This window comes from Epinephelus moara, chromosome 21, assembly GCF_006386435.1.
Source record: "Epinephelus moara isolate mb chromosome 21, YSFRI_EMoa_1.0, whole genome shotgun sequence".
Taxonomy (NCBI): domain Eukaryota; kingdom Metazoa; phylum Chordata; class Actinopteri; order Perciformes; family Serranidae; genus Epinephelus; species Epinephelus moara.
In genome coordinates this window covers 7,173,202-7,317,380 of record NC_065526.1, presented here as the reverse complement: position 1 = coordinate 7,317,380, position 144,179 = coordinate 7,173,202, and the positions used below count along the sequence as shown (strand labels likewise).

The following is a 144,179-nucleotide window of genomic DNA, read 5'->3' as shown; positions in this document are numbered from 1 at the left end:
CGGTGATCATGGCAACGGCGGGTCTTTTGGCGGGGCCGGTCAGGTCTAGACTGGTCCAAGCTGCAGTAGTCTGTTTAATTAGGCCCATCCTGCTGAGCTGCTGCTGTTTATTTCCCCTGTGACACTCCGCTGATCTCCACTGAGCAGCCAGAGAGAGAGAGACAGAGAATCATTATGCATACACTACTGTGCAAGAGCACCTATACACTAACTGCTATATAGGCACTTGAAGTTACTCACACATACACACTCACACCCGGGCACAGTGCAGCAACACTCTCATTATATGACCTGACTTCACTTTGCTATATACACATTCATTTTCTGGCAGATTTCATTCTGTGCACAGACAACCACTTTCCAAAGAGACAGTATAGCAGCAGCTCATAGTGCTCAGCCAGTGATCCTCTGGTCTTAGCCTGCCACATTATCTCACTGCAGCAATGTGCTACCCTCACACATCTCCAAAAAGCACCGCTCAAGTCCCAGAGGCTGAAAGAGTATGCTTGATATTAGCTCTGTCATCATTTGGACTCATGATCAAATGTCTAATGAATTGGTTGCATGTCATGTTTTCCTGCAAGGAGAGAAAATCCATCGTTAAAAGACGTTAGTTGAACATTTTGGGAAATACGTGCTGAGTTAGATGAGCAGATCAATACCACTCTCATGCCTGTACGGTAAATATGAAACTACAGCCAGCAGTTACTTTAGCTTCACACAAAGGCTGGAAACAGGGATAACAGCTCTGTCCTCAAAAAACTGTTGACACCTTGAAATTATAAGCAACTGCCTGGCAGCTGACAAATTGTCCAGCCCAGAGCCCCTGGAAAAAACCACAATGTGATGCTTTCACACTTCAGTTTTTATACAGATTAAATGAAGATGATATAATGTTTTAATTAGCGAGCTTTAAAGCATGTTAGTGTTTTCATTTGGTTTTGGTAGAGACATCTGTCCACAGTAAAACACCTGAGCAGCATGAAAATGACTAAATCTTTTCTTCTTTATCTTCATTTCAGTTGGCATCCAAACAAACGAGCAAACATCTGGGGAGGAGTGGGACAGACAGTCCACCTGACCGAATCATTTTTTCACTGTCACAATACAGTATGACAAAAATAAAGTTACATAGACAGGTTAATGACAACAGTTGTGCTGCACCATCGACGTTAAGTCTGCCTTAATCTAGGCAGTACAGATGGTACTGGTATTAATCAGACTGTGCATCTCCACTTTGTCCCACTGTACAAAAATGAAGCCAAAATATCCCAGATAAGGGCGCTGCCATCTGGGGCTGGTGACGCCATTCAGAGCCAGAGTCTGCGTAGTAGCAGTCAGGAAGTCAGGCTGCAGCTTGGAGTTCCTGCCCATACACTGAGCAGCGCCACTGATCACAAGCACACAGATTGACACACACAGCATGACATCATACCCTCATTCATAGCATCAAATAAGAAATTCTGACCAAACTGATCAGAAAAATGGAGCCTTTGAACACTTTCCCCGCCAGAGCATTATTTTTAAGTTGCCAACCACCGCTAGCATTTTTGATCATATTCAGACCTTCTGTTTTTAAACACAAAAGCCATTTTATTCTATCTTATTCCATTTTTTTTATCAACACTTGAAGACTGTCATTTTCAAGTATAAAATCAATTTCACATTTACATTTTTTGTTTTTTCTCATTTCCTTATGTCAGTTTGAATTGTATAAATGAAAAAAAAAAAAATACTATTCCCTTTGAGGTATAGCAAAGGGAATAGTTGTCTTGTGGTCGTCTTGTCCGTGTGTTGCTGTCACTGTCATGGAGATCCCATTTCGTCCCACCAAACTCATTTGGTTCTTCGTCCAAATCAGATTCAGATTGTAGATCAAAACAGGAAGTAGCAGAGTCTGAGACCATCAACGTCTCCATAGCTTGTGCAACCATTCCGTCGTCACCGACATTTTACCAGCAGTTTACAAGCTGCGATCTGCCTCCAGTTTCCAGCAGATCATCTTTTTCGTTTGTTTTTGGACACGTTAAAGCTGTTCTATTTCAAAAGATGTGTCTCGTCAATGGCGGGGAAGGAATTAATATACATCAGCGTGATAAGAACTACCTAAAATGACAGAACAACACATTTTTACTACCAGCTTATGACAACTGACACTTGGTCAGTGGCCCTTCATGTCAAACTATGACGCTCTAGGTACACCTCAGGCATCTGTTTTGGATGCCCAGGGACGCCACCTCAATTTATGCCTGTTATATGCATTTTGTCTTTTCTAAATAAACTTCTTTTTTCATAGGAAATGTACAGTTTCCGCCCATTAAATGCATATAGGCGCTTTTCAAAATAAAATAAAAAACTGTGCTTTTAGCTTTACTTCCTGAGGTTTAGACAAAAAAACATGGTTTGGCTTAACATTAGTACATTGTACATTGTTGTCACTAACTTAACATCAAGTGACACATGTCACAAAACATACGTCACCACCGTAGTATGTTACATTAGGACTGCCTCCTAATTAAACATTAGTCGACCAGAAAGTTCATTAGTCCGCAAGATTTTATTGGTTGCTTAGTCGCAGAAAAAAACAGTGACACTCTATTAGGAGCTGTGCCTTGTCAAAATAAATCAAAACCTATATGACTGGACCATGTGGGAATTTAATTTGAAAGGACAGACACAGGAAGTGTCCACGCTCAGCAGTCAGACAGGAGTCAGGTTCATTTCCAGGGCTGGTACCTGCGGTTATTCCACAGGCTAGTTAATAACATGTCGGGCAGGAAATCCAAAGTGTGGGATCATTTTGAGAAGGTGAAGGACGAACCCAAGGTGATATGTAAACTCATCTTCATTGATCGACTACAAACATGACGTATCATCTGAAACATGGAAGTAGCTACATGCCCATTAGCCCACAGTGTTATTAACAGGCGGCTCGCTCAGTGTGTGATGTGCACTTGTAGATAAAATATAGGCCTATATTAATGAAGGTTCATTAGTACGGTTTTGTATTTTTGTCTGTAATGTAGCACAGTGTTAACAATGTTACTTGAACTCAAACCATTGTGTTGCCCCGCCCAAAATATATGATTTAATAGTTAAATTAATATCGTAAACATGCGGGCAACTAGTCGACTAATGGCCTTAAGTGACGACCATTGGTCGACTAGGAAATTTCTTAGTCAGGGCAGCTCTAATGCTGCATATACTAGCTTACTACACTCATATTAACATAACTCAACTGACTTTTGGTTTCACACGGGACACAGACAGTAGTCTCCCGGGTGAAAGTCTAGAGTTTGTTTGACCCATCCACCTCCCCTCCTACTCACCCTGTGCAGACTTTCTCGCTCATTCTACTGCAACAGTTGTTCAGAGCATCAATGTGTCTCACATCACACTGAGATATCTGACGCCAAAGCCTACTATTTGACGAGTTAGGAGTGAAAAAAAATCCCATCTGCTGACATGCAGGGGGTGGGGTTTTTCACCAATACTGCAGCCAGCCACCAGGGGGCGATCAAGATGTTGGGCTTCACTTTGGTGGAGCTGTCATGCCATGCATCTTAATATACAGTCACTGGTACTGATCTGCTCATCTAACTGCCAACAAAGATGCAAATACATCATTCTCATCAACATATTTTGGCAGAAATCTACATTTATACATCATGTGAGTGTAAAAAATATGGTGTCAGTGCAGAGATGTTTTGGTGGCATTTGCTGGTGCACAAATTCATGCTGCTGTGACACCTCTCCATGAAAAGAATCTGAACTAGTTGGAAAAATGCGAAACACATACACACACACACACACACACACACACACACACACACACACACACACACACACACACTGCTCTCTGTCTCACATACACAACTGAAAATGGAGTACACATCATATGGGGGAAAGGGCAGACACTGTGTCTCTCTCTGGTGGTACAAAAATCAATCCAACAAAAAACACAAAAAAAGCAATAGCCCTTGACAGAAGTTAAGTTGGGCATGTGAGTTTCTCAGGATCCCTGTAGGACAGAAACTCCATCGAGTTCCTTTAAGTATTAGCTGTTTAATTTAAGTGTGGGTCCAGTGAACTGGAGGAGAATTACTGTTTGTCTCTAACGGGTCTCTGTGCAGCAGGAAGAAGCATCAGGTCAGCAAAACGCTCCAGCTAAACGGAGAGACAGAGATGGATGGATTGTCAGAATACCTCAATACCAAACGGCTCATGGTGCTAGAGGACATGTTTTCCCGACGTGCTGTTTAAGCTGCTTAGCTTAACAAATCTGGGTGGAGCAAAGATAGACGAACACGATAATGTGCTGTTCACACATTTTTTCTTTATCTTTTTTCTTTATCTTTTTTTTTTTGTTCTTGCTTTTTTACTTCCCTCCTTGTGGTTTTAAATTGAGAACAATTGGAACACATGGCATGTTAGAAATCAGTTTGACTACTCTGGCACCTACCAAACTGTGAAAGTAGGACTGGCAGAGCAACCATATGCTCTGTGCCAGATCCTTCCTGCTACACACACACACACACACACACACACACACACACAGTCAAACACAATGATTTACGGAAAATATGATTGATTTCCTGCTTTTAAATATGAGTATCCACTTATTTATACCCTCTAGTTGTTTGACATGGAATGAAAAAAGTTGTGTTTCTCACAGCTATAAATAGTATACTAAATATAAATAGTACAATATCAATACCAAGGTCAATTAGGGTGCTTTTAGACCTAGAGTTCACTTGCTTTGGTCTGAATCAGGGACTGATTTTGTTACAAAGCTGCATAATTGTCTAGAGTGGGTTCGTGTTCTCACGGCAGCATTTACAAGAGGACTACATAAAAGGCCTGCGCGAGAAAGCTGCTCTTGATTGGTCAGAATTTCCATGTGGGAAAAATCCAGGAAGTAAAGCAAACGTTGAAGAAGAGTACACTTGCAAGATAAATGTGACACTTTCTAATGTCACAATGGAGGGACAACTACGCAGGTTGATTTTAGCGCTGCTCATCGTGGACTATATTGCTGTCATTGTTCATTTTAGTCAAACCATACAGTTTGAAAACGAGGCGCGGCTCCAACTAGAAAACAATGTTTTGATGCATTGGATGTGCTGAATGTGCATATTAAGGCAGTACAGGAGGAGGTGCACATTAATAATCCTCCACGACTGTAACATGCTCATGTTTAACCCAAACAATGTGTCATGTGACTGCAGTTGGTTCACATCCAGGTTGGAACACGTTCTCACCACAAATGAACCGCACCAGAGTTCATCTGTAACCGGACCGAGACCAAATATGTTTATCTTAATGCTCATAAAGTTGCATATTTTTTGCCCTTCAGGGATCATACACATCTCCACATGTGCAAAGTGTAATGTTTATGTTCACACATCCAGGCTCAAAGACCGGACCAAGACCTTTTTGAAGAGGTGGTCTCAGTCCGGTTGTTTCAGGGCGCACCTGAGTGTGATTACTGTGTTCACACCTGCCCAAAGGAACCGCACTTAGGTGGCAAACGAACTTGAGTTTGATTGAGCCGAACCAAACAGGGCAAGTGTGAAAGTTCAGAAAAGTATTTTGTGGATCTATAATTCAGCTCCAGGTGTTTAATTGTTACATTACAAATGACTTTTTTTTGTCTCTGGCAGGCAGTTCCCTCGGCCCCTAAGACAAGGAGAGAATATTTTCCTTGTTAAATGGAACAATTTCTCCTCTTTAGGCTAAATATACAGTATGTGAAGAATAATTCATGAGACACACTTTTATAGTAACTGCCTTGGCTTGTAATTCATCAGCCACATGGTGTCATTGTGTCTGGATGATGAAGTGAGTGAAAGCAGCAAAAAGGACATCCAGGGATTATTTTGAAGTGCACAGCTGTGCTCATATCAGTTGTATATGAAGTATAATGAGGGACCTCCTTGTCACTGTCACCTGTGATAGACTCATCAGACTCCACATCACAGGGCTAATGGAGAGATCACCCAGTGGGAGATTGTTGCAGGAGCTTACTGTGACACCTGAGCATTGGAATAGGATGCATAATAGCTGATTTATTTACGGTGTTAATATAAGAGAGAGGAGCTCATTTGTCTGTCACTATGTATACTTGACTGGAGAGGATGGAGATTAGCTGTGGAGTCAATGTGACCTTTCTTTCTGTCATTCCTCTTTCATTCTCAGTCTGTTGCGCCCAGCTTTGGTATTCGTCTCAGACTGAGTGACCGTGAACTTGGTTTAAGGAGGTCCTTGGCAGCAGCGGCAGCGGCAGCAGCAGCAGCAGCGTTTCTGTACAATGACAGGGAGAAGGAGAACGCCTCGAGGAAGGAGCTGATTGCTGCTGGTGTTTACTTAACCTGATTAAAAAACACACTTATCATTGCACGGGCATGTGGGAGCGCTTACGATTTGGAAAACGTGAATGTAGCTCTTGTAGTATTTGTTTACTTTAGCCTGTCATCCCTAAATGTAATAAATATAGAGCAGATAAGAAAATATGAGATTCATGCTAAAATTGGTCCTCTGGAAAGTCTCGGCTCATGTTTTAAATGATCAGAAATAACAAATGATAAATAATGTAATACCCAAGGTGGTATCGTGATATCCAGGCTGTTTTTATTACACCCAATTTATCTGTGTTTACATAATGTTTGGGAAGACTCCGAAAGACAAACATTTGTTTAGAGCCTTGACAGGCGTCAGAATCCGAAGCCAAAACATATTCATAGCACAAAACCTTCTTGCCAAATGTTTGTAAAGATTAGCCACAGTCTAACTGGCAGTTTAATTATTTTTGATTGCACATTATTAGCAACGCTCTCAGTACACATTTCTGTGTCTCTTGTTTGGCAAATGAGGCCCATTGTTGATTTCCCTTTTCTCCATGTCACCAGAGTTCAGGACAACACTGTTGGCTTTCAGAATGATTGCAGGAAAAAAAGGGAGCAGTGACAGGCTTGAGCAAACAATCTCAGCATGATCAAAGCTGCTGAGTGGAAGAGAACACTGTGTACAATGATTGGAGAGGGCCGGGAGGAGGGCACTGTAGTGAAACAGATCACCTCAACACAAAGTTTCTCTGACACTGCAGTTCATGGGATGGAATGGGGGTGCAGTTACATGCCATTAATCATAACTACCATACTAATGTCAAGCAATGGCTTTGCAGCCCGTACACGCGCTCGCGCTGCAACTTTACAGCAGGCCGGGACGTGAGAGCTGTAACTGCATCGTAATTAAACAGCAGCCTGCATTTCTTCACTTATCATATTATTACCTGAGGTGTGACAACAGGAAGCAACAATAACAACAAAACAGATGTCAGAGGGTGAGGCTCGGTCATCGCTGTGCATTGTAATCAAACTGACAAAGTAACAACCTCCATTTTGTTTCATGTTCACAATCTGCCTACTTGTACATAATTACCACATTTCTCCCCTGCAGGGAGCATCGCAGGTAGGAGCCGTATCCCTGTGGAGGGAGAGAAAGACATGTGACACCCATACCCACTGAGCATAGTCATTAGACACCGAGTGGAGGCAAAGTTCAGCAGACGACTCCTGTATTAGACCTAATGGTTGCACATTGGGATAAGGAGCTGATGGGCACAGGGCAAGTAAAAAAAACTATAATGGGGTGGTGGAATTAAACGACGGCAGTTAACTGGGTGTGATTTAGAGTTAGCCAAATTGTGAGACTGCAAAGATGTAAATAATGCTCACTGATTTTAATCCTTTAGGATGATTTCATCCTTTCTCCTCTTAATACAGCAGCTCGAGGCTTTTCTGATTATTACCCAAGCCACAGAATTTGTTTCGGTGGTGTACGTTCCACTCACATCAGTTATGGGTTTGACTAATATAGTTTTGTAAAAGGCAATATTTTCTGCTCTTGCAAAAGGTTTGTTTACATGAGTAACATTTATTTTAGCAAAAGACTGTAATAGACTTTAATTTTCTGTTGGGATCTGCTGAGAAACACAAAATATATTTTTCATTTATGAGTGACTTCAATTATATATGTGAACACAGTGTACAATGTAATATTGAATGGCCAACAATGTGGATTATTAAGATAGAAACTCAAACATTTGGGGGTTAAAGGCTGATATTATGGGCTCTTAATATTTTCATACTTAAAAATAAGATTTAAATCGAAGGGTTCAGTGTTTTCACCTGAACATCTGAGTCATGGCAGGTTGAGAGAACTTTGCAGCTGAGACACTTAAAGGAGACCTATGGTGCTGCCCATACTTTGTGTCATATATAGTAGTGCTACAGTGAAGGTTGTTGGTATGGACTGCACTTGTATAGCACCTCTCTGGTCCTCCGACTGCGCTATTTACACCCATTCACACACTTTCACACAATGGTGGCCGAGGCTACCATACAAGGTGCCACCTGCTACTCAGTAGCCATTCACACACTCTCACACACCGATGGAACAGCCATTGAGAGCAATCTGGGGTTCAGTGTCTCGTCCAAGGATGGTTGGACATGTGCTGAAAGAGCCAGGGGCCAGTCCTCTGATTGGTGGATGACCCCCTCCACTCCCTCCACCTCTGAGCCACAGCTGCCCCATAATCTGGTAAACAAATGTAGAAGCATAAAACCTCAGTTTTCCAACAGTTTTTTTCTAATTTGGCTACAGTATTACATCATAGTGCAGCAGATTTCTTTATATGGTCATGTGCTCCAGGGATGCTAATGCAGGTGCTACATGAAGCTACATGCCAACGTTGCAGAAACATGTAAACCTGGTAGCTGATGTTGTAAATTTCACCCAGATTTCGGATTATATTGCTGCTGGAACATGTCTGGTTTTGTTTAAAAGCTTTTTTTTTTTGGTAGAAAAATGCTGCTATACTCTCTCACAGTCACTCCTAGGCTGCTAGTACACTACTAATGTCCATGTAGCTGCATGCTAACATCATGGAAACATTTAATCTTGGATGCTGATCTTATTAATTCCTCCGGTTTCAAATCATATTCCTGCTGGAACAGGTCCACTTGTGTTTGGATGCTTTTATTGAAGATTTTTCACGGGAGAGTGTGCCGATGTTCCCCATTATAATCTTCCATGGCTGCAATGATGGTGCAGAGACAAAAATGCTGACCAGTAAGAGCAGGCGTAGCTTATTTGGGAGGGGGACTTAAAAACACCGGTACTAAAATGTGGCGTTTCAAACAGAAGGTGAATACAGGTGTTTAACACTTAGGGGGAAAAGTTTTTTGACCATCAAATCATGTAAACATTAAGGCTGCCCCCTATAGAGTGTGCCAGTAAACCCGGAACTCTGTTTGCGCTTTTAGCCCTTCCGGTTCTCTCGTCTAAAAGTCAATACGTTTTTTGAATAGGATTTTGGTAAAATGCCTCAAATAAGGTCTGTGGTTAACAAAAGCTTAAGCGAGTTTCAGGTTTTGTTCTACGACATAAAACACGTCAGTAAATACCCTACTTGTGAATTTTAAGCTTTTATGTGTGGTAAAAAAGGCGGTTGCTAACAAGTTGCTCAATACGACTACAAACCCTGTCGGGGACATTAAACATCATCACCCCCGAACAGGCGATGTGGTATGAAAAGTGTTCAAATGTGAAGATTATCTCGCTGAACAAAACCTGTAAGTATCATAAACTTGTGTTAGCCACAGAGCTTATTTTCTGACATAATCCAAAACGCAATGCAAAAATCACATTCACTTTCTCTCCCGGGAACCAGCACGATGCTAAACTTCCGGGTTTTGACGTCAGCCCTGGCACACTCTATTGTCGACCAAACGTTAGTCGATTAGATAGGTCATTAGTCTGCAAGATTTCATTGGTTGCTTAGTCGCAAAAAAAAAAAGTGAAACTCTATTAGGAGCTGCACCTTGTCAAAATAAATCAAAACCTATATGACTGGACCATGTGGGACTTTAATTTGGTACCTGCAGTTATTCCACAGGCTAGTTAATAACATGTCAGGCAGGAAATCCAAAGTGTGGGATCATTTTGAGAAGGTGAAGGACGAACCCAAGGTGATATGTAAACTCATCTTCATTGGTCGACTACAAACATGACGTATCATCTGAAACATGGAAGTAGCTACATGCCCATTAGCCCACAGCGTCATTAACAGGCGGCTCGCTCAGTGTGTGACGTGCACTTGTAGATAAAATATAGGCCTATATTAATGAAGGTTCATTAGTACGGTTTTGTATTTCTCTGTAATGTAGCACAGTGTTAACAATGTTACTGATACTATTCTTTCTCACACCTTCAACTCAAACCACCAAAATATATCATTTAATCATTAAATTAATACCGTAAACATGCGGGTGACTAGTTGACTGATGGCCCTAAATGATGATATGGTTGACTGGAAATATTCCTAGTCAGGGGCAGCCTTGGTAAACATGCTCTAGTAGAAACTCAAAATACATGAACCTGAAAATGAGACATAGTGTGGGTCTCCTTTAAACTAAAGCAGTGACATCTAAAATAATATCTGCAACAGTAATAGAAAAACATGCTCATTATTGTACAATAAATATTGACATAAACACGTCATGAAATTACGTAATATAAATCAAGGATGTAATTCCCTGAATGTTAGTTGTAAATGTAAAATACCAATTTAATTTTACATCAACAGAATTATGTCAATGACAACAAGAATAATTGTTTGTTCCTGTGTTTTTAATTCAATCTGAGGTCTAATTCAGTTGAGGATCATTCTGTGTCTTGAATGTACAGTGTATGTGTTTTCCAGCAGATTTGTGTGTGTACACATTGTGTACACCAGCATTGACATATATGCATATAAGCTCATTTTCAGCGGACACTTCTGGGTCAGTTCCTCTGCAAGATTCTAATCCAATCTGTTCCCTCCATGTACAATTAAAACACCGCTCAGGAATGCTGCACCGTGTCCCAATTATATTTCTCCAAATGTTGCCGGCAACATTTCTGCAGTGTGTGCGCGCTCCTCTCCCACTCCTCCCATTTCTAAGTTTGGGTGACAGGCATCTGAAATACCTGGTTTCGTCTGTAGAGCTTTTCACACAATGCCCCAGATCCATCATTGCAGGGCCATTGAGGCTCATTGTGTGCATCCATTAACTGTATCTATGGCGGAACCTTACAAAGGGCCAGCTTGAAGAGGGTCACTGGTGCGTAGGCCCCCGCCATCATAAATCTGGTGCAGTCTAGAGCTGAACCTCCCCTGTGCTCAACTAATGGCGCTCTAATCGCTGGTACCACTTCTTGGGTGGGACGGAGGGGTGGGTGTATGTGCGTGTGTGTGGTTGGGGGTTGGGGGCTTAAGAGGGGACGGGGTGTATAAAGCATTACTCATTTGTTTCCAAGCTCCGAGACCAATGAGCCCTAACTAATCACTCGGCTTTTTGTCTTTTCCATAAAAGTGTTTCTGTAGAGCACAAATTAGCCAACCGTTTTAGAGACACTTCCTTTGTCTAGATATTGATATTAATCATTGTCTTTATCCCGACTCCAGCACAGTGTTAATATCCATATGAATAAAATATAGACTGCGCACAAGGGATGGTCAAACCCCTTCCTTCACTTGCTTTCAGATGGATCCCGTTCCTCATTATTGAAGTGGGTCAGCGCCTCTTCACCTCCCTGCTCACCTGTAGAAAAACATATGGGTTTTATAGAGACCTGCAATATTAATGCCCCCATAAAGCAGGCAGGACATTTTCTGCAACCATATCCCACCATAAACACAGTCAAGTCAGGTTCATGTGTTGTTTTTGTACTGGAAAACCAGCTCTATAGACAGTACAGTTAGTAATTTGTTCCCCTGTGCTTATAGACAACGTTTAAAACAAGACTGTTGACACAAAATTGTTTACTGCAGCTGCAGTATTGAATCCTGTGAATTTATGTGCATCTATGTTGATACAAATATTCATGACAATGCGTGATGATTGCTGCTAATCATTGCAGCGCTAAATTAGAAAAAAACACTCCAAGCACAGTTTGTTGTATGTTGCAATATCGTACCCTGGAGCAATTCATAATTAGATGGATTTGGAGATATATAAGAAAAATAAGCTTTTCAAAAATGTTTTTCACTCTCTCTTTCTCACTTGTTACGAGCAAGTCTGTGTCAAAGTGTGAAAACTGGCATTTGCACCAAAGTCACAAATTGTTAACTTGTTTAATGTGTTTCCCTGCGCTCTGAATGCTGAGCAGCATCCTTGTAAGCATTGCCATGCAGGTACAAGTGTCCCACTAATTTGCCTGTAGGGCCCTGGGAATGGCTAATTCCCCCGTGCTGTAGAACATCGTCTAAATTGGGTTATTTTGAGAAAGCTAAGCAGGATATGAGAAGTTTCTTTACCACCTGGTATCTCACAGTTTGTCCTCTGTAGATTGGGCAAATAATCTACATTTTTTTCCCTTTGCCTTTTTTTCTTCTTCTTCTTTTTTATTCCTCCGCCTCCCGCTTTGTAGGCAGCTCAGTCAGAGCATCTCCCACCGGAGTCTGTGGGTGTCCTCTCATGTAAAAGGAGCTCCTATTGGTTTTCCTGCTGCATCCCACCCACACACATCCAAAGGTTCCCCTCTCTTCGCCAATCAGTCCCCGCAAGTCCTGGCAGCCGTCACAGTGTCTGAAATACAAAAGAATCGTGTCCACCTTAATACTGTCTCTGGGTGCTGGGAGATACAGACTGCTAGTATTGGCAAAAAGAGAAGAGTCCCTTTGCTCGAGGGCCCTCAGTCCTCCTCTCTTCTTCATCTGGTGGATGATCAAACCTCAGAGGAAGATTCAAGTCAAGTGCTTAGATGACAATGGCTTTTTCCTGCCAAACACTGCAGGGTTACTGGTGGAATGTAGCCAGTCATATTCTCACATCAATTACACCATTTAAATAATAGACTTTGTACACAGCTTGATGTCCAATCATGGTATTTACTTATGAGGCCTCAAAGTGTTCAATATTAGATAAACAAATACGAAACAAATAATCACATCGAGTTGTGTAAAAGACAGTTAAATTAATAATTTCAGCGAAAGAAGAAAATATCAATACTAAAGTCAATAATATGAAATGTTAAGCTATTGCATTATCTTCAGTGGAGTTCAGCTTTTATTTTATAGTAGCAGTTTTCCCATTGAATGTTGAAGGAGAATTCATCAGCAGTGTGTTTCAATACCTGTACAAACCAGTTATTTAAATAATGTCAAAAATTTTTGCAAGCCAGCATGCCTCTCTGGCTATTCTGACCTGCAGTCCTCTGCACAGCGGATGATACGTCACATTGACTGAGCAGGAGACAGATGATAGCTCATTGACAGCTCATTGACAGCTGACAGATGCTGCAGTGACAGATTACAGCACATTCAAGTGTACATACTATGTATTTTTTGCATCTGGTGTATAATTAAGACATTATATATGCTAATTTCGCCCCACAGACTGCAACGGATATATGAGCAAGAGGGTCAAGGTTCAAGGTGCAATGTTATGACAGTAGTATGTCCCAGTTGTATGCGTGCTCCATGCAACAGTATGTATTTTGTAAAGGCAGCTGCAGTGCTCACTGAAAGTAAAAAGAAAGAGTATGCAATTTGGATTGAAGCAAAAGGCTTCCAGATCCAACTGCATACTGTAATTATGCGACGGCAGATGTTACTGACATGCGTCCCTCACTTGTGTACCCTGTGCTAAAGGAGAGAAGAGAGGACACATTGAAGTATCTCTCCATTTAGCATGCAGGGAATTCAAACAGATCTTATAATGGCTGCCTCTTACTTCACGGTCATTTCACTCAGTTAGGAACCTTGTGAAGCAAAAAAAACACTTTATGACTACAGCCACAGTTTTTAGTGATCTCTCCAGCCAAGAGGAGCTAGCTAACAATGCTAACAGTGGCTCATCACTTTGATGCCCAGTATTAAATCAAGCTTACAACCTTGCAGAAACGTCTGAGGCTGAAAATGAAGCCAGTGCAGAAGGAAGAAACACTCCAGTTCATCAAATGGCCACTTGAGGCTGACTCCAAAGACGCCCGTGCAAAAATGCCCAACTTTACAGCAGAAATAAACATGTTTACAGCTTGATATAAAATGGTTGTGTACATTCATGACAACTGTACAGGGGCTTAATTTTATATAACTAATTCATTTAAATTTTTATTAAGGTTTAAAGTTCCGCATTTTTAAGGGCAGGGCCACTTTGGTGACAGGCTGTCTGCGAGGCAATGCTACAGTCAATTGTGGGATTCATACTTCTGTGTTGAATCGACACCGTACCCTACGCCGTAGCCTGATGTGCACTTCCCCAGAGATGTAACTACATATCGCGGCGATGCAGACCTCCTGTCTGTTTCTGTAAGCTGAAACCATTTCCCTCAGTGGACACGAAGCTTTTATTTACTTATATTTCACAGATAAGAAACAATAAATTGTGAAGACAATAAAGCCTCTATCCTGGCTTCATATGAGCAGAGGAAATCTCCGCTCATTGCTAGTCTAATTCATACAATGTAAAATGCCATAGGCTTGTGCTAATAATGTTAGCATGTTATATTTGTTTGGAAAACATGTTTAGTACGAGACAGTTGTTTTGTCGCTGAAACAGATGAGTTGTAATGGAGCCGAATTTTGTAACTTGTTGCTGTTGTAACTGGCTTCATATGAGTAGAGGAAAGGTCCGCTAGCCACTAGGCTAATTTATACAATGAAAAATTCCATAGGCTTGTGCTAAAAACATTAGCATGTTGTATTTTTGGGGAAACTGTGTCCAGATAAAGACAAGTGCTTTGTCTGTGAATGCTGCAAGTTATAGTGAAGTTGATTTGTGTACTTGTGTTTGAAATTTTCTCTATTAAGCCTGTGTATTTTAGGCGTGTTATGAATCAACAAAACTTTACAGTAGGGCTGGGTGGTACTCGTGGTGACGGTAACTTACCGCAGTAAACATGAGCCGCGGTACTGCTTTTGTGGTTACCTTCATACCGCAGTATTCCGGCTACGGCGGCAGAATGGGGCCCGGCGGCCGGCCGGCCTGCCTCACACACCTCCCTCGCTACGTGATGGAGGTGGCCTGGCCGACCGCACTAAACCCAGGCCCGTGGGAGAAAGGGACCTGGGAGCCGCCGGCCCTCCCTCTTCCCTCTAACGTTTATACATACTATATAACGTTTTATACACAATAATAGATGAATTAGCAACCGTTTTACTTCTGATGATAAATAGTTTCCATCCTAGACTTGTAGTATGGCTTTTTAAATCGTTTTATTTAAGGTGTAATTAAAAGAGAGAAGACAGTACCGAGATATCATACCGTCACCGCATCCCCCCAAAATAATAACATGATATTGATTTTAGGCCATACCTCCCAGCCCTACTTTACAGCACTTCACAGAAACCCTGCTGCCAACTAGTGTTTTGGAGGTGTAACTGCAGACTGAAACAGACACACCACCACACACGTATAAATGCTCACAACAGCGAAGGCCACGTGCGTAGGCTACGGCGTAGGGTCTACCGCACAAGTATAAATCCCACTTGTGATTCAGGTCCTCCACAGCACCACCTTCTCATCCATATATGGTCACCTCAGGCTCCAAAAAACAAGCAACAGCTGAAATGCCGAACTCAAGACTTCAAATCAGGAGTCTACAAACCAGTGGGTGACATCACGGTAGCTATGTCCCCTACTTTATACAATCTGTGCTTACAACCCTGCCTACCCAACAGTAGCCTATTAAGTAGATCAACTGAGAATTACTCAGCCATTGTTATTGCTCTGTTCTTGCTAACAGGAGCTAACTTGCTTAAGTTGGTAGCAGCTGTTTATATAATAACACTCTGAGGTTCCATATTTTGGGTACTGACTTTAAAAGATGAATTTAACACAGTCTGTTTGTTGAAATATTTATTTAGTTCATCATTAGCACAGCAGTCTAAGTGACCTGTCATGATAGCCTTTACCCCATGGGAAGTGTGTGGGTGTCTCTATATGGTTATTCTAAACCAAATGGAGATACTTTAACCTACCTTTTGGAAACTGCATTTCACTAATGCCTGCATGCATCTGCATCTAAATGAGTAGTTCTTTTTCTATTCGAACATGCAACCGTACCTAAAAGTATTCCCAGTGATGCATTGCGTTCTTTTGTCCTCGTGACATTGTGTCACTAGTTTAAGAAAATGTTTTCTCTGCTGTAATCTATAGCAGTAACACTTTATTATCAGTGATGCGAGTGTAATACACCAGAGAAAACCATATCAGACATTCATCTGAGGTAATTTCCAATGTGTAAACATGAATGTCGTCCTTGATAAGGTTGTGCCCAATTGTCCAGCAATGATGATAGATGGCGAGTGATCCACCCGCGTGTTATTCAATGCTCCTCCGAACGTGCTCATCAACTGCAGAGATTACCATTCTGCTCAGGTCCCTCTCTTCTTCTGCGTACCAGGACAGGAAGCAGAGACTCTGCAAAAAATATTAAATACATATGCAAACAAGCAAGCGAGAAAATAAATAAATAAAGAGGCATAGTCAGGCCTACCTGTTGGCTGTTGTTTGGTAATGATTTCAGGATCACTCATGCATACAATGTGCTTTATTAAATGGAATTCCTACAGTGTACTTAAAGCAATTTCACTGTGTGCATTCAGTTGGAGATCAGATTATCTGTGGTGTTGTACAATGGCTCATTTTAAAGCTGGTGGGGATTTTGTCAAAAGCGATTACATGATTATATGGGTAATCCTTTTTCTGTCTCTCTCCTTTTTGTGAAATACATTAAATATACCTAATACACACATTTCTGTCTGCATGCTGAAAACGCAGCACATGCAGGATCATTTCCCCAGAGAAAATGTACCCAAGCGAGATACCAAAATTTGAATTTTTATCGCAAATTCTAGTTTGCAGTAATACAGTCACGCTCCACTGCGCAGGTACATAGAAGGGATGTTTCATAAAGTATTTGAACATCACTCTGTCTTTCTCTCTGAATACATATATTTTTTTCCACAACATTAGCTTAGTGTCCTCCGAGCTCTCATTAGTGCAGAGTCTAAGTGACCTGCCACTGGAAGCCGCAGTAGGTCTGAAGAGTTACACTATGACAGGTCGCTCTCGGTCTCAAAATGACACCCGCGTCTCCATAAGAAAAAATCCACAATAAAGTCAGAATGTGGGGTAAAAAATATTGACTCATTGCTAAAACCCACTGCGGTACAATGAAACTATAAAACCAGCCCTATGTGTCAGGGAGCAGACAGAAGGAATATAACAGAGATGCAAGTAAAAGTGAATCAGGTGGAGGACTGAGACAAGCTTCACCTCTTTCTTATTATAAGGTGTGATTGATCCCAGTATCATGCCATTAATGGTGTTGGAGCTCACACGGAGACGCCGGGATAACAAGGTCATGCTACCACGTTATTGTGCAGCGCTGTTCCTCGACAGGGTGGCAATATCCTCCGCTTCTGACTCACATTTCAAAAATCTTTGCAGTCCGATTGATTTGTGTTATTATTACAAATTTGGAGTCTTTGCTTTATAAGAACGGGGTTAGAATTCTCTTCAAAAGCCTGTTTTGCATATGAATGTTTAATGACTAACTCCCATTCAACTACAACCAAGGAATTATTGGCTTTGCATAGTCATTTCAACACTAATGTGTCTTAATGACATCTCTATGGTTCCTATTTAAGACACTAATGGGCAGTAACGGATCTCAGACTGTGGTGTGTTATATTAAATTAATTATTGATCCCTGCCTCATATGCGATTGATGTCTTAGTCCTTGGATACCTTGTTATTGATGTATTTGCACCGAGGTTGTAAAGCATGTCTGGAGCCAAAGTGCATCAGTCCGTGGAGCTTCATGCAGACTCTACATGTGCAGACATTTTCAGCTGCTGATTCAGTTTATAGTCGGTATTGAAATGAGGCAAATCAATGCAACATACACGTGGAGCTGCATTTACAATAGCCGGCTCTGCTGCGGTGTCGATACACGAGCATAATGAGTCGAAATTGTTGTGTTCCGCGTTAATGGTGGGCATCATCGCCGCCATATTTTACACTTAATTAGAATGAATTTGTGTTATTGTTACAGTGTTGGATCTCTAATTGAACAAGGAATTATGGATGTAAAGGGAGTCACGGGGTCGTATGAAATCATGTAAATGATGACATAAATATACTGGAATTAAATTAATTAACAGATAAATAAATAAATCACTTGCTTGTTTAACTTCGTTTAACCATACGTTTAGTGTCAGGCATCTAACCCTGGAGCTGCCTCCCTTCATATACTGCACTGCACCGTGCTGCATATTTGTATTTCTTGGCTGTCTTGCACTGTATACTGCTGCCAGACACAATATTCAAGGAGCAATATAAAAAGGCACGCTTGCATTGTTGTTTCTTTGTCTTGCGCACTGTTATTGTTTGTGCACCTGACCAAAACCACTCACAGTATGTTCTACATACTGATAATAAAGTGGCTTCAGAGTTCTGGGTTCTGTGTTCGGGGCTTTAAAGCCATGAAGATGATTTATCCATCTTGGCAGGCATGCATTTCTGCTTGTTTATAAACTGAAGAGTTTATGGGGTTCTTAGCTTTGGCACTGCTGTCTTCATCTGTCTTTTGGTACTGCTTTTTCTTTTACAGAGGAAATAGTCTCTACACTGCAGGAGAAAACACAACATCTAAACATTGTTTCTTAAAGCCTGTGTTTGGAGGGGCTTAGAGGTGCAACCTGACTGCGCTGGCAGCAGGTTTTTTTGTACGGCGCTGTACAAAATCATTTGACCAATAAGTAGATATAAGACATACTGTAAATACAGATAACCTAGCAGAGTGTAAAGGTTAATCTTGACAGTAAACTGTTTTGCCGTAATAATTTCGGCTTCAGCCTCATGCTGCACACCTACCTCAGCATTTTGGGACTGGGCAGCATCTGGCCTGTCTGTGTATTTGTTTGCCCGTAATACAATTCTTCCATGCTGCAAACAACACAAGCGAGGCAGTCCTCAGACTGCTTTGGTCGAGGATCCGTCTTTGTGCTGCGATTCAGCCCTGTTCTCTTTTCTTTTTTTATTCTGGTGCTAAAAATACTTGTGTGGACAAACAGAAAACAAAAGAAAAGGAGAAAGAAATACATATTCTGATGCGACACATTAAGCTTCCAAGAAATGTTTTAAAATATTCAAAACTGTGGAGCGGCCATTGTTTAATTCCCACTCCGGTACTCCCTTCACTGTGGGAGTTATTAAGGTGTTATTATAGCTGTAAAACAAAATTGAAAGGTATTCCATAGGTGCAACCTAAAAAGTCATTTAGCTCTATAATGTGCGGACTATATACCAACATAAATCCACCTCTCTAGATTCCATCTAGTGAGGCAATAACTTGATATGTATTTTTTTTTATCTCTTCCATCCACAAGAGACATGCAAATGAGCCGACGACTCCATGGCAGTAAGGCCCAATGTGACACTTATGAAATCTCCCCTGAGTAAAATCTGTGCTTGGACTTTGGACTTCTAAAGGACACAGCTTGTAAAAACTTCCTGCGACAGAGGGAGAAGACGTTCCCAATATAAGCCACCCTGCTTTTGAAGCTCCTCTCCACTTAGAATTGAGGGTAAAGGGTCAAATCAAGAGAAGAAGGCATTTGTAAAAACGATGGCCCGAAGAGAGATTAGTCAGCGTAGGGTGAAAACTCATTTAACATCATCCAGTCGCCGTGGTAAATCTGTTTTACACCTTTTGAGAGTTGCTGGGGCAACGTCGTATTAGCATGAAATACCAGTTTGAGCTATTTATTATATCACGGGCATTTTTGTCAATTGAATTTAAAGTGTAAAAAAGGATTAAAGGGAGCTTATAATCGCTGTGTTTATCATCGCTTAGCCAATCACAGAGGACGGTTTGGCATCCATGTCAGAGTTGACTAATGATTTTCACCTGCTAATTCATCTCTGTGTCACAGTAATGAGCTGTAATTCATGTATTTAATACATTTTGCTGTAGGGCTGGATATTATTGATAGTATATTGATATCCTGATGTGAGACTAGATATGGTCTCAGATTTTGGATATTGTAAGTGTTGTCTTTTCCTGGTTTTAAAGGCTGCATTACAGTAACTGTTCGAGCCTTTACCAACTCAGTCATTATATCCAATAGGGGTGTAGCGTTCCATCCATCTGGATCGATATATCGATAAAATGAACAATGAGTCAATGAGTGAGTAGCAAAAAACAGTTCTTTCTGAGCCTTGACAGTTATTACTGAGATACATTTGTTACCTTTGTTAAATGATGTTGTTAATCTGTGTTTTATGGCTGTTGGGAGAAGTTTGCTTTCAAGGCTTTAAGCCAGACAGTCCTGAAGTTTAATGAAACAGATCATGGTTTGGGTTAAAATGAAAAGATTTATTCCACAAAGTTATCTCTGTAAGAAAGCCCTGAAGGTTAACTTATCCCATTTGCTGTTTTATATGTGTTAGTGGAGTCAGTTTAAAGTGAACTTTAAAGTGGAGTCAGTTTAAAGTGAACTTTAAAGCTGTACTTTTTATTTATGTGTTGTTTATGTGTTTTATGGCCAAAAGTAAAAAAGAAAGGGCTGGCAGCGTCGTCTCTAACAGACTGTGTTAAATGGGCATTTGATCACAGACCCCTGAATCGTATCAAATTGAAATTGTATTGTAGGTGTGGCAGACGTTGTAGTATCGGAAAATATCGTATAGTTGTCCAAAGAATCGATATAATATCGTATCGTGATGAAACTGGTGATTTACACCCCTATGGTTAGGTTTATTCATAAAAACCACTCACCGTACAACTGCAGTTAAAAGCCTAGTCCCTTTTACTAGCCTAGCGTGGCTACATATTTTGACAAATAAAAAAATGAACTGCTGGTTACCAAGCAGTTCATTTTTTAATAGAAGTTCCTCAGATGTATAAAACCAGGTTGTTGGCTACCTCAAATTACCCCGATTACCCTGTAAATTATTCATATTCCTTTAGTCCACAAGGGTCCTCAGATCAAAAGAATCAAAAGGGTTTTTTATGAAAATTAATCCAAGTGGTGAGGATTGTTTTGTCAGAGCTAGATCAAATGAATGCTTCATAACTGATATATTATCTGAAGCCTAATTTTTAAACAAGTAATATTCAGACTAGTTTAAATAAACAGTTTGATTGTATTTCCTGATCTTTGCTGAGGTTTTGTGTGACCGTTCGCCATGGTACCGCCACTGGGCAGGGTGGAAATAAAGCCCTTTTCACACAGAGCGCGCAAAGTGCTGAAAATAAAAACAACCCGATCCACAAAAATATCGCGACCTAATTCAACAGGAGATGCGCCTGAATGACAAAACTACACTACCACAAAAGCAGCGACAGGCCTGCCAACGGAAACAGAACCTCCATTGGCAGGCCCGTCGCTGCTTTCGTGGTAGTGTAGCAGCCTCCTTCATTGGTCGTTAGGTCGAGCAGCTGGATATGCCATCCAAAGAGAGCAGATAGCACGCTCACAAATAAAGTTAGCACCAGCATGTTTGTTTGGTCCGCCATTTCACTAGCTATTTACCGTCGCTCTGACGTCAAACAATGGAGACAGATAATAAAATACTGCGGTCATCCTATCTACACGCAACCACTGGCACCGGAGTCTTCCAAAAACTTCACCCTGGACTCCGGTTTCAAAGAAACGCAGTTTTGGGGGCCCAAAAGTGCGGTTGCGTGTGGCAGCCAAATCGCATATAATAATACACGGTTTCAGAGTCACACGGGTCCATGTGGACTAGGCCTATATGTCTTAGATTTTGGACACTGTTGTATCATATGGCATGAATTGTTTTTTCCCTTGTTTTAAAGGCTGAATTACAGCACAGTGGTGTAAGTGTATCAACTTACTACCCTTTTAATTGTTTTTTGCCTTAACCCACTTAGTCATTATATAGACATTATTGATGATTATTGAAAAACCTCATCGTGTTAATCTTTTCTGAAAACAAATATTGTTACGTTCAATTTTGTCTCCCAGTTGTGGCATTAATTAAGTGCTTTTGAGGAGTTTTAAAAATATCGAGATACATATCGTGTATCGAGATATAGCCTAAAAATATCGTGATATAATTTTCAGGACATATCGCCCAGCCCTACTAAGTATGAAATGTATAAATGTTACATACCCATGGCTTGCAGAAACACACACTGCAAACATTTTCTTTTGCAGACTGAGCTGATGATTGTATTATTTGTCAAGCATTTGTGACAGCACTAATAGTCAACCCTACAATATCGTTGCAATATTGACATCAAGGTATTTATTAAAAAATATTGTGATATTTGATTTTTTTCTAGGTGTCCCAGCACTATTTTGTAGATGTCTAACAAGTCATAGGATGTTTAAAACACACTTGTGTCAATCTTGTGTCACATCTGGCGTTCTTTGAAAATGAATGAATGAAAGCTGATGTTCTTTAGACTGACTGCGCTCTGGAGTTTTGCTCCCGCCCGGCTGATGGCTTGTCACTCTGGCCCTCAGCTATCCATGCGAATGGGTGACTACAATAGAGTCAGTAGACAGGAAAGACCGGCCTACCCAGTGGCCTGTTTTTTCCTCCATATAGACAATAATATAACGACCCAGTTGTACAATCAGCTGCACATTGATCTCGGGGCCGTCTAGCCTTCAGCACATTTATTAGCCACTGATCATGGGAGTCCCTCACTAGTCGGCAGCAGGACCACAAGAACGGCAACATATTTGTTCTCGTTGGAAGAAATTATCTAGTTATTGTGTGGATGTGGCCAAGGGACATGAAGCCTTAATGACAAGAGGGTGATTGAATGTCAAGTGTTTAAAAGCATGAATAAATCTAAAGGCTCTCGAGGGAGTCTTTGTTTCCCCTCTTTTTCCTCGCCGTTCCATTTTCCTTACTCCGTTTTTGCATATTTTATTTCAAAGGAGAATAAAAAGTATTTCTCCAGAGTGCACGGTTGCCATTTGCTTCTGCTTAACGTAATTGTTTGGGGTTTTTTTAGTCAGGTTGTGATAAAGAAGGTAAGTGCATGTGTGTGTGTTTGAGACTGAGGACAAGGAACTGAGAGAGTGAGAGAGAGAGTGAGAGAGTGAGAGAGTGAGAGAGAGAGATGGCCTGGGTGTCTGTGAATGTGTGTGCATGGTTTATGATTACATGTCCTTTTGTGGAGCACATCAACCATTCATGCAAGAGAAGCCACAGCGAGATGAGAAATTCCTTCCGTGCTCTCGCAGGCAGCAGAAAGTGACATTGAACGTTCATATACAAGCTGAAAATCTCATGCTCAGCCGATATGCATCTTATGAAAGAATCGGCGTTCATCATTTTCGTCTCAGTGCGCCCCACCCTTCCCACCTCACCCCCCCTCCAGGTCTGCGACCACGGTGTCACGGCTGTGCGTGGACTGAGAATAATGGCGGGATGGGGCCTGATAAATGAGAGCTGATGAATCAGTATCGCGAACAGAGGCAGAACAATATCTGCTGGAACAGAGGGTGAGCCATTCGAGAGATATCTGCCTGCAGTCAGTGAGAACACAGGGAGCCGTAGATCAAGGCTGGATGTTGGTGTGATCGCCGCGGAAAGACCCGGGACTCCAGAACAGGTCCCTTCCAGCCTCTGTGGGTGAAGCAATCCAAACAAATTGATCTAACATTACACTTAGAGGGCAACGGCGTAGAAATGAAATTGATTGATTCTACACAAGTGACTAGGCCTATACACAAATACATTAAGGACTGCATGTGCCCTGTGTGTGTGCGCTCTCTGTCATCCAGCCTACTTACTTATTCATTCGAAGGTAGCATGCAGGGACTGGGAAACCATAAGAAATATGCTCTCGCTGCTGCGGGCCAGAAATTTCTATCGATAGCCTGGGTAGCATCCATCTTTGCAAAGTCCACCAAAGGTCAGGAGCAGCATAACTTAGAAGCTGGTTTGCATCGGATTCTAGTCTGTATTCTGCATGTTTACTGACAGTCCCCCCACGGAGGCTGGGTGGATCTGTGACACTTGCTCAGCCATCCACACACACACACACACACACACACACACTGAGGCGCTGAGGATGGCTGTCTAGTAAATCTGCGATGGTGAGGGGGTGTTGGTGAAAGCATTGTTTCACAGTCAATAAAAGGGGCCCTGGGGTGCTTGTAAGAACAGCAATCTGCAGCCATTTTCCAAAGAGAACATCTTGGGAGTACTCGGGGGTTATAAGTTGAGTTCCTCCTCGCATTTGGAGTTAATATTTCGAATAAAAACTAAAACAATAATGTGCCCAGCACATATTGCAGAACCTAATGGGAAAAGATATGGAGTCACTGGAATGCACTGTGCACACTGGAGCCAGAAGGATAGACAACAAAGCCGGCGATGCTAGCCAACAAATGATAGCACATTCATTATTTATCTATCTTTGTATTCCTGAGGTGTTTGCTTTTTTTTTATATAAATGTGCATTTCGTATGTCAAAGACATAAACTGGCAGATGAAACCGATGACTTTCCCGTCCAACTTAATTAGCTTTGCAAATAATTTTCTGCACATTTGCATTCCCTTGCAGTGCTATTTTTTTATCCATTTGTCAGCTAGCTAAAATGTGCAAATGAGATACTATTTCGAGCCGTTATTTCACTCATCCTTGCCGGACCATATGGCAAATAAATCATGGAAATATGCTTCTCACACAATAGTCATTCCAATTACCGCTCAGTCAGTCAATGTCAATGGTTATAATCCTCAAAATACATTGTCCTTTAATTTAAAATGCATTCCAGCATCACTCCAGCTGAAGCACACTCTCCTCTGTGTATTGTTTAACAACACTACATGCCTATAAATGGCGCAGAGTTGTATGTTTTGGGTGTGGATAGTGAAGGAGCTGTGTAGCGGCTGCCTTTATGTCCTGGGCTCTCTTAGATTGCCGGCTTTCCTTCGGGGATAATCCATGTTGTGAAATTGAAGTGCAGTGCTGGAATATCAATTCTTTTTTCTCCCCCTGCTGAGGGTTAAAAAATGAAACAGGACTTGACTGCTTGGTGGATATGAACCCGTTGGAGCAATCTGAACATCAAGATGACAATACGGCAGGGTGGGGGAGCCTGCAGAGGAGTTAAAGCTGGGGAAGAGGCAGCATTAAGAAGTGGACACTGTAGCACTGTACTGCGACGATAAAGCTATTCATCTTGTGTGTATAATTAAAGGAATAGTTTGACATTTGGGATTTTCCGAGCAGCGACTGAGATGAAAAGATCGATATCGCTCTCAAATCTGTCCCTTAAATGTACGGCTGGCAAATTTCCAGAAGTTCCTAACTGCGCCTTTAATGCTGTAAAATCTCCCTCTGAAAATATGTCCTGCTCGGCTGCACAGTTGTTAACGTTGGGCACATCTAAGCCGTAAAAGGATTTGATGAAGCCCTTTTGAGATGTTGAGTCACTAACCACATCTGTGTGCCTGCCCCAGATCAAAGCAAGGAAAGCAGTTAGGCAAAGGTTTAAGTGGTGCTTCTGTTGGCAAAGCAGAAACAAAAGGAAGTACATTCAAACCAGCCGTCTGGTTCGAGAACCTCAAAGTTAAAGGAAGTGATTTGGCAAAACAAATCTGACTCAGCTGCAGTTGAAACAACACCTCGAGGTCAGAACAGTTTGTTGTTTAACATTTCACCCGACTGGGCGACGCAAAATTTCATGTTGCTTCTGGCAAACAGAGTGCACGACTATGCATACTTGGAGATAAGTGATATGCACCAGGCAAGGTCACTTGAAATCAACGCTGTAAAAATAACTCCCTGCTTCATGCAGGAGGATGTATGAAGACGACTGGTGTTCTTAAGAGGTACAGGATGTGGAACTGATTAACAGCGAGCAGCTACACTGATTACACCGGCTGAAAAACAAAAGGCAGGTACGGTTCACTGGTTATGCTCTAATAGACATTCATCGCGTTCTGTGGGACGACTACAAAACCAAACTTGCTCCTGTCTAATTTGGTTGAATTAATAAGCCATGTCTACGTCTATTCAACTGGGTGCAAGCGGTGGCTCAGTGAATTACAAGTCCCAACAGTAATAGAGGAGAGAGGTGGGGGGAAAGGGAAGGGCAGGTGAAGGCTAAACGGCAGACGTTCCGTGACTTTCATCATCCAGATTCACTGCACACGTGACGGCTGAACAGATCGTTACCGTCACATACGGCACACACATACACACACACGTCAATCTTGTCTTCATCCTTCCACACGTCCCATGAGTGCAGATGCATGCTGAGTCCCTAGAGGCAGTTTTTGGAGGCATTCTTCATTTTGAGGTCAAGTCCAATCTGACCTACAGTACTTTACAATACGAGTGGCTGATAGCAGACAGGTGCTGGATGGATTTGGCATTTCCATGAGCTTCTTGACCTTGGCTTGGCTCAGAAACACAGACAGTGTTACAGAACGAGCTTATTGTTACTTCCCAGCCTGCAAGCTGTGCAACTTATCTATGAACTTGCATGAGCCTAAAGCACTTTTGCTCGTGTACAATGTGTGTAAACGAATAAATAAGGGTATAAATGATTTATTCTCCCCTCTGGTAAGATATCGTACAATGAACTTTTTTTTTTTTTGTTTAAAGCTATTGTCTTTTGAGATGGATTGCACAATTCGCAATCTAATTACGCCTCTGCAACAATGCTGACTTAGAGTAAAAACAAATAAATAAAGAGGCAGTTTAGTTTTTAGCTCCAAAATTAGCATTTTATTTGGATGGTTGGGGTCAGAGATGTATAATTTGTTTTCCAGTACACATGGTTATCCTCAAGGCTTAAGTCCAAAACCCTCTCCAGTCTTAAAGCTGATTCAGTAATTAGTGCCTAGCATGTCATCTCCCACCCCCCCACCCCCTTTTTGGTACAAATTCAACAGTTGTGCTGACAAGATCACTACTTTTCCATTTTTTTTATTTTTTTTTTTTTTATCAATGTGATTTTTTTTCTCGTTTTATACAAAAAACTCTCTTAACTTCTACACATTTAATGTCACCCAGATTTTTATTTTTTTTATTTTTTTCACTTTGTAAATAAATTTGGGAAACAACATTTTTCATTTTTGTTGTCATGTAAAGATAAAAACATGCAAAAAACTTGAATTTGTAGTCCAAATTATACATTTACAAGTTTGGAACTTTTTGCACTTCTTCATATACTACATCAAAAGAAAAGAAAGAATAAGGAAAAAAAAAACATTATGTACACACATCTTTTTACAGTGAAGTAAAGTTGAAAATATCAGATGATGACTAAGGCAAATGAAGTGTACATAGATTAGACCAAAACAGTTTTTTTGTTGTTTTTGTAAAATACTACATCACTTCAGAAACAAAAGAAAAAAAAATCTGCTACAAAAGTATGATTCATAACTCCCTTTATTTGCAACCAGCTGCATAATTTTTAATTTTTTAGTGAAAAAGTCTAGAAGTCTAGCGTACTGTACAGTGCTGTTCTTAATTGTTTTTCCTTCCATCCAAGCTAACAGATGATCCTTCATTTTGTCGTCTTTGTTTATTTAAATAATCTTCAACAAACAGGAGCGTTGTGTAACAAAAGAAAAAAAGCATGTAGAAGCATACCAGAGTGTAACATACTTTGTTTGAAATCACTCCAAAAGTCAGTACCATTAAAGCCTTGAACATAAAACTAATCATTTAGATCCAAAAAAATGTACAAAAAGGCACATTATATCCCAGTGCTTCTGTACTGTGAAATTCAAGTGTAACTGAGCGCATTCAACACCAACAATCCAAGTGGCGACAGTCCACCAGTGTTCCCTCCCACATCCTCCATAACTGGACCACAGCCTATGCCTAAGCTTTCAACAAGCATATGTATGCGTAGACTACAACAATAAGCCTAGGTTGGTTGTTTTTGAAAAAATTTCTGAATCAATGTTTATTTTTTGTTTTCTTTTCTGTCACAGTTCTGTCACTCTCTCAGGGAATATCAGAAGCTGTCCATGTCCATCAACAGGAAATCTCTCCTTCTCTTCATTTTTTTTATCTTTTTATTTTTTCATCTTGTCATCCTTCCTGTAGTGGCTGTGTGTCCTAGTCGTCGCTCCCACCGTACATGTCTGCCAGTTTTCTGAAGCGAGGGCCCCAGTCGTTGAGGTAATCGTAGTCCTGGTCGCCCCCGCTGCTGGAGGAGTTGAGGGAGCTTAGGGAGCCAGCTGTGGAGCCGCTGCCCTCGTAGTCGAACACTAGCAGGGAGTCGTAGGGGGGAGCGGTGGGGTCGTTGTCTGCCGCCTTAAGTCCCTGTACAGAAGGAAATAAAACTGCAGTTAGATGAGAAGATTAAGCCACGTCTGCTCGACAACACTGTCTGCAATAAGGAGTGAGACACATCAAGGAGACACCCTCCCCCCCTACTGCTGCACACAAACACACTAATCTATCCTAAAACCAGTCAGTGGTTTTACCTCCACTTGTTCAGGAAATCAGATTAATCAGGCTCTAGTGTTCTGTGAGTTTCCTCTGTGTTTGGGTTGGGACTCTCCTGATGTTTCTGGGATGTCGGATTATCTGCTGCTTGATCAAAAGCCAAGATTGAAGCTGTCCAGCAGCCTCAGATGACTGGAATCATCTCCCCTTCCCCCACCGGCTACTGTGCGAGGCCCCACCCCCCCCTCTCCTCAAAGCAGCAGCACAACTCCAGTGCTGATACTTTGTCTTTTAATCTAGATAGCAACATCTTTAATATATCAGATTTATTTGAGTTCTGCCTAAACAGCAGCAGTAAGCACTGAGCTCAAGTGAGGCAGAGATGAGAGGAGCGTTAGTGTGTGTGCCACGCATGCGTGTCTCTGTGTTATCTTGAGGCTGGTGGTGCTGGTGGGGGTGGTTCTATTTTGAAGATTGTGCTCGACGTTCCCAGAAATTCTCACAGCGTCATGAGAGGTCCTTATGGATTGTTATTGATTTCCAGCCCCATTCCTTAACAGGACTCGGGAGACTTGATGGATTGCTAATCTAGGAGTTGAGATGTGCTTTGGCCATGAACCACTTTGGATCTGAGCCTGGTTTCTCCCTCTTATCGCCACCACTGAGGTAACCAACAAATAATAAATGAATTAACAGAAGTGGAGCAACACAACACAGAAGAAAAAAAACGAGACCTCAGCTCATTGGGAACTTGTCAAAGATTTATAGTTTCCTCTACGCTGCCATTATAGCTCTGAAATGCTCTCAAATAAAAAGATGGATTGAATTAAAGTGCCTGGGCACTTAGCGATTATTTTCCACTTGTTAGCTTTCGTTAAGTATTTGCTCAGGGCTGTGGTGCTGATAATTTGGTGGGAAATATGACAGATGGATCGTTCATTACAATTACAACCATAATCGCTCTGCTGGTTATAGCCCCCCCCCCCAAACCCCATCTACAACCAAAAACCCACTGGCAGTTTCATAAGGTTAGTCAATCACACAACTCAGCCTCGTAATTTCATAATAACTGAGTCATCCACTGTGCTGGAGACAATCACGACTCTCAGAGGAATGGTGAACCGGCCTCACTTTCGGAGTCACTCGGTTCCACAGACGACAAAAGAGACGTGTAATAAAACCCACTGGTATTTCTATTCAGAGACCAACTTTGCCACAGCTGAAACACAGCAATAAGCAAAACAAACGCAATCACTTCTGCTTTGTCTCCCTCGTGACACTGCCTCCACCTGTGACCAACCGAGGTCGTGTCAAGTTGGGGCTGATGTATTTAAAATTGCCCCCTCCCTTCTTGTGGGAACAGACCAGGAGCTGACTAATAGACCTTTGTTTGTCCGACTGCGAGGTTAAAGTCCTTATGCTAAACCTCTGCCTAATTTTTTTGTCCCTCTAATTTAATTAAGAGCCACAAGCTCCTGGGGCATGTGCACACTGCAGGATGGAGATCAGACCCCCCGCCTCCCCTCCCCCACCCCTCTCTCGCTGTCTCTCTGCTCCTCTGGCGGCTAGCCCTTATCAGTTAGGTCAGATTCCAGCTCAATGTGAGCGCTGGAGCTACCATGACTGAGCTTTAGCGACAGTCAAATCTGGGACTAAAAACAGATCAACGCTGCCTGGTTGCAGCGAGCGTTTTCTGGGTCAGGATGCTCAGACTTGAAACGTCTCAAAGGTCTTGTGAGAACATCGAAATAAGGCTGATGAAGGATGGTGTGCATTGGCAAACTGTTCCTCGTTGAGCGGCGCACAACATTAAATTTCAGCTCAATATCGGCCGTTACGACAAATGCATTATGCGTATTCATGACACACGGCGAGAGTGAAAACGAGTGGTGCCTGGGTAAAGGGATCTGAGAGATAGACGGTCGGGGGAGCAGAGCTGAAAGAGCAAGTTCTAATCTAAAAACATGGGCGCCGTCCAAAAACTAGGAGAGAACTCCATTTGTAATGCTGTGAAACTCTTGTCTGTTGGAGCTTGTGAAAAATACATGACTGCTCTTTTCATTTTACATTCTCCCTTCATGCTGGAGTCAATGATGGCCTCAGGCAAACGAGGGCACTCTGAACAGTGCACTCCGATAGAAAGCCAATGTATTGCTTCTCTCATCTCCTATTTCTATGCTGACACAACTATAACTCTACTTTGACGGAAAGTGAGGAGAAAAACAATTATATCTAAGTGAGTTAGCATCATGTACTTTTTGGGCTTTGTATGTGTCGGAGTGGATTTATTATGTGTGATGAGAAAAGTTTGTTGGGAAAAGATGAAAACAATTCGAATAATAATTGATTCAATTTAAAGTCTTTTTTTTTTCTCCCACTGCAACTGCTTGATACTAAGTCACAGAAGCTAAATTGTTTATTTAGACACAAGTTTATTATAAGAAAGTCATTCGGCTTGAAAATGAAATTCAAGCTTTGTAGCAGCACTGATCTTTTCACTTCAGCTATTTCATGGGATTCAACAAAACAATCTTAGTCTGCGGTACCTCTGTATGCCGGATAAAGCTGCAACATGTAGTCGATTAATCGATTAGTTGATAAAAAGAAGATTAATCCACAACTATTTTGATAATCTAGGGCTGTACCTGACTCAGAATTATGTCAGTCGAATCAGATTCGGCTGTTCAAGACGAATACTCAACTATTTGTTCCTTTTTTCCATATTGAGTTCTAAAGTTTAAACAGTAGTCCAGTCAATCTAAGAGAGTGATCACACCAAGATGAAACGCTAGAAACGCGACGCCAGTAAAACCATTGTTTTCCTACGATACGGCGCGTCTGACCAGCATTCAAGCATTTTTTTAGACGCACGTTTTTGTAGACGCTTCTTTTTAGACGTGTGTAGACGCTGAAAAGTACAAATATTTTCAACTTTTTGAGCGCCAGACACCAGTAGCTAGCGCGCATTGAATAAGCGCTTCCAGCGTTTCAAGCGTCTTTGAAGCGTCTGCGTCTGTGTGATCCCAGCCTAAGGGTGCTTTCACACCTGCCATTTGGTTCGGTTCATCAAACTCAAGTTCGTTTGCCCCCTAAGTGCGGTTCGTTTCGGTGTGAACACAGCACTTGAGTGCGCACCAAAACAACCACATCAAGACCTTCTTGAAGAGGTGGTCTCGTCCGCTTACAAACAAACTCTGGTGCGGTTCATTTGTGGTGAGAACGTGTTCCGACCTGGATCTGAACCAACTGCAGTCACATGACACATTGTTTGGGTTAAACATGAGCATGTTACAGTCCTGGAGGATTATTAATGTGCACCTCCTCCTGTACTGCCTTAATATGCACATTCAGCACATCCAATGCATCAAAACATTGTTTTCTAGTTGGAGCCGCGCCTCGTTTTCAAACTGTATGGTTTGACTAAAATGAACAATGACAGCAATATAGTCCACGATGAGCAGCGCTAAAATCAACCTGCGTAGTTGTCCCTCCATTGTGACATTAGAAAGTGTCACATTTATCTTGCAAGTGTACTCTTCTTCAACGTTTGCTTTACTTCCTGGATTTTTCCCACATGGAAATTCTGACCAATCGAGAGCAGCTTTCTCGCACAAGGCATTTGATCTGGTCCTCTTGTAAATGCTGCCGTGAGAACACAAACCAACTCTAGGCAATTATACAACTTAATAACAAAATTAGTCCCTGATTCAGACCAAAGCAAGACAACTCTAGGTCTGAAAGCAGCCTAACTCAAAAATATGCCCAACCGAGGAGTCATAGTTTGTATTGGTCCTAATTCCCTCCTCCTTTTAACATTTCACAGTTACATAGTCTGGATGAAATGTTGTTAATATTTGAGGGTCTATATAGGTACACTGATCCAGCATATTCCCATGTATTTGGGGTCAATCTTTTCAATAAAACACTTCTCAAGAGGATATTCTCATGTATTGTACCTGTATTTGGGGTACTACTGCCCAACAACCAATTTTTTAGCCAAATTTTTCTCTTACAGTTTGTGCCACACTGCTCCTATTGGTGTATCTACATCTAAACTGGCTATAAAGTATTCTACATATATTTAGTAGCTATAACATCATCATTTGGTGTCTACTCCATTCTATTCAGCTATTCCATTAGCATCTTTACTCTTATTGTCATGATCTTTTTTTTTTTTTTATTCACTCAATACAATTTAAATAAACTGCAGACGCAATATGGAACGCTGTGCCTTGTGATGATGCACCAGAAAAACATCCTATGTCTTTAATGGGATGGGAGAGGAAACACATAAGGGGCGATAGTAGAAACCTGTATTTGTTATGCTCCAAAGCATTATGGGAAATCGGAGGGTTGGTATCTGATGGTTATATGTGAAAGAACATCCTAGAAAACTAATGTTTAGACTTAAGTCATATGAAAATTTAGAAGCAGGGATATGCAGTTCTTTGTGCGATTCTGTGCCCCAAATTCCGAGCCCTGAATTTACCTTGATCTACTGAGTATATAATGGTATACTTTTAATATGGTATTTGGATATCCCAAGAGATGATTCATCAAAAATGAGCAGTAACATTTTTTTCCAACACCGAGATATCAACCAAAAGCCAGAGACCATATCGCATTAAGTTGCCGTGAGCTCTAAATTCACCACTTCTAAGCAGAGGGCCGAAGATAATGTTATCTCAGAGCCTGAGCGGGCAAAGCCTCTCATCCTCAGGGCAGCTGCCTCCATGTCTGCAGCTGCCTGTACCGAAGAGCGGCACGAAAGTGCAGCAAAATCTAGGGACCGAAACATCCCCAGAGGTACTGGCAAAAAATAAATAATGCTCAACTTGAAGAATTTCGATCAAGTGAGGGGTCTCAGACTGATGATTTGAATCTCAGACTTTCAGGGGGCAGCAATATGATAATCAGTTAATTGTTTTAGTAGTTTTTCAAGCAAAAATGTCTGTTGGTTGGACAAAAGAAGCAGTTTGAAGACAGAACTTTGGGCTCTGGGACATTGTAATAAGCATTTTTCACATTTATTTTTAATTTAAAGTCTAAATGATTAATCATGAAAATTATCTGCAGTTTAATCAATGATAAAAACAATTGTTAGTTGTAGCCTTAATGCTGCACGGTGTTTTTACCTCATTGATGAAGTCTCCGATGTCTCCAGGGTGGGGTGCTGCTGACCTCATCGGGTACTGTGGCTCAGGGTGGAGGGGTCTCTCGTCTAGACGGCGGATTCCCACCGGCTTGATGGCATCAGGCTCTATCGTGTCCGGCTGCTGGAGCTGACTCAGGTCGTAATCCTGGGGAACACAGACAGATGGGAGATTGCTAAGCGCCGTGACAAGACCCCAAACAGAGTGTGATTATCTAAATAGGTAAAATGCATCCTGAGCTGCACAGAGAAAGAGAAGTTCAACTGAGTGGAGGAGAAGATTTTAAAGTTAGAATGCAGCGGGAAGACTTGAGAGTACACAAGAGAAACTTTAAATCTTCTTGTCTGTGAAGCACAAGCCCAGGGACAATTTGACACATTAAAAGAGCCAGCACTGAGGGGGTCCAAGCTGAGGACCACATCATACGCTGCAGAGTGTTTGTACTTGTGCACTGTGCTGCAGGAAGGATGTGCAGGCGACTGTTTTGCTCTAATCAATGCCCAGACACGGGATGGTGGATATGCATAAGCCACTGCTAATCCTATTAACATTACCAAGGCAACCTGAATGGCTCGCAGTTTGTGCAAAGTCATGGGCAGGGAAGGAGGAGGAGGAAGAAGAGTGAAGAGAGAAAAGGAGTTAGGAGAGAGAGGATGTGGTGAGGAGCAGAGCTGAACTGAAAGACTGGATGGTATCACGGTGACAGCAGATATGATAGAGAAAATGCCATTTGAGAATCAGGGTGTGTGCCTAATAAGCGTACATGATGGATTGTCCCTCTTTAGAAGATTTTCGGTAATCCATCCATCTCTAATATCCCCCTTCAAAATTGTCTCTGCTTAGTTGCACATGTACCTACACTCACACACACACTCACACACTCACTCCCTCCCAGGAAAGGGAAAAAAAGCTGCAGACGCTCCAATGTAAAAATAAACATGAGAATAAATATAAACCCTGTGATGATGCACAAACAACCCAGATATACAAACACGGTGAAGCACGCGGGCACTTGACAAACACCTACTCAACTCCACGTTAATAAGTATCATCTCAAATCTAAAACAAACACATTGATTATTCATGTGTGATTTGATTTCATGGGGAATGACAGTAAACCCTGAGGCTAACTGGAGAGGAACAACGGTCATCACACATCGTGCGGTAACGGCATCCATCATCTTTGGTCCATTTCAGTCTGACTCCTGTTCGACCTTCTCTGAGGTCGCACACCGGAGGGGTCAGGAGTCGGTGACAGGAATTGCAACAGAGCCGTATAATGGCTGAACTAAGCAGGAAGGTCTAATGACATACCAGCCCCCTTCGGGGAATTGACTCCTCGCACGCACATTGGCCTGGTGAAATGGCTGCCCCTGGCCCTCATGACCCACATTCAAACACGGGAGACTGAACAATGCTAAGCCTTACACACTCAATCTGTCGTGAGACATAGCTGAGCAATTTAAAACTGAACTGACTTCATTGTTTTCGTAGGTTTTGCTATAATTCCCACAAGTAACACAACACTGTAGTAGTAGTGTTTTCAAAAATATAAATTCATCCATATGTATCTATTCAGAATATTCTAATCAGCGTCAATACTCATTTACAGCAGTATCAATACACCAATACCAGCTGTGCTTTCCTGCCCTCTCTTATTGACAATAAGCACATTAACATGGACATGAGGTTCATCCAGGTTATGATCATATTGGGATATTGTGTTTATATGAGCACAGAGAGATCAGGTTATTCATATTCCCTGTATACATGAATACTAGTAACCCTGGTTAATGATTACTGCAGTGTATTGGCACAGACGCCTGTGATAACAAACCAGCAATGAGAATTGAGAGTGACAGGAACACTAACTACCACTTGACAACTTAACTGTGAAGATCTTATCTTCTAAACAGACTTAACATTATTCCAGAAAGCAGCTACACTAGTCTCATAACACTGTACTCCACCACACCGGTGTCAGCGTGTCTCCGTCGCCACCGCTGTATGGGATAGGAAATTAGTGGAGGATACAAAACCTCTTTCATTACCGAAAGACAAAACTCCAGACGTTAAGTGCTTTCGCCACCGCCTGACCATTGTTTGTGTTTCTGTTTGATCCCTTGACTCAAGCTGCATAGGTAGTTGATGGCGCTTAATTACCAGGATAAGGTGCATTAGAGGCTGCCCCCTAATATTTGACCAAACGTTAGTCAACCAGAAAGGTCATTAGTCAGCAAGATTTCATTGGTTGCTTAGTTGCAGACAAAAAAAGAAAAACACAAAGGTGAAACTCTATTAGGAGCTGCACCTTGTAAAAATAAATCAGAACCTATATGACTGGACCATGTGGGAATTTAATTTGAAAGGACAGACACAGGAATTGCTTACACTCAGCAGTCAGACAGGAGTCAGGTTAATCTCCAGGGCTGGTACCTGCGGTTATTCCACAGGCTAGTTAATAACATGTCGGGCAGGAAATCCAAAGTGTGGGATCATTTTGAGAAGGTGAAGGACGAACCCAAGGTGATATGTAAACTCATCTTCATTGGTCGACTACAAACATGATGTATCATCTGAAACATGGAAGTAGCTACATGCCCATTAGCCCACAGCGTCATTAACAGGCGGCTCGCTCAGTGTGTGACGTGCACTTGTAGATAAAATATAGGCCTATATTAATGAAGGTTCATTAGTACGGTTTTGTATTTCTCTGTAATGTAGCACAGTGTTAACAATGTTACTGATACTATTCTTTCTCACACCTTCAACTCAAACCACTGTGTTGCCCCGCCCAAAATATATCATTTAATAGTTGAATTAATATTGTAAACATGCGGGCGACTAGACAACTAATGGCCCTAAATGACGGCTATCAGTCGACTAGGTATATTCTTAGTCTATGGAATACTCCAGGTAGCATAGTCAGGTTTCTAAAAACAGGATATGGTTTTTACACGTTCAAACACATTTACATGATCCTCAAAAAACCTGATCAGAAACAGGTTATTACGTCCGTGTAAATGCACTCTCTGTAGAGCCCTGCACTGGAGCCCGAGGCCCGAGGGGCCCGACGGCCTGACAGCCTGAGGGCCGGGCTTCGGGCCAATTACCACATCATTACCTCGGACACAGGCCAGGCTCGGGCTTTTTTTTGACCTGCCAATTAGAGAGGTGTGTGTTTGTGTTTAACCGATTTAAACGGCAACACTTGAACGCAGCAGCCGCTGTGCCTCTCCCTCTCCGCTGCACGTCACTCATCATATTGTAGCGTCCACCAGGACGTGTGGAAGGATGACGAGGTTATTCGGCAAACCATCGTTTGTTACTGAACAGTACAGGTTACTGTTGGCCGTAACCACGCCAAAACAACCACAAAACAAGGACTTAGCTGTAACGTTAACTCGAACCATGCACTGCTGCTCTCTCCTCCAGCTCGCTCCACACACACAAGCACGCGCACTCACACAGCCCTCATCCTCGTCACACTCGCACCCCGCTCACAGAACATTGACATTACAACAGAAGATTCACTGCAGGGTCGCTACAATATTTTACTGATCCCATTCATAAACACTGTGATAAGGTTTGTTTTGTTCGTGATTGTAGCTTAGGCTTGGATAGACGTGTTTATTTGTTAATAGACCTGCCACCTACAATTTGCAATATCAGGCGCTACAGTTGCATCGTGCACAGTCACTTCAAAAAACAAAATAATCAATTAAACAGCCCCAAAAATGCTTCAAACACTTTTCTAAATAATCTTAATATTGAAAGGAAATGAAATATGCACTTTTAATATGCCATTAAAAGTGCTTAGATAAGGTTGGAGGTCTATAACTGTATATTTCGTTTCCTTTCAATATTAAGATTATTTAGAAAAGTGTTTGAAGCATTTTGGGGGTTGTTTATTGACTATTTTGTTTTTTGAAGTGACTGCGCGATGCAACTGCAACAGTGCGCAGCAACAGTTGACAATTCTCACTAAATAGGAGAATACAGTCATTAAGTTAAATAAATTCATATTTAACTTTATCCTTTCAATCAAAATATAATGAATATAGCTTAATACCATGCTAGAAACCCCAATTAAACTATTTTAATGTCTGCAACATTAACAGCCTACATGTTGTTATGGGAGGTTTAAAAAAAAAAAAAAAAAAAAAAAAGGTCAGGCTTTTTTTCGGGTTTGGGCGTGAGAATTCTGAAAAGCCCAGATAATAGGCCCGTGCAGGGCACTAACTCTCTGCTACTAACTAAGAAAAAGAAACGTTGTTATTGTCATGGCTTGTTATATTTATCTTTTAACAAAAATTCAACTTGCATGTCCTCAATTTCAAATTTTCCCTATGATATCAAAAATGGTATCTGATAAACATTTTTTAAGATACTGTATCAAAGTTAGAAATTCCAGAATCATGAAAACACTTCATTAAAGACACTTATTTCATTCTGGGATTTGGCAAAGCAGCAACAGCACTAAAACAATTCCAGTGGTGCATGAAGCATGAGCAGTCAGATGATCACACAGGATCCATCAGTTTCCAGAGACAAGTCTGACCTTTGTATGTACTGTAGCTGTGAGTACAGACGTTTCCTTTGCAATGATGGATTATTACCAACATTTCAGATGTGCTCACTTTTGGCTTTACCTCCAAATAAAGTGGTTTAAATAATCTGGCTGCAGTGCTGGCTTGTTTACAACATGATTTAAAGACACAGTTTGACATTTTGGGAAATTTGCTTTCCTTTGCTTTGGTCTGTCTGTTCTGTATAAGGCTGCAGCCAGCAGCCAGTCAGCTTAGCTTGTGCTGGTAGACAGATTTTGTAATCTTTGGACAAAGCAAAGCTAGCTGTTTCCCCCTTTTTTCCAGACTGTATGCCAAGTTAAGCTTCGTATTTACCGTACAGGCAGCACGGTATCTTCTCATCTAACTCTTGGCAAGAACGCAAGTAAGCACATTTCTTAAATTACCTAACTATTCCCTTAAAATCTGACCGCTCATGTTCCTTGCCTTGTTGTTGGTTGTGGCAATGCATCATGATCCCAAATCTTAGCAATTACTTCCTTTTGTACATTATAATAATTGAAATAATGGCCAGAAGTGCAAAAATAAGCCCCAAGTTGCGGTAAATAATCCACTTCCTCTGACATGTTAAACTTGTCTGGTGATAAAAACACGAGGCACTTATACCATGTGCATAAACAAGCCTGATTCATTTTGTTTCACTTGCTGCATGGGATTGAAAAACTAATCAAAACATTTTTCAAAGCATGCCTCCAAAGCCACACTGCCTCTAAGGTTAATGTGCATCAAATCATTCTGAGGTCATCTGAAGAAGCACATGACTCATCCCTGCCTCACATTTTATTTTTTCACCTGCAAACCTTTGCACGACAACTTGATTTGCTATTATTTCTGCATTATTTCTTCCATGTCCGCGGCAGCGCGGCCTGATCAGCTGTCTGCTTTTGATGAAATGAGTGCTTCACAAACCAATACAAGCCAGGGCAATGGCAGCAGCAACTAAAATCATATACTCTGAGAGCGCCCAATGGTCTGACACTTCAATTTCCTCCCCAGCGGGAGATAGGGAGAACAGAGGTGGGCATTATAAAGACCGCATCGCAGCAAAAGAAAGGGACATTTTTTACCCAACACTGACTCTCCCGATTCCATAGACAAGACCATTTTCCCCTGGCGCCCTGCCTTTCTCTGCGCCACTCAAAATGGAACCTTGTTTTCCCTCGATAAATTGCTGAAGCCGCTCGTTTGCCTTTGAGGGCTGTTATATCATGCAACAGTTTCCTTTTCAACATGTTCTGGTCCACAAGTTTGACCATTTTGTGTGCGAAAATGAGGATGTGAATGCACAAGTGGGTGCACTCCCTCCTGCCTAATCACTAGCTGATGCGTAATGGCTTTCCAGTCATATTGTTGCCTTAGACAGAGCTTCATTATTGTGCCACAGCAGATGTCTATCTCCAAATGACATCAGCTTACCAATTACAAGTCTCCGAGGCTAATTTGGCACTGTGCTGGGTCAGACCAGGGTCTTCTGCTCATATCTGCTATACCTAAGCCACTGAGGCACTTCAGCCAGCAGCAAGAAAATAGCCCATTTGGTATATTACTGCCTTTTTTATAAAAAGATTCCGTTCTGCTAACAAGGGGTCATTAGGACAATTGAGTTTGTGTCTGTGTGTGCCTAATCAGTGCAGGGGGATAAAGAGATGTGACTTTATTGATGCCCGTGGCACTGCATTTCTTATTGTGTGTGTGTGCGTGTGTGAAGCAAGAACCAGTTCCAGTTGAGGAAACAGTTCCAATATTTCCAGAACTGATTGGATCAAAATGTGTTTGTCTTATTGATTTCAGATTTCGATTCCCAGCTCCTTTGTAGGTAAAAGGTGCTTGTTCCAGTTTACAATGAAAACTGTCCTACTCCTCCTTGTGACTATGGAGAGTATCTTGGAGCAGCATCGTTAGCAGGACTGACACTAGAAAGAACGCATTGTAAGTGCATGTATGCTTGCACAAAGAGTCTCGGTGGTCCCCTTTGTCCTTAAACAGCTACAGTTATACAGAAACTGCTACTCTGCTGCATACTGCGGATGTGACCTGAATGTTTTTACCTAACACTGACCACACACTCAACTTACGTCACGCTTTCAAAAACACTGCACAGCTTCACGGTATGTAGAGCAGCGTGTTGACATTTTCCTATACTAGTACAAAATGTCTCTGCTGAAACAAAACACTGTTTTTTTCTGATCCCTTACTTCAAGAAATTTAAAAAATGTCCACGTCAATGGGTGCTCAGAAGTATGTGACATCCCATTCCAAACCAATGAGAAGAGCACAGACAGATATTTCCTATTTAAAATAAGCAATATAAAAATTGTGTTAATGCAGGACACCATCGCTTATAGAAAGAAAAAGATTAAGAAAACAGGTTTTCAGGGTCTTTAAAATAATATATATGATGGTCATTGTACTGATGTTGTTTGTCCTCAGCGGGGTCCCACAGGGCTCTATGCTTGGTCCACTTTTATTCGCCATTTATATAAATAATTATCTATGTAAAATGTGACAGATGATCATTTTCATGTCAATGTTAATGACACAGGTTATTAACTTGCAAAGTGCTTTTAATGTTGTCCAGAACATCTGGTGTCAATTGAGGCTTGTTCTCAAGCTTATGTCATTTTCTAACACTTAAGAAAAGATTAACTCCTATAAATAACTGGGCATTCTGATTGACGGTTCCTCTCCCACATATACAGAGATTGGTGAAAAACCTGAGGCTTCAATTAAGTATTTATTTAAGAAAAAATGTTGTGTTTTTCTTTTGATGTTAAAAAAAACCCAACACATTTTGCTGCCATGTGCTGGACTATGGGGGATCTTTTATATATGCATGCCTCTGCTCAGGTGTTGGGTATGATTGATATAGCTTACCATGGTTCCCTTAGATTCATCACAGGCTGGAAAGCCTTGACTCACCACTGTGAGCTTTACTTTCGGGTTGAACGGCCTGCTCTGGCAATCCGCAGGCGCACACACCGGTAAACTTTTATATATGAGGCAATTTTTGGACTGCTCCTTCCTTATCTATATATTTGTATTTCACAAAAAGAGTGCTGGACAGTACTCTAAGCAGTCACAGGACTTGTATTTGCCGTCTATACCAAAAGTTTGTACAAAGAGTGGGAAAAGGGATTTTATGTATTCTGCACTGTCAGACTGGAATAGTTTGCAAAGGCTTTTCACTATGATCTGATTTCATTGGATGCTTTTAAATCTATATTGCAAGACCTGAAGACAGAATCATTGGGTGTCAATGCTTAAACTGGTCTTTGGATATGTGGCCTGTACTGCACTTTGTTAGTTATAGTATTGTTTTTATCTAGTGGGGCTGCCTTTCTTTACCACTCCACTGAAAAAGAGATTTTTATTCTTGATGGGACCAATGCTGGTCAAATAAAGTTTAAATAAATAAATAAAAACAACAGAATTCAGAAGTCTACACTGTGTTTACCACATCATTCTTACCTGATCTTCCTCGCCTCCACCCTCCTCATCGTACTTGAGAATGTTGTCTCTCACATCGTCCTCCGGGTCGATGAGGAGCTGCTTGGCTTGACGTTCTTTATCACGGCGCTTCATCCACACCACAAACATCAGCACGAGAACTGAGAGACAGACAGACAGAGAGAGGGATCTCATATTACAAAAAACATAATAACTTACATGTTTCCAGACAAATGTAATCGGATCCGATGTTTTAGAGCTTGGATGGGGGCCTGATCGAGGCTATCTTTTTTGGTAATCCTACAGTAATCTAGCGGTATCTCGGATAACGTTTAGCTGTCTTTATAATCCCCATGTGCGTTCATGTGATGTACTGTTTGAGGAAGGCACTGAGACACTCACTGAGGAGGATGATGATGCAGAGGAGGATGGAGATGATGGCACCGGTGCCCAGACCCGCAGCCATGATGTGTTGCTGGTCAGTGCAGTCTCCATTCACGTTGCACTGGCACACTTTAATCCGCAGATAGGAGGTGTTGGACATGGGCAGGTTGCCTGAGTCTGTGATTATGATGGGGATCTCGTAGATACCGCTTTCAAGGAAGCCAATCTTCAGGCTCACCTGAGCATAGTCACCTGAGAGATGAAGGGGACAAAAGACGGAGAGCGTGAGTGAGTGATCCATGATGGCTCCTTGTCAGAGCAAATACATATGCAGCAGTGAGACAAGAGATTAAGTTACTCAATGTGTATAAAAATAAAATAACATCTTTCTTTAGCAGAGGAGTCTTTCAGAGGGGATTAAAGCAAAACTCTGAATAGTGGTTTGTATAGACCGTGTTCACACTACGATTACACTCCTATTACCACAAATATGCAGCATAAATTCCTACCTGGAAGTTGCATCAGCATATCTAATCCAAAACATGGTCGGGATTTAGATTTGGAGCTTATAAATCTACTGAATACCTTTTTGATAATGCTGCTTAGGCTCAATTCCCAGCTGCAATAATCCAAATGCCATTATCCTATTAAGATATATTCACTGCTTTTCAACTCACACTAATAGCTAAACACACAGTGAATGTTTTTATTTCAAATTAGCATAAACAATTAATGGCTGCATGATAATGTTAATGTAATATTTTATTGCCTCTGCCGCTCTACCTGACCCCTCTGCGGTGTGCTTTTTACATGTTTCCAAAGTGTTCTTCAGAAGAATCACAGATCAAAGTCTAAAGCCTTCATTACCAAACAATACACTCCTGAGTGTTACATCTGTATTGTTATATATTTTTCAGTTTCCCTTCTAATTACTGAATGCATCTAATTAAAAAAATGCTGAAAAGGGTCATCTTTTCTTCTTTGATTTTCCAGTAACAAACACAAATAAGGGTAAAAAAAGCTGAATAAACGTTGGGGCTGGGTATCATGTGATTAAGTACAATACCAGTGCACCCATAGAGTATTTCATTCTGCACCCATAATGTGAATAAGGTGACGAACGTTTTGGTGGTGTGTCGGCACACTGAACTGTTAAAGGTGAAAACACACCGGCGCCGATCATCAAGTTCCGCCTCTCGCACTGCAGCTCGTTAAAAAATGACCAAACAAATTTATTATTATATTTACTGAAAGATTTATACCTCTTCCGCCTCTGCATTTTCTTAAAATCATGCGTGGAGAGCTCCTAATTAAACTTGATTTCTAACCTGAAGAGCTGATCTCCAGAGCTATGACTCACCAGGCAATATCTTTTCGGCCATTGTCTTAATAATGACGGGATTGTGAGTTGTTGAGCTCACGATATTTCTCAGCCTCAACAACGAGTCTTTCATCGTCCTGTCTTTGTCACACACAAGACAGCAACAGCTACAGAGTTCACTTTATGCATCTACAGTGAGGAGAGGAATCGAGCTGCCACAGGAGCAGAGAAGAGGAGCTGCTACGGGAGCTGGTATGATACAAGTAGAGAGCGAGTGGGGCAGGCGAGGCTAGAAATAGGACAGTGGCATTAAGTGCCGCAGGGCGATGCATTCAGAAGCGCTGACGTGCATCTAGCCACCGCCAGTGTGGGGATGTGCATTGAAAATAAAAGGGGCGTATTTCTTGATGCACAGCACTTGCCGCAGGGTGGTTTTTGGCCTTAACTCTGTCAAAGCACACTGCGCTCAACATTACACTACAGACTGTATGAATGGGTTGAAGCGGGACTCGAGCTCTGCAAAGAGGACAGATGTAGATTGACTGCAGCTACTGTTTAACTAGAGACCTTTTGATGCTACTTAGTACAGTGTTAATTCAAGTCAGTACCTTAAAGACATTGAATATCAAAGCCCAGCCCTAATACACATCAAATAAAGATTCATATATAGCAGTGTGTTCAATATCTTACCGCTGACTCTTGTGATGGTCCAGTTTCTCCTAACATCAGAGGGCCTGTGGGCTAACTCAAAGGCAAATGGCCCAGCGTTGGGGTTCAGGTCTCCATCGATTGCAGTGATGTTGATGGCATTTGGCTCTGGCTTTTCACATATCTCTGCCTCCTGAGGGAACACCTTGGGAGCGTTGTCGTTGATATCCAACAGATAGATCTGGAGAGTACCTGTGCCGCTTGCTGGAGGTATACCTGCATGGGCCATGAAATGACACACACTCAGCACATACATATTTATGGGAAAAGGGATTTTTTTTTAAATTTACATAAGGATAGAAATATAAACTGTTGAAATGCCATCTCTTGTTTTGCTGTCATTATGCAGGCGACAGAGAGAAGTAAAGTATGGAGTTTATTCTTTGGGCCTCATCCTATAATAAGACACTCTAAACAGCTATTTACTCTAGTGGGAGAAGACCCATCCAAACTGCATACTGATCTGAGAATCTAATCTCAAGTGAAGAGGTAGACAGAAAGAGGGAGATATCAGAACATTTGGGTAGTGTGTGTGTGTGTGTGTGTGTTTGTGCCTGAAGAACGTCTTCCTGACGAAGGACACGGGATGGGAATACTAAAGCAGACAAACAGAGCCCACTGTCGCTCCTCTCAGGCTCCTCTATGTATTCACTCAGCTAAGAGGCTTTTTTACCATTCACGCCACGCTCAAAGGAGCTAGTCATCCAATCCTGACCCATTAATGCTGAGAAACCTCTTTATTGGGAGAGTTTTTAAGCCTATTGGCCTAAGCTATGCTCCGCAGAACAGGGTAAACCTGAACAGAGGTAAATCCCGCCAGTGCAGGGAAGAGGTGAATATATCCACGTGCTGGATGGTTCTGGGATTGCTTGCACATTAACCTTCAAGTAAGGTGGTCAACGTTCCAGACATGCCAAGTGCCTGGTACACGGTTGACCTTCAAGCATGGAGGATGTATTTGTGGCTGTAACTGAGAGTTTTTTTCCCCTTTTTATCCCAACAGATGTGGTGCATTTGTGGACTAGCTTCAGGTGAAAAACATCACAGTGGAAGTCAAAGTGATGCTAGGTGGAAGGTTGACCTTTGAGAGGTAGGCTACATTAGACATCCACTAGGCTTTCTTTTGAAAAGGCAGCATTATCTCCTCCTGAATGCTCTAACAATAATGCCCTGGAATAGAGTGCTTGTGTAACAGTCTGGGTTAAAGACCTGGACCATGTAGCTGGTGCATCGTGGGAGAGCAACAAGGTATTTCTGGAGAATGCAATGCCACTTGAATGGTTACATACCGCTGTCAGAAGCCAGGAATGTTGCATTGTACAAACTGTTCTTCACATAGGGCGACTCTCTGTCCAAAATGGCAATTGTTGTGATGCGGCCAGTCATCGGGTCAATCCGTAGCCAGTTGGCTGGGTCTGTCAGTTTGGAGTACCTGAGGAAAGAAAAGCAAAAGACAGGTTTACACAGAGCTTCATAATCCTAAGTCTGCAAGTTATTTTTAAAAAGTAGTGAGAAAGTTTAAAAAGGTCCAATTTTGTTTCCTGCGGAGTGAAATCTAGCTGGTGAATTTAGTCTCCATTCCAGTTCTGGCATCTTTCTTCTAAAAATGCTTTTGTTTTTATTTGTTTACATGGAATAAATATTTCAGACGTCATGCATTTTACATAATTATTCAAACTTTTGAGAGGAGCCTCACAGGGGAGACCAAACTGGCTTGTTGTTATCAGTAGCTCCAACTAATTTGTAGGACAAACCGAGGAATTACAAAGCTAGTTTATTTCACATGGACTGTTTTCAGACTGATAAACTCTTCCACGGCCAAACAGCTGTGAGGCAAGGCGTTTGATAATGAACAGGGGAAAAAAATAGGGCTTGTTCGACAGGAATGAGATGCTGGCTGTATGGTGTTATTTGAGCAGGAGTGATGCAGAGAGAGGTGAGTCATCTTAACCTATTTCACACAGAGTACTATATAATCAGTTACAAACCTACCAGCATCCCAATTGCTGCTGTTGCCAATTATTTTAGCCATATGTGTGATAAAACATGGTTTAAATCTGTACTGAATGCTTAAGGAAGTATTTCACTGCTGGAGAGATGGTCTTTAAAAAAAAATAGTCTGTCTGTGTAGTAGCGAGATGTCAATACTTTTGCAATTGGTGCTATATGACCAGAGAAAACAGAAGGGCTGTGGCATTGGCTTTGTTCAAGAAGTACAAAACCTACAACTACCAGAATTCACTGCACCGCTCTGGACCAATAAATGCTCATGCTGGTGGGTGACATTATTGGCAGTATGGCAGCCGGCTGGTAACAAACCATCTCATAGTACACTTAAACAGTAAACTAACACAATATGGCACCCACTTCCTGTTCATAAATTCTCTGATTCCAGCTAAACAGTACACTAAAAACTAGGGATGTCCCGATCCGACATTCGGATCGGTATCGGCCGCCGATATTAGCAAAAAACGTGCATCGGCATCGGATCGGACTGCATGAAAAAATGCCGATCCAAGAACTCATGTAATCTGATCCAGGTTTTCCAGCCAGCCCAGATTCAGATTTTTTATTTATTTATTTATTTATTTATTAGGGGGCCAAAGCACAAGTGTGTGGAATCTTGCTGTTATTTTAATTTCATTGTTAAACATTTTAAAGATTTCTTGTGTTGATTTATTTTCTATTTATTAAGGGGCCAAAGCAGCCAAAGCAAACCAGCTATATTTTTTATTTAATGTTAATGTTCAAGTTAAAGTTTGTTTATTTTACCGTGTTAACAATAAACAGGTCAGTTTCTCATGCCAACTGTTGTGGATCATTCTAACTAACCCGATTAAGTAGTTGTTCTTGTTAGAGTAATACCACTTGATCAAACCTTTTCTAACATGACTGACAACAAAATAAGTGAATATGTATAATACGCGCTTGGATCGGATTGATATCGGTATCGGCCAAAACTCAAGGCTGTAATATCAGTATCGGATCGGAAGTGAAAAGGCTGGATCGGGACATCCCTACTAAAAACATTTCTGAAGACATTTTAGGCAAGAAAAAGCCAATACAATAACAGAATCTTGATTTATATTTGATCAGCACTGACTGGTTTTACAGTTTCATCTGATGAGAGATAGAGATAGAGCTTCAGCCCTAGAGCTAGCAAGAAACGCATCATCTGGCGGATTTGAGCTGGGGGATGAGCAGGGAGATCTGGGCGCTGGTACAACAGAGGGAGGTTTACCATTACCAATTTATTTACACATACTACCCACATTGTTATGATACAGAGCTGGTTAAAAATCAGCATATTCCTTTAAGGTAGAACAGTTATTCTAAAAAATTGAGCTATGAACTGGACTGAAGATTTGTACTGAACCTCCTCTATAAAATCTACCTGATGGTCTGCTGCATGAAGCGATCAGGGTCCTGTGCAGTGAAGACGGTCAGTGTCGACTCGGGCATCATTCCCTCCTCCAGTTTAATGAGTTTGGGGTTGGGCTCGAAGTAGGGACTCTCGTTGACATCTATCACTCTGATGGAGACCGTGGCAGTGGACTGACGAGGAGAGTGGATGCCTCTGGCCAAGGGAACCTCGTTCCTCGCTTCCACTGTCAGCACATATGTCCTACTGATTTCATAGTCAATAGGCTGGAAAACAGTGAGAGAGAGAATATCAGTGTATCACAAATCAGAATGCAGCCGGGATTTAACAAAAGGGAATCACGTTTTTGGTCATGTGAAACTTGTGAAAGAACAACCCCAAGAACTGAAGCCTTTTCTTCCTCTTGCCTGAAAAATTGTATTGTGGAAGCTGACAATAGACAATGAGATGCGATAAAGAGACTATCCTTTTGTGGTCAGTTGAAGGATACAAAACAGAGAGCTGGCGGAGGAGTTGTGCAACCAACCATTTCGGCATGTCAAAATCGTGTTTTAAATTTTAATTATGTATTACAAATCTGAATTTACACATAACTCAAGCTGGAAATTCGCTAGTAGCACTTAGACCATACTAATCACTGTCAGAAAGTGGATTGTAAACAAATTAAATTGTAATATATGTGACACATCTGCTGCAGAGCTCTATAATTTTATCATAACTAGGCTCATGTGAGTTGCATTACACAAGAGGTTCCTATTCTTCGAGTAACTGAACTGGACAGTTGGATTATTTACTTGCTTTCTTCATTGTTGGAGGGGCAACATAACAAATATTCAAACTGCCATATGTAGAGCCAAACATCCCCAGACCTCTCAGTACAGCACGCATACATTTACTATGCATCTCCAAGGGATTATAGGGGTGGAGTTTGAAGAGGAGGCCTTACCTTGACGACCGTTACCAGGCCCTCGTTAGTGGTCGGATCAGTGGGCACAGAAAACCTGCCGGTGGGGTCGCCCCCGGTGATTTTGTAGACGGCATTCCAGGCGGGCGTGTTGGGCTGGTCCTTGTCAGTCACCGTCAGGTTGGCCACAATGACATTCACACGGTTTTCAGGCACTTCGCCGAAAAACTGCATGAATAAACCATGAACGTACAGAACAGCGAGCTGTTAGTGATACTGCTGTGGCAGCAGAAAATACTCCGAGCCCTGCCTCACACAGCACAGCAGGACCAATCTTGGGTAAATAGACATCTAAGGTAACTTATCATGTCGTCATGGTCATCTCATTCCCTGTCCTCCCCTGATAGCACGACAGTAGCATTACAAATTTCAGTGATTCGTGGGCACAGTAAGTGCCTCTCACACTTGGGCAGACATCCCAGTAGTTGCATGTGTCAACATTTGGAGGGGGATATAACACTTTACACATGGCTGGCTACTTGTATATCTGTATGGCTTCGGAAATGCTGGTCAAGCAGAACTAGGTAAGTGAGCAGAGCTGGCAGTTGAGTGCATATATGGGGTGAAATAGGGGTCCTCGTGGTGCTTTCGCCTTGCTAAGATTGCCGTGTTGATGTCTCAGATATGAGTTTGTTTCTTACCGTCTCAGCAGTAAACTCTGGTGGATTGTCGTTAACGTCCGTGACCCTGATGACAGCGGTGGCTGTGTTGGAGAGGCCGTACATGGGGTTGCCCTCCATGTCAGTGGCCTGGATGATCAGCGTGTACTGAGGCACTTTCTGCAGGGAGAGAGAAGAGATGCAACAGTGGGATTAAAACACAATTCTATGGATATTTGAACAATATGATCCAGGGGTGTCAAACTCATTTTAGCTCATGAGTCACATACAGTTAAATTTGATCTCAAGTGGGCGGGACCACTAAAACCATTGCATAATAACCTATAAAAAAACAACACCTCCAAAGTTTTCCCTTTCTCTTAGTGTAAAGAAGTACATTGTGCAAACGTTCATCCATTTACAAAACAGATGTTAAACAGCATGAGATGTCTTAAGACGCAGTTTAAACAATATGCCTCAGTTAAGGTATCCCATACAAATCTGAGGTTTTGGCAGTGCCGTAGAAGTAGGCCTCCACAAACACTGTTTTAACACAGATGCAGAGTCTTTTCTACTAAAGCTGCTCATCGACAATATTTTGCACAATATTCAATACCTTTAAATATGTCCATAATAAGTATTCATTGGTTTTTAGAGAGCTGTATTGTGGTCAGTGTGGAAAGCCTCTGAAGCAGCATTTTACATGAAGTAGGCCACTCACTGTTGAACTTGCTCCTGAAACCTGGTGCCTCTTATGCTAGGTTCACACTACACGATATTAGCCTGATTATAGCCTGATGCAGCATCGTACGGCCTCGGCTTGGATCGTGAACGACAACAAGTGTTGGAAGCAATAATCCCGTCGTTTTAGTGTGCCATAGCAGATGACAACTGACTCGCGACATCCAGACAGAAAGGCATGTTTGATTTTTTTTTTTTGTTGCCACTCACTGTGCTCCCGTCACAGCTGACACTTTGACCAATAGAAACTCAGCGCGATCGGTTGCCGTAGACAACTGTATGTCAACAACACCCCAGCCTTTTTGATATTTCCTGTAGGGATGTTACCACACGGAGTCAAAAGGGAAAAATGATGGCGTCAAACAGCAGCTGCACTTTAGCATCCTGCTGAGTACTGCCATTAGCATCAAGCTAGCAAACAATGTTATTTCTTCATAATGGAGGATATAAAGTAATAACATTAAAAAACAGTGTCTGGGCTTTTACTTACCACAACTGCAGAGGCTACCAGCTTCATTTGAAACAGACTACATTATAAACAAGCTGTTATTTTTTATATTTTTTACTTATACCCGTTTAAAATTAAAAGCCTATTATATATAATTCAGTTTGAGAGAATCCCTTCATTTTCTAACAAGGCATTTCGGCTGGCACATGATCAGCCACAGTGACTGGACAAGAATAACCCGATGACATCACACACATTGTGAAAGACGACCAGGAATGATTGGTGTGGATGATCATGTAGTGTGTCATGTCTGTCAGCCAAGTCACGGCACAATTTTATGACTCCACAATCGCCTAATCTGACATAGTGACCGTTGGAACAGACAAAAATGTCATGTAGTGTGAACCAGGCATTAGCTGTCACAAGTGCATCAGTATTAGATGCGCAAAATCATCCACTGTGTCAGATTAGACCCTTCGGCAGGCTGGTTCTGGCCCACAGGCCGTATGTTTCCCACCCCTGATATAATCAATTCTGTAGCTGTGTTTGGCAAATGTGGATTTGCTCACTGAATTGACTGTATGTACATGAGGATAAAAGATTAGTACATTCATTAGAATGCAGGTCAACACAACACTGCCACAAGCTACAGCCTCCAAAATGACCACAGAGTTGAATCCACACACATCTGACAATTTGTGTGCAAAAACAGAACATTTAAAGTGTCATAAAGAAAGGATTTTTTCTGGACTATTGTTTTAGATTGTGTCAGACCCTAATAAGCCTGCAACTCAATGTACATCGGTATTAATGTGTTCAACTACAATGAAACAAATCTGACCAGGCTCATTTCTTAATTATGATGACTAACAGTGGCTTTTTATATAAATCTCATTTATTCTCTATGGGCGATGTGAGTTTGTGACTGCATGTGTGAAACTTGCACCTCGGCTATGTACACCATCATGAAGCTAACAAATGACTCTTTTCACATTAAAAGCCACTCAGGTGACGGACCAGTTGCTAGGTAATGAGAGCCGGGCAAATTACTTTCATGGTGGCAACTGGCGGACATAAAACGGCGGCCCCAGGGTGGAAGTGATTGAGCAGCCACCTAGCCAGATTGCCCTCACTAGAATTGCACCAACTGGCTCCAGCTTTCTATATTATTTTATTTATTTTCCCAAACAGCCATGCAATCCAATTAAATGAAAGAGTGGTAGCATTTACAGCACGGGAAATGGAGGAAAATGCAAGTAAAGCCTCTGCCTTGGAGAAAGAAAAGACAGAGGAGGCGAGACAGAAGGAAAGGAAACATTTAGCTGCTCAGTGATGCACGCTGCCTCCTTGTAAGAGTAAATAAGTGTGAAACAGCTAAGTCCATTTCTACTTCTCATTTAGTTGGTAATCAGCGAAATTCACTCTGGCTCATTAGTTCTCAGACAGTCTGGATATTAGCAAATAGACTCAAGCTGTGTTTTGTCATCATATTTAAAAAAAAATTCAGCTCTTTTATGTAAACATGAAAAATGGATATGATGATGTACATCTACACCAGGCAGCAAATGCAAGACGGAAATGAATTAACAATGAGTGGCCTTGCTAATGAAAGTCTTACTTAAATGCCAGTGCAATACTTTTATCATAAGTCTACATTCATAAGTAGTAAATAGTGGCAACTCTATTGAGGTATATGAAATCAAGAGAGAGAAAGCTAAGTCATACAGTGGTATCAGAAAAGAGAAAGAAAGAAGACATGTCAAGCACCTCTCTGTCCAGGCCTGCAGCCACTGTGATGATGCCTCCTGTCTTATTGTTGATGGTGAACATGTTAGAGGTTGGACTCTCTGGAGTCTGAGACAGGATCTTGTAACGCAGCATCCCGTTAGCTGTTTTGGGGTCGTCTTTGTCGACAGATGTCACTGTCATAACAAATGTTCCTGTAGGATAGACAGACAGAGACAAGATGCAAATACTTTCATGTCATCTCTCCATTTATTTCTTTTTTCAATCAAATGATGTTAGAAGTTGAGTGAAAAGCACCATATTGAACACTAGTAGATTTATAGCTTTGGAATACAGATGTCCAATGTTCGTTCTTGTGATCTAAAAATACCCCCGAGCGCTTACATACAGCAGAAGCAAAGTTAACAAAGTGGCCACCCCAGGAATGCTATCAATGCTGTTTGATCTTCTAGCTCTATGGCAGCATGTGAAGCCGGAGGCTCAGACTACAGCCAATCGGTTGCTCATACAGTGTGATGCGCTGCTTGGCTTTATGTGGTGTGTTACCTGGCTTGGAACCCTCTGGAACAGTGCCGTTCCAGATCTGGTGCGTGAACTCGGGTCTGTTGTCGTTCATGTCGATCACATTGATCACAATGTCAATAGGGTTTTCTACCTGGTTGCCGTTCAGGTCCACCGCGTGAGCTCTCAGCTGGAGGGAACACAAACACATCTGGATTGTAGAACTGTTCAAGCAAGAACGCTTCTCAACTGTGCAAACAATATCTTGGGATAATCAAGGAGGCAATTCAATCGCCATTCAACTGCTGTGATGATTAACCATCACTAAAAATCATTTACTGCACGTAGAAGAGCAAATCCTCTTTACTCAGACCAGCATGACCAAGAGAGGGATTGGGTTTTTAAAAAGACTAAATTCTTCTCACAACAAGCTCCAGCATGAGCGAGGCAAAAGAGAAGCAAATGATTCGATTCAGTAAGATACCTGCCACAGAGTCGACAACAACACAATCCTTTCAGCTGGTCCTCTCCTAAAACAGATACACTCTGATTTTATTCAGCACTGTTGCCTACATTGGGTCAGCGCAGGTTCAGTTCTGTTTTACGAAAACAACTCTGATCTGCTGCATTTTTTTGCACTTCAAATGCATCTTTCCTGCATTAACACAACTGGGAGGTTGCTGCCTTACACAGTATTTCAATTCGCTGTGATTCCATCCATTCATGTTCTTTAATAAATAAAGGGAATGAAGTGTATATTTAAATCTGCAGGCTATGAACAGCACACATCGTATGCCTCTGCATGTAACACCTCACAGTCTACATAAAGTGTAAACGAATAATACTGTATGTAATAGTGTAAAGGTAAATTACTGGTGGAAATTACAAGAAATTGAGGGGCAAACTCACAAATCAGTGACAACTAAACCAATACTGAGCTGCTGCTGTAACGCTCCACACTTTGCAGCTCATACTCAGCTTCAATCCAACCAGTGTGGACATCTGTGAGGGCTCTTTGTTGGGAAGTCTTTTGTGACCTTCAAAGATCACGCAAGTAGACTCTGGCAGTGAAGTCTATCATTTCATTTTAACTACAGCCTTCCCTGACCAGTTTGTGTTGAAGCACATGAATGAACAGCATTAAAAACTAAGCCGTATAATTTAAAGACCATTGCAGTGTAATGGGAGAACCACTAATGATTAAAGCAGCTCTAAGGGAGCTGGAGGTTATCATAATGTATCTCACACACACACACACACACACACACACACACTTGAGAAATATTAAATCCTTTACATTCTCAGACGGATAAGTCAGATTTCCTGAGAGACCTCGGTCTTTACTGGGTCTGAGGAGACTGTTTGGGCTACACATGACCCCTGAGCACATGCCCGGCAGGACTGCACAGCGCCACCAGGGAGAACACATTTCTCTCGATAAAGCAGGCTGGAAACATCATTTGCAAATCATAAGGATATCATTAAAGGAGCTCTGTGAGATATTCACATCATTAATATAGCAGCTAACTACTTCTTATTTAAAGATATACTGGAGTAATGGCGTCCTGAGCAGAGATTGAAGTCACGCTGCCTCTGTGTGTGTTGTAATCCGAGCTTCTCTGCTATAGTTGTTATGGTGGACGACCAGACAGCGCATGCTCGGAAGTGCATGTGGGTCCATGCACTGGCTAGCTAAGTGCTGATGCTCTGCAGTGCGCTCACATGGCATTTGCTGCTGATATTGAGACGGTGTCTTCACGGATGCATAGAGCCTAAGGGCGGCAGTAGCTCAGCCCATGCATGTATAGGTCCTGTTTGTGCATGTGTGTGTATGACAGAGTGGAAAAAATTAATTTCCCCTCAGGGATTAATAAAGTATATCTTTCTTCTTCCCCTTCACCCTCCAGTCCCCCTCCCTGGGTTGACACGGTTAGCTCTGTTAGCACTTCTGCCGTTGCTAACGCTGTTAGCACAAATAGCTGCAAGCCGCCAGCTCAGCCGCCTCCGTGTTGAGAACCATGTATAGACAACCTCTAAATCATGGATACGCTCTGAATATCACAAAAAGCTCCTTTTTTTAAATCAGCTATAGTGTTTGACGTACGTGGAAGTTGGGGATGTGCTCTCGATCCAGGGGCTTGTTGACTGACAGTTCTCCGGAGATCGGGTCGATGATGAAGATGCCAGTGGGTGGCTGGTCAGCGCCAGGGCCTGTCACACTGTATCTGAGGGACCGGTTTTTGTCATGGTCCGACCGGATCTGTGGGTGGAAAGATTTATTAGTGAAAGCTTTTTAGGCTGAAATCATATCTGGCAACACATGAACTGATATTTCTCTCATAAACATGTACACCTTGTGTGTATTTCAGCACCAAAATACAGTATTAGTTTAAATATAGGTTGCTGTGCAAGTACAAGAGTGCATACAAAGAGAGTGTGTCTCTGTGTAGTGCTGAAGTTCGGTTTTGGCCAGGCCGTCTATCCTGTTTGCCATGTAAGCTGAGACCCTCTGTGCCTACACCCTGGATCCATGCTGAGCAAACAGAGTATTTCCTCATTCTGATATCATCCACTAAAGCCCGGAAACATCCCTTCTAATATGGGCGGATTAAATATAATGCATACAAATAGCATGTACAGGACTTAAAACTCGGTTAGGAAGTCAGCTTAATACGCTGAAAAAGGATCTACTTCTTAGCTGTCCTGAGCACTGCCATCCACACCCGGCCCTGACCAGAGAATGGTTACAAATGAATTGAACTGTGAGTGTCCTTGAACCGTGGTAAAAGGAGTATAATATCTCGACAGGCAACCGAGGAACCGAGGAACAATTGCGCTGGTGGGCACTTCAGATTTCTCTCTGCTTCTAAATAATGCCAGGTTACATTAGTACCGACCACCCCCTGAAACAAAAGATAAATAATACAGCGGGGGAAAAAAGAGCCCTGACCTTTAGCAAAGTGCTGTAAATATGAAGCATTTTGTTGAAGGCATAAGTCTCATGTCTGTGACCCTCTGAGTGGGAGCTTAGGGCAACGGGGACCCACAAGGTTGTCATATCAGGCAAAAAGCATTTTCTTTCAAGTTGTGAGAGGTGTGTGATTGTGTGTGTGTCAGCGCATGCATGCGCTTGGGTGAGCTACGTTACCCGGACAAGCTCTTGCGGGAATGGGCCTCGTGAGTTCTCCGGGACATTGATTGGGGGGATGACCCAGTCTCTCTTCATGCGTTTGAGTTGGCTGTCCGTGTTCCGTGATGGAAACACTATTTCCTGTAAATCCTTGGACATGACTGGAGGGGCAGCAACTTGCTGGACCTGTGAAAAGGAAATGATTTAGTTTGAGAGCTGGGTGGAGATCGTATCTTTGTTGAAAAATATGAGTACATTCATTTTTAGCCACGCTAGCGGCATGGCTCTATGGGTGTTGGTTGGTTGGACGGTCAGTCCACATCAGACAGGAGTATTTGATTTGAGAGTACTTGATGGAGAGCCAGGAAATGTTGTACGGACATCCATGACCTCTAGAGAATGAATCCTATGACTTCAGTTATCTCAAAAAAAAAAATCTCGAGCAACAGCATGACCTTCACATTTGTGGTTTTGAGTTGAATGTCTCTACAATTGAACTGCTTACCATGAAATTAGGTGCAGAAAGGATGAATTGTCTTTGCTTTGATGATTACTTAACAATTCATCTAGTGCCGCAATCAGGTCAAAATTCCAACTTGCCCTTAGGGCTTGTGTCCACGGAGCGTCTTTTTCTGAGTGCCAGCATCTATTTTTAATTGTTCCCAATCAGGAGGGAGCATATGCAGCCGCCTTCAGACAAGACGCTGCACCAAGCGTTCGGCTTTTAAGTGCGACTGCTCCGAGCACTTCCAAGTTAAAAATAAGTCAACTTTTCAAAAGTCGTCACTGCACGGTCTATCCCGAGCTGAATGACATGTCAGTCAGAAATGGTCACAACAAAGACAGAAAAAAAGCCTACTTGTGGGAGCAGACTGACCAAACATTGAATATCACTAGTTAGTGTTGTGATTATCTCTGAACGTTCTGTTAACATATCATTATGTAGCTACCTAGCTAACGTTAATGTCAAGACGTTGTTGCGGCAGACCTTGAAGCCTGTTTCCGTAGTGGCCAAACAACGGTACTGCAATTTTCGGGGTCCATCATGTGATGCTATTGGGCCAGAAAATACTTTTTCCCATAGACATCTATAAATCAGAAGATAAAGTTTTTTGAGCGTCACACTCCAGCAAAACGACTCGTCCCACTATCAAGATTTAATCCATGCAGTTTGATAACATTTGGAAAGTCTAGAAGAGCCTAACGCTGTGCAATTAATCGTGTGGTGATCGCGATTACGATTTTGAGGTCAAACGATTTCAAAATGAATGCAATCGAGGGTAAGCGATTTTTGGTCACGGACGCCTTGAGATGTTATTTTGTCTTCTATGGAAGCCACACATGCGCAATAACGCCCCCTCCCCTCCTCTCCTCTATTCACTCCATGAGCCAGTCAAGTAGGTGAACTACGAAAAATGCGAGGGGCAGGTGATCGCGGAAGATTTAAAAAAACATGGCAGAGGGAGAGCAAGAGAGGTTCGTCTGTGTGTGTGCGCGCGCATCGGGGCCGAACTCCACCGTGCGCGATACAGAGAGCAGAGAAGAATTGTAAACGCGCGACCATGTAGAGACAGAAATGACATGCTGTCGCGTAACCAATATAAGTCATCACGTGCACCGCGTAATCGTTTGCGTAATCGTGATTTCAATTTTGACCAAAATTTATCGAGCAGCCCTAGAAGAGCCTCGATGTTAAATCATTTTATACTCATTCAAGTTAGCAGAGCCATAAACAGGAAGTCAACAGTAGTTGGCACCTCAGCTGCTCTCAGCCATGCTCTAGTGTGCTTGCTCCATGGGCCCAATGATGCGGAAGCAGCACTGATCATCTGGGTAATTTCATACTGCGGACATGGAGCCATTTTGGTTGATACGCCACTTAGCAACTTGGAGCCCAACCACTGATGCTGTAGTCAGGTCTCTTAATACATTACTGTATTATAGCTAGTTGCTAACATGCTAAACAAAGATGGAGGACATAGTGATCATCAGCATGTTAGTATTCTCACTGTGGGCATGTTAGCTTTCAGCTCAACGTCCTGCTGTGTCTCAGTACAGCCTCACATAACTGCTAGCATTGCTGGAGACTCCTGTTATTATGTTGACCCTGCTGGGATGAAAGACTTAATTCTGGTCGTGTATCCATTACACTACAATCACCAACAGCCCATGCCAACCCACATACTGAAGTGACACCTTGCTGTATGTTGACTGATGGCCCTTTCCTTTTGGTTATACCAAAGGAAATTGATGTGGTGATAAAAGGAAACAGGCTTCCATTTCCTGTGAAGCTAATAAGCTCTTCCAAATGTCATTTTAATGGGTATTCAAAATGTGTGTTCAAACAATCCATTTTTTTGTGTCGTCCTTTGTAGCTTAAAATATCTACAGTACAACATGTGATGATATTCCTTGAACCGCTTTGGTGTGGCTACTGCTGCAGCCGCACACCGCCAGCGCTGGTTCGCTTTAAATGGCAGACCTCTTCTTATGTCCTGATAAAATGCACCCACACAGACAGACCAGCTTCCATAATGGATCTGCCATCCTCCCTCGGCTGTAATGAATGAGATTTGAAACAAAGGAGGATGGTACCTGCAAGCCAGACACTAAACACACAGATGGCTCAAATTGCCTATGCTGCTCCAGAGACTGAGGAGACTGAAGTAGTGCCAGAGAAAGTTAAAATAACCTTGAACAAAACGAGGCAGGAAGGAAAACAGAAAAACAATATGTAAAATCCGTCAATGTCAATGAATGATAGCTGGAATTTCAATAGAGCTGTCACATCCCTTGAAGTATCTTCCCTACTGTTGCCTGTAATTATTTGAATTGCGTTTGGTTGCGAGGTAGTCGAGTCCCACAAATACAACGGTGTCCTATGCAAACACAGAAATTAATTACCACTTTGTCACCTTATAGCGTGACCCATATCCCACAGTTTCCCCCCCTTCTAACATCTGGGGAGCTGTCGCAGAGCTTCCACTAATCATGTTTGAAATCCGATTATACTGCTTTCACACATTGGAAATGCAGAGAGGCAAGCGGACAGATAGCGAAGGAGCATGCTTCAGAAATATCTATTACCCTATTAAAATGGGTGTGAGTGAGAGCAGTAATTATTTGCAACCTGCGTCTGGAATGATGAATGGCATGGTGGGTTTGTTCAGCCCAACACGCATCTATCTCTGGTGCGCTGGAGGTCTGCACCTACCTACACTCTCCGAACCCCCTCCATCATCTGACTGGGAGTCTACTTCAGAGTCTAGGAGAGTTTTAGGCTGAGTGATGGCCTGTGTGTGTGTGACAGGATTAGGCATGTGTGTATTTGCCCTTTTAGAAAATTCTCCCTTTTAGATATTGACAAGAACTGCGGTGGAGCTGGGGTTCTAACAGAGGTGGAGATAGTAGCCGAGGACACTCATGTTAATGACGATATTGTTTGGTTGTCATTGATTAAAATGTTTCCCCAAGGCTGCCGCATTCATGGACTAATAAAAAAATGTAATCGCTGATGTGATTAAGAGATGCGTGATGATTCATGACAATAATTGTGCTGGGGGGCTAGATAACCGCTCGTGACCTCATAAACATGCAAGATACAGGAAAGTCAATCCCTGATTTCATTACGGACAAATCAGGTCAAACCCAAGCGCTCTTGGCAGATACAGATCAGAGTATGGCTGCTGATGACACTGCTGATAATATGTGTGAACACTGACAGCCAATGTGGGCTCTGCCTTTTATTTAAAAACTAAAAAAAAAAAAAAAAAGAAATCTATGTTTACCTGTGTGGGACAAGTATGTATTTGTCTTTGACCAACTGACAACAGTGACTAATGGTACCATTAAAATCACATACCTGCAGGAGTCCCTATAGTAAATGAGTGTCAGTGGCTAACGATGGTGTTTTGAAAAGCCATGAAATCATTACCGGCTACTAGTTTAATTTCGGCACAGCAGACCGCCACGCCCGCAGCACTGACAGTAACAACACATAACTGTCAGTATTAACTTTTAATCTGCGGCCACATAAAATATAACACCCGCCTTTCCTGAGATTATCTGCAGCGCTGCCCATTTAGGAATGGCCACTTGTGGCCATTTGCTTAAGTGTACTACGGGGATAAAAAAAAAAGACGCACATTGCTCTTTGTAAAACAAACACGATTATTGCATTTGGGGGCGTTCATTAAGACACCAGAAGGCTAATGATCCAACATCTTACTGCAGTGATTATTAACACATGCACATGAAGGCTCACTTATAGCCCTGCAGAGTGGGTCAGGATAGAGCAGGGCTGCCCAAAGTGGGGCCCATGGGCCAGAGATGGGCCACCATAAGGTTTGATTTGGCCCGCCAGATTTCTGTGAGGTAAAAATGCTGTTTAAATATGTAGGGTCCCTAAATATTACACATTATTTTTTATAATCTGAGCATGGTGGGCAGAGTGACTTTGCGTGGAAAGTCAGTTTGGCGCAAATGAGGTGAGAAAATGGAGGTAAATGGGATCCTAGTACCATTTTGCATCTTAATACAGCAATAGATGTTTGCTTTAGGCCCCTGGTCCACCATTAGGTTTCAGTTTTGGCCCTCCAAGAGAAAAAGTTTGGGCACCCCTGGGATACAGAGTACTACACAGAGTTGAGAGACGCATGTGTGCGTCTGTGTGTAGCGTCACTCGTGTAGGTTTAAAGCAACAGATATTATCTAATTGAGCAGGATCACATAATCCACTGGCACTGAACTTAAAACCTCTACAATAACACAGCCTCTGGAGCTTCTTTTCATTTCCTGGTTACAAGGCAGACGGACAGGACATGTGCACTGCTTTTTTTGTGCACTTCCTCTGATCCTCAGCCAACCACAATGTTGACATATGAGCACACGGTCATCCTAACTAATTGCAGATGACTGCACAACACGTCCAGCGGAACGGTTAGAGCGGTACTCTGCAGCTCAGACAGATGCTTCCTGTCTTCCGAAGCGCTGAAAGAGGTGCGTCCCCTTTTGGATGATAAGGCAATAACCTCACAATCACAAGGCATGCTCACTGAAATCAACTTTATGAGGAGCTATTTTGCATCTGCTCTTGCTACCCACTGACCGTGTTGAGTATATGTTTGTGCTCCTAGTAAATTGACACATTAAGTTTTAATTAGCAAGCATCCATCCAGTCTCTCGGAACACCTGCTACAATTTAGGGAACTAGTCATCTGTGAATGTGCAGTGTGCCTAATAAGCGTAAGTTATTTGATGTGAGGGGAGAATTGATCATTCCACCTTTCTACAGCAGTAACATCAGTCAAGCAAACAACAAACAAGTCAGAAATGTAGTGGCTGAGGTATATTCACCTGCTGGCTGGAGTGTGTGGAGGGTGTCAGCCTGACTTGGGTCACCCATTGCTGCTGAGTGCTGGTGTCACTGGCCTTGATCAGCAGCGGTGACGCAGGGAGCTCAGAGTGCTGAATACTCCTGGCAGCATAAACTACTCCGTCGGCCTCTATCCGGAAGTCAGATGGGTTGCTGCATTCAAACTGCACCCGAACACCTCGGCCACAGTCGAAGAACCTCACTGCAAGAGACGGATACATTTAAGTTAAAAAAAAATTTAGCCCAGCAGAGAGAGAGAAACCTAGAGGAAAAAAGTAGAGATAGAGACAAAGGAGGTGGAAGACAGACAGCCAGCCAGACACAGAGGGTCCACAAAGGTTTTCTGATTCTCCCTCTCGCTCATACATTATTCACTTCAAGCTGTGCCCCAAAGGTATTGCTCAAAACAGGTGCAGTGGAGGAGAGAGTTGGAGGGAGAGAAAACTAAAGAAAAAAGGGAAGTGTGCCCCTTAAGGTCTATTAAAAAAAGAGCCCAAAAACCCTAAACATTACATTTTAAACCTGATGTGTAAATTAGACTGTCTAAATACCCCGCTGTGCCTGGGTTTGAGAAAATATATACAGCGTGCAGGAGCATGTTTCTCGAATTCAGCTTGATAAGTCTTATTTTCTTCCCAGCTAAGGCCATCGCATGCTAGCTTTGTCCCCCATGACATACCGGGATGCCTTCCGTGGATGACTACCGATCCTCAGCTCCTCAAGAGACAGAGGTAAGTGCATGTGATGTTTATTTCATCGGCGTGTTCACACAGAAAACACACCGAAACTCGCGCACGCATACATACACTGCAGACAGGTGGCTCATGGGGGCTTGAGTCCCACTGGTGCCTCAGTGGCAGCGGTACAACACCGGTTCATGTTACAAGTGACTGACAGTACAGCACAGCCTACGTAGCTCCTACATGTACACGCACACACACACACACACACCTCAACATCTAAGAGCTGCATTGTGTGATCCTTTTGTGTGGATATGTTTCCCTGGCAGGCCCCCCTCATGTTTATGGCACACAAAACGGCATAAAGGAAAAAGATAAAAATTCCTTCCGGCCACAGAGATCACAACGTTACCATATATCGTTTGTGTGAAGGTTCTGCTGGTGCCGCTTTGAATTATTAAAGGAGATGTGGAATTACTTAACAAAAGCCTTGGAGGAGGGTGCCTAATCTTCCTTTGTGCTGCTACCTTGGGGACCCACAGATGTCTTCAGAGTATCATCTGCACTCGGAGTGCATCGAGTTCCTTTGGGCTCGGGGAGAGGATGCACTAGATCAGTTTGGGGTCTAAAGGAAGTCCTAAGTTTGGCCCCCGGGCCTAATTTAATAGTATCACCCAAACATGTGCAATCGATTGTGGTGAAGTGCACCACACCCTCCTGCTAATAAATCTCTCAGTGATGACAGGGGTGAGTTTAGCACTTTCCTTGTTGCTTGTAACAGCAGTCAAGGCAGATGTTTTCAGGTAGATACCCGTGGTCCCAGATGTACTTGTTTTCTTGGTGAACGACTAAAAGCAGAATGGCTGAAAGCAACGCAGCAGAAGGAAATTGAAATAAAAACATTCCTTTAAAAAAAAAAAAAAGACAGCCTATTATTGAAAAGTGAATGTGGCAAAAACAAGAGTGGAGAAATCCAAACACCAGAGCGAGCGTCCTATACAGCATCGAAGGGGAGAAGTAGAATGACAGTAAGAGAGAACGAGATTGAATCAAAAATGGGAGCTTGCATAAGGGAAGCTTGTCGAACAGCGCCGTCACAATGTATACATCCTGAGGAATGAAAATGCAGCCTCGCTTTACTTAATCAAAACAGGGAGAACAAATCTTCTGCAAGGACCATGAGCTGCACTCCATTACAGCTCCTGCTAAAAGGTTTTAACACTGTCGAAAACAAAAACAGCACCTTCTTCACCTGGAGAATCACACTTCATCTGAATACAGCTCAACAGCACACAAAGGTGACACAGCGTCGCAACAGAGCCGGCGGTTTCAGTAATGAAGACAGAAGATGACAAGATCTTTCTTCCATACTGCAATACACTTCATATTGACCGTCTATTTCCTGGCTGCGTTTGTTCAATTATCCTTGACCAATTAGCTTTTTTTTCTCTTTGAACCTGGCAAAGCTGACATCAGATAGATGACCTTCTCTCTCCGAGGGTTTTGCCTTAAAGCCAGCCGCCTGTAAACTCAAAGCCTTCAGGCAATCACCAGCCAGCCCAAGTCAGCAGATACTCAGACAGAGGTAGAATACAGAGTAAGGGACTGTCAAAATAACTCACAATGCAGCAGAGGACTATAGATTTAAGAATTTCACTTGGAGCTGGGTATTGTTTCACTAACACTCTTCTGACTGAGGTGCTATAATATTATTCAGCAAGTGTGAGCAGAGCTGAAACAATGTGTTGATTAACCTTTAATTAAGCATTTCATGTTTTTCTCTGTTTGTGGGACGGACGAAACGCACTATTAAAGACATCACTTTTGGCTCTGGGTAATTGTGATGGTCATTTTCTACGACTTTCTGATGTTCTGCAGAAAAATGCTACATTAATTGGGGAAAATAGCAGGCAGATTAATTCATAATGAAGATAATCATTATCGCTTATATAAATTAGTTGCCCGCAGGTAAATTAGATGCCTGCAGGTATGAGTTTGGGCTGCGCTTGCTGATGATTAAAAGGAACCATTTTTGTCTACTTCTTGGTATTTAGGGGCATCGCAGTCATCATTTTGTCAGTGAGTAGCAACAAGACACCACTAACAGTCATGTGTAGACTACAAATATTATTAATCTGGCTCAGGTGGTTTGTTCTAAAGATCTGAAACAAATAATTTAAGCTATTAACTCACTATTTATAAGAGCAACCATCACCTCATGCATTTAAGTGCATCTCTTTTGGATCCACACAAGCTGCAGCATGTGCTTCCATTTTCTGTCCAACTGGCACTTTTGACTATACATTTTTGTGAACGTGTGTAGCAGTGCACTTGACAGCGCCGTCCCCCCCCCACCGGAAGTTATTTTAGCCCGTGCCTCTTGTTGAGCTGAGCTCCAGCTCTTTAACACTGTCTGAAATTTGGCCATCAGGACACCTCTGAGAGGCCCTTCAACAGTCAGCCCCCACGGCAATCACTACACAAACTCCCAGCAGGCACAACCATTTCCAATGATAATGAATGAGAATGTCCAGCATGTGTCTATTCATTTATCAGACACACTCCGGTGGCTTATAACACCACAGAAATGTGTAGCGAGGCACCGGTGGAACCCTGGCTGCTGCAACTTATCTATATCTAGATGTATTGGCTCCCCAAGGTGCAGGGCTAGAGAGGAGATCTTGGCTGCCACGCCCTATCAGACATGTCGTCATAGGCACAACGATAAAGGCCTTTGGTTCGGGCAGAAATGCCGATGCAGCAGAGGGGGTCTGGGGGTTGGGGGTTAAAAAAAAAAAAAAAAAAAGGATGGGGGGGAGGAGGGAGAAACAGGCCTGTCAGCAGAAAAGCCTGTCCCACTAATGCCCTGCACCGGGGCCCAAAATTACCTCCGACTCAATGATCCTATTCACAGCTCAGATGCCCCCCCTCACTGACAAGCAACACAAAAACCCCGGCTAACCTCTCCGTAGTGCCAGAGTGCCTCTCTATTGTCTGCTCCATCACGTGATAACTCTAACTCAGACAGACACAAATAGTTAGAGAGAGAAAGGGAGAGGCAGAGGGAGAGATACATTTAATTTGGAACATGGAATGCGGACTCCGTGACTGCACGGAGGCAAAGAAAACGCTCCACACTCTCAGCTTTTATGTCTGTCTGTCAAATACACTGGCTGCGAGTGAGCACGCTGAAAGTCCCTCTAATGTGCTGTAAATGTGACAAGACTGAAACCTCTCATGTGAGATCATCCCAATATACCATCACTCATTTCTGGGAAGTGAGGTCACGGACAGTTGAGAAATACTCAGCATAGGTGTTTCATCAGTGGCCGTGGATAAATGCAGACCCAGGCAAATACCCCAGTGGCGACCCCCCCACCACCTAACCCTGGCAAACGGTACAACACCCCTGACAAAATGCATTATTCACAAATGAATGTGAGCAGGTTTAGTACAGTGGCCTGCACTGGCGATGAGACAATGCAATATGGAGCAGAGGCTCCAACTGAATGTGCTGTGTGAGACATCCGTGCCAGCACCACTGTTTATAAGATCCTGTTAAGCCCCAGTGGAGCTCGCACTCTGGTACCTCAATTCAAACTGCTGTGATATGAAATTCTAATCCAGCCCAAAATTGGGGAGAACATGCCAAATTAAGGTCAGCATTATCTAAAAGCGTACCGACTTTGTGCCTGACCACAAAAACATCCTTCACAGCATACTCTGTAATTGCCCAATTATTGCACAAAATGCTAAAAGCACAATACACTAATGTTTTTATTTTTTCGAATAAGATGGTTGCTTGCTTTGCGTAATTGTGCATGCATACGTTATCCTTTCTAACTGTACTTTTTTTCCGCCTAATGCTATTATGAATGCATATTGTACAGCTTCAAGGCTGGTGAGTAAACAAATGCCATTGTGCAACTTATTACATCCTATTCTTCATAATTATCGCCATTTCCATGTAGATGCTTAAAATGTAAAGCTATTTTTTTTAGTCTTCCGGTGGAAAAATGAATGTTTTGTTGCTCTCTGATCTGATGCAATCCATAAAGATGCATTTTTAAAATGTATAAACTATGCAAATTAAAATGGATCATTTAAAAACAACAACATCAAGAATCCAGTCGATATACTTGGGGTCGTGAAGGCCTCATCAATGCTTTTAAATAAATCATCCAGCACTGGCAGAGGGGCAGTGGTGGTGCTTGAGGTGCTGCTATGTTACACTATTGAATGGAGACGTTTCTGAATATCCACGTCTTCAAAGAAAGTGAGATGCAGAGACGAGACAAATATATATTTCTGTTTTGAGAAAATAGGGTATTCTTCACAGAAAGTAAACTGTTTGTAGCCGAGGCTTGGATCTGGGAATGATGATACTGCCTTTTGCCAGACTAAGCCCTTGAAGGCGTTTTACTAATGCACTGCACTTCAAACGCGCAAAGCATTCCATGCATTTATAGCTGGGCCTAAAATATGTAAGGGATTTGCATGGAGGAAAAAAAACATGCAGTGTTTGTACTCTCTTCAGTGTCTCTAGCAATTAAGAAAACTAAAGAGGAATTGCATCAGAGCATAAACACATTTAACAAGCAGCTGGCTCGTTTTCCTAGCTTGATTGCAGTGACCATTCCCCCAACACTTGGGTTTGTGTAGTTTATGCATATTGTTGGAGCCTCTTTCCCTTCCTTATACTGCTGCCTCAATTAGAGAATTATGAAGAGGCCCTCAGAAAACGTATTGATACTACCTTCCCTTATCACACGCACCCACATTGGTATACACACTGAGAAATTTAAGTAGCATGGATGTCTGAGCGGCTACACATGAGCTTGCTCCATCTCAAACAGAGGGATTTGTAAGCTCCCTTATTCTAGCAAAACTGGCCCTTAGGACAGGGAAGCTATTTTAATTCGTTTTGACGTGTTCTTTCTTTTCTTTATACACTTGCATTTATATCACATTTGCACATGGTCATTTGCACTCTCGGGGGGTGCAGCAACCAGGTTTGACAGCCATTGTATTTAAAAGGACAATTACAAGGTACGCAGACTCCCCACCACGCCAAGAGTCACCTCCATTTCCTTCTGAGTGCCAAATGTTCTCTGGCTACAAATGTTCTCTGTGGAGTCTCTTCAGTGATTGGCCTTCAGGAGACCACCATTACCCTCTCCCCTGGCTGTCACGTGCCTACACATCAGCTACATGCTTAGTAAGATACCTGCTGGGTTCTGACTGAGCGAAAAAAGCTAGCCGAACGCATCCGGCTGCTGTGATCTTCCTAAACTGACATTCAGTAAGAGCCTCTTATTCCAGTGGCAAAACAGGTTTCTCTGCAGAGGAAAAAAATGCATGATGACAGCCGGGCTCTTTTGAATAAGTAATATTTGGCCTTTGAAAATTAGCAATCTCGATGGGTTAGTCGTGAAGGGGAAGCGCAGGGGGACATCACAATTATTCTCGCGCCTTTGTTGGGTAAATGAAATGATTCTGTGTTTTCCAGTACAATGACAGCCGAGCATTGTGTGGATTACTGTGTCACTGGAGCCAAGAGCTGATAAGGCTAAGCTACATCCTTCTGCAGTTATCAGCGCATAGCTACTGGGATTTTGTTCTGTGAGTTATTGAGACGAGCGGCTTGATACAGAGGCTTTAGTGGGGGTATTAAACTGACCACATTACCAGGATGTCAAACACTCTTACACTTTATGATGTCTTTCAGAAAAGCGCTGCGACCCCTGTGAACATTTACAGGTGAAGCTCATTATGAAGCACATCAAATTAATATGCTGGTAAATTGAACTACTTAAAGCACGAAAGCTGATAGCTTTATAGATTGCAGGAAAATCTGCCTCCCAGTATGTCTCAATGTCCTTTCTCTGTCAAGTTCAAAGAGCAATAATTGATACTTTTTGAAGAATGGAACCTATAATTACTGTAGACCATGACTGGGGATTAAGTTTTAGGTAAATGTCGTCTCCTGTCTCTAAATCTTTGAAGCCTGCAGTCTACAGCGGCCAGTTGGCAGAAGCTCACAGATGTAAATCAGAGTTATATGAAATGAGGTGTTGAACTTTATGACCATAACAACTATTCCGTGACCTCCTTCTGTCCTCTCGGAAAGGTCACGGATTTTAATTGCTGTCTATACCCTAATTCACCTTATAACTGCCGGCATTGGTCACTTTGTTCAATCTACAAAAGGGTTTATTGATTAATGGAGGGATGGGGTAGGGGATGGAGAACAAAAGCAGGTAGGAGTAAAATAAGTCAATCTGTGTGAGGTTGGAGGCCGGAGGCAGGTGGGGACACTGAGATGCTGTTTAGAAATCAGACTGTGAATAATAAGCCATTTAAGGAGGCCACATGCATCATTTTTTATTGTTCCTGTATTACAGAGGTCATTCTCTGGTGACCATACGCCGCAGTAATACACATTTTAGGGAATGCTCTGCTGCACCGCGCATCCATCTCTGCTGTGCCGCGGTGCTGTTGCGGCGCTACTGCGTCTCAGACGTTCTCAACTGGACATTAAGTTGACTCATCTCAGGGGCTCTTGTCGGGTGAGAAATAACTAGGGGTGTAATGGTACGTGTATTCACCCTGAACCACTCCGTACTCGGAAAGTTTTTACAGCACACCAGTGGCTGTCTAGTAGCTGCAGCATGCTAGTCGGCTTAGCCCAGACTGCCGGGTTAGTCGAGCTGAATGAACAGTTGGTGTGTAAATATATGTCGACATTGTTCTACTGTTGTCGGGTGTATCTGTGGAAACATTTCAAACATTTCATTTGCAACGGCATCACCGGAATGTGTCAATTAGCACAAGGAGACATAAACAGACTGGAAGTCAAGTCCTCCCTGCAGCGTTCAGGCAGCCTCCCACTGCAGTTACAGCCCGTGCCAAAATAATAACTAATGCTCTGGAGTGTTTATCACTAGTACACACGTCTACACTCGCACAGACTGTATGTCAGAGAGAAGAGCATATCAAAGCATGGTCAAAGAGCTAAAGCCCTGCTTCATACATGTATTTAGTGAGTCCATTGAGCCTAGTCTGTGAAAACCAGGTCAAGTTGTAGGTCAGGAATTATCATAAGGTCAGGATCTTATGATGGAGCACTACTGGCATTGTGTTATTTATTTTTGCTCTTTATTTTTTCTTGTTTACAATATGCCAGTGTTTGAGAGCCATGACTCTTCTGCACTACTTCTGCATCGAATCAGTGCTGTTCCTACACCGTTGCCTGACGTGCACATCCCCAGAAATGTAACTACATGTCACAGGGACACAGACCTCCTGTCTTATTTTTGTAAACTGAAACAGTAAAGCCTCCACAAAAATAGCATTTTAAGTCTTGTGTGTGATTTATCCTGGCTTCATATGAGCAGAGGAAATCTCAGCTTGATGCTAGGCTAATTTACACAATGTAAAATGCCATAGGCTGGTGATAACGTTAGCATGTTGAATTTGTTTGGAAAACGTATTTAGTATAAGACAGTTGTTTTGTCAGTTAAACTTGTGAGTTAAAATGAAACCGATGTTTGTCTTTGTTAAATGTTGCTGTTGTCCCTGGCTTCATAAAGTAGAGGAAAAGTCCGATAGCTGCTAGGCTAATTTATACAATGTAAAATGCCATAGGCTTGTGCTAAAAACATTAGCATGTTGTATATGTAGGGAAAACGTGTCCAGATAAAGACAAGTGTTTGTCTGTGAATGCTGCGAGTTATAGTGAAGCTGATTTGTGTACTTGTGTTTGAAATTGTCTCTATTAAGTTATGTTTAATGTGTGTTTAATGTGTGTTTTGAATCAACTAAACTTTACAGCACTTCACAGAAACTCTGCTGCCGACTAGTGTTTTGGAGGTGTAACTGCAGAGTGACACAGACAAACCACTGAGCAAGTATAAATGCTCACAACAGTGCAGGCCACGTGCGTAGGCTACGGCTTAGGCTAGCGCTGATGCACAAGTATAAATCCAGCTAAAGGGTATTAGTATTGGTGTAGATATTGTAATTCTTTTAATGATACCCAGCCACATTTCTTATGCATCGACTGCGATAAAAACAAAGATACTACTTAGAAGAAAGAGCTAAATTATTTTGTACAGTTAAGAAACTCACATCCATTTCATCACTTTTACAGATATATAGTATACAGTGAAAAAGCAATAAGAAAAGACAAGAAAGGGAAGCAACCAAAGGCTACATCAGCTGACCACTATCTGCCCCCATGCCTCTGGTTCCAAGCTGAGCTGATATCTTCTGAAGAGGCTGATCACGAGGGCCGGGCACTAAAACTGCCTCAGTGCAACCTGTAATGTGACATTATTAGGTCCTTTTGATCTCGAAAGCACAGACTCAGAGCTATTTAGCTCTTCCCCTTGATCATTCCCATCAAAATACCATCATAAAAATCAAAAGAGACAAAGAAGGAGGCAGTGACCAGTGATGAGGTAACCTCTGCTGGCATGTTCACTGGGTCTTGTAAGACTTTTTAATCACAGCAGCAGAGTGGGTCCTGTCTCTGATTTGTTGCTGACAGAAGAGGCAGAAATATATCTCTCTGCCCAGAACTGTACCAATCATTGTTCCACAGGGACAATCATTATCCCGGGCTTTTGGTGGGAAAAACCGAATAGGTGACTTTCGCAATGATGTCAGAGTCTCATTTTGCTTTCACCAAGTGGAAAACTAATAGTGTTAAAATCATGCATTGTTAGGGTATAGGCTCCTCGGTTCACTGTCTCCAGCTGTAGTAAATATTATCTGTCAAACACTGCCGGCCAATGCTGCAGCTCAGCACTGGCACAGTATCTCTTTCATTTTAACTGAGTCAGAAGTGCATGTTTATGGAAATTACATCAACAATCACTTAAGGTACTCACTTATTTTAGCAAGAGAGTGGAGCTGTTATCACTGCAGAAAACACACTATTGTGTCTCTGTGGTTGAGGATGGCTGGTGCCAGACAGAAATGCTCCCACGTCAGTCTGTGTGTAAACATCGCATGTTTCAGTAAAGGGTGGCGGCATATTGTATCAATCAAATCCTGACCACTCGCATATTTGTCATTCGTGCACTCAACTAGTCACAAACAGAAGCTGTGTGTTTAGCCACATTTTGGCAGATGAAGAATGAATTATGCTGCAGGAGTGGTTTTAAAAGTTGTAGCTGCTTTATTTTTTACACCTTTTTGAAAACGACTATATTTAAAAACATTAATTAAGAAACTTTAGTGGCTATGAAAATTGTATTCAATGACTTTAAATACAGTCCTAAATAAACGTACCCTTGCATTTATTACGTTGGACATATTCCCACACACTTTAAAGACAGACAGGACCTTCACTAGGAGAAAACAAACCAAACAGTTCATTACAACTTTGGTTTGCGCCGGGCTAAGTGCAAATTAATGTTCAAGAAGACAAAGCTATTTCCCAGGAGACTGACCGCACAGGAAGCTATTTGTGTGTTATCAATTCTGATCAAATTAAAACAGATGTATGTTTGGATGTGATTAAATTCAGACAAATTGTCTAACCTCCTGTGTCATCACTTGACATGGGAGTTCATTTAACGGCGAGAGCAGGCAGATCCAGCCTCCGTAAATAATAACCACAATGCGTGACAGCCGAGGCGCCCTGTCTCTTCATATGTAACATACCCAATGCATAGCTGTACAGCAGCACATTGTTAATACACATCCTGAAGTCCTGAAATGCTTTCTGGCTATTATAAATCCCCTCACTACATTCAAACACATTTAACCTTTCAGTACATGGTGCCACATGAATAAACAGTCAGGACAAACAAAAATACATCATGTGATATTCAGGGCAATGTAACAGAGCAATATTCCTATTTACATGCACTTCTTCCCACAAACTGTTTTGTGAGTCATATTCACACATTCACAAGTGAGCAGAAGTCAAGGCAGCCTATTACAATGGGTGAAAAAAGAAACATCCTGTATATTAGAACTATATTCAGACAAAAAGCACAGGGCAAAATGTGAGGGTGATTTCATTTCCATATTTAAAGGCTCTGTGCACACCAAACAGAGGATTTTCAGGGTTGTTTTTTTTTTGTTGCTTTTATACCTTCGCTGGTGATAGCAGTGGCTGGAGGCATTATTTTTCAGGTCATCCATCCGTCACTCCGTTTATCCCTTTCTAATGAACGCAGTATCTCAAGAACCACTTAACACGTTTCCACAAAAATGTCAAATAACACACAATGATAATGACATTTTATATCCAAAAGGTCAAAGGTTAACTTCATTGTGACACCATAATGTTCAGCATAAACACTTATTCAACATCATAATTCAGGAACAGAAGGGGAGACGTTTGGTCAGATACTGAATTGGTGACACTAATATTAAGGCCAAATCCCATTTCTACCCCTTAAATCTTCCACTTGGTATTGAGTGCCCTCGTTTGTGAGATAACCCTTGATGAGGGAAGTGAGAAATATTAGGGTAGAGATCTTTCCCTAAGAAATGAGACAACACTTCATGCAAATCGGCGTGCCCGACGTGCAGGCATACCTCACGCGTAGTAGCGACGCAAGATACCAGTAGTCATTCAGGTTTGACAAATGCCAGCTCCAGTGCTTCTTCTCCGTCTGATCAATCAACGGAGAAGAAATGCTGAAAACAGTAGCCGCCTACGACGTCTTCTAGCTCTGATCGATTTTGTTCGTGTAAGTCAATTTGTTTAAATATTTTGACGCTGTGTTCAACCAAGTTGCTGATGACTTTACGCTAGTCCAACTGTCTGTTGTTTGTATAGCCTACATTCCGATCGCACAGTGACAAATTGTTTTCCAAAACTTGCCGACATCGCAAGGTGTTTCATCCTCCATTTCGTTGAAAGTGTGGGTCTGGGCTCCCTTGGAATCTAGGGCGGGTTTTAAGTGTTGGAAACCACTTCCACTACCTCAATTCTGTTTGGGGACACCACTAGCCTAAATGTGAACGCACACAACCAAGTGCAAGTGGGTATTTCTAGGGGAAGTGTGGGCATTGGGACAGGCCCTAAGTGTCCACCTTGAAACTGTGCTGACTGTTTAAGGAGTCGTATATACGCCACGTCTTTAACTGTCTGGAAAACATGAGGTCGGGTGCTGGGCACTACTTTTGAGCCAGCTTTCAAAACGCAGCGGCAAGCACTGTATCCTAGCCTATTTACTTGAAATCCTGAGTGCAGAGCTGACCATCTTCCAGGCGCTGTTTATAAGTGTGTGGGCATATCGTATGTGCTGCTGGGTTGAGGATGTATGTGAAGCATCCACGTTTGACAACATGTAGCTTCTTCTGCAGCAACATCCATATTTGAAGCACTGTCTACAGTCATGGCTACATACGAGTCTTAGACATGAATGTAAATCGCAACGTGACCGGCTGGCAGAGGAACACAACCACAAGGCGTTAATTCTTGCTTTTAGTTTTGTCTTGATGTCTTTAATCTGTTCTTGATTGATGCCTCCCCGATGTTCCACTTTTTTAGTTTTACTGCCCTTGTTAAGGTGGACTGAAACATTTATGATTCTTCTGAGAATGTGAAGTTTGAAGACTTAAGCAGATTTACAGAAACCTCCCACTATGTTTAACCTGGGGTGAGATCTAATCTGCCGAAATACTCTCAAACATTCCAGTGGATGGATCAGGGGTGGATAGGGTTTATAAGCCTTTATGCAAATGAAATTTCAGCCATTTTCTTTGCAATAATGACTCGATACAAATTAACAAGAAAGCAATAGCTATAAAAAAAAAAAAAGCCAGAGTGTGTGCATCCTCTCTACCTTTATAGGAGAGAATACTTGCACCTGCTTTGCATAGCTCTGTTGTCAATCAAACCCATGCAAATGACTAGCTCAGGTAAAGACTGATACGGTCCACTGAATCCAATTACAAACCTAACCACACACACAAACATGCGCTTTCTGTTCATTTTTTTCCCCCTCTTTCTTTTTAACATGCGCACGTGGATTGTGTGCGCGCGCATATACAGTTTCCCTTTATCCCTCCTTGTGCTCAAAACAGAACGGCGCAGCAATTTGAGCCACATTCAAAAAGTGAGGGATTTTATGCAACACAGAGTGTCTGTATAAAGAGACGTGGAGGGATGTGACGCACTCACCTACAGCATGAGATGTAAAATAAAAGCACAAAAAAAATGCATGGGGATCTGGGACCAGTTCTGGGGCCATTATGTCATGTGTATCACAGTCACAAGTTCACGCTGAGTTTTTGAGAACAAAGCTAATGGAATTCCTGCTTCTCTGCCTTTTTCTTTGGAGAAGTCGGGGCACGGGGAGAAACAAGAAGAAGGCATGTGAATCCTCTTTGGCTGGGAAACAAAGCAGCAGACAAAGGAAGATGAGGCTGACAGCCTCTGGAGGAGACTATTATACTGTAAGATATGGGTTGCTTCTGCGTCTCTCTCCAAGTAAAGGAAAATGATTTACTGAGTCATTTGCACACGAACAGAAAACATATAAAGTATATACCGCCGTACTGCTTACAACAACCTCTTACGTTTATGTGGTAATCAGTTAAAATATTCCTGGAAGGATGGAATAAGAAATCTATTTTAAATTTCAAAGCAAACATATTACAGAGAGGCGGAAAACAAGAAAAACACTGTTTTGCTGAAGGTGCCATGAGGACATGTAAAAGCGTCTTTTCCTAGCCTGTGGTGGGCAGACCATTACAGCCACAGCTACCAACCATTATCCCCATTTTGCTCACTTGCCCTATGCCACACAGCAAAACCAAAACATACAGAGACATATGGAGCCGCTGCGTTTAGAAACCTGCCTCCTCTGAAAGGTTGAGGAGAAGAGAACATATGAAAAATAATAATAAAATCCATCCACAAAACAATGACAGCAAGGCAAAAGAAGCTTCATCAAAGAGAGGGATTAGGGCAGCTGCCAATACATGGGGTGTGCGCGTTTGCCATTGCACATTTGAATCAATATGTGTCAAATTCCGCTTGAAACACAATTAGCCCGCGCTTAAAGAGAAGACGAAGAATACACAGAAGCGAGATTAAAGACAAGCCCAATGTTCCTCTCAAAAGCTCTCGCATTCGACACATACACGGCTTTTCAGACGCATGACAGCTTGTTATGTGCTGCTCCAGTCGGAGAAAGCAAACAGAGAGGAAAGCATGCATTTGTATGAATTTACAAACGCTGTCTTAATGTGTCAGCGGGGCTTATTCCTTTGTACTGCAATGGTTCCTGGAGATATCAAGCTGGAGCTGAGATGCCGAATGCATCTCGCTGCTAACCCACTTTGACCTGCGTGACCCTCCCCCACACGCAGTTTGTGCACTTGAGAGATCAGCTGGGTGGAGTGGAAAGAGGGGAGAAGGCAGGTTATGCTATGGATGGATGGTGGTATAAAATCCATCTGTGCAAAGCTATTAATGAGTGTTTCTCAAGGCTGAATGAATCATATTTTCAAATTGATAGCACAAACTTGTATACTGGCGGTAGACAATAAATCCATTTTAAAGCTTCTTTCAAATGTGAAAGAGTGAGTTGTTTATCTGAGTTGGATGCAAAGTTGGTATGATGTGTCATACAGACATCTCGTGCACAATCCAGAGCGGTTATTGATCCCTGTTACTGTTAGTTTTTTGTCTTGTCTTCAATGCAGAAGTTCAGCCTCTGACGCTCAATGCGGCATCAATTTGTAAGAGAGACACATCTTTCCATTAGGGCTGCTCACTTTCATATGCATGACTTCGTTTTTTTATTTCTGAGCAGAAGCAATTTAACACAATCCAACCCGACAAATTGACATATTGCATCGGAGTCTCGCCGTCACATAATGCAGGGTGAGTAGCATTATAACTACACAAACTATTTGATAATTCAAAAAAGTTTTCCAGTCAAATATGCCTCGACTGAAAAATGTGTGTGTACATGTGCAATCTTCAAAGCTCAACTCTGGATTTTAACAGTTCATATAGATGGAGAATGAACATTTTTCCTTCTGTGAGCTAAGTCTGCGTTATACATTAAAAATAGAAATGGATATAACAGTCCCTCAACTGTAACAGTTGCCCGGTGCAAATGCAACATCAGGTGTGAACAATTAGCCTTGGCGTCGATCCAGCAAAAGGAAGTGTCTCCTCTCACATGCATTATCTGTGTTAAGGGAACAGTAGAGCATTGCCATGTGGGGAGCATGGCTGTGTGACTGGACTCTGTGAGAGGAGAGCCCTCTTACTCCCATGTAATCAGCTGAACTGAGTGGGTTCAGAGAAGGATCTGTGCAGCTGTGCTTTATTACAGACACAATGAGTCCCAGATTAGGGGAACTGGAAGGAGGGAGGGGGGGGTAGAGGATCACGGGGGAGGAGGAAGGAGGGGTGAAAATGACTCCAAACACATCTGTCCTCAGTTTGTCTGCAGCTATAACACCAAACCACAAGCATGGCCGTGTACAAATCTGTCTCCGCTTGGAAAGGCCGCCCGCGGAAATGTTTCCAGACCTTGGGTTTTTAACGCGAGGACTCGTGGGAATAGTCTGTCGCCTCGCAGTGATAGCAGTGTTCGTCAGGGTCAAACTAACATCGACGGCGGTGGCACACACAAGCAGGTGGCACAAACATGCGAATGGCTGTGGACAGCCTCTGGCGCGGTCGTGTGTTCACTGTATGCGTCTCAAGGAAACAATCCGTGATGTTTTTATTGTGACCCTTAGTTTTTATAGTGAATGAGTGCTGGTTTCCTGCTGTTTCAACTTCTCTCTTTATTAGCTTTAAAAGCAGTTTTATCTGTCATTAAGAACTGTCAACTCATTTTACTCTGATTCCGTCTTCGGTCTGACACTGAATCCACTTTAACCGATTTCCGTGGGCGAGAGGGATACGATTTTCTTTACCCAATTACTAGAGACCAACTTATTTGCTTGAATTTAACGTCATTTTAAGACCGCACTGATGTCTAGCCATGCCTACATTCTTGTTTTGATTGGGTTTTAAAGGTCCAGTGTGCAGGATTTAGGGGCATGATATTCATAATTATTTTTTCATTAGCTTGTAATCACCTGAAATTAATAAGCGTTGTGTTTTTGTGAACTTAAAATGAGCAATTTATATCTACATACGGAGCGGGTCCTCTTCCACTGAGTCAGTCATGCTGTTTCTACATTAGCCAAGGACGGACTGACGAAACACTGGCTCTAGATATTTGCGTGTTCGTGTTGGCCACCATAGTTCTCCTACACTTGGCACATAAGAGATTTTAGTTCTGCAACCTCACCGCTAGATGTCACTGAACCCTGCACACTAGACCTTGAAGAGTGGAGCGGAGCAAAGTAAAATAAATTACAATATCAGCTGAAGAGAAAACACGTTGATGTAGAACGGCCTTGATAGTAGCGTCTACCATGCCCAGAGCAGTCTCTGTTGTTTGCTTACTCCTCATTGGTTCTGCCGCCCTGCTTGATCCCAACCGTGGCTCTGATTGGATCGTTTTATATTTCAACAAAAACTCCTGTTTCATGTCACGATGCCTGACGAGTCAGTCAACTCAGTGATAAGGGCAGATTGCAAGGTCTGGACGCAGGCAAATTAAACAAGTGTAATTGTGCTCCAATTATGCAATGCTCTCAGGCCACGCTTGAAAGTTCATCTACACAGCTGTAAAGTGGGCTTTCAAATTTCAAAAAATGCAAGCGATCGCAGTGCTTTCGAGTCACCCTAACCGACCCAGGGAGGGAGCAGAAGAGGGAGAGAAGTGAGGTACTATGTTTGGTCTGTGCTGTCCTATCATTCTGCTTCAGTGGAACCTCTCAGGCAAACAAAAAAATGCAGGTTCACAGCGTGTTATGCCAACAGAGGCAAGATTCACCAGGAAGACATCCCACTACCATTAGAGCTCCCTGAAAAGCCTTTCTATCCCCCTCAGAACAGCTTTCGCATAAGGAGTGATTAAACATCAAACCACACTGTTGCACCCTAATCCACCACCCAGCTCCGCGTTTGTCTTGCCTTCTCCCCTCACATATACATAAGCAGAGACGAAGCTGATTCCGAACACTTCTTAGAATTAATCCCACAATAAGATGTTGTGTCTGAAAAGTGGCAGTAAGACTTTGCTACACAGTTGGGAAGATGCTCTTTTGTTACAGTTTACTTACGAACAAGAAAAGCCGCAGCTAACTTAATCTTAATGATGGAATGCTATTTTGGTTTTGATGGACATTGATCTGCTTTTTCATTACTCGAATAATGCCAAAGTTGGGGGAATTTAAAGTTGGCAGCAGCTGGCCAGCAGGCACATGGCACAGGAAGGGTGCAGCGCTGATTCTTTGTTGGAAATAGTTTGAGGATTAAATGTTTCAGGTGGGGTCCTATTTTCTTTAAACTCCTCTGCTTGGCCTGCAGGCATAAGAATAGCAATTCCAGAGCCTGGAATTGATCCTATTTTTTAAAGCGCATGAACAGACCAACAGGAATGATGGGGGCCGCATCACTTTGTGTGTGGCTGGTTTTCTTACTTACACTGCTTCTCATAAGGCTGTTCTCCCCACTCATCCACATGCCTCTGATTCACTGGAGTGGGTACAGGAATTATGTTTTTTTTACTAGCTTAATCTCATTACTTTCATTGGCTGATAAAACCCTGCACTAAAAGTAAGCTTATTATTTATTGTTTTGAACAAAGTCCATCTGCACCAGGCGTGTGAGCATGCTCAGATGGATGCAGGGATTTATAAGCAGTCCAGGGGTGATAATAATAATAATAATAATAACCTTTTATTTTTTGTTCATATCGTCTGTGGTCAGGTTATGGCACAGCTGCTTATTAACTAATATGATCTCATGTGCTACTCTATTTCCTCTAGGACCACACCGGACAGATCCGGCAATATACATGGACACTCAAGATGTACGGCCTAATAACTCACATTATATGAATTCAATAACACATGTCTATAGGCCTGCATGGTTGTTGATGAGAGCAGTAAAACAAACTTTAATATCCCAGTGTGTTAGAACTGTTAATGATCAGCACTGAGGGCAGTTAGGCTGTAACTCACTGTCCACGGCCACCTCACTGCCAATGAAGACTGTAACTCTCATGGTAACGCTATGGGTGAACATCGAAGAGATGTACCCCCACAGCGCCCGTAAATAACAACCATTTGACCTTTTTACAAGCTTACCAGTTCCGTGACGTCAGTGTTTTGTGGATCCCTAAAACTCACCACACTGTCTGATTCACCACATTGTTTTCTCGGAAAAGCATGACACAGATTACTTTTGAAGGTTATTCATCAGCGTGCGATTTGGCATCCAAGGGCAAATAATTAGTCAGCAGAGGTAGGGCTTTGGCAAGGCTGACGAGTGCAGCAAAATATGGCAAACATGGCATGCTATGAGATCACAGACCGCCAGCCAGCTGTGTCTGTTGATGCTGCAAGAACCCTTTCAAGCCCCTTCAACATATGGTTTGACTCAAGTACATCAGAGTCACACTGAGTTTTAAAAACAAGCAAAGGTCCCATGTATTTGCAAATGCTGGATTAATTAAAACACTGAAAAACACGTCATAAAAAGCATCCTGACATGTAGAAATGCTGACACTGTACTAACGGGACCACATGATTCAAAAGCACAATCCAAAGGAGAAAAAAAAATACTCAGCCCAGTGTTTTAAATTAAAATCTAAACGGCATTTGAGAGCGAGTTTCACTTTAACTGCAAAGTCTTATGCATTTAAAATCAAGGATTTGACTCTATAATGTGGTGCTGAAGTACCTGGAGACATTTTTCCAGAAATACCGTTCAGGTGGGAAATATTCAGGAAACCAAAGTGGTTTAAATTAAATACAGCTATCACAGCACATTTCCGTCAGCACAGAAAATTGTTGTGTTTATAAAATCTTGCAGAGTTAGACTACAAGCTGTTAAGAGAAAAAAAAAAACACCTCCCCTCCTCCTCTTGCACATGTTCAGGCGTAGACACACATACGGAGGTAAAACTGTCGTTAATTCATTGAGTTTGAAGGCCATCCTTTTTTTCAAATGCATTATTCTGTTATAAAGTACATCGCCATACTGAGCACATATCAAAATAAAAGCAGAGAAAAGTCATAAAAATAGACAATACTTAATACTGAGGGCCATTTCGTCCAGCTGTGCAACTTCCATCACTGAAGTGTGAAAAAGGGGGCTGTTGTATTCATTAACCCTGCGCACACAAATGGCAGGGGAAGGCTGGTTTCAGTCTTGTGCAAAGCAAACACAGCAAATAAATGATTCTTTTCCTCACTGACTGGAGGCTACTGTCCCTCTGGCGCTCAATACCAGACTACGTAGCAGATACTAAACAACCCAAATGTAATCCGTATCAGTCACGTGTCAGAACGGGGTCAGCTCTCACCTCATGTTACCTGCACCAGTCATTTAGGAGCTGGTGCCTTACTGGCACAATATACACCAATCAGCCAAAACATTAAAACCACTGACAGGTGAAGTGAATAACATCGATCATTTCGTTACAATGCAGTGTTCAGCTGGGACACCTTAGGTCCTTGCATTCATGTGGATGCCCCTTTACGCACTCCACCCACCTAAACATTGTTACAGACCAAGTACCCCCACTCATTGCAACAGTACCCCCGTTGGCAGTAGCCCCCTAGCAAGGCAGTGCACCATGCCCAACTGCAGAAACTGCTCAGGACTGGCCCAAGGGATGTGACAAAGAACTTTAGGCATCGATCTAGCTTTCAAATCCCAATCTGATCGAGCATCTGTGGGACAAACTGCTACCCCAGAGGTCCTTTGTCCCGGCCTCGACAGGCCAGAGTGAAGTCCGATCTACAGTGGGGCTTCTGACCTGTCTAGGCATGGAGACAGGACCTCTGGGGTTGTCCTGCGTTTTCTGGCACCAAGGCGTTGTTGACGGATCCTTTGAGTCCTGTGGGTTGCAAGGTAAGGTATCGGCATGCCCAGTGGATGTTCGATCGGATTGGGATCTGGGGAATTTGGAGGCCAGGTTGACGCCTTGAGCTCTTTGTCACATCCCCAAGGCCATTCCTGAGCAGTTTTTGTGGTGTGGCATGGTGCATTGTCGTGGTGTATTGGTCTAGGAGCATGTCAAGTGGTATCCACAAGAATGCCAGGACCCAAGGTTCCTCAGAAAAACATTGCATTGTAACAAAATAATCAATGCTATTCACTTCACCAGCCAGTAGTTTTAATGTTTCGGTCAATCGGTGTATGTGATATGGTTATAGTAACTAGAGGCTTCTTATGTTGACTAGTGTTGTCAAAAACATCGATTTATTGATACATATTGATTCTGAATATTTGAAACAGTGTCAGTACTCACTCTCCACTGTAGTGATACACTGGTACCAGCTGTGCCTCTCATGCTCTCTTATTGTAAATGTGTACTTACAGTCGTTCTGCTGCTACTAACCAAGAAAAGAAAAGCTGGCTTTGTCGTGTTATAGCCTTGTTACACTGTGTTAAATTGATGTCCGTCTCCTCCATCGGCATAGAAAATGGTACTGAAACTGGATATTTTTCAAGGTGTTGTATAGAAATTGAATTTCCAGCATCACGACTCTCATAGTAACCATGTTGCAATGCTATAGTTTGCATTATCGCCAAGGTTCACCTGTTTATACTGAAGCAGGCAGAACCCAGATAAAGACCTGCGTCAGAAAACTCAATTTGAACCCATTCACCCTAATGAAAAACTCAGTATTTTCCCGGCTTCTTTGGTGTGAAATATAAAACTCCAACGACCAGAAATGGTTAGTTGATACACTCAGATACAGTCTGGGAAAGGGCGTTGTCCATGAACCTCAGTGTGTTGCTTCATCTTGTGTAACACATCCCCCCATCCTTTGTGCACAGGGACAATAACAGTGTTTGGGAGTAGGGGGGGACTGCAGGGCTGACATGGGGGATCTGGTTACCTTCCCAACCACTGCCATAACAACATATGCAGGAAGCTCAGTTACATGACAACAGGTCCATCTTCCTATATTTCTCTACATGCTGTTTAAACGCCTCAGGACATTGTTAAGCAGTAAACACACACACACACACAGGCGGTTAAGGCGCAAGCAGAAGAGAGATCACTTTAATTTTGCATATTCACAAAGATAATGTCCATTTTATGACTAAAGCAAGTGTCACATTGGCTTCAATCATTTCATTGTTAGAGCGCTCACATGCTCAAAATAAAATTGTGTTTGTGGGAAAATAATTGTATCATACCTCCCTTTTGTACATTCATTTACATAATGTGGGTGTAGAGGGGTCAAAGATCAGCCCCATCACAAATCCCTTTGAGTGAGGACTGACAAAGGGCAGGAGCTGAATGCTTTTAGCCTGGCGGCAAAGGGGAGAGCAGCTCCTCCCTTGGTGCTGCCTTCCTCCATCCCTATACCCACACCTCTACTACCTCCCGTTATCCGCCAGGTTTACCATTTGAAAAGAATCTTGCAGCCTGCACTGTAACCTGAAGCGTTATATTGCATATCGGTTTTCGACTGAGAGTAAGGAGAGCTGTGGAGGAGAGGAGAGGAGACAATATAAGGCAGACAAAACAAAAAAAAACCTTGTGAAACAAAGACAAAGGGGAGGGGGTAAAAGCAAAGCTCTACTAGTAGCTGTTTTATTGTATCCTGGTCCATGGCAGAAACTGTGGGGCTTCTTTCAGTTGTCACATTAAAAGACCCATCCGTCAGAAACAGAGCTCAGTGTGGTCCCCGCAGACTACCAAAGAGGGGACACTTTCCACTGTGCTGGCCAACACTCCTAAAACCATCTAGTGTAAATAAGATTTCTATTGGCACTCATTATGACCAGCATACAAACAAGGCCATAACACTCCACAGAAAAGAAAACAATGAAATTAAAGACCTGGTGGGAAGGAGGATTTTTGCACACTAACCAAGCGTAACTAAGCAGTAAGTTTACTAGCTTCTACCCTGAATAACATTCAGAGCATATATTAACGAAAAATGCATAGTTCATGTAAAGTTCATTTGGTATTAATAGGAGAGCACGGCATTATGAGGGCATTAAATCAGATTCCTTCCTTTAAAAGTGCAGTTGTTGTTTTCCGGTTGGGACTTGAGCCTCAAAGAGGGCTATTGTGCCGGAAGCCTAATGATTAAGTATGCGGGCTGCTGTCAAAATAACAGCAGATATCTTAACATGTCTGCAGCCGGGATGCTTGCAGATATTGTGTTGCATTCTGAGCTGGAAGGTCTGGGTAGGAAGGGGGATAACATGACAGCTGTAGCGACCCTGGATACCAGGAAGACCTGGAAGCACAAACATTTGCCTTTCTGCCTCACTGGAATCCACATTAGGAGGTCATCGGCATTACAGAGACCCCCAGACATGCCCCGGTGGCAGCTGTGCACGGGAGTTCACAGCCCAAACACAAACAAGAGATAGGGTGTTCGGAGAGGGATGGGTGCTGCCATGCATGTACAGTACAACACAGACACACTATCCCTCACAGTGTGCCTGGATTAAATTAAATTACAATTTCATGAGAGACAGTTGCATGGAACCGAGCACACATTTAAGTATATCTACAAAATAAGAGGGGATAAAGGATGAGAAATGACCCGAGCAGTAACTTGAGAATCCCCATCTGCGTCGTAAATCAATCAGGATAACATCACGGGGGTCATGTGATCTTACACCAAATACTGAAATGTTTGATGTTGTCCTTGCATATGTCCCCCTCAATCAGGCTAAGGTCTTCTGCTAAAGTAGACCAGTGGGAGCCGAGATTTTTAAGATCAATGTAGCATATGGAGCACACCGAACAGGGAGGGAGTGGCGCCCGTGGGTTAGATTTTAACACGGACGGACAGCTGGTGCCGTGAGCTATGACAGCAGAGAATTCATATGGAATTCAATTCCTTTTTTTTTTTTACAGCTGTGAAATTGTGGGCAAATTGTGGAGCTTCTCTGGTAAGAACATTAAAGGGTTTTTTATAGGTCTCCTAGCAGAGAGCAGGTCACTTTAATGAGGGGCAACGTCCAGCCCGTGCTCCTCCTCTCTTTTAACTGCGTGCTGCCTCACAGCCCACGTTGGACCCTCGGCCGCATCAGGGACATCTGGCCCCTCCATCTACAAACATGGCCCTTAATGGGCAATTACAAAGTCCGGGGCCTGGGAATATGCTTCGATTTATAGTTCCAATGTATCCAAACCCAGAATCCTCTGTCTATCATGGCCACATTAGGTTATATGAGACAGGAGGCCCATCAGACCTAATAAGCCTTATCCTTTTCAGAGGATAGCCATTAAACTCCCCCCTACCATGCGGGCCCAGCCATCGGCTCCCAGTCTAGTAAATTAAACAAATGAATGGCATCCTCAGTATTACAATTAAAGCATAGAATAACATGAAACTATGAAGCTCATTAAAGCTCGACTCCATCTACACTCCGAGCAGAGCCAGCGAAAACTCAATTATAAATCATTTATAAGGCAGATATCCAATGTGTGTATTTTGTTTCACCCTTTCAATGTCAGGCTCATATTCAGTCCTACTATATGCCCACATCTGAGCTTTCTCGAAGGGAGGGTGAGAGGGAGGCAGAGCCCTTTTAGTTGCCCCTGACAACCAGTGGCTTTTGCCAAGTTGAGCCCTCTTCATTTAAGTTCCCCTCTTCTTCATTTCGCTCTTCCTCCCTCTTTTTTCAGTCGGAGGTCTCCTGCTTTTATTAAGTCCCCTCCCCCCTTTCGTTACAAACACAACCACGTTATCCATGTCAAATCCATTGGAGACAGCCTGGGGAAGTCAATATGGAGCCAATAGATTCTCTGCTTTCGCTGTGGAGCTCCTGAGGCAGGGAAGGCAAACACAGCTGAAACTATCGCGGACAGCTCCAAACAACTGTAACAATTCTTTTTAATCTAAGGCAAGAATATATTTTTTTAAGGGGAAGAGCTGGCATTTGGAAAAAAAAAAATCCCACTGCTATTTCTCCACACATCAGCCTGTTCAGATTTATTCAGGTGTGACTGAGATGTTCCAGTAAACTTCTTTTCTTCCCAGCAATGAGCAAGCAATGCTGAAATGGAAAGCTAGATGTGAGGGAGAAGAATGAAACTCCTTTCAGGGTGTCGGACTGAAAGGAGGATTTTTGTAACAAACACATTAATCTGTGTACTTTATTGAAGTGCTTGAGCAAAGAGGAAATTCAAATGCGAGGCAGACCGAGAACAGAACAATCGATCGTGAAATACTTTATTCTTCCCATTTAGGTTCGGGTGCAAAAATAAAACTACTGTTCAGAAATTATTCTTGGCGGTGTGAAATATCAGCACAGGAGAGCAAGGAGAAAAAAAATATACAGTCTCGTGCCCTGTTTTTTTCAGTCTTTTTTAGCAATTAACACCTGCCAGCAGCCTTTCACCCTCCTGTCCTGAGCCGCAGGTGTGAGGAGACCAATGTGTGACCTGATGAAAGACGCGCTGCCAGTGTAGTGCCAAACAGTCATTTCCCCTCACTGATAGGCCATTCTTTATTTAGCGTAGCCTAAGGAGGTGTGCTTAGCCACCCCGCAGAACAACACACACCGGCACCCACGCTAAAAATAAACCATTACCAAAAGCACAGCCCACCGGTCACACATTAACCACGGCTAACTAGTTATTCCCTGCCTGATATGATAGCCAGACTTGGAATTAAACACATCAAACAGAAACCGGAGAGGGAAAAGACTGAACATGGTGAAAGTATGAATCACCACCTGACTGTACTGCACTATTTCTCCCACTCTTCCTTCTGCTCACCCAATGGCCGGAACTCTAGAAGTGACAGTCAATACTAACAACGTGAGCTAGTGTCTCCTGGGCTTCTGTACAGCAGGCACAGTGTAGAATCATAAATGAGCGACTTTGACAGAAAACACATAGGCTTATAGAAAAAAAAAAAAGAGGTGAAGGATGAGCAGCAGAGGAGGCAATGAATTTAGAGGTTGGGGGACTTTCGATATGACGGGGGGTAGTTATTTGCTGGCAGCAGCAAGCCCTTTACCAACAAAGGGCCTTTCATATTTCCTGTGAACAGAGACAGAGACTCCCATTAATCCCGGAGGGAGGGCTCATCTCAGGCTTCTCCTCCGCACATAAATTACTCTTCCTATGCCCTTCTTCCCATTACTGCTCAATGTTTACAGCATAAAGAGTAAAGAAAGAAAGTAGAGGAGCCAGCCACACATCTTTAATGTGTTAGACCACTCTTAAAAACAGTTATGTCAGCGCTAACTCATAACACATGTGCCAACATTTGCTATGCCCCAAGCCACAGTCAGGAAGCTGTGGCAGCCTCGCTCTCCGTGTCCCTCCTCTCATTCTGTCTCTCTATGTCTCATTTCTGTCTGTCTTCCTCATATGGGAGGAGTGAAAAAGCTCGGCCCAGCTGTCGCATTTTTGAGCAGATGAAACCCGCTCTGACGGGCAGAGTACATGCCAATCCCCACTTATCCCGCACAGAATGGAGTTTAACAGTGGTGCACAGCTGCCTGTGTACACACGCTCAGACCCCTTGGTGGTCTGGTGGAAGGCATGATAAGCGGCTAAGTAACCATCGTGTCGCCTGTGTGGCACACTGAAAATGGATTTGCGGTGGAGGAGGGAAAGAGAGATAGGCATGGAAATGGAGAGAGAATGAGAGTGAAAAAGGGTAGAAAGAAAAAAAAAACTCCCACTTATGCATGTGCCCAGTGTCTGGACCGCCTTATTTCAAACAGACACAAATCAATGGCGGTGCAATTGCATTTTCCAAGTGCACTGCAGACACACCAATAAATGAAGGCCGGGAATCGGAGGATAGGTTGCAGAGAGGCTAGACGCTGCATCGGCTGTGGCCAAGTCTCATAGAATGCTGTTCCAGCTGTCAGCGGGGTCCAACACCTAATGCCACACACACACACTCACAAAAACACACACTCACATACCCTTTAATGTCTGCAACAGCCCTGTTCATAAGGTGCTCAGCGTGAGAGTGCTCTGGTTGTTAGGGTTGTCTAACTATTAAAAGCAACAACAGCCACACTGTTTTCCCGTGAGATCATACTGATTATTCGCTTAAGAGGCACAAAAATATGCCTGAATCATCTTCAAAATAAGATGATTCAACGGCCTTGTCACTCAAGTATTCCTTTGCTCAGTCGCACATTAGTACTGGCCCCTGGATTTGGTTTTGCACTATGAATAATTGGTAATATTTAAGTCTGAAGTCATCCTTGCATGTACGATATCTGTAGTCTAACATCACAAATACAGAAGTGGATTTTATTGTACTCCATCTTGTATCATCAAATATCTATCACTGAAAAGCCACAGAGCGCTTCCACCCACACTGATATGTAGCTACTTTGGGTCATGAATCTTTTCTGTTTGTTTTTATGTCCATGAAACCCCCCAGAATGCCCAACTTTCATTTTGTTCCATTTAAAAAAAGACAAGACTGAGAGACTACCCTGTCAGTCAAAAAGAAATACAATTAATATTCAGAATTCTAAATCATGAATAAATACCCTCTAACAATCAACTGAGCAATATTTCAACAGATGCGTAAAAGAACAATGTGTGCCAGTGTTGCCCACGGACGGACGTTCTGCACAGAACAAGCCTGGTGAATACAGAACAAAGCCTCGCTTGTGTCTTTTGACCTCGGCTCTCCTAGACAACACATTCTTGCTAGGACAGAGGGGAAACATTCAAACGGCTCCACCACTGTTGTTTTTCCTGCTGTTTATCCAATAAGATCCCCTGAAAAAGACAGGCCGTGTGTGTTTGTGTGTGCGAGTGTGTGTTTGTGTTTGTGTTTGTGCACTGGGGGTGAGGGAGTTGCTTTGAACAAACACTAAATACTGAAGTAATAATGCCATGTCAACATCGTGGTTTATGTTTTTGGTAAGTCATCCACACATACTTTATTTAGGAATGTTGTCGGCTGAGGAAGTTCTTTGTCAACAAGTAAGAAGTTGGCTCATTTACCAGAAGAACAGAATCGTTGGACTAAAAATGTCTCACTCTTTTTATCCCAAAACTACTGCGTTGTTTAAACCCAATAAAAAATTTGCAATAGACTCCTTTCCTATTGTTACTACCCACAGCAGTGTACACGGCTCTGCAGTAGACAAGTATGCCTTTCTGTCCTTCTTTTTTTTTAACTGGTACGTCATGTTCGGCATCACAAAAGCACCTTAAAACAAGTTAGTAAACAGTAGAAAGCAGCATGTAGCACAGTCAAAATGTTATGGTAGATACTTCTTCTTATCTGTTATTTATTCAGACTCTCTTTCAAGCTTGGTGCCGACTAATTTTGCACGATGATCGAGCACAGGACGAAGACAGACAGTATTTTGTGGTGGCGCATCATTACATTGCGCCGAAAAGGGTCAAAAACCAATCCAACCCAGGTGTCCAGGGCAGCCCCCTGAAATCCAAAGATTTGAATGATCAGTTGGAGACCCCTCAATCGACTAAGATTGAAAAACTGAGTTCAACTCCTAGAGCGCAGCAGCGTGCACCGCATGCCATGTGACGAAGACCAACCAATCTCAGCCCGACAGATATCTTTCCCTTCTTCCCTAAATATCAGTCTGTGATAAACATGGAGAAGAAGTTGATCATTTTAGTGCAGAGCTGCCAGAGCTTTACATCTGTCCCACGGACAATAGGCCTACACACAAACAGCGCCTGGAAGAAGATCAGCTCTGCACTCAGGATTTCAGGTAAAAAGGCTGTGAAATGGTGCTCCTTGAGGTTGCTTAGTAACCTCGGATGCAACCTGCTGCCGCGCTCTTCGTAGCACCCAGCGCCTGATGTCATGGTTTCCAGGCGGTTAAAGACCCGGCATGTGTATGGCCCCTGAATGCTCCTCGCATTCACAACTGCCTGCAGTACAGGCAGCTGCAGACCCAGACCCAGACCCAGAGTGAGTCTGACTGAGACGGAGGCAGCTGTCTAGACCAGTGTCAGTAAGTGTCACATTTCCGATCTGTTGTTGGTGTAGCTAGCATGCATTAGCTTGGAGGGCTACATTGGCTGCTTTACTACATTATGCGAACGTCACTGTAAACCTAAACCTTCCAAACTCCATATGGAAAAAAGGACAGAACAGCCTAATCTCAGTTGACATAATTCTGAGTCAGTCACTACTGGTGTCATAGTTTAATCACTGCCAATCGTCGCCAACTCGAGCAGGAGCGGATAAATACCTGTGACTACTGCAGAGTAATTTGTTACAGAAGTGAATAGTGATTGTAACCTTTTCCATTAAATACAAAAGCAGGAAGTGAGTGTTTTCTGTTCAGTGGGAAAGAGGCTTTAGTCGACTGCAACCCTCCTGACTAATGGACTACGGGGAGCCTGTTCATACTGAAAGTTTGTGATTGACAACTCTATCAACCACTTGCAGGGATTTTAAATTACATCAGAGCACGATGAGTATAAACAGGTAAATGGAATCAATGTCTCTATCCATTACCAACACCGGTAACCACAGCAACATTTGTACAGGCCAAAAAAATGGTGCTGCCACGAGCGGTCTGAAGTGTTTTTTAGCTTGGCTTGATTGCTCAAACAACCGAAGGTGTGATTTCATCCATCAGCTCGTGATAAACCGACAGTGACTTCATGTGCTTTTCCTCCTGACAAATTTAGTACCTTAAAGGAAAGCGCTCAGTGTAAAGTGCAGCATTTGGTCCTAGACCACAAAGTGGCCCAAAATGGGAGCAACTGCAGTGGAAAGGGAGCGTCTGGATTGGAAATGTTAGGATGTTACATCTCATCTCTATCTCTATGAGTAACTGGCATCTTGCATGGAAAAAGGCAACTCACACCTCAAAGGGGAAGAGAGGAGAGTGTAAAAAAAGGCCAGCTTTGACTATGATGTTGCCAACTTCTTGTTTTCAGCACATACTACCGAGTTCAAATATATACACACTCAAATTCAGCTGAAAATGTCAAGCATTCACTTTGCTTTTCCAATATCTGTTGGTCATCCTCTTTTGTAACTGAACTGTGTGTGAACTTCAGCTTTAGAGTGACAACCATATTTGGCTGCAGTGTGATCATACCCTGAGTGCATGTTTTCCCCATCAGCTGGCACCCACTTGCACATCCACAGTCCCCGCTCGAAGGTATAAGCTTTTGCGATATGGAGCTTTTCAGGTCCAAAATAGCCCTCCCACTCATGCGTACCCCTGTAGCCCACAGGCAAAGATAATATTTTTTTCAGTTTTGTACATACTGTACATTTTGATAAGTAGTCCACCTCAGCATGCAAATAAGTCCCCGCAACACACGAGTATGCACTGCATTTACAAATAGCACTCTCCAGTGCACAAAATTCTCATGCATTAGTCCTTTTACCTCATCCTCTGGCTATCTCGCTGCAAATAAACAAACACTTGAAAAATTCAACAACCTCCTCTAAATGAATACTACAGAGGGTGGCTGAGGCAGCATCAGTGATTCTGTCTCTGTTCTTCCTCTCTAAATGAGGTTACAGCTAAGCCCACTTGAAATATCCATGGTATATGAATGAACGGAAAAAATGTACAATATTAAAAATGTCCCTAAAGTTGTACCTCGCCGGGGATGTCCTCTAATAACAAAAACACATTTACGGTACAAGTTCTCTGTTTTTTATCTACTGCTTATTTCCACTGGGATGTGATTGTGGTCCTACGTACAAACAATGCATCAGGCAGAGATAAGCTTCTCCAGAGTCAATAAAAATGGTTTTAGTTGACCCCCATAAGGGACTGGGTATGATTATAAACACAAGTAGTGGAGCTGAAAAAATAACATCATAGCATGTTGATCCAATATAAATGCATGCCTCCCCTGCCTCCCACCAGGTTTTACAGACTGGGAGCTCCGAGGAAGGACGGGGCTGAAACAACATGCGTTCCGTCTCCTCTGTCCATGGCTCTGTTTCTCCGCAGTCCACACAACATTCTTTACATGCTTCATTTTATTCAAATGCTTTTCTGCCTCTTCAGCTTTCCCTCCTTTGTGTTACAACTACAAATGTCCAAGTAAATCACAGGCAAAGATCCACAAAGACAAAAAAGATTTGTGTTTGAAATAAAACAGCCAAGTCTTGTAAAAATCTCCTTTGCAACAAAACTTTGATTAGTGATTCAGAGTCCACAAAATCCTTCATCTGATAATAATGACCTCAGTTCAAGATGTGCTGCTGTAATGTGTTTTGTGCTCCAAGTGTTAATCCTTCAGGCATTTCACGCACAGCACCCTGATCTCTCCCAGACACACTCGCTGGAACATTATGATTCAGTGGAACTCCTGTTGTATGTGCTTTCAATTCTGACTTTGGCAGAAGACAACTGGTCAAACAGTGTTAGAAAAAAAATAAATAAGTAATGATTTAAATAAAACAGAAACCTGGAAAATAAAGTTGCCTCTTCGGTTTGATTCAAAGCCCAGCTCCTTAATAAGCTCAATTCATTTTCCTCCTGGGTCTGGCTCGCTCTATCACTAGTGACAGGCGTGAAAGGTCAATAACCTTGGCTCATAGCCCTCATATGGTTAGCAATGCCATAAATTAATGGTTGAGGCCGTTATTCCAAACTCTTCAAGTCAGCCGAAGGAAGCTTATCTTCGACAAAGGTCACAGTGCTTAGAACACTTAGTGGGAGAGTGAAGGGCTGACACAGGACCTATATAAGATTGAGTGTATTGCACTTGGGTGGAATCAGATGAGAGGTAGGTGGGATGCTGGTAAACATTTGGAAACCTGTGTTACTGTGTAAATTATTAGACCAGGCTTTGGCATTTCGGTTCACAGCAAAAAAATTCTGACTTTATTGAGCGCTATTTTTGATAATAACATTGAATCAAATAACTCCCTGGAATGGGGAAAGGGTATATTTAATAGGCTTTATTTATATTGTTAAAGACCACTGTAAAACGGTACCAGAAAAGAGCAACACCTGCTCACTGTAATGCAATGCAACAGCCCTGCAAAAAGAACTACCTTGAAAGTTTTTGTTGAGACTACTTTTCTCGCCTCCAAACACCAAGAGATAAGATCCTCCAAGCAGCACAGATTCTCTGGTATTTTTTTATGGCCTTGATCGCATCATCATATTGGAGGTAGCTTCCAATGCTGCAACTATGATTTGCTTGCAGTCTTCTTTTGACTTGTCATCATGATATAAATGTGCAAAATGTGAACCTTATTTTGATATACTGTGAGCATGTTTGTGTCAGGACTGGATTGGATAGATTTCCTTTTAGCTCTTGCTCACCATTTCCAGCAGGTTTCCCTTTTTTCTGACTCATTTCAATCTCAATTTGCAATTTAGGGAGAAATTAGGAGTGTTTGGCTTAATGCATCTGATCACCCGCTAATCCAAACACAGCAAAATCATTGTCATTTGTGAATGAGATTCACGAGTTATGAATGCAAATATTGATTTTAATACAATTAGTCATGCAGCTGTAATGGACAACTTCTCCCAGCTCACAGCCTCACACAGGCACATTTTACCTGCCTGGGATAAAAATGGCAGAGAGCCAAAGAAAACAAGAAACTAGTTGAGAAATCTAAAACGGTTGTGAGGTTTGCGAAGGAGTCTTGCTGACACTCAGTGTTCAGAAATCTCTTGATTTAGTGCAACATGATTTAATGAACACAGCCATTTCGAGCAACTGATAATACAACCGTTGTATTATCTCCACAATTCTGCTCATTGTGCTCACGACTTGAGGCAGGAAGTAATTTACGACAAGAGAAATTCAAATCAAAATCCCAATCAAACTGTTACGCCATATGCCTTTGTCTTAGCCACCTCATTTGTGCAGACTCAGTCAGACTCAACATGTTTGGAGAAATTAGCAGACCTTCATCTTGTAGCAGCAGTTATACCCTTCAGTAAGAATCTACCCCCCTCCAGCCCCTGTCCTGCTGAGCAGGCAGTGCTACAGGAAATAAAGTGGCGACATGCTGCACGCTCTTTAATGCCTCAGTAAATATCGACAGAGGCAGAGATAATATAAACTCAGACAACGCAGGCCGCAGAGCGATATGTTGCTCACTGCCATAGTGTGCGCTCAAATGGAGACTAGAAATTGCTGCAGGTCAATCATAATATCCGCGTGGTAGTAGCAGACACTGGTGTCAGCAAGGCCTGGTAACAGTAGATCACTTGAGACAAGTAATATGGCAGGCTACATATGCTTATCTGATGAGCCAACAGTTTGGGAGGGGGCAGATGGGAGGCAATGTGCGCTATCACCAATCCAATAAAGATTAAATTAAAAGATGAATTCCATAAATAAAAGTGGTGATGTGCTTTATTTTGTAAGGCAAAGGAAAAAATAGAAATAACTATCACACCACAGGTCCTTGGAATGATAGGATCAATAGTGAATGGGACTTATTTATATTCTCGACAGACGTGGACACACACAGCAGCAAGTTAGTGTAAAAAACTATCAAAAAAAAAAAAACACAAGCTCCACAAAACCTCAGACAGCCATCTATCAAAAATATTACCAACACCACTAAAATTGCACATCACACTCATGACTGAAGCCATGAAGCAACCAAGGTCACTCCGAGAAACAGTTGTAGAATAAAGGGCTAAATGCTGCAGTACTGTCCTTGCATTACTCAATTAAGTCACATCAATCATTGTATAGAGCCAAGGGAGCTCCTCCATCTTAAAGCTTGTGTGTGGTGCAGGGGGGAGGGGAAGGGAGGGAAGTGGTGGTGGTGACAGACGGCCAGCTAAAAGGAGGATGCATGGAGAATGTCACGAGATATGACCTAGCGACTCATCAGAGGCTAGTGTCCAGAGAGCCGCTGGTGCGTTGAAATTGAAGCCTCCGCTGGAACACAATAGTTGGCGTGGCCCGCAGGAGGTAGACATCTCTTCCCAGGCAGGATATTGGCTTTTGTGAACATGGTTACAGTATCTGGGTCAATTAACGTGTCCCTGCTTCAAATTTCTCTTTTGTTAGCAGAGGAATAATAGTGTGTTGATTCATGTAGCCTCTTGAACACAGCATGAGGTTTGAAAATGTGAGCTATGTGTGTCGCCCGCATACAGGAAAAGGCTAAAACACAAGGCCAGTTCTGTTTCCATTTTCTGCATTTGCTGGAACTCTCATTAATATATTCATTTGAGTATTAGCTTCCCGGTTTGACCCTGCAAAGACGTCGTGTCTGCCGTTGGTCTGTTGTTCAGTGCTGCTGAATTTAAATCTGGGCAGCAAGTGAATGCATTCTTGTCTAAAAGCGACAAAGCTGAGGCTAAACGTACTGCCGTAAGAACAAAAGATTTAACGAGAGAGAGAGAGAGAAAGTAGTGGGGACGGGGAGTGGCTTCCCTCTCACATGCCTGCCGATGTAAAATGAAGCCAAGGCTCTCTATACTCTCATCTAGCTTAACATAATGAGAAAAACAAGCACGGTAGAGAGAGAGAGAGAGTGAAACTGTGGGCAAAATCGAACGGGGGTATTGCACAATAAACAGCTGGGGCAACACTGCAAACAGGGCTTTCTTTGTAGAGACAGGATCTGTGAAAGAGATATGGAGCCGTTTGCTCTACCAGCCAAAAAAGGCTGTCCCGCTGAAGAATAATGGCACTGAAATCCACAAATCAGTCCCGAGAAAAGTAAACAATTCACTCCATAGTGCTGACGTATTGTCTTCTCGGTGCAAGCTGGCATTTTCTTTTTCCACGCTTGTTCTAGCATTTCAGTGATGAAAAATAACACTAGCCTAGTTATTAAGGAGGCATATATGCAGAGAGTCAGGTCAATACAGCTATTTATACACGGCCTCATTACATAGTGGGGTCATCTTATGCACTTCCTGGGTGTTCTTCACATTTAGGAAGACATTAGAACGAGCGAGCCAGCTACACAACACCACAATCACTAAAGCTGCTTCCACACATGCCCTGCAAACCTGGTATTGTCTGGAGCTGTAGTGAGATCGCAAATGTCCTAATCAGTTGGATCGGACATTAAACGGACTTTATCCTACCAGCTACCTACTGACAAGTCAGTGTAATGTCCGATTGGGCTTACTTGAGAATAGGGCAGGTAACCCTCCACAGAATTCACAGCGAGCAAGTGGGCGTGTTGATGCCGTTTCTACAATGAGGCTTGTGAAATCGAATGACGCAAACATCTAAGGGTGAAGATAAAGGGTCATTTACACACAGACCGCAACGAAAATGTCTAATCAGAGAGGTGATGAGATTAAGGAACTTCTGTCAGTGAGGGCCGAATTGTCAGACAAATAAAGGAGCAGCAAAGGACTCCGTTGTTTATGATCGAATCATGAACTTGCTCTGTGACCTCGGTGTAATGCGCATCATTTCCTGTCTCCTGCAAGCTCCACCTCGGCACCACGTCTTGCCTGAGCCAAACTGAGTATTTCCAGTAGGCGAGAACACATTAGACAAAGACAGTCTCCTGCTGTGTGCTGCATGTGTGAAAGGGAAACTCCGGACAATGTCCAAACCTGAGTCTTCGGACATTATCCGTAGTTGATATGAGAATAGGGCTTAAGAATGATTCCAGCTCCCTCTTGTCACGGCCTACTGCAAACAGGAAGTGATTGTTTTAGAAGAATAAATAAATCTTTTCATTTTTGACAGTCTCTCAGATGGAAGCACACACATCACTTTTAAAACCTTAGCAATACAGCATCACAGACAGAGGGGCCCAGGTGTGATCCAGAACCAAATAACCCATAAAACCCCTCTAACCTTCACATGGCTGTGTGAAGGAGCAGTATGGTGAAAGGACTGCTTTTCAGTTCTGTATCCAGTCCCTGTGGATCATGGTAGACATTTTTTGATTTAGCAAATCTAGTTACCTCAAGAACCCTTGTGAAAGATAAATTCCAAACTACATTTGTCTAGTCAAAAGTCAGATTAAACAGCATGTCCTCGCTGCTGCTTTTCACTCCAGTGTTGTGCTGATAGAGACAGTCTAGGTCAGTCAGCCTAGTTAATGAAGGCTCTGTTACCAGGAGCTGCCCATACACTTCAACACCACCACCAAGAGCTGTCTGGGTTGAACAAGCTAATTATATGCCAAGGACAACCCCCCACACATTCACACAGGCATCAGAGAGACACCTTAACCACTGCCCAATGTCAGAGCCACACACTGCTAGGTGCCAATAGCAGAGGGCAGGGCCTGTAGCTGATAAGAGCGATATCAACAGAGGTGATGAAAAGCCATCAGGATAATGCCAGTCCTCTGTAAAATACTTTATCTACATTTAGGCATTGCTCAAGTACCTGTCTGCGTCCAAATATGGAGGGATTATTTTCAGACAGCCATTTGGTTCAGTTGAGAACTTAAAGCCTAAAAAGGTCAGACATCAATAAAATATGTCTTATTCCGTCATGCCACCCAGCAGGCTCGGAAAGCACACCCACAAATTAGCCACAGATGGATGCACTTGTTTTAATACGCTAACATTATTACTTCATTTTTACGATATGGCCTCAGGACTGCAACAGTGCTGCGATCCTCTGACAAATGGCTGTGGTGGCCCTAACACTAGCACTCAACCAACCCTGCTTCCTTGTTATACTGGAGGCAAACTGCATCAAAGGTTACTTCCCAAAACCATGCGCTGCCAAGATTCAATCTGCCGTCACAATATGTGGTGGTTATCTAGGCCATGGCGCTCCCAGGAAGGGAAAAAAAAAAAGACACAGTGACGGGAGATGAAAATAAATTTATGCAGGCTGATAACAATAAAGAATATAACAAATTCAACTCCAACGCGGCAGTGATGCTTTAGCTGGGAATTGGAGCGCAGCCTTCATTACAACATATTGATCACTGCAAACAAAGACCCTGGATTCATTGATCCACTTCCAGAAAAAAAAAGAGGGGGATGGGGGCAATAGACTGCTCTTACCAACAAACTTACACTGAAACTGCTGCCTTGGCTAATACAAATAAAGCAGAGCTGAAATATTAACCCCACTGACAAGAGAGAGGTGGTCATGGGGTTGCTCTTGATGTCCCACAATGACAAAGAGAATATGTGAAACACGCAGCAGCCGCAATACATTAAAAAGGAAGAGCTTCACAGTGTCTCATGTCGCTCTTTATTTGACTCATCTGCTGTATGATGGCTCCTCTGCGCTCATGGATCTCATTTTGAACGGGGATTTGAATATTAAGAAAGTCATGTTTGACTGTTGAATTATTCAGCATTAGCACAGACATCAATGCAGACCTCATACACCTCAAACACAGAGGCTGACACTCGTTTTATGACACTGGGCTTCAGCAGATACTCTATTCTTCAAAGTTATTAACCTATAATGTATATTTCAATAATGTGCAATATGGGGAAAAATCAAAGATCACAATATTTTTGAACAAGCACTTTGATATATTGCGATAATATTGTCGGTTTACTGCTGGTGCTTTCAGGATTTATACAATGAGAATTTTCAAATCTGTAATATGGTGGGTAAAGGCAAACAATTGAAAAGCAACAACAGTCTGGTAAGTTCAGAAAGTTGCGTCACTTTACAGTAATGCAACCAGGAAAAGACAGTATTTAGGCTATTACACTACCCAAAACCAAGACGATATCTTGTCTCATATCATGATATCAATATATTCCCCTGTCCTTAACAGAGCTATATAAAATTTTAATACTGCAATGTTCCAGATGCAGTCCCTCATAATCTTTGGCCCAGACCACAAGAGCCGTAACAGTGATTTACAGTCCATCGTGCTGTTTGGGGAAAAACACAAACATGCTGTGCAGACTGCCTGCAAATCTGTGTTTTAAAATTTGCCCGTTTCTCCGAACGATGAGCAATCGCCTTCGTAGGTCAGAACAACATGAGGTAGGGAGGCCTCCCTGGTGACAGGTCAAAACCTCTTTGGTTGGTGTATTCATCTATACCTCACCAGGAAACCCCCACTAGCCTCTTCCCTAACCTAAGAGCAGGAAAAAGGGGTTGAGCATGTTGCAGAGCACTTGGCCCAGTTTACAGGAGAGGGTCGAGCAGGGTCACGTCTCACCAAACACTGGGGCCCCCTTAAACACATCTGAGTGGCCCCAGCTGTACCCAGGGCCATCAGAATGTTAACAGAGCGCAGAGAAGCAGAACAACATAAAAATGGGTTCAGTCGTCGGTGCAAAATTTCACGAATGTGATGTTTTTCTTGTCAAAAAGGGTGAAATTTGGTTTGTTTGAAAGGTTTGCTTTAAACAAACATGGCAAAGAGAGGTAATTACACCTAATGATAGATTAAGTGAAAATTCGGTGATATATATAGCCCAAGAACGCTTTCCAGTTTATGTTCTCGTTGCTGACGTTGACACTAATTGTTTGAATCACATTATTAAACTGGTCAACTGTAAATCCCTCCCCCCCCGACTCATTTGTGGAGCCGCCTCCCTGGACCCTTTTGACATGCTCGCATTTTAAGCACTTGAACCAAGCAGACTATAGCCATACTTCTCTTTCATCGCCAGAGCTCGCATAATTATGAAGAAAAAAGGAGCAAAACACAGGGCTGTGGGGTGGAGGAAAGAAAAATGAAAGCACAAAACATGGTTGGGGGTAGGGATGGCAGAACAGCAGCATAAGAGACTGTATTAAGCTCAATTAGGCTTTTGGGCTTTTCATTAACCCAGTTTTTAGGGAGGGAAACCTCTGCTGAATAATGCTCCAACTGACTCACTTTGCAACCCCGCTTTAAAGGCCTCATCTGGAGAAAGGAAAAAAAAAACTGTGCAATGTGTGTCAGCTCTCCAAAGCCACCAGAATTCCATTAGACACCCAGAGGCAAACCACCCGCAGCTGCAGCCTACCTGAAATTAAATGCAATTTAGTAAAACAAGTCACTTTATCAAGCGACTAAACAAGATAAGAGGAAACACTGCACAAACGTTTAAAGACTTTAGCTGCTTTCATCTGTATGATGGTCTGATAATAAGCAACAATGTTTGGTCGTTTCTTTCCACTCAGTATCAGGCCGGAGCAAATATTCCAACCTTAAAAGCAAGGTCATATGGGCCCCAGAGGGTAGACAATGGGTAACCCCCTAATCCTGATGTGGTTTTGCATCTGCAAACAATGAGCGTAACCGCCTTTAATGGATCATTGGAGAGGAGTTCTCATAGAAGAATAATTGTCCTTCCTGGCTTCACTCTGTGCTGCTCTGCCAAGCAACTTTGAAGAAATGCATTTTAACAAATCTATTGAAAATCTGAAAAGTTGAGTTTTTGCGCCCCCAGGGCATGTGATTAAATCTTACAATCAAACAGCAATGTTAACTAGCTGGCCACAATTGCCATCATCAACTCCACAGGATGTCTTTAATTTAGCACATACAATGTCAGCTGTTTACATGTGAACTGCCCTCCATTTCCAGGTTTTACACACTGCAGGATGTGTATTCTTTTGATCGATAACAAAGGAGAGACTGCAATTAGATGGGACAAAGATATCTAACAGCTCTCCACTGCTGCATCTCATGCAGATACTGGGGTCAAAAGCAATACAATATAAGCAAAGGACTCATGTAACTGACACTTACACAGTGTGCAGATAGTGTTACACAGATGTGCAAACAGGTCCTATTTCAAGTTATCTATCAACCAATAATATAAAGGAGAAGTGTATGGCTACCGGAATTAGCTGACTGGGTTATTTATAACATGACACAGCCTGTGTGTTTCGTTAATAAAATGGCTCCTGCAAGATTCACTCAGACCCTTTCTATTCATTATCTACGGCCTTCCAGGGCACAATAATTGACAAAGTTAATGAAATGCAAGGAAACTTAAAGCATTAGGCTGCTACATGCGGCTATAGAAGCATCAGTATGAAAGAACCTGCAGCTCCTGGTCAAAAACAATATCCCAAACCAGCATGGTGAAAGCAAAGTTGAAAACTTTGGGCATACTCTCCACACCGTGGGGGCTTTGTCTTTCAAAACATGCCACAGGAGCTTTTCATTAGAGAATGCGGTTTCATTAACATCATCCCACGCTGCTGAGCCCTGCTGCATTACAATGACACAGGAGTGCCCCACTCTGTCAAGGAAATCTCCACAGAGCAACAACTCGCTGGGGGAGGGGAAGGTAGAGAAAGAGAAGAGGGGGTAGCGAGAGGGGGGGCCAAACAAAAGGGAACCTGATTACCCCCGGTCACGGCTCATCCACAAGCCAACAGAGGGAAATCCATCACCTGCAGGATCAAACGGAAACTTGTGCACAAGGTAAAGCCCAGTGAAAGCTGTACCCACCCATCTAAGCACTCTCTTCCCTCTCTCCTTTCTTCTCTCGTCATTGCTACCTCCCCCTGCACCTATCTGACTCACACCAACGGCAGTGTGCAAGTTTTAGGCACACACTGTGAAATCCAACACAAGCGAGAACGTTTTCTGGTCCAAATGACCTCAAGGCTCTCACCTCTCTAATAGCACACTGGTGATATATTCCAGTTTTATTACCGTCTGTAGGCTTGCGTGCTGTTTCATGGTAGCTGCATCCTCATTTTGCCAATATTAAACTCCAAAGAGGCGGTATTGGTCATGCCTGCTGCAGTGTAATGGGCTACTGCAAAAAAATCATTATTTTTCACTTTCTTGTTTGCACCAGGTTATATATTACACAAACCTACTACATCTGGGTCTCCCACAGAAAGACTATTGCTGTAATAAACATTTTGACAGATACTTAAATTGCTGTTATTACTGCCATTGAGTGGGCTTAGCAGTGTAGCACTGCAAATGGACACATTACCATATGATTAAGGTATGAGAGTGTTTCAAGTAAGACAGAAGTACTTCCTGCGTATGGGTTGAATCTGGACTGAAGTGATGTTGAATTAGAACAAGACTTATGCAAAATAGTGGCATATGATAATGGCAATAATTCAATGCACCAGCACAAGGCATGGAATATTTAACAGCTAGGTTATTTGCTTGATTAAAGTTGCGCAAGTATTCAAATCTGTGTGTAATTGACTTTTTAGTCAAGAAGCGTCCCCGGTGCAATCAACAAAGTTTAACTGCTTTTAATGACAAAGCCGGCAGTTAATATCCATCTTAACAAAATGCAAATTGCAAAAACACAAACACATTAGCCACAATGTATGATCTCGCATTCAAGTGACAATCTGCCTACGTCTGTGTCTGCTGTGCAAGAAAACGCAGCATGTAGGGAAAAACGGACAGGAGCCATATAGCTAAGTTGAACCACATTTGAGCTGGTTTACAAGGCAAACTACACAACTCGCAGTACAACACAACTACGCCGAAGCTAATTGTTTAAATATGTCAGGCTTGTTCTGATCCTCCCTGAAATGTAACACATGGAGGCATGCACGCACAACCGATGTGCAGGCCAACATGCACACACACACATGCACGCACACTCAAACAAACATAGACATAACAAGCATCCAGCACGGAATATTTCCCAACTTACCATTGAAAAGGGGGTGTCCTTCCTCCGTATTATCTGGCACCACAACCTTGTATACATCTTCAGAAAAGCCTGGTCTGCATGGTGGGGTGCCCCTGCCCTCTGCTGCAATCTGTAATGGTAGGGGGAGGGTGGGGGGGCAAAAATGAGTCATAAATCAACCTTCAGAAATGCACTCTGTTGCCTCCAAAAGCTCTTGGTCACGTTCTGAAGTCCCTGCAGTTGTACAAAAGCATCTGTTGTTTTTATAGCAGGGACCGCAATTAGGATAATGAGGCCAAAAGGGTTAAGCATTAGCCAAAAAGCATGGCTAGGCAAGAACAAGCTCCATTTGTCCCCCTGGAGGGGCCCAGGCACAGGGTAGGGTTATGATGACCACCTCTCCCAGTCGGCCCCTCTGATCAACACACCACTCTGGACAAACACTCCACTTTGAAGTACAGGAACAAAGCCATAAAAAGTGAATGCTAACGATCCACTGTTTTGCAGGAGTAAACATTTATGTGCGAATGTCTGAATAAACAACAAGTAGCAACTGCTGATGTCTGAAGAAACTGCAAGGCTATGACTGTGATCAATACGGTGCCTCGTTTTTGAAAAGGGAAAAACTCTATAGGGTGTCAACACAAAAGACTCAGGGATAATGGGGATGTTGCGAAGCAAGAAAAAGAAAGTCTGTGAATCACTGGGGCTGGTGTTTCCGTAAAGCATGAATTTCACACAAAAGACAGAAGAGACTAGCAGTAAGAAACCACAAGCAGAGCACAACTGATGTCCAGGCGTGTTTAAATATGTTCAATCACACAACCCCAGCATTGATTCGAGCTCCTAGGAGCAGAGGCCTGGCCCTATTGCTTTGCATGCACTCTCTAAAGAATGTAAAACGAGAGGAGTCCTGCTGAAAAAGAGCATTGTGGGTATCCGTGCCACTTGCCATTTTTAATCAGAGGAATTTAAATGGAAAATGCTTGCAGAGAGGGGAGGGGGGAGCAGAGCTGGGATTCAACGGCACCAGGATGTACATTTATGGATGTTAGGAAGCAAATCCTTTATTATAGCAGGGATACCATTTCCTGTTGCACTGTTTTAACAAATAAGTGGAGAAAATAAATTATTTCCACGCATTCTCAAGGCTGAAAAACAAACACTATCCCATCACTGTTACATGTACTTAAGCTACACATAGCGTGGAGCCGACCACAGTGTAATGTTACAGCAGGCTACTTCTCATTGTTCATAACGGCTTTCAGCAGAGAGGCAATTAACTCGCCGGGAGACACTGACACGCTGCAGCAATCTACATAAATATTAAAACTAAATATAACCAAGTGAGAATGAGGTTAACGTGGGCCCGTGTCGACCAACTTCCACACAATAAAACACAGCTATGTGAACTCTCACAAGAGGCTACGTCATTGTGAATTTGAACTCCTCTTAAGCGATTAATTAATTTAAACGCGCGTGGTGGTTAAACAACGCATCCTCTCGCGAGCGCACGGCGAATTAAAGAAGAGCCGTGCTAGACCTACTTTGTGGCGATATTTTTTTCTGCTACATTCGTGGCACTGTTTCAAAAGCACGCCATGTAAAAGTGTGGGAAGGCTAGCAGCTCGACGGGGCTCGCAACTCAACGAACAGCGGCGCCACCGAACAACAAGCAACCCAAAGTGTCCCGGTGTAACTCCCGTGCAGCTTAGACATTACATTACCTGCAGTCCTGTGAAGACCGCCAGCAGAAACAGCCCGCTGCCCTCGTGTAGTGAGTACATTGGTACGCCCGCGTCTGCTTAATCCCCCTCTTCGGAATCCGTGTACAAAAAAAGAAATGAAGGAAAAATAAAAAAAGGAATATCCGTCTGGCTCAAATGTGGCCGCGGTGGAGAAAGAAAAGGTCCTTCTACGACAAAGGCAGGAGCAGCAGCAGCAGCAGGAGCGGTGGCGGCGGCGGCAGCATGTAGCAGCCTCCTCCTCTATCTATCCAGTCAGTACTGAGGGAGAGCAGTGCCTGGTACTGAGGCTGCTGCTCCCTCCCATCCAGTCCGACACAAACGCAAAAAGAGCCCCAGCCACTAGTCTATAAACCGCCCATCTCACTGTCTCTCCCTACTGGTCACACAGCCAATTTCACTGCTGGGACAGAGCCGGGTCCCTTATGTTAACCGTCACCCCAAATGACTGAGTATTATAATATTCACACATAATGTTCAGTCACACTGTGTGCTCGGGTGGCCGGGCGAGATTTTATGCTAGTGTTATCTTGTATTAGTGTGTTTTTCTGTTGTTGCTTTTTATTTTTATTTTTTAGCATATTATCTTGGATCTGTAAGATATTTAATTTCAGCAATATTTATCATATTTCTGTAAGATTTTTTTGTATATTTATTATATTTAGAGCTGAAAAGGTAGATAAATGCAAAACCACTGATAACATTTTGAGGGGCCGTTGCTCTCACCTGATAAAAGGGCAACATATATTTTTTGAATATTTTATTTTAAGTTCTTCAATTTAGCATGAAAATCACAATCTATTCCCTCCATAAAAACAAAACTAAACAAACAAACAAAATCAATATAAAGACACATCTCACAAAAACAGTGTGATGGTAGATAAATGCAAAACCACTAATAAGCAGAGGTGTGCACAGACATTTTGAGGGGCTGTTGCTCTCACCTGAAAAAAGGGCAACATATATTTTTTTGAATATTTTATTTTAAGTTTTTCAATTTAGCATTAACATCACAAACTATTCCCTCCAAAAAACTAAACTAAACAATATAAAGGCACATCTCACAAAAACAGTGAGCCCAAAAAAGTGCAACATATTTGAGCATATTTTAAAAAAAAATTAAAATTTAAAACTAATTTCCTATTATATTACATTATTTACGATGAGCAAGTGCAGCTAAACAGTACACTATATGAATATACAATAAATAAAAGCTACTGCTGTCCACATAAATTACACATGCAGCGCAACATAAATCAGACTTCACATGGGCCAGCTGACAGAGCTGTGTTCAGCTGGGGTACGGCAATACCACGTGGACAAACCACATGCAGAACTGCAGTACAATCTAGTACTAGAATTGGTAATAATAATGTGAAGTTACTTATGATTATCATTACATTTGCTAATGATTAATTTGGACAGCAGGTGCGTGGTTGCCTGTCATAGACAAGTCTTTTTTTATATTTACATATATATATATATATATATATGCTGTAATCCATCTGTGTCTTGTTTCTCACTCATCATTTCTCATCAGGGTGCCCTGACTCCTCAACACCTGACGCGGACCTTGTTGTACCCGGCGACATCGAACAGTTTCACTCATCCTGAGGTAGGCTACCACCAATTGGCCAAAGGGGGGCGCTATAGCAACCGATTGAAATTGCAAACTTTGAATGGGCATATCTCATGCCCCGTATGTCTTAGAAACATGAAACTTTGCACAGAGATGCCTCTCCTCATGGGAACAAATTTGCCTCAAGAACCCATAACTTCCGGTTATATAGATTTTCCGCCATTTTGAATTTTTTGAAAAACACTTCAAATCGATCTCTTCCTAGGAANCGCCATATGGATTTTTACTAAACTTGGTAGATATGTAGAACAGGACGCCTCAAGGTGACTGGAGAAATTTAACTCTAATTGGCAACTGGGTGGCGCTATAACAACAGAAAAATGCTTAAAAATGGCTAAAATGCGACCGGTCGCTGTGGCTCCCCCTGTGGACCAATGTTGGTTTTTTTCCAAATTTTTGGTATGACTAAGTCATGGTATGGTATGCTGTACAAAATCACGGAAACTGTCAGTGTGTCATTCTGTCAGTCAGTCATTCTGTCTGTCCCACGTTTTTCAAAAACTCTGTCTGAATACATTGCTCTTCTTAATGGGTTCAGTTGACTATTTAATCTGCAATTTCCTATGACCTGTATCCCAAACACACACCATGTGAAACTGTACGTGGGCAGCTGTGCATTCAATGGGTATGGACTAGTATTATATATTATAATTCCTGCCTGGCCTCACACCATTCTGGCAACAAAAGTGTCACATGACAGGGATCATAGGGCGATGCTTTTTGTCATGTTTGGTCTGTCTTTAATAATTATGGGATACTCGTTTTTCTCCTTCACAACAGCAAACAAACAAAAAAAAAAGTTTCTGTCCAGAGGGGCCGTACAGTCAAAGAGCGGAAATGGGCTGGTGCTTGAGCAAGTAGCTCTGCAGGTCCCCGCTGACAAGGCTTTGGTATCCTGATTTAAACCACATAATATCAATACCAAACCAATTATAAGTCTCTCATTGATATGACCAGGCTGTCCTTCCAGTCCAAATTAAATTCACTCTTACAAGACAATGTCTCACCGTTTCAGATTACAACACCCCACAGTAGTTTTCAACACTTAAAGGTCAGTTTGAGGTCACAGTTTATTCACTCATTACTGGTTTCACTGACTCATACGTATTTTCTTTGAAATGAGACTGACATAGGTAGATTAATTGTTCCATTCTTACTATTTTGCAACATCAGTGTTTCCTTTGTAAGGTTCAGTTTGAGTTATCAGATGGTGCTGTGTTATTTCTGATCATGATACACAGGGTTGTTTTTCATTTAAATTCTATGGTAATTAGCTCCAGACTCCTCTGAGAAAAATGCTTTTTGAATGTCATGGTCATCAGCGATTCAGGACTGAATCAGCTGTCTCTCAGCCTGCATTAAGAGTTGTCCAGACTATTGATCATAAAGTGGGTGATTTTGCTCACACTGCCCTCAGACAGATAATTGCTGTTTACTGCATATTTCATCTTAAGGATTATTAATTGTCAGTATTTGGGTACAAAGTGTGCCAGATATGTGTGTGTGTGTGTGTGTGTGTGTGTGTGTGTTATCTTCTCGCGCACAGTCTCCCTCATTGCTCCCGAATAAGCTCACTGTTTCGCAAATGACTACCACTGTGGAATTTTGAATTTTGCATTCTATTCATTCATCTGCACTTAAGCCTAGAATCCGTGAGTAAAGCTTTTTTTATGTTCCACTAAAATATGCAATGAATAATTCCCTTACATTATCTTCTCATGTGATACAGGCTGATGAAGGTTAAATTACCTTGGTTGTGCTGCTGACACCTAATTAACTATCGAGAGACGGCTCTATGGAATAGATTGCATCTGTGACACCGAGATATATCAGTTTGGTAGACTAGAAAAAATACTTATTTCGTCTCCAAATAATAAACAGGGGCTGACTTTTCGTTCACCTCCTCCTGGGCAATCTGTTGTTTTCCAAGTTATTGGCGTTTTGTGGTGCATGTGAGTGTGTGATGGGAGCGATGCTGCTCCCCTCCTCCTACAAATCAAACCATCCGCTCCTCAGAGTGCATTGTAATCCTAAACAAACAGTAAGCACTAGCACATCCCACTTACAGTCAGCAGACACACACACACATGCAGGAAAAGAGGGCTGAATAGTTTTTGAAAGTGCTTGTAATAAGAGACTCATGTCACTTCACACTCTTGTCATTGATTAGCACGCCTGATCATCCATCTTTTAAAATAATTACTGTCTCTTCGGTGGAAATGAATGCAATCAAAGGAAGAAAGAAAGTGCAACAAAATGAAGATAACGTGCTTAGTCCTTTCAAAGAAAGACTGCTGTGGTCATGCTTTCACACAGCAGGTTTCCCTCACAGCTGTTGAGGAACATTTGGAAATCATGTTTTTTACTAAAGGAAGTCGGATGCAATGTGCACTTTGGCAGAATTGGGCAAGAGATCAAACTGAATGACCTGTTGATAATTGATATCACATTTTGTACAAATTTATGTAATCTCATCTAATTGAAAGTGGGATCAAAATGCTCCATCTCTTTGATTAATGCAGAGGCGGTTATCTTTCATCAGCACTTGTCTAGGCAGGGAGGGGAGGAGGCGTTAGTGGGAATCCAATTTGGGCTTGGTGCATTCAATCAAACAATATAATGTTGCATGATTCATAAGACCAGTCCGAGACCCCTGCGAGAACTCTGTGTGCAGCGTATACCTGAATTTGGCATGGCCTAAAATGTGCAATCAAAGGAGAAATGTACCATTCAAGGTCGCTGTGCAGTCTGTGCTCAATATATTCTTTGGCCTGTGCTGAGTGTGAAAAGATAACGTGTGCGAGGCAGCTGTATGATGCATGTTGGTCGGGCTGCTGACACCGCTGTTGACTCTCGTAAGCGCAGGTGTCCGAGGGCTGGTGGCCTGGAGGGGCCCTTGATTCCACACCTTTTACTCTGCACAATTGGATGCAGCGTGGAGGACTGCAGCACGGTGGCCTTGATGGCACTGGAAGAAAAATGGACGAGGTCAGCAACACTTTCACATCCGCGGCACTTCTTCGTGCTGACTCTGTGTTGATACAGGAATATCACATGGTTCGCACTGTGCTCCCACATACTGTAATTCAGAGCTCAGTCAGTTCTGCTGAAAGCCAAATATAGACGACAACATTTGGTGACACACATGCAGACAGCCTCTTTCTTTTGAATTCGGTGACTGCTTATGTAAATCGACAGAGGCACGGATCTAGTGTTTTGAAATGACTCACTGTTCAATCAGTGAGGGAGAATGTATTCTCTTTTGGTGCACATGTTTTGACCTCCTCTCAACTGTTGGCTTATTACCTTGTCATGGGCAATCCCATGCATGTCAGAGGTTGCTTTGGAACAAATTAGTGACGGGAAAAGCAGCAACCTAGTCCTCAAAGCCATTATCAATTCCAATCAAGCCTCATTGTTATGCATTCAATAAAAGATCTCTAAGGACCCCAGTAATTCTCTGATTATTCTCCTCTTGTGCCAAATCGGCTCATTCAATCTTTTATGCCATTTGAACAATGCAGCCAAATAGAGCTGTGCATGCATTAGTGCTCACATACACACATATGTGTTAATGTATGTTGTGTAACTGTGCTGTACTGGTTATTTGAAGTTGTTTGAAGCTTCTTTAGCTATAGCAAGGTCACAGCATGTCATCCTCCACAAATATAATGCCTGATGTGTGTTAGACAAAAAATGTTGTGCGATTACTGAAAATGTGTAACCTTAAAAAGGATCTGATTATATTGTATTGCATCGGAAGAGACAAACAGTGACAGAGACATGCAAGAACATTTCCGCTGAGCATTTTCTCTGTAATTTCTTGTGAAAAGACATGTCAGTAAAGCAGCTTGGTGCCACCCCCTTGTCGACAAATAAAGGCAAAATGCTGCTTTGCGAGCTCAGGCGGCAGCTCTGGCAACGTCTACTGAGTCACAGAGCTCATACAAGTGTGTGTCTGCCCCAATTTAGGGTTTGTAGTTTTTTGCTGGGGGCCACATCTGCCTGCTGTGTGCTGGTGTGGCACACGGATCTAATAGTGATTGATTGCCTGATTAAGGTAAATTGTGTTGAACTCCAGAGCAACCCAAGGAGAGAGGAGAGCGTCTTCAGTTAGTGATGCAATAAAAGTGTGGCTATTGATTTGGAATGGCACACGTGTGCAAAAAGGCAGTTGTCTCAATTATTCATTGTCCTGTATTTCCTTTCAGACAAACCCAACCCAGTTGCTAGAATAATATTGGCATTGCATGTTTCTGAAGTATGTTTCATATGTAGTGGATATGTTGTAAGTTAACATTTCAATTTTATGTTGCGGACATCTGGTTAGATGTAAGCAGGATTTGATCAGGGTTAGGAAACAATCATGATACACAGTTTGCTCACAACAAACACGGCAGGAAATGTCTCGAGGTGACATCAAAAATACCCACTGTTGTTTTTTGTTTGTCTCAACAGCAGCCTGACAGCCGTCTCACCTAGGTGTCACGCTATCCCCTTCCTCCTCCTGATGAGAATCTCAGCTCATATACATGTAATCTGAAATACATCCATTTTCCATAACCGGGTATCCTGTTGGGGGTCACAGGGGGCTGGAGCCTATCCCAGCTGACATTGGGCGAGAGGCAGGGTACACCCTGGACAGGTCACCAGACTATCACAGGGCTGACACATAGAGACAGACAACCATTCACACTCACATTCACACCAATTTAGAGTCACCAATTAACCTGCATGTCTTTGGACAGTGGGAGGAAGCTGGAGTACCCGGAGAGAACCCACACTGACACTAAAAGTTTTATTTTGACAAATTTAACAGCATTTACAGCATAAATTGATACAGAAAATGCACAAATTGGTGCATCAAGTTCACGAGAATGCAGGAAATTAAGTGTTTGATGCTTAAAATTTTCTGGCAGAGGAGCACTAGCAAACCTACTGTTTTGTATGTGTCCCCATGCAATGTAAAAAACAAAAACAACACAGCACACCAGAAACTGCTCCTTTTGGAAATTTTAATTGTATCACCACATGTGACGTTTCAGCAGATATGAACAAGATTAAAGATACACACGTCTGTATATACAACCGATGGTGGTCGCCCAACAGATCGTTTGATAAAACACGTAGCTAAACACACTGCAAAACCAGTATGACACTGCAGGAATACAGTACATTTAAAAAAAAATAAATTTATGAAAAATATATTACAAAAAGCATTTACAAAAAAAATACATTTACATTACATATATTTCCAAAAAATACATTTATAAAACATATTTACAAAAAATACATTTACAAAAATACATTTACAAAAAATACATTTACAAAAATAAATTTCCAGAAAATATATTTACAAAACATATATTTACAAAAAATATACTCACAAAAGAATGCATTTACAAAAATACATTTACCGAGAAATAGATTTACAAAAAATACATTTACATTACATATATTTACCAAACTACATTTACAAAACAATACATTTATAAAATATATTCACAAAAAATACATTTACAAAACATATTTACAAAAAATACATTTACAAAAGAATACATTTACAAAAATATATTTACAAAAAAAAAACATTTACAAAAAATGACTGAAACATCAGGTAAAAAAAAAAACGTCATAATGACATGCAAATTCAAGGTAAAATTGTAAAAGACGATAGTCCGCACACAAAATGTACGTCCCTAGCTGAACAAACCACGGACTTTTGTCATTTCAAATGACTGAATTTGTTAGAACAAAAACAGATTATTATGGTTTATTTAGTTGTACCCAGTATATCTTATGATACTAAAATACATCACAGTAGAAAAAATTAAGCCATCCTTTCTTTAAGCATGACAGAGAGTCTGCATTCATGCTAGCAGTTCTGTGAGGCAGAACAATATTAGCATGCTAACATGCTTACAATGACAATGCCAACATGCTGATGTTCAGCAAATGTAATGTTGACAGTGTTCACCATCTTAGTGTAGCATTTAATATCATTAGTTTTGCAAGGTAACTGTTGATAAACCAAACTTGACAAATTAAAATTTCAACCTGATGCTGGCATTACATAAAAAGCCAGCATACTACCAAAGACTTAAGTAAATATCATCTGGGAACCACAAATGCTGCATGATTCAAGCAATCCATTCAACAGCTGTTGAGATATTTCAGTCTGCATCAAAGCGGAGCATCGCTACAACAAGACAGAAGCAACTAAATAAGTTTCTCCTCCTCTCTGCAGCCCTGAATGAGAAAATAATAAATGGCTGCGAGGTTGTTATTTGAGTTTCCAGGGCGAAACTGGAAAGTTTGGCTTTAATAAGTAGCTTTATCTTTCATACGAGACAGTTTGGTTGGTAAAGTGCTCACACACACACACAGACACGCATGCAATCAAGCTTACGGGTAAACAATTAAGAGTTATTTCGAAGGGCTTTTTATTTATTGTTTTTATAATCAGACACATGTTTCGAATGAGTACACAGCCATATTCCATTAAACAGGTACAGCAATAATGTGCACAACAAGACAACATCCACTGCGTCTCTGCTTTTATCCTCGTGTTATCCACATCAGCAAAGCCAGACTGAATCATCACCATGCCTGTGGAGCTCCTTGCAGCCTGAGCGCCTCCTTGGTGTCTTCAGTATTTGCAGCTTGAAATGTATTCCCTCTTTCCAGTATTGATCTGCAAGAAGACAAGGTCTTTGGTCGTGACAGCCTGGCCTGTCTGATTTAGGGTTGGACCAACAGCCTGTCTGAACACAGGGGCCTGGATGGATTTATATGAGGGCTGTTGCTGCTGCTGATCCACCCCTGCGCCTTCCTCTGTCTCACACTGGGCTTTCTTATCAAGAGCTTAATTTTGGAGGCAGTCAGGGAATGAGCCACTGCTTTTTCGTAATCAGAGGTAATGAGATTAGAGGTTACTTCAATAAATGCTTGATTTTTTTTGTTTCTTTTTTTTGGGGGGGTATCTTAGTGTGTTCAGCTGGGAGAGTTTATTTTTCACATTTATTACATTGCTTTCATGCAAAAGGCACAGAAGCCTGATTACAAAAATGTGTTAATAATTACTGTGGTCTTAAGAAGGTGGCAAAGGGCTGGCTTGCTCGCTGAGTTTGTCAGATTGCATAAAGAGGTGCAGTGTGTTCATTAAAAGAATTAAAATCATGATGAAAAGTGTGATAAAAGGCAAGCTACAGTAGTTAATATGCCACCATAATAAATGAAACATGGAATATTAAGATGCATTATTATTACTATTGTTATTGCAGTTGCCTTTGTCGTGGTGGCACGGTGCCAGATTATCTCCAAAATAATAAACGCTGCTGATGAGAAACCTTTTAACAAACAGCAAATAAATTAATAGCACTTTTTTTTTTCTTACAGAAGAAACTATTGTTGATTTGACACAATATAGGCTACTGTGTTTTAATGAGATTAAAATATGATACTAATTCATGATAATTGCCACAGTACCTATTCCAGCACACTTGCCTGTGGGTATTAGTATCTATTTTCTCCCTGTCAATGTGAACAGGATTATTATCTGGTGCATAATGCTATCTCCACAGCTCATTAGCAGTCAGCAGGTTATCAAATGCTTAAGATGCTGTTTTTTTTCTTCCTTTCATTAATTCAGAAAGTAATGCTGCATTTTTCATCTAAATCAGATAATTGCTGAAAAATGAAACACCCACATATCAGCCATATGGAACATTTAAATTGCACTGTTGCTACGTGTCATGTCACGGACTCTCCTCTGACTTGACTTCACTTTCAATAAAAGCAAAGTTCACCTGCCAGCTACGAGATTAATCATTTAAATTAAGAAAAGATGAATTATTTGAAGGTAGCTCAGGTTTAATTTGAGGCTTTCATCCTTGCAGCACGGACAATGGTTCAAACCAATAAGCTGACGCAGTTTATATAACTTAGAAGGGCATTTGCGGCCAAAGCAGCAGATGTTAGTGGCAGGTTGCTCAGAGCGAAGGGTGCCTCATTTGGCTCGCTCAGGAGGTGATCATGAGACATATTGCCTTTACTCTCGCCCTCTACACAGACACATGACTGCTCCCCCCACCCGCTGGGGAATTCGGCAAGACTAATATCAAAGGGTCAGTAGGACGCTGCAAAATGTCTGAAGTGAACCAGATGAAGGATTTCAGGTGTTTCTCCGTGCTTCTTTATGAATATCAAAAGCTCCTCACAGTCATTGCTGAGTTTTGCATGTCCCACACGATACTTTTGATACGCCCACGAATCGTGAGCGAAGCTGTCTTCAGATGTGTCATTTTCAATATCAGCTTTTGGGCTGTTAAACATAAGGAGGATGTGTTTGTGCAGCAAAGAGGTTTGATTTACTCTTAGATATTTCACAAAAAAACGTCTCAAGCATCACTTTTTGTCTCGGTCTGAGCTTTTTTAGCTGCTCAATCCCTCTCTCACCTTTCTCCGTGTCTAATTGGGTTTCATTGATTTACTCCTCCACGATGCTGGCTTGGCCAAGTCTCTGCTGACCCTGCAGAAAAATATCAGCCGGGCTGTCTAACAGGCGCTGTTCCCGCTACACACACCCAGCACCCCCCAATACAAGCAGTGAATGATTGTGTCAGTGAGCTGGAAGTGAGTCAACCTGCCGCTCCTGTGGCCCTCACAGCAGAACCATAGATTTGCGTCACACTGAAACAACAAAAGGCTCGAGGGGGGGTGTGTGCACCCACTGCTTAGGGACTCTAGTACAGCTGTAGAGGGGAAAAAGTGAAGGGGCCAACTGGCGGTCGTCAGGAGGCCCGGGGACACAGCCGCTCATCTGTGCCTGAGCAACCATGTGTCACCTTGAGTTCTCTGGAGGAGGTGTCCGGACACAAACCTGCTGGGCCAGGCAGGGTGTGAAGAAGGAGGCAGGGTGAAGGCAGAGAGGAAGTACAGCCAGCTATCCAGCTTTCCATATGCGACAACTGTGACTCAGTGGATGAGCGAGAGCTGAGCAATAACTTTGAGTGAATGGTGCAAATTAAAGACAAAAGAAAACACAAAAAGAATACCTTCACCTTTTCAAATCCACACACACCAATAGACAGGATAAGAAGAAAAGGATATAATACAGACAGAGCTTTGATACCAACTGTGTCCTCGTTTCCTCCTCTCGACTCCTGTCCCCCTTCTGCCATGCATTATAAACGGCTGATTATGACAGTGACAGCTCCTCAGGTGTGCAGTATGCTAGATTTGTTATTCAGCTCACAGGCATTGCTGTCCCTCCCTCTTACCACCTGCACATTCACACAGACACACACACACTCGACACGGCAGCGCACATACTCACGCACACAAGCAGAAGTGCACACCCATACACACACACCCACGCGCGTACGTATTGCTCACAGCTGCTGTGTCAGCGGGACTCTGGCGCCAGAGAGAGGGGGGATATTACATGAATCAGCCTCACACAACTGTTGTATTCACAGTACTATGATCCAAACTCACAATTTAAATTGGGCTTTTATTGTTTGATTTAGACTTTCATGGGCCACTGGTGGTTTCCTGAACTCGGATTTGTTTAATTTTGGAGATATGATTACATTTTTAGTGGACAAAATGGGAAGATTTGCATTCCTGGAGAGACCAGACCTTAAAGCAAAGCTTTCTCTGTCCATAAGAGCACTGTGGGGCCAATCGCTTACATACAGCACACGCCAGTATGACTTAAATTGCAAAAATGTCTGGTATTAGTGTTTAATTCTCAGTTATGAATGGTCAGTTATGGCATTCCACCGTCTGGATAGCAGGCCGCTGCTTACTGTGTATGCAGTTCTGTTAATGGAAGCAATAAAATCTTTTTTAAATCAACAAAATCATTTTTAAATCAATATTTTGTGTCATATTATTTATTTCTTTAGTAGCTTTGTAAAAAGCAGGTTAATGCACACCGACTGGGTCTTTATTGTGAAATAAACCACGACAGGATGATGCAGGACCCCGACATGAGGCTGTACATTATCCCTTACATTTTCCACTTCTAAGATGATTTGTGAATGTGGGCTCTACCCATAACTATGGTACAAAATGCTGAACACATCAGATGCTAGGCATTTTTATATGCTTAAAGCAACACTAATCAATATTCTTATATTAATAAATGATTCTATGAACATGCACAATAGTAAGTTTTCATTTTAAACTGTGTTTTAAAGTGAAAATGATCTCTGCACACACAGTTAAAGAATTAATCTACATCTATACTAACACACATGAACATTCATGTACACTGGGCATGTGTCTACCATGTAAACAGGAAGCAGATTATCTAGTATGTGGTTAGTTGCTAAGTTACAGAAAATACTGCTGAGATGGCGAAAAGTAAGACCAGAGATTGCTTTGCTGGGACCAATGACAAGGTGGAACTGTTACCGAAAGTAACACCAGTATAAGTCGGTCAAGGTGGTGAAAAACAGATTGGGAGTCATTGTCAGGCAACGTATTAGAGCGGCACCGTGAGCATTATCCGTCACTGGAGAACGCCATGGCAACAGGACAGGAGTGCCCACACAAGACGGATGAAATTACAAAATGTATCTAGGCTAGCTAAAATGTTCTGGCTTGACACACTGTGACTGATAAGACCCAGTCGGGAGGCAAAAATGGGCGTCTGCATCACCGTCCAGATTAAAACGCAACCCCGGAGTTTTCAAAATAAAACAAGGATGGCAGTGTTTTCAAAGGTCTTTGTTTTAGGGGTTGCAAAATGTGGACACTAGGCATAAACAATATGCAAGTGTTTTAAAATGAAAACATATTACTGTGGATGTAGCCTATGAGTAATGTGAAAGGGTTCGCTTTAGTGTCAGATCCACAGACAATTATCCCCTGGCTCAACAGCTCCCCTCAGCCCTGCAGAGTTTCATTATCTTTTCGCTCATTGTTTTGGTTTAAACCCCAGTACCAAGACCAACGATTCGCAACGAGGCGAGTTGAAACAGGCAACTACTTGCAATGCGCCGTTCTGCAACGTTCAAAAAACCTTCCGGTTCACACCAATGCAACTAGATGAGACGGTGTATCATCTCTATAGCCCATTTTACACTGCCAGATTTTCCGTGAATGTTGGGCCGTTTTGCCGGCAAGCTGCGAGCGTTTAGACACACAGAGCCGGATTGGTGAGTTGATCCGAGGTGCCCAATTTTCCGCCTCGTAGTGTAGACATATTGGCGGAACCTTTTTAGTTTAAACAGACCGAGGTGGCCTTCAACAACGGGAGGGGCTGTTGAAGACTTGTGGGAGGAGCTGACGCCGACCCGCTGGCGGTGGATACAGAGGAAACAGCTGATAGCAGGAATTAGCGAGCAGCTAGTAGCAAGAGGGAAACGCAAACCTGGCAGACACTGTAAAGATGAGCAACTGGGGAGACAAGGAATTGCGCGCCCTCCTTGTCCTCGCAAACGAAGAGGCCATTAACCGTCAGATGACGGGGATGGTGAGGAACGGGCCGACTTAGGAGAGAATCGCCGAAGGACTGACCAGCCGTGGCTTCCCTCCCACGTCACTGTTTACGTCACACGCTGAGCTACACGTTTTGTTACTTGCTCACGCCCCCCATTGCCCCGAAAAAGTAGGCAGGCGGCATTTTGCTGCACTCCCCGATTTTGTTTTTATACTGCCAATGCTGAAAAAAGACTGATTGGGCTTTCCTGCAAATTTGCACAATTCCTTGCAACAACTCTCAGTACTTCCTTTCTACTTTCTAAAACCAGCCGCCAGCAATTTGATCAGCTGAGTTGCAGGTGACACCATCAGCCAGCTTGAGTCAAGCTCAGACAGGCAATTCACACCACTGCAACTTTTCTCAGCGATGTTCTAAAATGGTTTCGTCTTGTCGTGAATCTTTGGTTTGAACCTGGCTTTACAATCTCACACCATTACTGTTTTAGTCCAGTCTCGACGCTCTCATCAACCTCATGTCCTGTCGCAGCAGGCATGTCTGTTATCAGCCAAAAAAGTCAGATAAAGCCACTACACTTCCTGCCCAGCACCAAACAGAAACCAGACAGAAAAAGTTAGCGAGTGGCTGGTGGAGATAATGGAGCATTTAGCAGCTAAAGAGCCAGATATTTCCCTCAGGATTTGGTGAACAGCGAAACTGAGCTAAATGGAGAGTGAATATTGTTCTCTGCTTGCTGTGTAAATAAGCAGCTGTTTGCTAACATGTTACCCACGACAACTTCATCATGTGAATATGTGTCAGTGTCATGTTTACAGCTTGTTTTGCTGCCTCCAAGTGGCCAAAAAAATCAATTAATACTGCTTTAAGGCAAAATACTGAGGTTAAAGAAAAATCCACCTTAAAAGTCAAACAGTCGGTGATAAATGACTTTTGTGGTGTATTTAAGTTATTGTGAGGAGCTGCTTAGTTATAAACAATGTGTCGTGAGGTGAGGTCACCTTGAGATGTTTAATAATGGAAAAGCATCATAGCAGAAACGCTTCATTAAAAACATCAATGCTAAACATTTTATCGTCAGCCCTTCCGAATAGGAAAGTCAGGACGTTGTCAGAGCCTCACTGGCTGCACTACTAAACCTATATTTACAGTAGCTCTAAATAACAAACCATAAACAATTCCTGCCCTGAATGATTGAATATCTACTATATTAAAGTATCCAACTGGGAAATATCCCCTTGGAGATTTAGGTGACAATACTGACCTTCTGCTGCTGCACACAGTTCTCATCATCCTGTTACAGTATTTTTAGGATACAAAATGGCTTGTGTGTGAAAGAAGTCAACAGGCAAAGATGGTGAGAAGATGCGGTGTAAAACAAACATGGCGTGTCATAATAATTTCAGGGCGTGTTATGAAAAAAAAAAAAAATTACAATCCTGAGGTGCTGATGTTGAGAAGTCTCCTCACATGGCATTTCTTGAAGTGCCTGTTATTTCAACAGAGCCTATGGCTTAGCTCTCTAATTTGCTCCAGCTTTGGCTTCACTCTACCATGTAAATGCAATCAAGTTGCTGACAAAGTATTTCTGTTGGCAGAGCTGTCGTCTGCCTTCTACATTAAAAAAAAAATAAAGAAATAAATACATAGGAAACCGATCTAAAAATAGAAAAAATTAATCACTTTGCCAAGCCTGGCTGTGGGAAGCAGTAACTTACAGCAGGTTACGACTTCACCTTTAAAAGTCACATCGATTTCATTGAGGTGTTGCTCCTGTTTGTCTTTCTGTATTTTCCACAAGTATTTTTAACTTAATTTAACTTGACAGGGTTAATTTTGTGAGGTCCAGTGTACAGTGAGACTGATTGCTGACCTTCTGACATACAGATTCACAGTCAACTTTTAATTAGGTTCCATGCTCACTTCATTACTTTGCTTTTCTAATGCAGGCAGATTGCAAACGGTAGATATATTAGATGTGATGTAACCTGAGTAGGTTAACCGAGCATTACACACTACATTAAGAGTGATTGCCCAACCTTACACAAGAAAAGGTTACATCAACCTTCAATTAAAACCTTCTTCACATTTCTCATACTATACAGAGACCAGTAATGTAAATGTTAGTATAATGGTGGCTGGGTCGAGAGCTGAAATGTTAATGATCTAGTGTCTAATTTACTTTGTTTCCTGGAGGGTTAGAAATTAATTCTTGTAATGGATAGACGTCATCTTGATTGGACATTGCTGTTACAAAGTTTCAGCTTCATAGGTCAGACATGCAGCAGGAATCAATGCACAATTATAATTGCATGTGTTAATGTGTACAGTGGTGCCCCCAGGGAGGGTCAGGGGAGACGATGGCCACGCTGATACAACTGCTGTATCCCCCTGGCAAAAATAGTTGGAGGCCCACATTACAGTCTTTAAGAGGCTGTAAGCTGGCGCAAAGTCTTGTGAAATGAGACAACTGAAGGCATCCATCGGTATCAACCATGCCGGCATAGCGTGTCTAAAAGGGGCTAAATAATGCTCAAAAGTTAGGCTAAATTTTGGCGAGGGACCAGTAAGCATGGTTTTTTCAAAGGAATCCCTTGAACTCTGACCTCAAGATATCTGAACAAAGACGGGATCTGTTGGTACTGCTGATACCTCTGCCGCAGCGATTGAAAATAATAACACCGCTGCGCTTTTGAATGGCTCATTTCCCTTTAAAAAAAACTCCCAGAGGGCTCAGTTGGCAAGTCAAAAGTAATGGACATAAAATATTCCATGATAATACATTTTATCACGGCAACTCATAATGTGACTCAGTAGTGTGTATGGCCCCTGCTCCGACAACATCTCGGCATGCTTCTGATGACTTGGTGGATGGTGTCCTGGGGTATCTCCTCCCAGACCTGGATCAGGGCATCAGTGAGCAGTCTGTGGTGGTACTAGGTGGCATCAGATGCACTGATACATAACACCCCATACAGTAGGTGCTCGATTGGATTTAGGTCCGGGGAACGAGAGGGCCAGTCAATGGCATCAGTGCCTTCGTCATCCAGGAACTGCCTACACACTCTGACCACATGAGGCCAGGCATTGTCCTGCACCAAGAGGAATCCAGGACCCACTACACCAGCAAAAGATTTCATACCGGTGCCTAACAGCAGTCAGGGTACTGTTGGCTATGACATGGAGGTCTGTGCAACCCTCCAAGGATATGCCTCCCCAGACCATCACTGACCCACCGCCAAAGCCATCATGCTGGATGATGTTACAGGCAGCATAACGCTCACCACGGCGTCTCCAGACTCTGTCAAGCCTGTCACATGTGCTCAGTGTGATAAGAATGAGGCGCCAGTGGCAGACCAATCAAACTGCATGGTGCTGAGCTGTGAGCACAGGTCCCACTAGAGGACGTTAGGCCCTTGTGCCACCCTCATAGTCTATTTCTGACAGTTTGGTCAGAAACATGCACACTAGTAGCCTGCTGGAGGTCATTTTGTAGGGCTCTGGCAGTGCTCCTCCAGATATCGGTCCTGCTGCTGGGTTGATGCCCTTCTACGGCCCTGTCCAGCTCTCCTCGGTCTCCTGGTATCTCCTCCATGCTCTTGAGACTGTGCTGGGAGACACAACAAACCTTCTTGCGACCTTACGTATGGATGTGCCATCCTGGAGGAACTGGACTACCTGTGCAACCTGATTGGGCTGCAGGTACCGCCTCATGCTACCAATAGTGACAAGGACACTAGCAGAACACTAAACTAGAGAAGAGTCAGTCAGGAAGGATAAGGAGAGAGCAACTGTCTGTGGACACCACATGTAAAACCATTCCTTTTTGGGGACTGTCTTGTCTTTGCTTCTCCATCGCATCTGTTGTGACTTTCATTTGCACCAAAGCAGCTGAAATTGATTCGCAGTCACTCGTGCTTCCTACATGCACAGACTGATACCCCTGAAGTTTCACTGACTTGGTGTTATACTGTGATGATTAAGTTTTCCCCTATATCTGCTCCCTTTAGGTGCTATTATTAAAAAACATGGCATCTCATTCCATTTTTATGCCGACGACAGTCAAATCTACATGCCCCTGAAAGCCAATGACCCTAATTGTATAGAGCCCTTGTCTGAATGTCTAAAGGACATTAAAGCTTGGATGGCTCTGAACTTTTTAAATTTTAATGACAGTAAAACCGAGGTCATAATGTTTTGACCCAGTGGTGCCTCCAAAGCCCCTCTTGACCTGGGCTCTTTTGCTCCTTACGTCAAATCCACTGTGACAAATCTCGGGGTTAAAATTGATAATTGTTTTAAAATGGATCAGCAGATTAATTCAGTTGTAAAATCCAGCTTCTTTCAGTTAAGGATTTTATCAAAGGTTAAGCCTTTCCTTTCTTTTAATAATTTTGAGAGGGTTATTCATGCATTTGTCTCCACCCGACTTGATTATTGTAATGCCCTTGATGTTGTTTCTCAGGCCTCCCTCTCTCGACTCCAGTTAGTCCAGAATGCTGCTGCTCACATTTCCCCCGTATTGGAGTCCCTCCACTGGCTTCCTGTATATTTTAGAATCCAGTTTAAGATTTTATTGTTTACATTTAAGGCTTTGAATGGGCTGGCCCCATCCTACCTTTCGGATCTTTTGAAAAAATGTGTTTCATCACGGTCATTGAGATCGGCGACCAGATCACTTCTTGTTGTCCCAAGAACAAAGTTAGCGCAGAGGGGAGACAGAGCCTTTGCAATTGTGGCCCACCTGTTTTCGTCGGCCTTCTCTGCCCCTGTATGAGCCTTTTGTTGTCTTATTTTGTGTTTTCTTTTCTTGTGTTTTATTTATTGACTTTTTGTATATTACATTTGATGTACAGCACTTTGGTCAACGCTGTTGTTTTAAATGTGCTATATAAATACATTTGTATTGTGTATTGTATTGTATTTTTTGAGCAGTATAGCTTTTGGTTTTGGTGTGCCCACCATGATTTTCTGTGGCCACCACTGAAAAATTTCTGGGGGCACCACTGCATGTATAGACATTATTCTAATCAGCATCACTCCCAACAGTATGCAAAAGAAACACAGAAGGGGTTTTTGTTGCGTTTGTTTGTTTCAAACTGACTCTCTTAATCAAACCTGCACATGCAGAGGAAATGTACATATTATGCTATGGATATTACCAGCTGTTAGTCAGGGCCGAGGGCACTCTTGGCTTCCTCAACGGCACTGAACCTTGGGGAAGCTGTTTGAGCATCTGTTGGTGAGGATGCCAGGGCTCAGACCTCTTAAAATAAGACTGGAATTGATGCTGACAGAGAAGCTCTTATGAATGTCATGGGCTCCTGAGTGCGATGACAAATTGTATTGTGGGTAGAGTTTAGGATTCTGGTGACAAAGTGTCATCTTGCATTAGCCTGCTGAAGATTGGCGGATCAGGCTAAACAAGGTGCCAGTGAGGTAGTCAGCACATGAGACTGTTCACTCCTGACAAGCTTACTGAATGCTGCTCAAGCGCTGAGAGGAAGAGTCGGTGTAGCCAAGCGATTTTTTAAGTTCTAGGGTTTCGCACTGCTCACTGTGAACCACATGATTTCCCATTTCCCCAGTGCCATTTTTAGTTTTTAGTTCTTTTTCCTTTTTTTTTAGACACACATATAAGTGCCATATGCCTTTGAAATCTAAAAACACATTTTTAAACCAACTCAGAGCGCTTTTATGTCACACAGAAACAGTCAGATAAAAGCTAAAAGCTCCTGCGCTTATCAAACCTCCCCATCCACAGTATAAACTTGGAACAAGACTAACATTCAGTCTCCCCACGGCATCATGTTGGAATCACAAAATGTGGTGGTAGAAAAGAGGAGGAACCCAGCTGAGATTCACCACTTCCCATTACCTGCATTTTATTTTTAGCAATTCTTTGAGCAATCCTGGATCTAGGAAAGTAACTAAAGGTGACAGTGCTTTATCCCCCCTATGTGGAACCTATGGTCTACTCCATTTAGTGCCAGCTTTTAAGAAACTAAGAAGAAAGCTTACATGTAACACTGTGCTTTTCTCTCTCTCTCTGTCTTTGCCTGTTATTCAGTGTTTTTCTTACAGGTTCTCTCCCTGTTTTTGTCCTTGACTCATGCTTCCTTTGTGAAAGCTTTTGCTCTTCTGCTGCAATTTAAATTCAGAATTTAATTAACCACAGTTAATAGAAAAGTATTTTTAGCTTGTTTTATGGTATTCAATTGTATTCTACTAAGTGCTGTTCTATGCCATGAATCACCTCCTTGCAACCTGTATTATTACTTAGAGGATTAAAATGATTGATTTCAAAGGCATGTTATTTCTGATGTTTAATCCCCTTAAAAAATATTTTTTTTATGATTTACTGTTGACGCTGATGAGATGATGCTTCTTAGTCACACAGCCAGAGAAGCAACTTCGTGGCTTCCTGTCATCATCATCTTGCTGCTGCCAAAGCTTTGAGCTGAAAAGCTGGACATCTTTGTTGTCCTTTCCCAACCTTTGCTACAAGTTCCAGAAAAATAGGCCAAAAATGTGGCTGAAGATTTACAAAAACCCACTTTACTCTATGTCATGCATTAGTGTCTCTTCTTCTTCCTCTGAAAAACATCAGACATCTGAGATGCATTCAGCCCGCTGGGTAAAAATAACGAATGCTATGAATAGGATGCTGAAAATTGTCCTTGCAATATTATGATGTTAATTTAATTTGTATTCCCACACTCACAATTTGAAAGGACAATGTGACATCTCCCCGAATGCAAAGTAGGGTAAAACGTGTTATCTTATAATGACTAATTAGATTTCTTATGTGAATACTGACATGTTAAACAGGCTTCTCCTACCAGTGTCCTTCATGGGCCATACTCATGTTTATGATTACCATTAATCCTGCCAACAGAGTGGAAACATCTCGCTGCTCCTGTATTGGCACAGAGCTCCTCAATCACATCAAAAATAATTTGTTGTCTTGATTTATTGATGTTGTGCACTTGGGCTGAAGTTATTTCCCAACAAGGACCGATATCCCCTTTCCAGTAGCAAACAAAGCTGTATGTTAAACTAGTCGGGCTGATATATTAAAAAAGATTCAGTGGTATTGACACCTGCAAAAACAAAGGCTAACTCCAGTGTACAGTGCTGGACCTAGCACATTTCAGTGCCCGAGGCACCCCGCCACCCCCCAAGATTATATTTAGTATCAATAAACAAATAGGCTAACAAACAGTAATAATAAAACATTACACGTTGATGTTTGGTTGAATTTAGGTTGTGACGTCGGGTGACATAAATTCAGTGTCAGGACTCTTATGCCAGTGTCAAGTTGATGTTGACTACTGACAACAGTTATGTTGTTATACAACCAAACTTTCGCGTCTTCAAAATGTCTAGTGCCAACGTCTTCTTGACATAGAATAGTGACATTTAAGTGGACTTTGTACTTACTTACTATGCAAAGCCTATGCAGTAGCCTACGCACATGGCCTATGCTGTTGTGAGCATTTATACTTGTGTGGTGGTGTGTCTGTGTCACTCTGCAGTTACACCTCCAAAACATTGGTTGGCGGCAGGCTTCCTGTGAAGTATTCAGCATTCACAGACAAAGCACTTTTCTTTTGCTGGACACATTTTTCCCACAATTACAACATGCTAATGTTTTTAGCACAAGCCTATGGCATTTTACATTGTATAAATTAGCCTAGCAGCTAGCGGACTTTTCCTCTACTCATATGAAGCCAGGGACAACAGCAACATTTAACAAAGGTAATGTTACAGAATTCAGCTCCATTACAACTCACAAGGTTCACTGACAAAACAACTGTCAAATACTAAACACGCTTTCCAAACATATATAACATGCTAACATTATTAGCACAAGCCAATGGCATTTTACATTGTATAAATTAGCCTAGCGACAAGTGGAGATTTCCTCTGCTCATATGAAGCCAGGATAAATCACACACAAGACTTGAAATGCTATTTTTTGGAGGCTTTGTTGTCTTCACAATTTATTGTTTCTTATCTGTGAAATTAAGGCAAATGAAAGCTTCGTTTCCACTGAGGGAAATGGTTTCAGCTTACAAAAACAGACAGTGTCTGTGTCGCCGCAAGGTGTAGTTACATTTTCTGTGGAGGTACACGTCAGGCCACGGCGTAAGGTCCAGCGGAGGCTCTGTGTCGACGCAGAGCAGTGGGTACCGAGGCGATTTGACGCAGAAGTATAATCTCGCTTTAGTTGTGAAATATGGAGAACTGAAACCAACATCTGCAAAATGTCACGTTGTTTATGTCCACACAGCGTCTTTCGTTGTTAGACATTTAAAATATCATTAACTCAAAATTCTGTCTGACGTCATATTGATATCCGGTGCCAGCTGGGAAGAGAATACATTATGTACAAATCTGCTAATTTTGTCCTCTTGTTTTTGTACTTGATGGTTTTTGCCTTTTCATTTCCTCTTATTCTGATGCTCTCCACATACACTCTCCACTTCACCATTTTCCTTATGCTTGATCTTTGTGAATGTCATAAAAAAGGCCCCTGGCTGGCACCCTGGGGGGGCTGTCTTTGTCGCCTATAGGAAGATCCGCCACAGGCGTGCCAGTACTTCATTATGACGTACTTGATGTTAGTAAAATGCCACGTCTCACTTCACTATTCTTTAAACTCTGTATTTAAATGTATAGATGTTTCTCCATTTCACCAAAAAGATAAATCTCCTCCAGCGACCACAGCCATGTGTCTGAGGACGGGCTGACAGGACATAAGAGACAATTTGAAAAATTAGTTGTCAGCCATATTGATTTGTCAACATCTCTGGAATCATCGACCCGTGCACGCCCAAGTCCAAGCACTCTCTCTTAACATAAAAAAATTAATGTTTTCAGCGTTGCAGTTTACAGCACGAATAACAAGGTTTCCACATTTTAAGAAACAAATGAATGTCCCCTTGTTAGTGGAATGTGGCCAAGGTGCTATCAACACCATGCTGATCTGCTGATGATCCTGTCCAGTCCAGGCGTGCCACGGTCTCTGGTTGTTTAATATTATGCTCCTCCCTAATGCTCTGTTAAATGGGATATCTCTAATGCTGGCACAATAACAAATTACCTGGTGAATTTGCATACTGTTGTTGCAGCTTCTGATGATCACCCCTGATTTGCTAATGGACGTCTATTACAGCATGTCTTCATATTTTTGCAGCTATGCGTGGTCATCGGATGGAGACGATCTAAAAGCATAATTGGAAGGCACACAGTGATTTGCTTGCTGTTTATCTGATGAAAATTTGCCTTGCACATTCATGTATCCTTCAATATAGCGTTATCAGAACGTGAGAAATAGCACAAATGTTTGTTTTGGAATGAGGGTGCTTAATCTCTGCCAGATGAAACTCACCAGTTCACATCTTTTTACTGCAGGCTCACAAATAGAGAAATGATTATTAAGAATCTTTTACCCTCTAGGAGTGCCCTGAGATGGAGCACTGCAGTTAACTGCACCGAAGACTTCCAGGTGATTATTTCCCAGTGGGAAATAATAATAGCTGGACTCAAACTTCACTTTAGGCCTATTGGAAATCAAACAATTCAAACATTGCAATGTACAGCAACATTTTCTTTTCACCTTTGTTCGGAGGGAAAATGGAAACAATCACTTGCACTGCAAGAGTGCGAGCTGAAGAAAGGCATATAAATAGGAATACTGTAAGCACCTTTCTTTGCAAGCATGTGTTTTCTTTTCCGTAGTTCTTATACTCACGAGCTCTAGATGTCAATAGTTGATATCAGTCTCACAGCACCTTTTGCTTCCTTGAAATGGTAGAGCTTTTGGGAATATGTAATAAAACCAAAAGGTCAGACGTAATCTTAGTCAGATAGGCTGAATAAATACTTAACACACTGAATACCTTACCGGCCTGACTTTTCATCCAAGTTCCGGCTGAAACTACTTTAGTGATTGTGAGGCTTTGCTGTGCTGCTGGCTGTAATTCAGTTTCACCCAGAGATATCTCCAAAGGCCTTAGCCTGAGAGCCTTTTTCTAAAAGAGGCCTGAAACCGGCAGTGACACATCCTCCCTGGCCTGGCCCTACCCCTGCTAACAGTCACATGTGTTTTAACTCAGTGTGATGACAGGAGGGGAGTGCAAACAAGATAAGCAGTCAGAGTACAGTAATGCAACCCAGAATACATTCCTCAGAGGAAAGGGAGTCTCTGTAATCTTTTAATGTTGGATTAATACAAGTGATGTTCTTGTGAAAAATAAACAGAAAGCAGCATAAAGGAATGCTTCACTCGAAAAATGACCATTTGTAAATTAATTATGTCTCACACAGCTGGTACAGTATAATCCAAGTCTCATTTATAAAAACTGAAATGAAAGTAAAACTTATTTATGTGTTTAAACCATGCTCAGTAGGTACTAAGAAAATCTCCCCCACACCATTACACCACCACCAGCAGCTGCCTGAACCGTTGATACAAGGCAGGATGGATCCATGACACCAAATTCTGACCCTACCATCTGAATGTGGCAGCAGAAATCCAGACTCATCAGACCAGGCAACGTTTTTCCAATCTTCTATTGTCCAGTTTTGGTGAGCCTGTGTGAACTGTAGCCTCAGTTTCCTGTTGTTAGCTGACAGGAGTGGCACCTGGTGTGGTCTTCTGCTGCTGTAGCCCATCTGCTTCAAGGTTGGACGTGTTGTTGGTTCAGAGATGGTCTTCTGCAGACCTTGGTTGTAACCAGTGGTTATTTGAGTTACTGTTGCCTTTCTATCATCTTGAACCAGTCTGGCCATTCTCCTCTGACCTCTGGCATCAACAAGGCATTTGAATATCGTAGATAAGCAAATGTATACAGTATGATTACCGCCAACTTACGTACCATGGTATACCTTGAAACCAGTATATCACTGCAACCCTATTCCAAATCAATCAATAATTAATATGTTTGCCATTTTCCATGGAGGCATGCAAGGAAAACAAAGAGTGCGTTCTCAATCACATATTTATTCTTTATACTTTCAGTAGGTTCTGCAGCTGCCCTTGAAAAGTTAGTCATTATGTTAGGCCTTGAACTTTGACCCTCTTACCACTGACTATATATCTGTTACCTCGGAGATAAAACAAAATGCCGTTTCACCAAGGTTATTAGAGACGGAGGTCAACCCGGACAGCTCTGATGTTGTTATTTTGCAGTAAGTAACAACTGCATACATTGTAGATTCTAACATATTATATTCACAACAGTAAAATGACATGAGCTATACATTTCCCTGTCATTGTTATTTAACATTTATGCCATTTTATTGTTGGTCATGTGTAACCGGTGGTGTCTGACTCTGCATTGTGTGCGTTGTGTTGGAGGAAGAGACTCAGACGTGGGTATCTTTGGAGGCAGTCTCCATTTAATCTGACGGAAGCAGCATAAATACAAAATCCTCCGGTCAGTAACGTTGTCTTCCATAAAACGTGCCCCTACACAAATTAAATGACACAGAAATATGTTGTAGTGTATCGTAAGCACTTCACAACAAGTTTAAGCTCGCCAGTAAACTTTTAAATGCAAATAACAGAGCCTAAAACGCAGAAATTACTCCCGACTGCAAGGCCGCTTACCTCTCCCACCGCGATCAACAACAAAAGGGAAGAGGAAAAGGCGCGGAAACACTAGTTAAAGAGGGCAGTGTCACACTGTATGGTAAATGTAGGGGTACAGTCTCAAATTAAAGTTCCACATAACTGACTCAGAGGCCTAACGTGTCAGGTATTAACTAAAATAAATATAAATATAAATAAAATAAACTTAAGGTTACACAGATTTTGTGTAATTATAACACAATAACTAATGTACATTTTCTTTTACACATATTGCTGCTGCATAATTGACCCTGTTACACTTGATTATTTTATTCAATTAAACAATTAATATTCCTATTATTATGAATCGACTGGTCATCAGTCACCTGAATGCGCTGTCATCCATCATTGCGACTTCTGACAGTCAATGTGACGTAGCTTTGACTGTGCAGGCCGGATGTAGGAGAACATCCTGGTAATTTTGTCCTACTGCATTTGACATTGGGAAATACTAAATCTTTTCCTGGCGTACTGTATAGTATAGTAGTATGGGGGTTGGAATGCACAGAAAGTTTTCTTCCTGAATTCAAGGTAACACAGCATAAATGATACACAAATGTCATTTTGTGGGTGAAGTGTGCCTTAACAATGTGGAAATAAACCTGGTTACAGGAGTAGTGGTGTTAAAAAAATCAAGGTGGAGGTTTAAGGGGGACATCAGCATACCTGCACCCTTTCTAGAAATGTTTGTGCCCCCCAAAAGTGAAGTTGCAAGTGCAACAAGTGAGGACATATTTAAAAAATATTTACCACACTGGAGACGTTTTCACTGGGCATTGACGTGCTGGACTTCACACTGGGTGCAGCTAGAGGCCCAAATGAGGACCTATCTGGCATTTGAACGAGACCTTTAACCAAAAGTGCACTAATGACTGGGAGGATAGTTACCCTGAGACTTTTCTACACCGATCCCCGCTGTCTCCTGTTACTCTAATGGTGAGTAAAGTTGTATTTTATTTCCCCCCACTGACATTCTTGTTGCCGTAGGCTGTAAATGTGCGCATCACATAACGTCGCTCCACATCTCTCTGCTTGCAACGTTATGTTTTGACAACACTGTTGCTGTGTTGCTTTCTGTGATGTGGTGGAGCGCAACTTTGGGTGTGCTACCAGTAATAGTTAGGCTTCAATGGCACTGAAAAAATATCTGTTGACTATTTGTTGAAGCACTGTAGCCTATTTAGCGACACATTATTCAGTCATTTGATAATACAGCATCAATACTGAACTATCCAAATAAAGGGGAAAGCAGCATGACACTTCCAGAGGGATAAAACAGCAAAGACAGATGAAAAACGTGTAAATATGTGTATTAAATGTGTTTAGAGGCTCTTGGGATCTCGTTTACATCATGGCAGCAATGATGAAAAAATAGCCCAACATAAAATAGCACCAAAGGCAGCTGATGGAGAACAGCGGTGGTATTTTGAAGCATTTTTCCATTTAAGGATTATATGAAAATGCCTCACTTCTGTTCTCACACCGAACATTATCCCCATTACACTCGAAAGACAACATAACAGCTAGAAGGAGCTAATTAACAAATCAGTAGAGTTTTGCATTTGATCCCTGGTTTTAATATTTCTGCTGCTCTGGGGATTATGACCTCTCATTTCTCTGAGTAAAGATTATGTTTAAAATGCAATTTTCACAGAGAGTTGACAAGGGTTAATAAAATGTCACAGTACATGGAATGGATTAGATTTAAAATGAATTGATGGCCACGTTTGGATCCAAGAGATATAATGTACTGTGCACCTCCACTGCTTATTGCAGTTAATGGATATATGCGGCGAATTCAAAGGAGCAGCAAAGCATTTTGATGCCTAAATTTAGTTGAGCATGATTATCATCAAAGCCATTCTGATATGGCAAACAAAAACAGGAGGCTTATTGTAGGAAATGACTTTATGATAAGAAAAAACAAAGCATCTTTTGGTGTCAAACTGTCACTGAACAGCGCTGATTAAGGTGTTACAAAAAACTATGTTCCCAGGCTAAGATGTGGGTACTGGACCGGTGCTGTTGTCACATGCAATGACAGGTGGGATCTGGAGAGAGCTATCATTAAAAGGTTTTTTGCTGCTCACCTGACATGGGAAATCTACTCACCTAGGCTAATTATATTTCCTCAAAGAGGCCGCGTTCAATCAGAACTTGAATTTCTTGAAAATAAAGGTTCCCACTTCGCTAAAACAATAAAGCAGTTTTCTGTCTCATCAAAAAGGTGGAGCAGCGTTTTGCAGGTATTTAACATTTAGTAGACAGGGGATAAAGAGGGATTTCTGTGGACTCCTTCTTTGTGCAATAACTGGGATAACACTAAAAGGATGGCAGGCGCTTTACTTGTTTCACCCAGGGAAAGAAAAGGGAGAATAGGGCACAAGAAATTATGCCTTGGATGCTATTGTTTTTATGTGCTGATTGATTTAGATGAATTTACCCCGAAATATAACATAATTAGCTCACAAGGGGCTTTTGCAAATTCACTGCAGTGGTTGGGGCGTTCCTCTCTGTAGGGAGACCAACTGTGCATCATTTACCACTTATTGTACCTGCGTTTTAAGACCACTGAAATCAGATATTATAATGGTACTGCTGTACAGGAGGCCAAGGAGGTTTTTCAGACTGCTGCTGCAAAATTAAGGTGGTAATTACGGAGACAAATCACTTGAGCATATCCCAACTGTGGGAAAAGTGGAAAACCAATTTCTGAACACATTAAAGGAGTTCCAGTACACACGTTGCATGATGATATCTCAGCCTGATGAAATGATACTGGAGGAAACTCTATGGTGTTACAGGGCTATAAATATATTTGATTATATAATGTCATACTCTCATCATTCTTATGCTATTGGTATATTGTGATGTCAGTAATTATGTTTTCATTCGGCACATTTGGCTCAAATACTGACACTCTTTTCTCATGTTCAAATCTAAAGTACAGCTCTGAGCATCACCTCGCATGTCAAAGGTGCAATAATGTGTAGTGGTGAGGACTGCAGATTGCAGCCAGCTGAAACCTCTCCCATGTGCCAAGCGTGAACACCCAGTTCGTATTCCTTTAGTGTTTATTGTTCAGGAGCCAAATCATCCACAGAGGTCTCTTCCTCTCCAAAACAAATGGACCAGGTGATTAAACCTGGTAAAAACACTGAATAAAGCAGTTCTAAGTAACAAATCAATGTTTCTCTAACACAGTTTGGCTTGTCACAGATGGGCTGCTAGCCCAGCACCCGCTAATGTGTGCCCACCGTTTTTCTTTGAGGAGGTTTTAACCAGGAATATAATTATCTGCAGAGGTCTCATTTCTTTTAAACGAATGGATGAGGTGATTTTAACTGGTAAAAACAATGAATAAAGCAGTTTCATGTTAAGAAATCTGTGTTTTTCCAATGCTACTTGTTGTGTAGGGGCAACAATCTATGGTGGCTGAAGCAAAAAAAGTGAAGGGCCCTATCTAGAGTCAGTGTCTGGTTTGTCCGCTTGGGCTACTGTAGAAACATGGCGGACTCGGTGGACGAGGACCTGCTCCCTATGTAGATGTAAAAGGCTAACTCTATGATAGGGCTGGGCGATAAAAACAAAAATGTATATCTCAGTATTTACAGGCTGACTGGCGATTCACAATGTATATCTCGGTATTTTCTACGAAATGAGCAACATGTTTTCAGCTGCAAGTCAAAGCCACATTTGAGACGTCACAGGCACTTTTATAAAAACAAACTGTGATCAAAATAGAATGCAAAGACAGGCATTTAAATATTTAAAAATATGCAGCTGCACAACAGTTACACCTATAAACACTAGTCAGCGAGGGGTTTCTGTGAAGTGTTGTAAAGTTTAGTTGATTCAAAACAAACATTAAACATGGCTTCATTGCGACAATTTCAAACACGTACACAAATCGACAAAGCAAGTCTTTTGCTGGGCACATTTTCCCTACAAATACAACATGCTAATGTTTTTAGCACAAGCCTATGGCATTTTACATTGTATAAATTAGCCTAGTGGCTAGCAGACTTTTCCTCTACTCATATGAAGCCAGGGACAACAGCAACATTTAACAAAGGTAACGTTACACAATTGAGCTCCATCACAACTCACGAGGTTCACTGACAGAACAACTGTCTTATATTAAACATGTTTTCCAAACAAATGTAGCATGCTAACGTTATTAGCACAAGCCTATGGCATTTTACCTTGTATAAATTAGCCTAGCAACGAGCGGAGATTTCCTCTGCTCATATGAAGCCAGGATAAATCACACACAAGACATAAAATGCTATTTTGTGGAGGCTTTATTGTCTTCACAATTTATTGTTTCTTATCTGTGAAATTAGAATGAATTAAAGCTTTGTTTCCACTGAGGGAAATGGTTTCAGCTTACAAAAATGGACAGGAAGTCTGCGTTGCATGTAGTTACATTTCTGTGGAGGTGCACGTCAGGCTATGGCTCTGTGCGTCATGTAACACAACTTGACCCTACATCGATATAAACAGTGTGGTCCGAATTGATATCTTGCTTGAAAATATATTGATACATTGGACAGATAGTCGTTATATCACCCATCCCTATTCTGTGATAGTGAAAACACCATGATTATTATTTTCAGGTAATTATACACACAAAAAAACATACACATCATAATGCATTTCATTTCTGCCAATATGTTCCCCTAATTCCTACACACTGGACCTTTAAGAGCAGGAGCTCAGAGGCTAAAAAGAAGCATTACATCATTCTCCATATACAAAAACACAGCAAGGGCACTACATTTTAACCACTATATTTTAAAATGTTTGGTTAAATCTTGAGCAACGTCATGGTGAATTTGCTGTAAAAACAGTAAAATCAAGGGTAAATCAGAGAAGCAAGTTAGTGTAAACCACAGGTCTCAAAGATACTTACAAGGCTGTGCAGGATTCCCCCTTGAAACAGCATTAGCCTAAATTATACCACTCAATCATTACTTATGGCCCCCTGGCACTGTGTCAGTTTGGATATCTGCAGAGGCTCTGCATTCTGCCTATATCTTTTCCTTGTTTTCTTCTAATTTCCTCCACCAAGGTCGTAATGTTTTCAGTCCAATTTCTTTGTCTCTTTCTTCAATTGTATTTCTAAAAGACGTATTAACAGATTTCACTGACATTTTGTGAATTTGCTTTTATTAAAAAAACATTTTCTTCAGAATTCTGCAGCCTTGAACAAGTATGCAGAGTGCTTTTTGGTTATTATTGCTATTATTTCTGAATGTCCTGGACATATCGTGACATGTTGCAGCCAGTGCGTGTGTGAGTTTGTTACACTTCTTACCAATCCTGTCTGTGAAAGCACATTTCTGTGAAACAACAGCCAGTCCATGAAAGTAGACTGACATTTCTGTTGGCTGAGGTTTCTTTTATGCTTTATTGTAAGCTTTTACTTTTCATCGGTTCTTGTTTTGAGCCCCTTTCAGTCAGAGTTAAAGATTGATAAGTACAATAAGTCAAAATATGTATGTAAACCTCCGTCCTTTCTCAGTTCTTGACTATGTCTCCTTCTTTTCACGTAAAAAACATAACAATACACTTAAGACTGACCCTAATGATATAATTTTGACCACAGCACACATCACAAAAGCAGACCAAAATTTCACTGAGCTTACATGACATTGGTGCTGTTTTACATGTTCAGACAGAAAACACATTTGACTGAGTGCCTCTTAAAAGGCCTTGAGTAAGATGGTGCTTATGAGACAGAATACGTCCTAGACAGATGGAGCTGTAGTGTACTTTAGTAATGGCTGTTGAAGAGCAAACTCTCAGTTTTTGTGTGTGTGTGTGTGTGTGTGTCCGTATGTGATCAGTCTGTGTTCACTCTGTGTTCACTCTCCACATTCAGAGGTTTTTATGGGTCCACGAATGCAGCACAGGCGAAACTCTTCATGAGTGAGTATTTTTTCCTCAGCAGCAGTTTGTTGAGTTTGAGAATTGTTCCGATCACATCAGATCAGTGGATTAGAGGAGCAGCTGCTACAGAGGGGAGTGAAAGCAAACTTTTAGATGAAGCACTGGACTGCAGGTTGTGTGGTTTCCAAGGGAACGCAGCTGGTTTCATCTTAAGTGAGTTAGAAAAGCGATAGACAACACTAAAATGCGAGTGCTGGGTTAATTTCACTTTAACTGCACCTGACGTACTGCTGCCCAGTCCTTGCATAGTATGCTCTGCATCTGAGAGTGTGGTGAAAACTGAATGATATATACGTTCCATCAGCGCTCCTAATGAACGGTCCTCTTCTAAAAATAGAAAATCAATATGTGGCAGCAAACGCTGATATTGTGGTCTGATGCCACAAGTAAGTGAATGTGTGGGAAACCCTTCAGCTGCACAATTAGACTGATGTACACATTAATGATTCACTAATTATTATCCAGTAACAAATATATATTGTTGTAAAATGGGCCATTCTGCATAATGTGAACTCTTACTACTGAACTTTATGTTTTGATGCCTTAGTTTTTTGCAGGGCTTTTTTCCTGTAGTGGAGTATTTTGAAACTGTAAGGCCCTGATCACACAGAAAGCGTTTTAGCAGCTGGATGCAGTTTTTGTAATTGTTAATGAGAATTAAGTGTTTCGCTCGCAGTTTTTGTGTTGCGACATGCCTGGCGTTTCTGAGCTCAAGGCCCCTGGAGTTTTTGCCGCATTGCTCTGAACTCCTTGAGTTGAAAAACTTCAAGTCAGAGTGGAAAAGCACCCCACGTCATCATCATTGTCCAAGCAGATGATTTGAGAGGCAGGCCTTCTGTGGTGGTCATGACAACAAGTTAACAATTGATAAACAATGGAGGAGAAACTGGTGGTAGCGGTTGCTGGATACCCAGAGTTATGGCTCGACGATAGACAGCAGGTTGTCAAACTGCCCAGAGTCATCCAAAAATATGCCTAGCAACTGCCAAAATGGAGGCAAAGTTCCTGGACCAACTGGTGGTACTCCCCATGATCCACCCTCTTTTTTTAGGGTCTCATGTACCCACACAGATCTCTGTTTATCTGCTGACAGCCTCTCACCCTCAACCAGAGCTTCAGCAAGTACCCTCTGCCTCAACATTTCAGGAACTAGATACTGATTACTGGAAAAAACAATAGTAGATTGATTACACGGGAAGGCTAGTGTAATCTGATGGGGAGGTTGCCTGGCAACAATGAAAAGGCGCAGCAAGTACCTGAAGTGCTACTTATCAGTCTAAATCATTTTGGCGTGAGTGTTGGAGATATCGGTCGTAGAGATGCCTGCCTTCTCTCGAATATAACAGAACTAGATGACGCTCGGCTTGTGGTGCTCAAAGTGCCAAAGAATACATTTGAGAAACCCAACAACAATGTCTCTCATGACCTGGCTACCCAAGATAATCCACAGACCTTGTTGTGAGCAGTTTCATGTGGGAACTATTTTCTTTGTACCAAACTACACCTACCAACTGTATCACTGTGCGAAAGGAAGCGTGCATCTACTCGTGCTTGTGACAGCATGAGATGTAAACATTAATGGCGTCCTCCTCGGCTAAGCTGTAACGTTAGCTAGCCCAGGGGTCCTAGGTGAGCAAGCAGATGGACGCTTCCTTCTGCACAGTGGAACTGTTGGAGGGTTTGGTTTGGTAGGAAGAAAATATACATGAAACAGCTCACAACAACATTTGTGGATTATCTTGAGTAACCATGTCATGATTTTTAGAGACATTGAGTTTTTCAAATGTGTGTTTTCGGTGCTTTGAGCACCATAAGCCAAGTGTCATCTAGGCCCAATCCCATTTCTACCCCTTAAATCTTCCACTTGGTATCGAGTGCCCTTGTTTGTGAGATAACCCTTGATGAGGGAAGTCAGAAATATTAGGGTAGAGATCTTTCCCTAAGAAATGAGACACAGCTTCATGCAAATCGGCGTGGCCGACGTGCAGGCATACGTCACACGTAGTGCGACGCAAGATACCGATAGTCATTCAGGTTTGAAAATGGCGGCCCCAGCGCTTGTGTTGTGGTGTGTGCTATGTTTATTCTTCTCTGTCTCATGAATCAACGGAGAAGAAATGCTAAAAAACAGTAGCCACCTATGACGTCTTCTAGTTCTGATCGACTTTGTTCAGGTAAGTCGATTTGTTTAAATATTTTGACGCTGTGTTCAACCGAGTTGCTGATGAGTTTACGCTAGTCCAACTGTCTGTTGTTTGTATAGCCTACGTTCCGATCGAACACTAACAAATTGTATTCCAAAACTTGCCAACGTTGCTGACTTCACAAGGTGTTTCATCTTCCACTTCGTTGAAAGTGTGGGTCGGGGCTCCCTTGGAATGTAGGGTGGGTTTTAAGTCTTGGAAACCACTTCCACTACCTCAATTCTGTTTTGGGACACCATTAGCCTGAACGTGAACGTGCACAACCAAGTGCAAGTTGGTATTTCTAGGGGAAGTGTGGGTATTGGGACAGGCCCTTAGTTTCATTGTATTTAAGAGAAGGATCTCACCAGATATTCCGAATAAGAAGGACAGGCATTTCCAGGGTCCTTGTAAAATGTATACGCTGTGAATTTATGGTCATAATTCTCCGTGCTCTTAAATAAACACAAGTCTTGCACATTACAAAAAAGAGGTCATAGAATCTGTCTCTAGAAAACTGCTTTATGAGGTTCACTAAAGAGGTCATCCATACAGTTCACAAAATTAAATACCTTCCCTCTGACTTGTGCTTATTGGACAGTTAGGAGTAAACTTACTGAAACAGCTGCATCTTATACTCTAAAATACAACCTGGTAGTTGCAGAAATTTGTTGGTATTTTTATTCTTTCCCACCATAGTACTGTGGATGTTGGCTCTGCACACTGTACACTCGTGGTCCAAGTTGATGATAAAATTTTTATATGCCATGGAAAGCTCTGCCAATATGTCCTCGCTGTTCAAGAACCTCAGTTTATCGTTTGAAGTATGGCACACCATCAGCAAATACCTCAGTGAAATTCAAATGCGGTGAAATGCAGTTATCTTTTTATGGGGATTTAGATGGAGCTGTTTGGAGTTGGGGCTTCCTATTCATTTATTCTGTCACCATCGAGCCGCTCAGCTGTATTACTGAATTGATGCACTGTGACAGTCTTAAGCTATTTTTATCTCCGTTCTCCATCGTGTTGAGAAATTACAGCTGATATACTGTAGAAAAGTCATGGATTTCCAACCGACACCGAACTGAACTTGATATAGCTCATAACACCATCTAAGCTTGCGTATTGAGTTTTGTTCCTCTGTGACCTGTAGATCAAAGTAATGGACTATCGGAGGCTGTGCTCTCCAAACTAAAGAGGCTTGAGCTACTGAGCAGTTTAATGGTTTTGGGCAGGTTCTTAATTATGGGACAGTTTCCCCTGAGTGATTCCTCTCTTATGGAAGAGCACAGCAGCTCTACATTCTCACCTGATCAATACAATGAGGATGTTTAATAAAAGGTACATGAGGAGGCTCCATCAAATCAATTAAGAAGCAATTATTCAGACCAGGAGCAAGGCAATACATTAGCCTAATATGGCAGAAAGAAAGTTCTAATAGCACACGGTCAGGAATCAAAATATTTACCCCTAGAGTTTCACTTTTTCAAATTTACAATGATGTATGACTTTAACAATTACATTACAATATGAAATGATATTAGGAGGTCAGTGTTGGAAGCTGGCTACCTGCAACCTTTCCTCTACTTCTGAATGCAGTCTGTGTGTCCTCTGTCCTTGTCCTCTCTGCTGTTGGGAGCATCTTGCACGAATGCTCTGATAATGGTCTGATGACTTTTTGTTCCAACAAGTTCAGCGGGTCAGACGTGTCATCCATTTTACTTTGGTCCGAGCCAGTATTGATCTCTCCTAAGTGTAGCTTCTTTTTCTCCCTTAGCGGGGATTTCTGTAGCAGTGAGAGAAAAATACTCCTCTCCCTACTTATCTGGGCCACACTTGCCACACGTCTTACATCCAGGAAAGCTGTAAACATTGATATGGTGCAGCTGAACGGTATAAAGCTGATGCACTGCAAGTAAATATTTTTGCAGTGAAATCACATAGATTATACTCACCGGTGAGTTCCTGCTGAAAAGTGATGTGTTTGCAAAAGCCTTACATTTCTTGTTCATGTTTACCCAACTTTTTATTGTGGATTTGAAGTTATGAGATCATCTTTTTTCTTCTTCTTCTTAGTGTTATTAGTCATTATCATCGTCAGCAGCAGTTGTACACTTTGTACATAATATGAATAAGATTGCAATTGAATTTAATGAGATAATAAAAGCATGATGTAAATAGGTGGATGGTGAAAATGAAGCAAAGTAGAGCTTTAAAAGCAAAACATTGACGTAAGGTGGATCAAATTTGATACTTACTTGGTGGAAATGTTCATGGAGAATAATAGGCTTTGACAATGAAAACTATTTGTGAATGTATCTGTTAAAGCGAGTGTTGCAATGTTGCCAAAGCCTTGTTGCTGTTCAACTTTGCAGATTTACTTAGCCCTCTGGAGTCCACGGAAGCGTCCAAATCACATGACCGATTTAAGATGATGTAGCAGCAAGACGCAGCCTCGCTGAGTCTCCGTTTCAACTTGGGTCGAAAGTGCGAACTTCAAACTATATACCAGGTTTAAATTATGTTGATAGGCCAGGTAAAACTAGACTTATGATAAATAATTTACGCCATGCTTTTCCTGAATATTGATGCAGGAAGAAACTGTAAAAATGGGCTATTCCAAGCAAAGTGCTTGCAAGCAGAAAATGCTTGCAAGCAACAAACAAAAACAAAACATGACACCCCCTTTCCTATTGGTGGTGTTTTTTGTGTGATTTTAGTAAGTCAGAATGAAAAATAACTGACACCAAACAAGGCAAGGTCAACAGTTTTTAAGGTGAAATTTAAAGGTAAAATCAAAAGTAGTCTTAAAATTAAACTAGTCAAAATTAATAATACCCTTGACCCCAAAGTGTTAAAATGCTGGATGAAGATGTAGTCTATAACTGACCTATGGCTAAGCCAGGCCCCCCTCCGCTCACTTGGACAAAATATCAACATTCAGTGACCGGCACTATGGAAGGTGTCACAAGCCATGTTTCCATCAGCCTGTTTAGATGCGCATCTAGAAGTATCGCATCGGAAAATTACGATGGAAACGCCAAAATTCGAATTAAAATCCCCTGATTCGCAAAACGGGGGATGGAAACAGTTATGTTCAAATTAAGTCTGACGTAGCGCACCTCTTTCCATGGTGATATCCACACTCCGGGTTGGGAAGGCGGTAATGCATTTACAAGCTGGTTGCCAACCGCCAGAAAACGTAGAAGAAGAAGAAGAATGCGAGACTTTTTTTGTTTCCGGTTCTGTGGAAAACACAATGGAAACACACAGGATTCGTATTTCTTTTAATGCGCATTTCCCAGTGATTCGAATCACTTTTGGATGGAAACATAGCTACAGTACTCAGCATTTCGCAGGAGGGAACTGATGATTTTTGGGGACATAACGATCAGATGTCATTGAGAAGTAACCAAAAGGGCCGAAGCTACGCATTGGAGGGATATATTCATCATTTTATTGTTGAGAAGGTCGATGAAAAGCTTAAATTACAAGCCAAAATTTACAGGTCACAGTGTACGCTTGTGAACCGCATCTTGTTGCCGTCACCATCAAAGACAACAAGATAGAGGATCAGCATTGTTCCACTGAAGTTAAGGTTTTTGGCTCAGAACATGAGAAAAGGATAACGGCCTTTTTACCATCTTTACCAAGAGTGTCTCTCCGTTAGTTTGGTGCTACAGTATTTACAAGAATCATTCAGCGTAACGTTTGCCAACCTTTGTTATCTCTGCAATTACAGATAAGTTAATGAAGCTAAGCTCCAGAAGTTAACGTTAGCTTAACTAGAGCCCTTTGGACAACAGCTAACAATGATGTACGATCACCAAAGTACAAAACTAGAACAAAATAGGCTAATGAACTCCCAGCAAACAAGGTGACATGGTGAACAACGCAGCTAGGAGCTAACGTTAGGCTAACTTTAGCTAACGTTAGCTAGAGATGTTAAAGATAACTTTATATTTCTTTCCAGCAAAGTGACAATATGTTGCCTCAAACACGATAACCGCTACGATAACCTATAATTTCACATTTTTGTATTTAAAAAAGAAGTGTATAACCTGTAGTTTATGCACACCTGAGGGTAAGAAACACTAAAATCTAGTGAGAAAATAAGGCTGATTTAATATTCCACAGCCCTGACCTCACCAAATCACATCGACATCACCATTAACAGAACAGAAACAAAAAACAGTTCTGACTCTTCATACCTGCCAAAATTAGGCCGTGAAAAAGAGGAAGGGGGTATTATTAAATGGCCTTCCCTTGACACCCCTGCCTCCGTATAACCCTACACTACAGATGAACATAATAAATACAAGGATGTGAAAGTTATAGTTAACCGTGAGAGAGAGGGAAGTGATGCACTGCACTGCAGAGTGGAGTCTCTACTAACAGAGACAAACACTGACAGCTGACATGAACATCGGCAGGTCCGTACACCTAGCTGCACGCTACAACACACCTAGACACCGTCTCACTGTCTCATGACTAGCCAACAGCTATTGATTCACCTCACACATTAACAGCCACCTCAGTCAAACAATTGGTTGTGTCTCACACACACCCGCAGCCAGAGAGGTAATGATACAAAGAATCGCTAACTGTAGCATCACATGGCTAGCACTTATGAGCTTGGTGTTGGATGTAAGCTGCTGCTGCTAATTAGCTTCCTCTTGAACTGTGAAAGACGTCCACATGATGCGTTTTGCTCTCTAGACAGTGCGCTGCAGATGTTCTTCTTCTCTGTGTTTATTGACGGCTTGCAAACCAGGTTTAAAGGTACATGTACCACAACCTACTGTGTCGGTGTGTAGATGCTGCCCTTGTTAAATCAATAAAAACAGTCTGGCTATCGGCGCTATTTATCGGCTATGATTTGAATTATCAGAATAATGCATAACTATAAAAATATCCCATCATCGGCCCGATATATATTGTGCATCCCTACTTATAATAGCTCCAACAGGACATGCTCACCACCAGCTCAAGTGAAATCTGATGACATTTGATATGCTGAGATAGAATTATGAAATCGTTATATTAACATTATAGGCTACTTTCATGAGTAAGTGGCCTTGCAGTCTCTAGTTAGGGGCCCAACACCTCTGCTGCTGGTCCCTCTGTTTTTGTTTCTGCCTTTCCTCTTCTGCTTCTGCATGGTATCTGCATGAGAAAAAAGAAACCTCATTAGTAGGTGGCTTTGCAGTTACTATTTAGGGACTGGGCAAGCCTGGGTCCTTCTCATTTTTGCCTTTCTTCTTCCTCTTCCTTCTGCTTCGTCTTTCTTCTTCTTCTTCTTCTTCTCTCTCTTCTGCTTTTTCTTTTTCTGCATGGTATTTGCATGAGAACAAAAAGTAACTTTGCAGACAGGTCCAGTCCTCAAGTTTCTCAAGTAAAATTTTGCGCTAATAGTCCCAACAGTGCTGTTACAGCAACTCTGTAAATTTCAAAAAAAGAATTCACACCAATTCGTGTGATTTTTTTGTTGTTGACTGATTTAAATCAGTCCTACATTTTAGCACTTTGCAAATTTCTCCAAAATGTAGGCCTAATGAAGACCATCGCTCTGTTTTTCTCAAAAATGTAAAACTAATTAAACCTATCCCCTCCCACATGTTTTTGCTTATTTGACACCAACTTTGTTTCAGAGCTTCTTCAGACTGTCCTTCACAAAAAGATCCAGCCAGATTATTGAAATATTAAAAATTAAGTCTAAAATGCATCAGAATGTTTGTGTAAACAGCTACTGCAAATTCTTGCAAAGCAAGTCTCCAATATTGATGAAAATGAAAGACAAACTTTTAATGTCATGATAGAAGTAGTGTGGTAAATTTCAGAATTGTATCAAAAGCAGATTTTTCAGTTTGTCACTTGATCAATCTTTGTAAAAATAAATTACAGACATCTCTATGTTGTCTAGATGAAGTAAAGAAATAAACAGAATTCTGTCTTGACAGTAGTTTGGAATGTCCCTTTTTGTGCAACCCTGGTGATTGCCTAACCTCAGGGGTCAGCGGTCTTTACTGTCTAAAGAGCCATTTTTGACCAAAAATAATTAAAAAAGAAATCTGTGTGGAGCCGCAAAACATATCTAAACCTTATATTAAAGGTAACATACCCTATTAATTCTAAATTAGCCCATACTTATAGTCTTAATTAGCATTCATTAATATGTTTTACCACAAGGTAGCTACTGTAAAGGACGGTATTTATGATTATTTGGAACTTTAACTTTACAGAGCTGGCAGTGAAAGCAAACAAATCTGTCCACACACTATTAAATCCTCTATTTCATTCCAAGACTTTAACCTTTTTTTTTTTAAATTTTGGCATCCATAGCTAACCAGCTAGGGAGACTAACCACTGCTATCAAGATTCGGCAAAGTTTCGAGGAAAAGGTGCCAGGCAGTAGATGTATTATACACATTTTAGCTGATGAAATGTTAAAACATTTTTTTTATTTGGTGTTTAGGCTTTACATTTTTACAGTTGGAGAATGTTTGGGTCTTCAACATTGATAAATGAATATGAAAATGTAAAGAAAAAAAAAAATAGCCATTAGTCATTTCCATATAATTTTGTTTTCAAAGCCACAGGGAGCCACTGAAAAGGGGTTAAAGAGCCGCATGTGGCTCCAGAGCCACAGGTTATCTACTCCTGGCCTGAGTCATAAGCCCTTTTTAAACAGGAATTGTGCAAATTTGCAGGAAAGCCCAATCAGTTTTTTTTCAGCATTGGCAGTATAAAAACAAAATCGGGGAGTGCAGCAAAATGCCGCCTACCTACTTTTGTTTACAGAATACGCCTTTTTCGGGGCAATGGGGGGCGTGAACAAGTAACAAAACGTGTAGCTCAGCGTGTGATGTAAACAATGACGTGGGAGGGAAGCCGCAGCTGGTCAGTCCTTCTGCGATTCTCTCGTAAGTCGGCTCGTTCTTCACCGTCCCCGTCACTTGACGATTAATGGCCTCTTCGTTTGTGAGGGCAAGGAGGGCACGCTATTCCTTGTCTCCCCAGTTGCTCATCTTTACAGTGTCTGTCAGGTTTGCATTTCCCTCTTGCTGCTAGCTGCTTGCTAATTCCTGCTATCAGCTGTTTCCTGTTTATCCACTGCCAGTGGGTCGTATGTGCGGCGTCATCAACAGCTCCTCCCACAAGTCTTCAACAGCCCCTCCCGTTGTTGAAGGCTGCCTCGGTCTGTTTAAACTAAAAGAGTTCTACCCTACGAGGTGGAAAATTGGGCACCTCGGATCCACTCGCCAATCCGGCTCGGTGTGTCTAAGCACTCGCAGCCAAAAATGTGGCAGTGTAAAAGGGGCTATAGTGTGAAACCACCTCTGATTTTCCCATTTTTATGGGTAGCTTAACATGCCAGCGCGCTCAATGTGCCATTGGTGGCAAAGGTTTTGTGTTCCAGACCCGCGTGATATAGAATGAGTGTCTTATACTGTACCAACTCAGGATGTGCTGTTTAAATAAGACACATGACTTTAAGGTTTTTTGATAATTATGGAAGCCAGTTGTGCTTATGGACCCTCCTTTATTTCTCATTAAACTTCCTCCGCATTCTTTTTTCATCTTCCACCTCTTCCTCCTTCTCTGTCTTCCTCATCAAAATGCCCGGCCCTGACTCACTGCTGCGCAGCAGCTATAATTACATTTTATTTTGTAAAACTCCAAAATTGATTAGCCTGTCAGGGAAAAAACAATTGCAGAATAACGTCTTTGTTGCTACTTTCCAACTTTACATCTTTATGAGCAATATAGATTTCAAACAAATGCGCTGCACGCTATAAATCAAAAACTTTGACAAATGCTTGGATTTTGTATAATATAGAGTGAGGTTTGATGATTTTGATTGTGTGATGATGGTTGAAGACATTCAGACAACCCAAAAATGCTTCATTCACCTGTCAGTTAAAAGTAGAATGATTTACCAGACTCTGTTCATCTGGAGACAAACCTTTACTTGTAAAAATAAAGTGTTTTTTGGGAGGATTTTGTTATGCTGTGTTTCAGAAGGCTGTCATAAAGGTTGGCAAAAGGAAACACAAATATTTCTAATTAGTATAAATAAAATTGTTTGGGAATTAGATAATAAGAACTATACTTTCCCAGTGTAGTGCTTCATGTCTGCACTAAAGCTCAACAGCCAGGTGTTTGTTCAGTGATCAGTTGTTACCACTGGTTACCGTTCCTTTGAAACTATGCCGAGAGCAAACGTTTCATCCAGCATGCTGGGCTATAAGGGGCGAGCAATTTCTTATTCCTTTAACAGCTCTTTCATCGTTATGTACACCATGTTTTGTGGCCTCTTTTGAATGCCCAGTCCTTTCTCACACTTAAGACACACATTTTTTTTTCAAAACAGACTGAATAATTTAGTTTTTAAGTGGAGTTGCCCTGAAATCAAAGAGTGAGCTTGTCTGGGGTG

At 42.1% G+C, this 144,179-nt stretch overlaps 1 protein-coding gene across 1 annotated transcript; it reads right to left on the bottom strand.

The window, feature by feature from the left end:
* Positions 1–26,759: 26,759 nt before the first annotated feature.
* Positions 26,760–103,193, bottom strand: cdh2 (cadherin 2, type 1, N-cadherin (neuronal)). Its single transcript, XM_050033166.1, has 16 exons — positions 102,858–103,193; positions 101,152–101,260; positions 60,933–61,153; positions 55,596–55,763; positions 54,552–54,707; positions 52,493–52,637; positions 51,968–52,140; positions 49,054–49,191; positions 48,395–48,580; positions 47,461–47,714; positions 45,356–45,498; positions 44,049–44,282; positions 42,056–42,289; positions 41,675–41,814; positions 33,600–33,764; positions 26,760–28,338 (listed from the first exon to the last, which is right to left on the bottom strand). Exons 1-16 carry the CDS (start codon positions 102,915–102,917, stop codon positions 28,132–28,134), a joined length of 2,733 nt encoding a protein of 910 aa, XP_049889123.1. The 5' UTR covers positions 102,918–103,193; the 3' UTR covers positions 26,760–28,131.
* Positions 103,194–144,179: the final 40,986 nt, after the last annotated feature.

Excerpts from the sequence above, each read along its gene's own strand:
- cdh2 (XM_050033166.1), bottom strand. The coding sequence starts at position 102,917 with ATGTACTCACTACACGAGGGCAGCGGGCTGTTTCTGCTGGCGGTCTTC. Across the intron at positions 54,708-55,595 it reads TCCCGCAAGAGCTTGTCCGG|ATCCGGTCGGACCATGACAA; the intron begins GTAACGTAGCTC and ends TTCCACCCACAG. Across the intron at positions 45,499-47,460 it reads TTCATGCAGCAGACCATCAG|GTACTCCAAACTGACAGACC; the intron begins GTAGATTTTATA and ends TTCTTTCCTCAG.